This window comes from Copadichromis virginalis, linkage group LG19, assembly GCF_057382275.1.
Source record: "Copadichromis virginalis isolate Kocher_CV1m ecotype Utaka linkage group LG19, C_Virginalis_male_GT1.1, whole genome shotgun sequence".
Classification (NCBI taxonomy): domain Eukaryota; kingdom Metazoa; phylum Chordata; class Actinopteri; order Cichliformes; family Cichlidae; genus Copadichromis; species Copadichromis virginalis.
The window spans coordinates 20,859,503-20,981,398 of NC_140636.1; the positions used below are offsets into that span (position 1 = coordinate 20,859,503).

The window sequence follows — 121,896 nt, forward strand, 5'->3', positions numbered from 1 at the left end:
CTTGGTGACAGTGAAGACAAAAACAATGAAGTATAAAGAGTATAGAGTGACAGGCAAGTAAAGAGAGGAGAGAGTATAGAGATGCCACAAATAAAGAATGAAATCATAAACTCTTGGCATGTTGGTGGGGCCAGCAGCCACCGACAGGAACATGAAGGTGGTTTCAGAGCCAGAGATACCTGAAATAAAGGGGCAGAGAGACAAGGACAGAGAGGACATATCACAAACTACAAGGGAGGGCATAAAAAATTAATGACATGATATTTAAATGCATGCAGAGTAGAAGAGAGGAAAGTAGAGGAGAAGTGCTTGGTGCGTCATGGGAGGTCCCCCAGCAGCCTCGGCCTACAGCAGCATAAGTAAGGGATGTTTAAGGGACATCAAATTAACACATTATCAAGTCACACTGGTGGGTCTTATTCTACTTAAATTAAATAAAATTGCTTCACTGCAGGCGCCCTGTAGTTAATCCACTAATCTGTGTAATGCCACCATATTTCAATCCAATAATTGAAATGGACACGTTCATTCTAATAATGTTGCAATTGTTTATTGTTTTAAGTTGATATTTTATGTGTCTATTTTAAAGTCATGACTACAATGTGATATAAAAATCAAAACCCAATTGAATATTTGACTTCGGTTTGTTTCCTTGGATGCTCTGGAACAGGACCTGGATTGGATCTAATACATTCAGACAGATCAGTGATTCTCAAACTGTGGGGCAGGTCCTCCTGGCGGGTCCAAGGGCCACTAGAAGTGTGGTGTGAATGAGGGAAGAAATCATCAACTTTAAAGATTGATTTCAGCAAGCAAAGCAAAGCACAAACAGTTTGCTGATTCTACTTTTGTCATGTTTTATTGTGCATGAATGCAAAAACGTTTTGCTTCTGAAGCGTAAGAGACACTGCATTAGAGCAAGCAACTAGAGAATAAGTTTTAACAATATGGAGCCGGACAGGACGCTGACACTCAGACTTGCAGCCATCTTTTCTGGGCTACAACCCTTTTCCCCATGGATTGCAGTGATAAAAGAGACTGTTTACAGACAACCTCCAACTGTCACAAGGCTTAGTTTTACTCTTTTGACTTTTTAATGAAACCACGAAGACTTCACATTTGCTAAACCCCCAGAGCTCGAAAAAAGGCCTTTATTTTCACATCGTCATCCAAATGTGAAACCTGTGGGTCCAGCAGGAACCTACGGGCAAGACCAGCAGGGGAAACACGGATGCACAGTAAAATGTGAAGTGTAACTTATTAAAAACCCATGAAATGACACTTTACTTTCAGAGTCTGTGTGGTACCAAATCATTTTCAAAGTCTAGAAGAGCCATATGGCTAGGAAAAGCACGGGTATAATAATGAGCATTAATAACCAAACTCAACACCTGGAACTGAGCCATTATTAAACTAATGTGTGTGGCTTCTGGGCTGGAACTGCACTCATTAGTAAAGCAAATACAAAATAACCTTGTTTTGTTGCTAATTTCAAAATATATAGTTTAAGTCTACTTAATATTAATATTAATGACAGCGGTCAAGTCTTAGCAGACAAGTGTCATTAATATCTATAAGGCTTAGGAGTAATGTCCAGTGTCTCATTCCAGCTGTGGAAATATCAATAAGCAATAATGGCTCTCTTTTAGTCCTGTCAGGTCTGCAGTCAACAAAATAAATTGGACCTAATTGCAGACAAAACAGAGATGGACAGACTGTGCAATGAACACATGGACTTTATATACACTAAGGGAGGAATAACAAAGCACAGTTGTCCATGACAAAATTCAGTCATTGTTGCTCATCGACCCCAAAAGATTTTTTATTTTGCAATAATCGCAGTATATAGAAAGAAGGTTGCAAATACAATGAAAACTACAGATCCCTGAAGTTCATAGAGGTGGGATTTCTTTTTCATTTGCTTCATGCTTTTAAATGTGACACCAAGAACCATAAGTGTTGAGCTAGGAATGAGAAAACAATTTCACTAATCACACAAATCTGCGTAAAAATAAAAACGGCAAACCCCTAGCGTATAGGAAAAAAGACATTTGCGTCCTTTTGGTCACCCACACAGAGGTTGAGCTTTCAACATCCTTAACCTCTGGGTCACTGTTTTCAATCACTTGGCAATTTCGCTGGTCATGTACTGGTCTGACACAAACTGACTGCACTCCGTCACAAACTGGGAAAGGTTTGCAAATAACTTGCATCTCATTTATAAACAGACAAATTGAGCAATCAATCTGAGTCAGTCTTCACTGATAAGCACAATTCATCTACGGCACATCCATTTGCAGCGGGGGAATCGATTCAGCAGGTTGCCAACTGGTTGTATTCTGGTTATATTCTTGTGTATCCCATCCCATACTAAGTACTTCACCATATTTGGAGGAATACCTGAATATCTGTTTCTAATCTAAATTTATAAGGTTCTGACTGGACTTTGAGTATAAGTAATTCACTAGCTGGGACCACATCCTCAGTTACGATGAGCGATGATAGATGAAGGACCGTGTTGTGGTGCTATGGTTTGGGGAAGGCCTCAAAGGGGACTGGCAGCGGCTCCCGGGCAGATCCCCATGTACTAACGAGAAGTGAATAGAAGGGGGTGTTGTGTTGTGGATTTTTTTACCACCCTTGCCCAAAGAAGGGAAAGGCAAAGACAAATTGAAAATCAACTCAAGTTAACTCAGTCAGCAAAAATGCTCAAAATCTAATTGTAACATCCTGAGTTGAATCCACTGTGGCTCTACTTTGTTGAAATGTTTTCTCTACAGTGATGTGGCTAATGCAACGTTAATGCACCAGCTTTAAAGGGGCACGTCCTCCTAATGATATTAATATGTAATCCAATATAAAAAAAAATTATAAACTGTCATGCAATACAAGATTAAGCAGTGCTGACAGAGGTATGCTGAGAAAGCTAATTTGTTTAGCCAGATCATTTCCATTTTCTTTCTGTTATAAGAGATAAGAAAGCTCTCAATCAGAACTGCTTATGAAATATAGCATTTGATATGTACAAGTCGCAAGCTGTAAAGCGTCTGCATAATGGAAAAGCTGTTGGATGAATGTCTTTCAGTCTGATAATGAGCCTCTTCAGGCTTACAGCTTCCATGCAATGTTGAATTGTCTCCTGTAGGTTTATTCTTATATAAAACTCCTGCTGCACTTTGACAGGATTCCCTTACAAAGAAACTTCTTCCAGCAAAATGAATTCAGTCATTTATCACCTATAGATAAATGTACATCTGCCGCAAAAACTGGTGTTCATCTGAATTGCTCTGCATAAAGAAACTAGAACATGCGCATTGCAACCTTTCCTGAGTATTTTGTATTGTGTTTGTCTTATACCTCAAAATCTATCGAAATAAATTAAATAAAAAAAAATTTTAAAAAGAGTTTTTCTGTAACATCATAAATAAGTAAATAACTTGTGACTGATTCCTTATATATATTTGTGTTAACAAGAAGCTGAACAGATGTACCTAACAAAAAAAGCTAGTGAGTGTATTACAAGTTTGACCATTTGTTATATTTTTCAATCCTTGGTTTCTGTGTTTACTTGGTTCCTGTTCTTGTGAAGAGTTAAGCTTTATTATTCTAGCCTCTCTGGTATTCCTTTTGTATGACTTTCTTGTCTCACCTCTCTCATTACTTCCTGTTTTGCTTTGGTAGTTGTCTCCTGGGTTTTGCTGAGTTTTACTTGTTGTTAGGATGCCTGGGTCGTTGACCCAGGGGTTTTGAGTTTATTATATTATTTATACTTTCTAGTCTTTGGTTTCTTTGAGTTCTGTTTTATAGTTTATGTCTCTGTCTTCTCTAGCTGCTCTGTCTCCCCTGTCAGCTGTATCCCCTTGTCTAGTTCGCGTCTCTGTGTGTCCTTAGTGGCTATATCCCCGTGTCCAGTCAGTGTTTGTGTCTGCCCTGGTCCCACGTCTCTGTTCCCTCTGTTGCAGTGCGTGCGAGTCTGTGTCTTTGTTCAGTCTGTGTTATGCGTTTCCTGTTTTACTTTGAAAGTCCATGTCTGATGTTAATGTGTCTGGTTTTGCTTCCCCTTGTCTCGTTAGGCCTGATTTGCCCCAGCTGTGTTTCCCTCCTGTTACCCATTCCCTGATTGCTCCCTCTGTGTATTTAAGCCCTGTGTTTCTCTGTGTCCATGTCGCGATCTACCGTTTTCCTAGCTGTGTGTTCTGTCATTTCTCTAGTTAAGTTTGTTTTGAGTTTTTTCAGTTATGTTATATTTTTGAGTACCTAATTAAAGCCTTTTTGAGTTCACGTCCGTCTCCGGAGTCTGCACCTTGGGTCCTATTCCTGCCTGCACACAGCCACACCTAACACTTGTTGCCCATTGATTGCGTTGATTATCTGCACCTGTGTCTTTCCTCAGCTGTTTCTGCCTCTCTGATCATGTGAATAAATAGTCTTGTCCCTCCACTTTTGTTTTTCTGATGTATTTTATGCCATTGTGGCTATGCTTTTTGGACTTTTTTGACATTATTCAAAGGTTTTGTTGTGGCTCCTAAATTAAATTGAAACAATATGAACAGAACCAAACGTGTAAATTTCAGGATGAACTGACCAAAGTTGAGGCATTTCACATGCACTCACTATTGTAATTTTTAGTTATTTTATTTTCCGTGTCATATCAGTCACACTTAATCAGACTCAATTAAATGTCATCACAGATATTATAAGACAGATATCCGACAAGAATCCGGTCTTAGATAACCAAACAAAGAACCTGAAGACTTTTTATGATTTTGTTTTGCTTTGTAAAAACACAATAGTTTCAGGTCATTTCTACAACCAAGGCTTTGCACTATAATAGCATATTTGCCTCTTTGTTGCATTTTTAAGGCAGTTATGAAGCAAATAATATGACCTTCTGTGTGGTTACTTGTCACTGACCATTTAATAAATCTGTGTTCCAGTTTTAGTGAGTGGAATTCTGCTTGTGTAGCCCTAATTAGCAGGTCTGTGTGACAGAGTTTATAAGCATATCATGGTAGCTGGCATTTTCTAAAAAGTTATTACTCCAACCACTTGTTCAAATAAATGCACCTCTTCTAAAAAAACAAAACAAAAACAAAATCGTCCCAGTTATAATGCTAAAATCATCTGTCTTGCTTTTTATTTATGTGTATATTAAAGTGACGCAGGATTAAAGTTTATTAAAAACTGTCTTCTATAATTTCACATTTTAAAAAACTGAATTAGGCTTAAGTTGACTGATTATGCTGCCTTTTGGAGCAGCTTTGTGGTCTCAGGTTAGTCACCTCCATCTAAAATGTTGACAGGTCAGTTATTTTTCCCTTTAAATTACGGTACTAAGCTGTGAATATTCCCCTCTAGACACTTTCCAGAATTACTCAGCTTTCTCCAGCATCATTCACGCTTGTTTAGGTGGATCAGTTACAGCCTGTGCCATGTTAGAGTCAGAAAATACACTCATCAGTGTCTTAACTAAAGAAGAAGAAACTAAAGAACTAAAAAACAAAACAAAAAGAAAAAAGAAAACAGCCATTCAGGAGAATCTGCAAAATTTAGTTGCTTCTTTATAATAACAGCGTGTTATTTTTCCCACTTCTCCACAGATGCTGATTCGTTGCACCCCTGTTTTATATTCGGTGCTCAGGAACATGACTATACATTTTCTAATGACTATTAATATGAATATGTTGCACAATGTATGCGTATGCACGGTTTGGCTCGCTTTTTTTGAGATGTTATTTTCAAATGAGCTGGCACATCACAGACACAAATATGTGCAAACATGCTGAACTAAAGCATGAAGTTATTTTTATTTTGATATGAGAAAAATATCATCTGTAGAGGCTCTGTGCAAAACAGGGATTCTCACAAACTGCTTATGCAGATGTTATGCTTTGGGTTAGAGAAATGGTCAAAAACGAATAAATAACGACTTCTGTTTGGACTGTCAGATACCCCAGATGGAAGACATAATCAATACAGTGGATTAGTGCCAACAACATCTGATTCAGCAGCACACACATACACAGGTGCACATGAGATCAAAGGGGAAACTACAGTGGGGCAAAAAAGTATTTAGTCAGCCACCGATTGTGCAAGTTCCCCCACTTAAAATGATGACAGAGGTCAGTAATTTGCACCAGAGGTACACTTCAACTGTGAGAGACAGAATATGAAAAAAAAATCCATGAATCCACATGGTAGGATTTGTAAAGAATTTATTCGTAAATCAGGGTGGAAAATAAGTATTTGGTCAATAACAAAAATACAACTCAATACTTTGTAACATAACCTTTGTTGGCAATAACAGAGGTCAAACGTTTACTATAGGTCTTTACCAGGTTTGCACACACAGTAGCTGGTATTTTGGCCCATTCCTCCATGCAGATCTTCTCGAGAGCAGTGATGTTTTGGGGCTGTCGCCGAGCAACACGGACTTTCAACTCCCGCCACAGATTTTCTATGGGGTTGAGGTCTGGAGACTGGCTAGGCCACTCCAGGACTTTCAAATGCTTCTTACGGAGCCACTCCTTTGTTGCCCGGGTGGTGTGTTTTGGATCATTGTCATGTTGGAAGACCCAGCCTCGTTTCATCTTCAAAGTTCTCACTGATGGAAGGAGGTTTTGGCTCAAAATCTCACGATACATGGCCCCATTCATTCTGTCCTTAACACGGATCAGTCGTCCTGTCCCCTTGGCAGAAAAACAGCCCCATAGCATGATGTTTCCACCCCCATGCTTCACAGTAGGTATGGTGTTCTTGGGATGCAACTCAGTATTCTTCTTCCTCCAAACACGACGAGTTGAGTTTATACCAAAAAGTTCTACTTTGGTTTCATCTGACCACATGACATTCTCCCAATCCTCTGCTGTATCATCCATGTGCTCTCTGGCAAACTTCAGACGGGCCTGGACATGCACTGGCTTCAGCAGCGGAACACGTCTGGCACTGCGGGATTTGATTCCCTGCCGTTGTAGTGTGTTACTGATGGTGACCTTTGTTACTTTGGTCCCAGCTCTCTGCAGGTCATTCACCAGGTCCCCCCGTGTGGTTCTGGGATCTTTGCTCACCGTTCTCATGATCATTTTGACCCCATGGGATGAGATCTTGCGTGGAGCCCCAGATCGAGGGAGATTATCAGTGGTCTTGTATGTCTTCCATTTTCTGATGATTGCTCCCACAGTTGATTTTTTTCACACCAAGCTGCTTGCCTATTGTAGATTCACTCTTCCCAGTCTGATGCAGGTCTACAATACTTTTCCTGGTGTCCTTCGAAAGCTCTTTGGTCTTGGCCATGGCGGAGTTTGGAGTCTGACTGTTTGAGGCTGTGGACAGGTGTCTTTTATACAGATGATGAGTTCAAACAGGTGCCATTCATACAGGTAACGAGTGGGGGACAGAAAAGCTTCTTACAGAAGACATTACAGGTCTGTGAGAGCCAGAGATTTTCCTTGTTTGAGGTGACCAAATACTTATTTTCCACCCTAATTTATGAATAAATTCTTTACAAATCCTACCATGTGAATTCATGGATTTTTTTTTCACATTCTGTCTCTCACAGTTGAAGTGTACCTCTGGTGAAAATTACTGACCTCTGTCATCATTTTAAGTGGGGGAACTTGCACAATCAGTGGCTGACTAAATACTTTTTTGCCCCACTGTATTTTTCTTGCACACTAAAAGACACACCGGTGTCTTGGATCTTTAATTTTCAACAGATCATTTTGTTCGCTCTGTGATTGTGAATGATCAAAGTCAAAAAATGTTTTTAGTTAAAAAAAAAAAAAAAAATTAAATGAAAAATTAAAACTCTAATTTAGAAAATTATTTGTTGTAGAACTGCAAATTATAGCTACGAGTTGTGCGTTTGCTTTAATTATCCTGGATGATACAGAAAGATTCGAGTCTCTTCCTGAGACTTCTGAAAAAATGCAGAGCTGCCGCCTGAAATGCCCACAATCCACAGAACACTCACCAGCAATTTTGTACCCCACACCTGTGCAACTGCTTGCTAATGTAAATATCTAATCAGCCAATCATGTTGCAGCAACTCGATGCATTTAGACATGTAAACATCCCTGTAACATCCTGCCGAAGTATCGGAATGGGGAAGACAGAATTGAACATGGGATGATGTTGGGGGTAAATGAGCTGGTCCGATTATCTCCCATACAAACAATTCTAGGGTTTACAGAGAAGGCAGGGTTTGCAGAAGAATGGCAGCAGTAACTAAAATAACCACTCATATTAAGTTATGCAGAAGAGTATTTCTGAACATATAACACAGAACAGAAGACCATACCAGATGCCACTCCAGTCGGCCAAAAACATGCTTTAAACACCAACTAATGACAATCGGTGGACTCACTGAATCAGTTGATAAATGCATGTTTTTACAAAAATTTGATCCAGCCTTTGATCTTATTCTGCATTTAAAATAAAATCAACAAAATAACATTTTGGGAATATAAGATATGCTGTAAAAAGAAACAAGCAAGCAATAATGTATCCCAGTGAAAATTACAGAACTATAACCAATAGTTAAAAAACTACAGTGTCATGATGTGCTGTGTGGCAGGTAGGAATAAGGACCCAAACGCAGGCCTCAAAACAAAGGAGTGAACAAGAGGAGGCAGCTTTATTTCTGCTGTATGTAACCCACATAAAAAATAAAAGAACTGTGTCTATAACTAAATTGGAATCTTACATTCCAACCGGAGCGTGTCCGTGAAGGCATCGCGACGCGTCATGGCGCGTGTCTGCACATGCCTGTTGTGACCAATCACATTCGCGAGGCACCGATATATGCCTTCCGGGTTGTCGTCTCGAAAAGACGCGGGGGAGAGGCGTTAGCGGATGGAAGCAACAGGTACGTGGGGCGAGCGCTTTTCGCTGTTTACTATCTTGACTTGTTTTGAATTAATTGTGGATTGCATTCAACAGTATTTTGATACCGCCGTGGGTAGATGCGTGGGGCTCGTATGTGACATCGCACGTAGTGAATGGTGAGTCTGAATGTTTGTTTGTATTTGTAACCTGTATCAGTATGCCAGTGCTATTAGCTGATGGGATGGCTGAGGCTTACTGTATTACTACTGCTCTCACTTTATGTGGCTGTAGTTTTGTTATTTGAGATTGTCATTTGTTTTAATTCATTACAATGATTGGATATGTATTTGTTGTATTTTCTCATGGATTTTATGTGTACACTGGAACTAAAGCTAGCTTGGGAAGTTTAGATGAATTTTGCTAATAGTGGTTTTGTGATTATAGTGCAGGCTAGTGGTGCCCTGGAGAGACCACAGCGACACCACTACTTTGGATGGCGAGCTAGGCCCAACGAGCCAGAACCCCAGCTACAACTTCCTGCGGTCTGGTAGGAGGCTGCTGCGGCCTACACTCTCCCCTCTTGGTTTAGTCCCCTAAATCTCACTTCTGAGATTTCAGCTTTGGAATCTTAGTGCTGATCATCCTACTTCAAATTTCAACCTGTCTAGACTGTCATACGCGTTGGACTCATATCACTCATGAAATAAACTTTATGGACATTGTTGCCAGAGGTTGGACGAGGTTCCTGCACTGCCGTGCAGCGGATATTTTACAAGCTTGAATTGTTTTATTTTTTCCTTGTCTGCAGATTTTGTAAATATTGGTGTTTGGTAATTGCACTTTATTTTCACTATAAATAACAATTGTAATCACAATATCTGTGGTTGTACGTTTATTGTACTTCACTCACCTCCTAGAGCCGAATCTGATATCTTCTGAATTAGCCCAACTATTCATAACCAACTTAAATTATTTTAGCTTATGTACTTGCTACATAAGACAAATTAGTGGCGAGCCAGCCAGGAGGTTGTGTCAAGTATAATATTGTTGTGTACATTCAGTCTCACTATCTCACCATATTACTATGAACATGGACTTGTTGGAGTCATTAGGTGTTAAAATACCAAACGCGGTGTTGGTCAGTGGCGTTCCCGCATATGTGGTTGAGGAGGTTGAAGATTTTCTTCTCCAGTATGGTGCTATTGAACGCTCCGTGCCAATAAACTCACCCGGCTCTGAGTTTAATAATATGCTCGTTGTTGAGTTTAAAACGGGGTCTGCTTTTGATTTATTGGGTCCGATTCTGCCGTATACATTTAAGCCCTTAAATAATGAATATCATATAAAAAGCTTGTCTAAAATCTATGCGGCTACTGTCGGGTGCACAAAGACTAAGACTTATTTAGCTGACTTAAAACAAGTAGCAAAACTGTCTGGTCAGGATTTTGCTGAAGTTCTCCAAGAACTAATGACCCAAATAAATGGAGCTGTTTCAGAACTGTGCCCAGGAAAACCAGAAGGGCTCAAGCAGGAATGAACTGCCGCATCTGAACACAAAATGGCTGCCACTCCGGATCGACAAACCCACAACATGGCTAGCCCTGTCACTTCTTCAGCTACCCTACATCCTACAACAACAGAAGGACATTCTATCAGTATGTCTGCGGCTGAGTTGAATCCACCTGAAGTACAGAGGTATGTTGTGGAGCATATAGTAAAGAGCGAAGATGTAAACATACGCTCATCCCATAAGCTGCGCATGTTTTCTGGGAGACTACCACACCCACAGCATGAGGTGGACTATGATACATGGCGCTCTGGAGTGGATCTCATCTTAAAGGATCCAGCCATTTCAGAACTGCGAAGATCCAGACACATCCTTGATAGTCTTTTACCACCTGCAGCGGACATAATCAAGCACCTTAACCCCGACCTACCAGCAGAGACTTATATTCAACATCTTGATTCTGCTTATGGAATTGTACAGGACGGGGAAGAACTTTATGCGAAGTTCATGGACACGCTGCAGAACTCGGGTGAGAAACCATCCGGCTACTTACAGCGACTTCAGGTGGCCCTGAGTTTAGCTGTCAAGCGGGGAGGAGTCAAGCAGAGTGAAGTGAACAGGCACCTGCTCAGCCAATTCTGTAGGGGATGTTGGGATAGTAACCTTATCTCTGAGCTCCAGCTGAAGCAGAGAAAATCCAACCCACCCTCTTTTGCAGAACTGTTACTCCTATTAAGAACTGAAGAAGACAGAGAAGCTAGCAAAACTCTGAGGATGAAGCAACATTTGGGAACACCAAGACACAGAGTTGCAGCTCAAGCTCAGTTCGCAGTAGAAGAAGAAAAGGGGGTCTGTGCTGCGTTGTCCACTCTCACCCAGCAGATGGCGGAGATACAAAAGCAACTTGCCGCCTTAACTGCCTCCCAGTCTCACCAGTCCTGTACTCCTGTTCCAAAGCAGCACCCGAAGCAAAGAACGGATACACAGGGGAATATATCATCTAACCCCAAGCCTGGGTTCTGTTTCAGGTGTGGGGAAGATGGACACATTAGACCACAGTGTGAGAACAGACCCAATCCCGCATTGGTCAATGCAAAACGCAAACAGTTCAGTGAAAAGAAACCAAAATGGCAGAAGCGGAATTCATCAACTGGACATTTAAACTAGATACAGTTTCTGTAATGGGACGTACAGGAACTGTGCAGGACCCACATTGTCCCGCAAAGGAGGAAAGGAACAAGGAGGAAATTGTTCACTGTGTAGACCTACACACTTGTCCGAAGGCAACTACAATGTTACCTCATGGGTTAGTTGGGTCAAGATGCACAACAGAGGTGACCCTAGCAGGCCATCCATTGAAATGCCTGCTTGATACAGGATCACAGGTTACTACAATACCTGTATCCTTTTACAACAATCATCTTCATGACCAACAAATTCAACCACTCCATGATCTTCTCCAGGTGGAAGGTGCTGCGGGTCAAACCATTCCATATCTTGGATACATTGAGGTTTCCGTCAAGTTCCCCAGAGATTTTGTTGGTGAAGAATATGAAGTAACAACATTGGCTCTAGTTGTTCCGGACGTACACCCTGACGTCCCCGCTACTGTGCTAATTGGGATGAACACCCTGGAACCCCTGTATGAACAGCATCTTAACCAGCATCCGAGCTATCAGCCTAGCACTCATGGGTACAGAGCGGTGTTGAAAACACTACAGCTGTCACACAAGCAGAAGGAGAATGGCAGCATTGGGAATGTGAGGCTACTAAGCAAAGCTCCAGTGCGTGTTCCGGCCGGCCGCACTATTGTCATCCAGGGCTCTGCCAAAGTTTCCACCCCGTTGTTTAGCCAGAGTGTTCTCCTACAGCATCCTGCTTCCACCTTACCTGGGGGGTTGTGTGTCAGCAGTTGTCTCATCAACTTCCCAGCTCTTTCTCCATACAAGGTTCCTGTGGTTATTACAAATGAGTCGGAGCAAGATACCTTCATTCCACCTCACAGTGTCATTGCGGATTTGGAAACCTACCACTGCATCTTGTCTGAACATCGCGTGACTCATCTTCCAGTCAGGAACACTACCACCAGCCTGAACTTTGATTTTGGTGATTCTCCACTGTCACCTGAATGGAGGACGCGAGTCATAGGCAAGCTGAATGACATCTCGGAGGTCTTTTCGCATCATGACTTGGATTTTGGATGTACATCAGCTGTCAAACATCATATTCCACTCCATGACAATACACCATTCAAGCAACGTGCCCGGCCAATCCATCCACAAGATTTCGAAGCTGTCCGCCGTCACCTGCGTGAGCTTCTGGAAGCCGGCATTATAAGGGAATCATCGTCTCCTTTTGCTTCGCCTATCGTGGTGGTCAGGAAGAAGAACGGTGAGGTCCGGCTGTGCATAGACTACCGGAAACTAAACCTTCAAACCATCAAGGATGCATACCCCTTACCTAATTTGGAGGAATCCTTTTCAGCACTCACTGGTTCTAAGTGGTTTTCAGTGCTCGACCTGAAGTCCGGTTACTACCAGATCCAGATGGAGGAGGAAGACAAGGCAAAGACTGCTTTTGTGACTCCTCTTGGGTTCTGGGAGTTTAACCAAATGCCTCAAGGTGTTACCAACGCCCCAAGCACCTTTCAGCGCTTGATGGAGCGATGCATGGGGGACCTTCACCTAAAGGAAGTGCTCGTTTTCCTGGATGATTTAATCATCTATTCGGACACTCTTGAGGAACACGAACGAAGGCTGCTGAGAGTCCTGAACCGGTTGAAGGAATATGGGCTGAAACTGGCACCGGAGAAATGTCGATTCTTCCAAAAGTCTGTAAAGTACTTGGGTCATATTGTCTCTGAGGAAGGAGTTCAAACAGATCCTGAGAAGATAGAGACCATCAAGACATGGCCGGTTCCCCAGACTCTGAAACAATTAAGATCTTTTCTGGGTTTCGCTGGTTATTACCGCCGGTTTATAAAAGACTATTCCGTCATTGCCAAACCTCTCAATGACCTGACTCGTGGATATTCTCCAGTTCAAAGATCAAAGACCCTGAAAGCTCACAAGATACCCACCTACAGGCCAAACCAACCCTTCGGGGAGAGGTGGGATACCAAATGTCAAGTTGCATTTGAAACCTTGATTGAGAAGCTTACAACTGCTCCGGTTCTTGGGTTTGCAGACCCGTCTCGTTCATACATTCTGCACACCGATGCGAGTGTGACCGGACTTGGAGCAGTGTTGTATCAAGAGCAAGAGGAGAAACTCCGGGTCATAGCTTATGCTAGCCGCGGATTGTCGCAGAGTGAGAGCCGTTATGCAGCCCACAAGCTGGAATTCCTCGCCCTTAAGTGGAGTGTGACCGAGAAATTCCAAGATTACCTGTACGGGGCAGATTTTACAGTGGTGACGGACAGTAATCCACTGACCTACGTTTTGACAACAGCTAAACTGGACGCTACTGGACACCGTTGGTTGGCTGCATTGTCAACGTACTCCTTTAAACTTCTGTACAGAGCTGGCAAACAGAATTGTGACGCTGATGCGCTTTCGCGGCGACCTTACTCCTGCTCCAGTGATGAAGTTTCTAATGACCATGAACTCATTCGTCAGTTCATTTCTCAACACACAGCTGATTCTGATGTCCTTCCAGAAGAGACTGTGAGAGCAATCTGCCAAAGTCATTTGGTCAGAGCCACACGGCCGGGTGACTGCGGTGAGGTTGGCTTCACACTTGTCGAGTCTTTGTCAGTTCAAATGGATACCATCCCTGACAGTTACTGTTCCGAGGACTGTCATCAGCTGCCTGTCGTTCCTACTCTTAACATCAAAGAGAAACAACACTCAGATCCCTGCATTCGAGAGCTTATTCACCAGCTTGAGACGGGGGAGAGGGTTCCACCAACAGCTAGAGCTGAGCTCCCTGAACTTCCGTTCCTGCTCAGAGAATGGTCCAGGTTGGAGCTGGTGGATGGAGTCCTGTACAGGAGGAGACGGGACAATGGAGACCTTTTATATCAGCTTGTCCTTCCAGAGGAGTTGCGGCCATCAGTCCTGAAAAGCCTCCATGAGGATATGGGCCATATGGGGATTGAACGTACACTTGACCTTGTCCGTACGAGATTCTACTGGCCTAAAATGGCAAAGGATGTTGAGCAGAAGATTAAGACTTGTGGCCGCTGTGTGCGCCGAAAAGCCCTGCCGGAAAAAGCTGCTCCACTTGTCAGCATAAAAACATCTCGACCCCTTGAGCTTTTGTGTATGGATTTTCTTGCTCTTGAGCCTGACACGAGTGGCACTCGTGATATCTTAGTCCTGACTGACCATTTCACTAAATTCGCTGTTGCCATTCCAACACCCAATCAAAAGGCAAGAACTGTGGCGAAGTGTTTATGGGAGAATTATATCATTTATTATGGCATTCCTGAGCGAATTCATACCGACCAAGGGCAAGATTTTGAGTCAAGACTAGTAAAAGAATTGTGTGAGTTTGCAGGCATTCAGAAGAGCCGTACAACCCCTTACCATCCGAGGGGAAATCCAGTGGAGCGATTTAACAGGACGTTGCTGGCAATGTTGGGGACCTTGGAGACAAAACAAAAAACAAGGTGGAAAGAGCATGTGAAACCGTTGGTTCACGCCTATAATTGTACCAGGAACGAGGTTACAGGGTTTACTCCTTACGAACTCATGTTCGGTAGAACACCTCGTCTACCTGTGGACCTGGCGTTCAATCTGCCACTGCGGGAATCCCAGCAAAAGAGTCACTCACAGTACATTAAGTCACTCAAATCGAGATTGGAGGAAAGTTTCAGTATTGCCTCCAGTAACGCTACAAAGGCTGCCGACCGAAATAAGAAACGCTTTGACAATCGTGTGATACCATCAGCATTGGAACCAGGTGATCGTGTGCTTGTGAGGAATGTCCGCCTTCGAGGGAAGCATAAACTTTCAGATAAATGGGAGGAAGAAGTTTATGTGGTTGTCCATCGGGCTGGGGACCTCCCGGTCTACAAGGTAAAACCTGAGAACAGCGATGGACCTATGCGGACCCTTCACCGCGACCTCCTCCTTCCATGCGGCCTCCTCACGAGCAGTGAGGTTAACTTGGAATCACCAGAGCAATCGCTTCTGCACAGGCCAAGAACTCGGCAGCAGAACCCGGATTTAAATTCCTTCACAGAACCTCTGGTTGAGGATGAGGATACAGGAAGCTTGGTTTCATTATATGTTAATCCTCCAACGTTGCACTTCACTGTGGAAAAACAGAATCATTTTCCAGATTCATCTGACGGTGGGAGCCTAGGACCACTGATTTTGGATCCTTCAGTTGAAGTGGAAGTGCAAGGGGAACCAGCCTCTGTGTCCAGTGTTCTTCCTCCAGCAGGGGAGTCTGGTGGTGAGCAATCTGACTCTGATGTGGAAGACATCCTACTTGAACTTGGTGAAAGTCACCCTGACAACAGAAATGGCTTACCTGAAAATTTACTTGGAAATGGAGACATACTTGTCGACATTCCTGTCGTTGCTGTTGAAGATTCTCCTGCAGAGTCTAGTGTTATTGAGCAGGACACTGACATAGGTGACGGGCTAAGACGTTCACAACGACAAAGAGCACCACCTGATCGACTTCACTATTTCACTCGTGGTAATCCTCTGGTTTCCGTTGTCCAAACGATGTTGCATAGTCTTTCCGATGCATTGGGCCATAATGCTAGCCGTCCTTCGTCTGTTCACGTTGTCTAGCGTTTAACATGCGACGGGACGTGCATGGGTTAAGGCGGGGAGGATGTAACCCACATAAAAAATAAAAGAACTGTGTCTATAACTAAATTGGAATCTTACATTCCAACCGGAGCGTGTCCGTGAAGGCATCGCGACGCGTCATGGCGCGTGTCTGCACATGCCTGTTGTGACCAATCACATTCGCGAGGCACCGATATATGCCTTCCGGGTTGTCGTCTCGAAAAGACGCGGGGGAGAGGCGTTAGCGGATGGAAGCAACAGGTACGTGGGGCGAGCGCTTTTCGCTGTTTACTATCTTGACTTGTTTTGAATTAATTGTGGATTGCATTCAACAGTATTTTGATACCGCCGTGGGTAGATGCGTGGGGCTCGTATGTGACATCGCACGTAGTGAATGGTGAGTCTGAATGTTTGTTTGTATTTGTAACCTGTATCAGTATGCCAGTGCTATTAGCTGATGGGATGGCTGAGGCTTACTGTATTACTACTGCTCTCACTTTATGTGGCTGTAGTTTTGTTATTTGAGATTGTCATTTGTTTTAATTCATTACAATGATTGGATATGTATTTGTTGTATTTTCTCATGGATTTTATGTGTACACTGGAACTAAAGCTAGCTTGGGAAGTTTAGATGAATTTTGCTAATAGTGGTTTTGTGATTATAGTGCAGGCTAGTGGTGCCCTGGAGAGACCACAGCGACACCACTACTTTGGATGGCGAGCTAGGCCCAACGAGCCAGAACCCCAGCTACAACTTCCTGCGGTCTGGTAGGAGGCTGCTGCGGCCTACACTCTCCCCTCTTGGTTTAGTCCCCTAAATCTCACTTCTGAGATTTCAGCTTTGGAATCTTAGTGCTGATCATCCTACTTCAAATTTCAACCTGTCTAGACTGTCATACGCGTTGGACTCATATCACTCATGAAATAAACTTTATGGACATTGTTGCCAGAGGTTGGACGAGGTTCCTGCACTGCCGTGCAGCGGATATTTTACAAGCTTGAATTGTTTTATTTTTTCCTTGTCTGCAGATTTTGTAAATATTGGTGTTTGGTAATTGCACTTTATTTTCACTATAAATAACAATTGTAATCACAATATCTGTGGTTGTACGTTTATTGTACTTCACTCACCTCCTAGAGCCGAATCTGATATCTTCTGAATTAGCCCAACTATTCATAACCAACTTAAATTATTTTAGCTTATGTACTTGCATGTTTTTACAAAAATTTGATCCAGCCTTTGATCTTATTCTGCATTTAAAATAAAATCAACAAAATAACATTTTGGGAATATAAGATATGCTGTAAAAAGAAACAAGCAAGCAATAATGTATCCCAGTGAAAATTACAGAACTATAACCAATAGTTAAAAAACTACAGTGTCATGATGTGCTGTGTGGCAGGTAGGAATAAGGACCCAAACGCAGGCCTCAAAACAAAGGAGTGAACAAGAGGAGGCAGCTTTATTTCTGCTGTAGATAACTCTTCATAGAGAAAACAAAATAGAAAGCCAGGAACTAAAATATAAACACTAACACTCTGGGAAGGTAAGGAACTAAACTACTAAGCATACGGAAGGGGGGGGGGAGGAAAAAAAACAAAAAAAACCCAGCATTGTGAGGGTACGACACAATGCACGATCTGATATCCTCGTGTTGGTGTTGTTCCCAGATCATCATACTAAATGTTGTTCCAGGATCAACATTGCAAGTGACCAATCAGAATGTTGTGACGTCATACTTTTGCGACTTCGGGAAAAACCGGCGTAAAACAAAAAACTGCACTTATGCTGCGAGAAACCGCCTCTGTCCGCCGATCAACGGACCCTAACCCTAACTGTAACCCTTTAATAAACAGTAAGCAGAATTGATATTGTCCTTGCAACATTGGAATTTCATAAATGCACGAATGGCTTGGCGCGCAAAAGAATAACGTCACAACAATGTGATTGGTCACTTGCAATGTTGAACCTAGAACAACATTTTCATGATGGTCTGGGAACAACACCAACACGAGGATATCAGATCATCCACAACACAATGCAGAGCAAGGAAAACACAGGGCTTAAATACACTGATGGAAAACGAGGGAATGAGACACAGGAGGAGAGCACAGCTGGGAAAAATCAAACATGACAAGACCAAGGGGAAGCAAAACTAGAAACACTGACATGAGACAAGGGACCGTCAAAGTAAAACAGGAAGTATAACGCAGAGATGCGGACTTGACACTGAGACATAGAGACCTGACAGACCGGGAAGACAAAGGGAACAAGGAGACAAGTGGAACATGGGGAAGGCAAAGAAACAAGAATCTAAAGCCTAAGAACTAAGAATAAACACAAGCAGAAAATAACCCAGGAATATAAATTGCTTAATAAACACAAAACAGTGGGTCAGACCCTGGACCATGACATACAGTTAAATCTTCCCAGTGATAACTAGAACAAAAGTGGGAAATGTTGTCAATGTTAATTATTAACATGTGATGAAAGAAATCACTGATAAATATCTCTCTGTTCCGCCAATTGGTAGAATCAATGTTTTTAAGATCAATGTGTTACCACAGTAACTTTGTCTTTTTCAAAACATTCCTCTGCCACCTCCAACAGATTTGTTCTTTAAAATCAAATCCTATTAGTGGGATTGGCGTCCTTTCTCTATTATACCTGCCTTTTGATAGTGGGTGGTTAAAATGTCCAAATGTATTGCTGTATTATCAGGCTGCACAGCTGAAGTCTATTATGTTTCATTTTTCAACAAATGGTATGTCTCATTATACACTAAATACAACAAAGCTTGTCAACCTTCCAATAGAAAGAACATAATGGTATAAAGAAAGGCAGTATATGTTTGAAAGGCTTTGGGGGCTCTATTATTTAGCTTCGTAAAGGATCCAACAGAAAGTTTATCAGAACAACTTTATGTGGCAAACATACCATGTTGAGTTTATGTTTTGAACTGGCATAAATCATTTATTTCTTTGAAAACACATTTGCTTTTTGAAGGGTAAATAGGAGAAATAGTTCATTATTTGTTTTCTCTTTAATTGCGTTGTTTTACATTTGTTTGAATGTGTTTATAAACTAATTAATAAATTGTACTTTACCTATCAGAGGCCCCTCTTTGATTGATCTGTTGTAATGAGGAATAAACAAAGAAACACCATATGGATGATGGAAGTTCTGTTAGAACTTCAGAGGTCCTTTGCAGAGTTTAGAATACTTACTGGAAGGAGAAACATCTCAGCAGTGCTTCATCAGTTTTACAGTACAGACGGATGTAAGCCACTGAGTAAAAACACATGCCAGCTGGATGGGAATGTGCCAGGCAGAATTTAAGACTTTGAGAGCATATGGGATGTTCTGATGAGGAAAATTTAACTCTTTGAGTTGAACATCATGTACCATGTGAAGTAGTATAGTAGCAGCAGGAAGCGCATGTCCTTGTCATAGCATTACAGTGAAACATAGTGGTGGCAGCATCATGCCACTGAGTTCTTTTTTGGCATTTACAATGACAGTAAGACTGGCTGGAACCGAGATAAAGATAAATCCAGCCAAATACAAGAGAGGCCACGTGACCTGAGTTGAAGCAAACAGGTTGTTTTTTCAACATGACAAAGCTCGATTAGTCTGGGAAAAGTCTCTAATTTAGTGGACCAGCAAAAGCAAATATCTGAACCCCACACAACCCCCTGTAGAGAAACACAAGTTTCACTTTCTTTCCATATGTGAAAGTTCGAAGCTGCCGTATTTTATGTTTTATGTGTAAAACACGTAATTGTCAAGGCTCGGCTGTGTGGCAGGCAGGAGGAGGACCCAAAATGCAGGACTCACAGGCACGAGGGAATGAACTCAAAAAGGCAGCTTTATTGCTGAAGAGGCAGGACATAGGAAATACAAAACTAAACTGGGAAAAGTAAACTAACACTCGGAGAGAGAGACACAGGGAAATCCACGCAGCATGAGGGACGACGTCACGCTGAACAGAGGGAGACGCAGACAGAAATACACAGAGGGTTAACAAGGGAAGTGGGAACACACGGGGGACACAGGTGACACTGATAATCATAACGAGACAGGGCGGGGTGAACTGAACACTGACGGGAGAGGTGAAACAGGAAGTACAGGGGTTCAGACAGGAGGAGAGAGAGCACGAGTAGAACACCAACGTAACAGGCAGGGGAGACATGGGATAAACACGAAAGGGGACGAGGGCTCATAAATACATAGAGGGGCACACAGGGGGTAGGAGCCATGAAGGGAGAACACTTAGGGAACAACACAACAGGGCAACTCAGAAAACATGGCCTAAGCAAGGAACAAAATACAAACATACAAGGAAACTAAGAACACTGGGCCAACATGGCCCAGGACCATGACAGTACCCCCCCCTCAAGGGCTGGCTCCAGACAGCCCAAACACCGAAAAACAAAACCAAACAGAAAACAACCCAGGGCGGGCGGCGGGGGCCCAGGACGGAGGGCCCGGAACAGAAAACAAAAGAAGAGCACAGCAAACACCGGAGCCCAAGAAAATAACCCAAACACAGAGCAGTTCAGGGGGCCGACCATGCGGAAGGCAACGGCGGAGACGTGGAAACAGTTCAGGAGGCCGACCGTGCGCGAGGCAACGGCGGCGACGTGGAAACAGTTCAGGAGGCCGGCCGTGCGCGAGGCAACGGCGGCGACGTGGAAACAGTTCAGGAGGCCGGCCGTGCGCGAGGCAACGGCGGCGGTGAAGGAGACGACGGAGCAGTTCAGGAGGCCGACCGCGCGGGAGGCGGCGGCGACGATGACAGCGCTGGTCCGGGGGCCGACCGTGCGGAAGGCGACGGCGGCCACCCAGGCGAAGAGGGTCCGGGAGCCGGCCGTGCGGAAGGCGACGGCGGCCACCCAGGCGAAGAGGGTCCGGGGGCCGGCCGTGCGGAAGGCGACGGCGGCCACCCAGGCGAAGAGGGTCCGGGGGCCGGCCGTGCGGAAGGCGACGGCGGCCACCCAGGCGAAGGCGGTCCGGGGGCCGGCCGTGCGGAAGGCGACGGCGGCCACTCAGGCGATGACGGTGCAGTTCAGGGGGCCGGCCGCGCGGAAGGCAGCGGCGGCGGCTCTCCAGTGTCAGGCGTACTGGCCGAGACCCGGTGGGCACGGGACCAGTCGAGACGGGACCAGGCGAAGCACAGGCTGAGGCTGCAGCAGACGAAGGCTCTGAGGAGGCTGCAGCAGACGAAGGCTCTGAGGCCGGGCCAGACGAGGACGAAGGCTCTGAGGCCGGGCCAGACGAGGACGAAGGCTCTGAGGCCGGGCCAGGCGATGACGAAGGCTCTGAGGCTGGCCCAGGCGATGACGAAGCGGTCGCAGATGGCAGCTGGACAGGCTCCTCGGGCCCTCCAGCTGATGCGGCGTGAGGCTGGACAGGCCCCTCGGACCCTCCAGCGGAGACAGGAGGCTGGACAGGCCCCTCGGACCCTCCAGCGGAGACAGGAGGCTGGACAGGCCCCTCGGACCCTCCAGCGGAGACAGGAGGCTGGACGGGCCCCTCGGACCCTCCAGCGGAGACAGGAGGCTGGACGGGCCCCTCGGACCCTCCAGCGGAGACGGGAGGCTGAACGGGCCCCTCGGACCCTCCAGCGGAGACGGGAGGCTGAACGGGCCCCTCGGACCCTCCAGCGGAGACGAGGAGGTGCTGGCCGGGCTCACTGGAACCCCCAGCGGACGAGGTAGATGGCGGCGTGGGAGCCCCGGAGTCCTGGATGAGCTCATCCGAGCTTCCAGCAGGAGCTGATGTAGAGCCAGAGAGGTTTGGGACCCCTGGCTGAATGTTAAGCCGAACAGAAGACCGTATTGCTATCGGGGACTGGGCCAATGGTTCAGGTGCGAGCTGAGCTACTGGAGAGGCGGATGAGAGTGGGAGCTGAGCTACTGATGGTGGTGAAGTAGATAACTGCACGGGGGACTGAACTGATGTCTGTTGTAACGGAGGTGGTGAGAGTGGAGTAGGCAGTGGAGTAGATGACTTCACAGGAGAATGAACCAGAGGTGAGTGCACAGGAGACTGAGCTAGAGGTGGTAGTGGTAGTTGAGGGGAAAGTGGAGCTGGTGATTGAGTGGATGACTGTGCTAAGGGATGCTGCACTGGGGACACTGGAGACTGCACTAGAGACTGCAGTGACGGTTGTAGTGGAGGTGTAACGGGTGGAGGAGTAGCTGAAGTGGCTGCGGGTCGGGCAGCTAGTGGCTCAGCTACAGGGTATGGTAACGGCAGGGCTATGGGTTGAATGACTGACTGAGTAGCAGCCTGAGTGGCTGGGTGTAGTGACGGTTGTGGTGGAAGAGAAACAGGTGGTAGTGTGGATGATGGAGCTAAGGGCGACTGAGTGGCAGACCGAACTGATGACTGAAGCGATGGTAGAGGTGAAAATGGAGCTTGTGGTGGAGTTAATGGCTGAGCTAGCGGGGACACAGGAGACTGAACTGAGGGTGGCTGCGAGGGAGCTAACTGAACTGAGGGTGGCGGCGAGGGAGCTAACTGAACTGAGGGTGGCGGCGAGGGAGCTAACTGAACTGAGGGTGGCGGCGAGGGAGCTAACTGAACTGAGGGTGGCGGCGAGGGAGCTAACTGAACTGAGGGTGGCGGCGAGGGAGCTAACGGAGCTGTGAAGGGCTGCGAGGGAGCTAACGGAGCTGTGAAGGGCTGCGAGGGAGCTAACGGAGCTGTGAAGGGCTGCGAGGGAGCTAACGGAGCTGTGAAGGGCTGCGCAGGCGATAAGCAGCTCGCATTGACTTCCGCCACACAAAACACAGCCCCTGAATGAACAGTCATAATGTCTGGAAAAGACACAGAGTTCTCACTCACCACAGCAGGTGAATTAGAAGGCCGAATGTCCGGCTGTGGGGTGGCGCGTCGGCGGCGTGAATGCCGTTTTCTTCGGGAAGCCGGAGGTGCGGTGATGGAGGAAACCGGCAACGACGGAGAGATCGCGGCCGGCTCCTCATCCTCCGACCACATTGCTGCGAGAAAAGCAGCGGGTGAGTGACAGTCAGAGTGGAGGGTGGATGGAGAGGAGTCCAGTGGCAGCAGCGTGGAAACGTTTCCCGATTGTGGCGGTCGCTGTTGCGGTATGACGAGCTCGCGAATTTGTACTGTCTCCTTGGCTTTCTGCAGATTGGACAGTAGGCCCGAAAATCCTGAGAGCTCGTGGAGATGGGGATTCCCTTTGAGAATAGCCTCGATGGCGTTTATCCCAATGGACACGGCTTTAATGTCCGAGGCGTGGGAAACTCGCTCCCACAGGCCGAAGATGCGGGCCAAATCGCTTTCCCGGGAGGAGCCTGCTGGGTCCATGTCTGGTGACGTCGTACTGTCAAGGCTCGGCTGTGTGGCAGGCAGGAGGAGGACCCAAAATGCAGGACTCACAGGCACGAGGGAATGAACTCAAAAAGGCAGCTTTATTGCTGAAGAGGCAGGACATAGGAAATACAAAACTAAACTGGGAAAAGTAAACTAACACTCGGAGAGCGAGACACAGGGAAATCCACGCAGCATGAGGGACGACGTCACGCTGAACAGAGGGAGACGCAGACAGAAATACACAGAGGGTTAACGAGGGAAGTGGGAACACACGGGGGACACAGGTGACACTGATAATCATAACGAGACAGGGCGGGGTGAACTGAACACTGACGGGAGAGGTGAAACAGGAAGTACAGGGGTTCAGACAGGAGGAGAGAGAGCACGAGTAGAACACCAACGTAACAGGCAGGGGAGACATGGGATAAACACGAAAGGGGACGAGGGCTCATAAATACATAGAGGGGCACACAGGGGGTAGGAGCCATGAAGGGAGAACACTTAGGGAACAACACAACAGGGCAACTCAGAAAACATGGCCTAAGCAAGGAACAAAATGCAAACATACAAGGAAACTAAGAACACTGGGCCAACATGGCCCAGGACCATGACAGTAATGTTCAAATGTGACATTTGTCCAAGGAGGCTCTGTCTTAAGCACAGACAAAAACATCACCAATTGATCCTTGAATGAACACTCAAAACCTTAACAATTTAGCATTGTGAGGCATTTAAAGTCACAAAATATGAAGTCAATCCACATAATTCTTTATGAGGTGCTCATTGAAGTGAAACGGCTGAAAAAACTGAGGTAAATTTGGGCACTGAAATCTAAATAGTTGATATCCTGATGTGGTTAGGATATGGTTCCTTAAGATAGGAAATTCAGCCACATGTAAAGTACATGCTTACATGCGTTTTGCTGTTGAATTATTATTAATATTTAGTAATATATATATATATATATATATATATATATATATATATATATATATATATATATATAATATAACACACACACACACACACACACACCTTGTGTAAGCCCTTTGAACTCTTCCTAATTACAGTGCCGGTGGTTTCTCTCCTAAATGAAACAACATTATGAGGAAACAATATTCCTTTCAACAGCCTGCAGAAAAAATAGGAAAGTCAAGCATCAACATCAGGCCTTTAGGTGATTTAAACTCCCCGAGAGAGTCATTGAGGCCATCCAATTATAGCGGTAATGAAATCAATTTAGCGATTAAGATAGAAGGAGCAGGTGGCCACCACCACACCCAACTGAAAACCTGAAATCCTCTTCCTTGAAGTTAATGAGCCAGAAAAGGAGGAATGGTCTCCGTGTGTAAGTATGAGGGAGGTTTGTATGCTTATCAGCCTGTCATATAATGACTGTGACTGGCTGCGTGACTTAATATTATGCAGTCTCGTCATCATCCTGCAAGAACTGGAAATGGAAGCCAGAAATGTCAGCTCTGTAATCTATGGGCAACAGCTTTTAGACAATCCTCAAACATATTATTAGGTGCAATAAAGTAGAGAAAACATCACATTCGCCTTCAAATGTCCCTGAACAGTTGTCAAAACACATTCAAATGTGCACTTGCAGCATGTGTGACAGGCTCACACACAGTATGCTCATCTTCTATTTAAAGCCAAAGTGAGGTACCCTTCACCTCGTCTGCACCTCCACTGCAGCAGGCTTATCAACACCGCAGAGCTCCGAATCACTCATGTGCGACCAGCTGCAACCGTGACGGACCGCCGGGCCAGGGGAGAGATGTGAGGCTCTACGACCCCCGGATGGATAATCATCGGTGTGTAAATGCCGGTAGAGGCGCACCAGCTGTGACCGTGGTCCCAGAAGAGAGCTCTTTCGGGGATCTGACCATAGCATGGTCAATTAGTATGTTTCATTATGAAGTGAAAAGACTGCTTTTCACTTAAAGATACAGTACACACCTTACGGACAGGTATGCTGTGCTGTATTTTTAAGCACAGTCACTGACTACTATATTTTCTCTAGTTTGGTAAACAACTGTATTAGAAGTATTAGAACTTCTAAAGCAATTTTACATGCACTATAGAGCTGAGTGCGTTTTCAAGAGTGCATGTCAGAATGCAAATGTTCTGCAGCTGGACTGAAAATGATCTGTTGTAAGTTTGTGTTGGGATGGATTACAACAAAGTGCATGACAAAGCTTACTGCCAACATGTGTTTGTCTGGTTTTAACAAGCCTTTCAGAATATTTGTTCAAAATGGCATCTTAAAATTCTCAAGCTTGATTTTTTTTCAAATGCTTACTGTTTATCATGCATACAACTATCATGCAAACTTGTGAAATTCTTTCTCTGAACAGACTCTAAATTAGGCACTACTGTTTGCATCTGCTGCTTGGTTTTGCCTTGTTTTGATTGTCACCAGTTTCTCAGGAAACTATCTGCCGTTACAGATGCTTAAAGTTACGAGTGTGCTCCCCAGCATATTGCTAAGTTTGTGTCTCTCTATTTAGACCTCAGCAGCTAAGGTACAGTGAATGCAATGGTAGCAGAAACTGTCAGCTGTATCAGAAAATAACCCATGAGAGTGGAGGGAGTGAACCAAAACAGTTGAGCTGCAGGCGAGAAAAACAAAATAATGATGTTAAAAATGCTTCTTGGAGGAGAGCTGAGTAATAATTCTTTGCCAATTTGTCATTACAAGCAAAATATTTGGCATAAAACTTTAATGATTGGTAAGTGCAGCTTTAAATTGAAAAAGTGAAATGAATGAGTGCATAAATGAGAAAACTAAATACAGATGCTTTTATATAAACTAGGTAAGTGGCATTCTCCAGACCGTGCAACAGCTTCGGAAGTTGCAGTTCCTCTACTGGCCACTTTTTTGAGGCCGGCTCCAAAAAGCGACTCAATCCCCATAGACTCCAATTTTAAACTGTTAGACTTTACAACAGAAATAAACGGTATTAACTTGGAGGCATGTCCACTTTGAATGGCAGGCGTGTGTAAACACAGGCAGCTGTAGCTGCTAGCAGTCTGACAGGCTTCACTTCAACTAAACAAAGCTGACTGAGTGGGACTTCTGAACTGTGTTTGTGCTGTTTGTGCCTTTTACTGTGTTCCTAATGTGATAAATGATATGACTTCCTTTTTGGTTAATTATACTAAGAGATATCCCAAGACTTCTAGTATTTTATTAGTCTGCAATTTAGCCTTAAAAAGCAGGTGTCTGTGCATTTGCATATATTTATACAGTTTATAAAAGCAGCTTGCTATCGTTAGTTGATCATTTATATTTGGCCCAGAGGGAGATAGTTAGTTAGACTTAGAGTTAAGAGTTACATTTTACATTAATTCACCAGGAAGCTGACAAAAATGTGTCTATTATATGCAGTCTATGCTTCTGCATGATATTGCTTTTCAGGTTGACACAAATAACATTAAACCATCAGTATGATATCCTGAAGATCATTCTTAAATTACATAACATTGCTAAAGCTATTCACTCACTCATCCAAATCATTGGAAACAGGTGTTCCAAACATTCCATAACCACAGATCTATAAAATCAAGCACCTGGGTATCCAGTAAGCTCCTGGGACAATCCATTCATTCACAAATGTTTATAGGAGCAGAGTGAATTCCAGCTAGCTACTGTGATAAAGTTCCACCAGTGCACCAAGTCCTGCCATGAAATGACCATTCTACTCAGGATTCCACAGTCAACTGTTAGTAGTATAATAACAAAGTGGAATCAAATGGGATCAACACTAACTAAGCTACTAAGTGGTAGACCACGTAAAATCACAGAGCGGGGTCAGCGGGTGCTGAGATTCATGGTGCACAGATATTGGCAACTTTCTGCAGAGTCAGTTTCTACAGACCTCCAGACTTTATGTGGCCTTCTAATTAGTTCAATGGAGTCAATGGAGAGGTTCATGGAATGGGTTTCCAGGCCCAAGCAGCTGCTTTCAAGCCAGTTTGGTGTGGAAGACCTTCCAGAGTCCTGACCTTAACCTGTTTGAATACCTCTGGGAATTACAGTGTCTCTGACACAAATGCACCTCTGGAAGAATGGTCAAAAATTCCTATAAACACATCCTTACCCTTCCCAGAGGAGTCAAACTTGTTATAGCTGTAAAGTTGGCCAACATCATATTAAACCTTACGGATTAAGAATGGGGTGTCACTCAAGTTCATATGTGCGCGAAGGCAGACAAGCAATTACTTTTGGCAATCTAGTGCAGCTCTGACCCACTAGGTTATGGACACTTGTCCTCTAGAGGTATACAGTGGGGTCCTGTTGCATCCTGTGATCACACAGTAGATTGTTCTGATTCTTTGAGTTCCAGGGTAAAGCCTCAGCCTCTGTGGCCAGCTTTTTCCTGCCACATCATGTAAAATTGGCTTTTTTGTGTTCCTTGATCCGTCCCTAAGAGGTTTGTTGGGACACATTGTCCTGCTTTGGGATACAGTAGCCTTTGGTAGAAAAAGTAAAGAGGGTTACTTGTATTCTCAGAACACCTTTAGACTTTTCTTTTTACAGGACTTTTGCACCAGTGCAGTCTTGTGTTTAAAAATGCTGATCTAAGCTAAACATGAGGATGCAGAGACAAAAATATTCACGATCCATTACAGAGACACGGGTGGTATTGAAACTCTGGAAGATGCTGTTCAAGTAAGATGGTATACGGAAGAAAAAGATTCCTCACCACATTTTCATCAAGAGATGAGTGTATGTGTGCATGTGTTCCCCAGGAGGATGGCACAGGCCTGAACTTGACCCTCACAGTGAGGGCGTTTGATGGCTGTGCTGTGCCATCAGGGAGAGAAAAGGTTTCTACAAGACAAAAAATAGTAATCTCAATCACATGTGGGGAGCCTTTTGGGAGCACCGAGACATTTCCTGATGGCTTGAGGGCCATTTTGGACTGCGACAGGAGAGCACGCAGAAATGAGCTCACAGCCATTTCAGAAACCATGCATCAGGACCAACTGTCACTCTCAAAGCAGGATATATGCACACTCCAGAAAGATGCAAATAAACAGCACAACTCGGTCACGTTTTGTATTCATTTTCTATTTTAATTTAATTTTGAGCCTTTGTTTTCGAGCTCACGATGACAGTCTGATTTGTCACCTGTCGATATCACTCATGTTTGTTGTCCATATTAATCTCAGGCCTTAACATTTAGAAGTTAATTTGAAAGGAAAAAAATTAATGGCCAGGCTTCAACAGTAGGTGTTTGCCAAACCTCTCTGCTTTTTTTTTCGGGGGGGTGTAATATTTAATTCTGGCCTGCAGCTTTAAATTGGTGATTCATAACAGCAGGCTATCAGCTGGAAAAAACTCACCTCTGGATTAGTGAAAGGTTTATTTGCATCCAAAGGAGCTAATCTCCTCCAGTTACTTACTCTATGCTGATCTGAGAGAAGATCCTTATATGCATATATTCACATAGTTATGTGCAGGTGTAATTCTGCGTATACCCTATAGCTGTAAGATTAGTGAAAGATTAATTTTCTTATTTTAGATCATTCTGATCACATGATTAACTTTATTTGCACATGCGGGGATGAGGTCTAATGTAGTCAGAAAACAATACAGTAGACTCAATCCTTCCACTATTCTTTCTCAGAAGGCCTTTTTAGATTCAGATGCCTTTAGCAAGTATTTTCTGTGTCAACGGGGTAAAATAAAAGTCATGAAAAGTTAATTCTGCCTCCAAGACAGAAACAAAAGCACAAAACTTTACCCTAGAACCCAATTTCACTGAATTTCTGCAGATGAATACAGGGAGGTAGAGGCTGTGGGATGCTGTTTTTTGTTCAAATGATTGCTTGAAATACCAAAGATGGATTCAGAGCTGGCGCGTGTTGTTCCTTTGTTACTTGTAGATGCCAGAGAAAGGAACTGAATCTTCAGCTCTTCTTCGCTGTAAGACACATCCCTGACTGACTTTCATGCCAAGTTTGGCTGCTCCTGCATCGCCTCGAATCACAGCTCCATCACTGAAGTCACAGCAGAAAGGAACAGGATTGAAACAGGAAATCCTGGGAGAGACTCTTGAGAACAGTGTGGACTAAGTGAAAATGCTGTAGCACTTGGACTGATGCTTTAAAATGCATGTCACACGCCTGATGTGAAGTTGAAGGGGGAGGGCAGGTCAGTGCATTTAGCTGCAGAGCATGAAGAAAAGCAAGCTTACGACTCGCTAAATGATGCACCAACACAGCTTTGGGGAGGAGAAACAACTCTGCTTAATGCATTTTAATTGTGCAGCTAACATTCAGCATCTTTCCTTCATTTGTAAAACAGAATGCAGCTCTTAATGATGGCTTGGGGATGGACCTCCTCGCTCTGAAGTACTCCTTCATTGCAGCAAGACTGTCAGGAATCTGCTTAATGCTATTTGAACATTGATAATGCAATTTAATGACAAAGAAATGTTAAAGCTCTGTGCTGTATGCGTGTATTTTCAGGGGGCTTTTAAAGTGACAAAACGGAGCTGAGGTCAACTGTGAAAACAGATGTAAAATGAAGGCTGCTTTCATTCAGGCATAAATATGGATATCTGTGACACTGGAGAATGTATTTCACGCATTTATCTATTCAGTCCATGCACTGAGTGCAGTGGGGCTATTACCAGTCTTTATTTCCTAGTTGCGGCTACATCGTTAGCATTTATATCAACTAAATGTTGTTAGTGATATTAAAGCTGCAGCAATCAGTATGTTTATATTTTCAAAGATTCGGTTTACTTTCTAAGATGCAAATGTGGTCACACCGTGGGTTCGGTGATGTGTTAATCATCTGTGATTGCCATATAATTGCAGAGGTGTGTGCCTGTGTGTCTGTGAGTGTGCAGTGCACCAAGCCTCTGCCAACTTAATATTAATTGTAAATAGAAATGAGCTATTTGGCAAGGACGCAAGGCGCCAAATTATCAAAGTAAATCAAACAACAAATCACACAAAAAACCCAAAGAAATGTCCAATCGCTTGTTCACCAAATGCACATTACTTGGTCGTATTTGACCATAAGCTGTATGGTGTGCATACACTGTAAATCCCCTCTTGTTACAGAGGCAGAAAGACCTTGGACTTCTGTGAATAAGAACAGAGAATGCACAATACAGAAAAGAAGGCTTTAAAGGTTTTTTTATTGTTTTTTTTTTTAAATAACATCTCAAGTCTTTGTGTTTCCTCTGTGAGCATCAGTATTGAGCTATAGATGCTTACCAACTACTTTATTCCTTCATCCAACCCCCCCTGTGTGCCAACGCTTGAATGATCTAAATATTTCCAGGAGCACCTGTCTTTGCATTTCCCTGGTGATCACTAAGAGATATTAATTTTTAGAGGCAACTCTATTATTTGGAACTGTTATAAAACAAAAACAAATAAATAAAAATAAATAGAAATAAGTTAATATTGTAAAATATGAACAACTTTATAATATTTTTATTGTTCTATAAGCATTAATGAGCCTAAAACAGAACAACTATTTGTACTTCCTGACCTTGCCTGTAGACTATTTCTGCATTGCATTTTTATATTTTTTCTCTACTTACTCTCAAACTATTAAACTCCACTGAGGCTGCAGCTGAGACAATAAAAACTAAAACCGTCTTTAAACATTAATTTGATAAAATACTCAAGCACTCAATGATCCATCAGATTCTAGGTCTAGTCTTAATGATAGATATGTGATATTAAGTCTGTTAACTTCCACAGTTTGATGGCTTTCTTTCCAGGCTTCAAATTGTATAGTCTTATTAACCAAAGTGCTTGAAGTACACATACATTCACTGAGCACTGTTGATGCTAAACTACTGTACAGTGATCGTCCTCTCACAACCCCGATTTATCTGGAGCAGCTGTGATTCTTTCTTTCTTTTTATATGTGTAAGTTCCTTTTTTTAATTATACTTTTTAGTTAGTTATGTGGCCCATGGCACCCCTTTCATGTAAACACACATCTGAGTTCAATTTAGCTACGGTTTATACAGTATATCCAGCTTTTATACTCCCTGAATAACACCAAACAGCTGACATGTAAACTTGGAGGCTAGCTGGTGAATATAAAGATTCACCAATCATCTCGAGAGCCTTAAGAACAGAAAGGAGATTCGTTATCTGTCTGTCGACCTGATAAATATAATGCAAACAGGATGCTAAACTGACAATTGTTTGCTATGTTTATCAGAATTTGAAATACGTCAGTATTGTGTCTTATTTCACTACCATAAAATCAGTCACTAAATAGCACAGCTTAACATAAACACCTCCCCATCCATTCAAGCCTCTCTTACCTTCAACTTGTCACATGATGCTTGATGTAGGTTCCTAAGGCATCACATCTTATTGCACTGTTAAAGGGTCATTTATCAGCCTGCAGGGAATTTAAGTAACTCAAACGTCTTTACCATGATACCAAAGGCTGATACCATTATTCATGCAGGACACATAGACTGCAGTAACCAAGGGAAATGTAGTGAAGCTTGTTTCAGGTAAGAACAAACGTCTCTGATTTTTTTCCAAAACCAGAACCAGCTCATTTTTGTGCCTGAAGTAAAAAGCAACAAAGAAAACATGATTTGAAGTGATGTGACTGTGCCAGCTAATCATCATCTTTACGTATAAAGTTTTGGTTGGCATTCATGCTCAACTAGGAAACGAAATCTGTACTGGGGCAGCAAGTTCAAATCACTTGAATCGTACTTTATTGTAATTTCTTTATGAACATTACTAATAAGACAAAAACACTCTGCTACTCTTTCAAAGACTGTTTAAAATGTCGTTTTTTCCTGCGGTTGCTCTGAGCGTCACCTCCAGAAGCCTCAGCAGTAAATTGTGGCGTTGATGTTGTTTTGGCATACCCCTGTTTAGTTGCTTAGATTTTCAATGTCAGGCTGACTGAGCCAAAAAAAGGATAGCAAAGCATTTGCTTAGTGATTCTCCCACGGTAGATCCAAGAGGGGAGTTAAGATTCACATTTCCAAATGCAAAGATATGATTATTTTTATTGCAAATGTCAGGGGGAAAAGTAGGCTGCAATTTTGTGCAGTTTGATACATTAGGCTTTCAAAATAGTTTTCTCACCTTAAAGGTGATAAATATTTCATGGCAGCATAAATATGAATGTGTATGCTTAGCAGTGATGTTTTAATCATAGTATGTGCACGGTATAGACTGCTTTGGAACAGAGAATGACTGGATTTTAATTCAGGCCAATAATGCAGCATTTATTTTAGGACTATTGAGATGTAGCAGAGGAAATCTGCCAATCTTTAATTAGTTGTAATTTTCTGCATTAACATTCTGCATGTGACATCTTCCACAGCCTGATTAGATTAAAAAAAAAAAAAAAAGATAATTAAGAACTTCTGAAATAACTGGCATGTTTACTTTGTTCTTTTCACCCTTCACTGCAGTATCATAAAAACTTGATTTTCCCAGTGTTGTGTCTTTTTTCTACACAATCACTACATTCATTCAGTGTTTTAATACCCAGCGTGGCCCGAATGTAAATAAGGCAAACTATTATTCTTCTGTTTGAGGTGAGAATTCTGACTTCCTGCTACACGTCAGTATCGACCTGATAGAAAATAATAACCTGAAACAGGCTGAAGGGGAAGTGTGGAGATTTATATTTGCTGTGTTTAAAAAAGAAAAGAAAAAGAAAGATAAGAAACTCGTGTAGGAAAAGGGAGCACCTCAGCAGTTTTACTGCTAAATGTCAGTTTACTTTGCATGTTTACCGTGTGTCAGAGCAAACTTGCATATAATATGTTCAGCACGGATGTTAAAGTCGCTATCGTCTACCTCCTTACACCAACAGCAACACCACCACCAGCATTTAGACTCCAGGGGATCCAAAGTGGCCACAAAGTGGCACACATTTCAGCAGCTTAAAAAAATGCTACCTGGTTAACGAAATATGGGAATAGGGGTTTCAAATAAGTCTTATATGAACACACACAACAAGTTGTGACTTGTTTTTGTTTTTTAATTTTGCACGAGGCATGGGGTTGTTTTTTGACATTTCTTTAACTTGAAAATTAGTAGCCAGTAACATCCACAGTATAGGTTATATAGTTATGAGACATGATTGCATTCCATCATAATAGATGCGACTCAAATGCATTCAGGCATGTAGACATGGTCAAGATAACCTGCTGGAGTTCAAACCTAGCATAAAAATGGGAAACAAAGGTCATTTTGTAGCATAGCGTGCTAGTGACAGATAGCTGGCGTGAACAATATAGAGCACGTTTGGGATGTGGTGGACCATCGTGGCTGTACTGCCGACAAATCTGCTGCACCTGTGTGATATCATCATGTGAATATGGATCAAAATCTCTAAAGGATGTTTCCAGCACTTTGTTGAGTCTATGCCACAAAGAATTAAGGCAGTTCTGAAGGCAAATGGGGATCCAGCCCAGACTGCCTGTCTCCTGATTCTGTTGAGTTTCTTGTGTTCCCTTTGTCTACATTTCCCATTGTTACTTTATCTGCTTTTGGATTTAATAATAAAGATTTATTTATTAGATTTATTAAAAAGCTATACTCAATGTTTACACTTCAGCCCACCTTAACACTAAACCTGAAGCTAATGTGTTATAGGGACTTTCTTAAGACTTCCTGAAAGACATTTTTTCAGTCTTCCCTGATGGTGCCGTCATCTTCATCTGGTACGCGCTGTTCCAGCTGCATTGTCCATTTATGCTCTTACTCTGGATATCACCAGCTAATTCCTCTTTGATGACATCATGCACATTGTGAACATGTAAAGCATAAAAGATTGATGCCGCTATTGGCAACCTGTTGGAGCCATTAGCGTCTCTTTCCAATGTTCTCAATTTAGGTTCTTTTAAAAAATTAGCTGGAGACATTAGTGAAGTACCAATTCTTGAAGGTAGCAAAATTAAGAAACTACTTTTGATTAAATCATTTCAGCTGCTTTCATACTAGTACTGATACAGCAATTAAACCACAGTATAACACAAGGGAAAGTCCTTCAGTTGTATTAACCTGATTAATTCATTATTAATCAAATCCATGACACCCCCACCAAGTGGGAACACTAACAAATAACACATACATAAAATAAGAATAAGGAAAATGAACATACAAAAAATGGCACTACCAAGTATATTAATAACAAACTGTTGCTCAAAAGGTATTACAAGCCAGCCTTTGTCAAATCAAAGTGTGATATGTAACATTTTGGAGGACTTTCCAATAAAATGCCCCCTGTTAGCATTTATACCCTGCATGTGTATAAGAACTGAAGGTTTGATGGCTTCACAGTTGAGAGTTATAATAGTTTTTCAGGGACTTTAGTAAAAATGGCTCTTATCACCTCGAGCTTGCATCACTTGTTTTCCCAGCAGCTTTCACACATTTTCAGTGTGTCTGTCTCTTGTTTAAAGCAGATATTATGTAAGCAGCAGTTTGCTCAGGTAACTGTCCCCTGTGTATTTTAATGCAATACAGTCCGTTCTTCTCTTCCACGTCGTGTGTGCGTTTGCCTGTCTCCTCTATTCACTATCCAGCAAATGACTTGAGAGCCAGGATCAACATTTATTTTATCTCCCAGCTCTCTTCCTCCCCACTTGTGCATCCCGAGCACATCCCTTCCTCGTAAAGCGAGCAGGCAGAGGAGAAAGTAAAGGAGAGCGATGGTGCCCTGTAGGAAGGAGGAGGGTTGACTGATGATCCAGCCCCGCTACACAGTTGGTTGTCAGTGTAAAAATGGCCCCAGCTTCACATCCATTCAGTCTAAACTACAGAGAGCAGGCGGGAGCTCACTTCAGCTCTTACTGCTGTGCAGTTGCACATGCCTGGTTTTGACGAATCCACGTGAGAGATGTCAACAGAGAGCACGGGGCGTGTTTCCCACTGCTTTCTCTGGATGATATGTAACCTATATCATATTCCCTTTTCTCCTCTTTGATGTAAATATCACTGTGTTTATCTAGCATTTCTCATGCAGCTGGTATCCACCTACAGCTTTTTTTTTTAAATGGCCTCTTTAAATAGTCTTTGTTTTAAAAGTTATAACTACTTTTTAATTATTTCTTTTAACTTTCAAGCAGCAACACTTGGATTTCATGGCTATCAATAAATCAAGGCTTGGCTAACTAATTTCCTTGGAGGAAAATACGGAAATAACAATAGAACTACACAGACAACAATTTTATATGAAGGATGTCGCTGTTTGTATCCCAGTGCAGCAAGAGGACAGACATTCGATTATACTGGCAGTCTCTGCCATTGACGTCACCACTGTGCACGCCTCATTTATTGATGTCGAATCCTCCCTGATATTCTCAGTATTTGTCTGCTGAAAATCAGGTTTGAAAGAGACAGGGCCGTGAAAAGAGAGGCACCGTGAGGGAGGATGGAGGTGTAATGATGCCGGCCGGTCGCAGGCCGATGGAAAATGTCATCTGTTTGTTCATGTGCATGGCCATCAAGTGTCTTTTTTTTTCATCGTGCAGCAGAACTTTTAAATGTTAAGTCAATCTCAGGATGTGGAGATTTCAAGCATGTAAAAAGTGGCTATATGACAATCTGATTTAATACAGACCAAGAAGTTATTTACTCATGTCTGGAAAATTAAGCAAAGGCAGAAATGCCATAAACCTGCATTCTTTCTAATTGCCAGCGGAGGCGAACCTCTAGTTGCAAAAATAGATCTCGAAGTCTAAGCGGAAGCACAGTAAAGACTTTGCTTTTAGGTTTAATGATTTGAATGGTCAGTTTCAAGTCTCACTAATTACAACATAATGTTCATTTGAGTTAATTAGAACCCCTGATCAGAGTTAAAAAAGGTTTCAGCATATTGTCTTGTGTACATGTAATCAGAAAGAGATGTGCATTTATTAATTAGACAGCAAATATTTTCAAACCTTCAACAACCTCTCTGAGAGTGACTTAAGTCAGGTCAAGTTAGACTGCAGCTCTTTGCAGAAAAGTTGTCTCTTATCAGGCAACCTGTGCAACTGTCTCTCTTTGTTAGCCTTGTGACAGGCTGGTGACATGTCCAGGGTGTACCCCACCTCTTGCCCTATGGTAATTGGGATAGGCTCCAGCCCTGCTGTGACCCTGAATTAGATAAGTAGAAGAGAATAGATGAGCGCATGTTACTATGCTACATGCAGTAGCCTTAAGGGTGGATGAAATTAAGCCAGTATAGAATTAACAAAAGCCACAGGTCCTCTGATTGTCAGGGTCTGCGGAGGCAGACCGTGCGGAAACGTGTGTGGTGGACCCAGGTGCGAACACAGGCGAGGATGCAGGAGTGGATTTAAACAAAAGCGAGCCGTTTATTATGGCTGATGAAAAGGAACAAAACAGAGTGAAGGCAGCATAAGAGTAACCATTCAAACGAAAACCTAAACTGGAAATAAACTAAGGAAAAGCTATGGCTTGGAATACGGAACACAGAGGTGGTAACACAGACGACACGACACAGACTGTACGAAACACAGAGACTAAATACACATGAGGGATGATCAGGGGAAGTGGATGCACACGGGGAACACAGGTGACACTGATAATCATAACAAGACACGGCAGGAGTGAACGTAACACTGATGGGAGATGGGCAAAGTAAAACAGGAAGTACACAGAGGTTCAAACAGGAGGGGAGAGAGCACGGGGAGAACGCAGACATAACGGGCTGGGGAAAACATAGAATAAAACACAAAGAGAGACGAGGGCTCATAAATACACAGAGGGGCACACAGGGGGTAAGAGTCACGAAGGGAAAACACATAAGGAACAACGTAACATATCAACCCAGGAAGCATGGCCTACATAAAGAACAAAATACAAAAATACATGAAAACTAAGAATACTGGGCCCACATGGCCCAGGACCATGACACTGATGGCTAAGTCAGAGTCTAAGTCCAAAAGCAAAGACCAGCAAGTGAATTTATATTTTAAGGCTTCAAATGACCAGGTGTGCTAACACTGCTGTAGCTGGTCACCGTCCTCACAATATCCCATTCACCAGTTTCACTTAATGAACTGAATTTCTCAACTGTAATAGGGGTGTTGCTACCTGTTTGTGCATGTCAAATGCAATGACTGAATAGGTAACACTGATTTCTGTATACAATACACCATCCAAATGTATGAAATTGGAGCTCTTTGTTAATCTCTTAATTAGCGGTACTTTCCAATATGGCAGAGGCCTAAACACCAAAAGTGAGGCTTTAGATTTTCCAGAAAAGTTATAAGATAACAGCAAGTAAAGCTCTTTGGCTTCATCTGGTGGCTAGGGGAAAAAAACTCCACTACTTCAGCATTATTTTCAAAGTGGTTTGCACCAAAGTGGATGCATTTGACAGCTCAGGTCATAGCAAATCAAATGAGCATAGCAGCAGTTTATAACCCACAGTACTTCACCATGTATATCAGTGATTATGTCCACGCATCGCTGTGCATTGAGACATGTGCAGGTGTGCTGATGTCTGTTCTCCTCTGCTCATAATTTGCTTATATATTCATGCAGAAACCACTGCTGAGGTTTTGCTCCAGTTTTTTCCCTCACTATTAAAAGCTTTCTGTGATGGCTGTCTCAGTACTCAAAGGAACTATATGCAGTACTGATGCCATCAGGTCATGACACCCACCTCAGATTATCCACAGTGACTAGTGTCCTGCCTGTCTGTCACTTCCTAAATCTTGCCAGATCAGACTCCCCCGCATCGTCGGCATCTACAATGAGGGATCTTGATTCTGGGGAGAAATGGTGTAGGGGGGTTGCCATAGCAACAGCTCATCCCCTGTCTGTCTGTGCAATTTGATCTTGTTTATCGAGTTCTTCTCCTTGTCGGAGCAGCTGCATGGAAACAACTCCGCATGCCTCGCGGCCAAAGGAACAGATCTGAATAGAAATTGATCACAAAAAAGAGAAAAAAAGTCCCAGAGAAGCTCCAGCTATAGTGTTAATTATTCTGTGTGGCCTAAAGTAAGTATAGTAGGTGCTATACAGACTCTATAAGTTGCTGTTGCAGACAGAGTAATTATTTTTGCAATGCACCATTAAGCCACCAGGCACTAGCCAACTCCTCTCTCTTTACTCCAGACTACTCAGCCTTCTGTGCACCACTATAAGATCTATTCTAATAATATAATAATAAGGACAGTTACAACAGCATGTCATTATGGGTTCCTTTATATAATATATAATATTGGATTGGCAAAAATATGAAGACAGAGCATCACACCTTCAAAGGATTACTAAAAATGCAATTCCAAAGCCGTGGGCACTAAAGGATAAGTAAGGTCCATTTCCTGTTAAGATGGCTCTATAGACTCTAGCATCCATTTACATTTTAGAGATTTGAGCAAATGAGGAATCATTTTGAGGAATTGTGTTTAAGTCTTGCTAAAAGTAAACACTAAAATTTGCCATCTGGAGTACCCATTTTGCTAACTGCATAAGTGAGTTAACTGCATAAATGCCTGTTGAGCTAATCACCATGCATCTCCAACATGTGTTTACTTTGCGAGCAAAAGACTGTAAATAAAAGATGAACAGGGCAATAACATTGCCTGCTGTTTGCCTCCACTATAGATTCATGGTTAGAACAATCTTGGGTTTTTGAAGCCAGAAGGGCTTTTTTTCACAAGAAGGTCAATTAGTTCTTAGCTAATAACAGCAAGCATGATTGGCAGTATCTAGAAACTTTTAAACAGTTTCCAGATTTAAAATAAGAAGCAAAGCTAATCACCCCCTGCTTTAAACCTACATTATTTTTAATGGTCAGCAGGGGGTGATTCCTCTTGCTCCAGAAGGATTTACATAGAAATCTATATGATGCTAACATGATGCTCATTTCATAAATTACTGTAGTCAGAGTAAAAAAGAATGATCAAACAAAGTTTGCTTTTAGGGGGGCTAACTCTGGATTGTGTTAAGTAACATTTAATTCACTCGGATTACTGCTTAGTAAAATTAACTTTTCTGAAAGCCATAATATTTTTGAGAGAAACGTATTTAAAATGATTGAAACCAACAGCCAACCAACAGCTAAAACAGTCAACTGATCTGGTTCAGTAACTTTACACTGTAAAAAGATTTAATTGAAGGCTGCAGAGAATAGAAGGAAGGATATTTACAAAAAAAACAAAAGAACATCTCCAATTTCCAATGTCTTCAGATCTAATGACAGAGAAAAGTAGCTACAGAGAGCCAACCTTTTTCATCTAGATAAAAACAGAATTTTTGCTGCAAAGACAGATTTTAGCAAATTGCATGTTGGGTAAAGCTAACCACAGATTAGAGGTCCGAATCTCCTTCAGAAGAGTTTTCATTGCAGCATTTGGATTTACATTCTCCTCCCAACTGTTGATATTAAGATGGCTGCTTGAACTCTGGGAAGCACTGATGTTGGCTTTAATCTGAAGTGTGGTAATTGGTGATTTTGGAGGTTGGTAACTCTAATGAAGTCATCCTCAGCAGCAAGGGGAACTCTTGATCTTCTTTTTTCTGGGAATGACCTCATCAGACCGAGTTTCATCAGAGTGAATTTCATCATAGCGTTTGATTGGGGGGGGGAATCGCTGAAGTTGTAGAAACTTATGATCTTTATTGAAATTTTTTTTTACTCACATGCCAAAGTAATGATGGCCTGCTGTGTGTCTTAATTAAGTAGTTTGTAGTTTATTGCTTAAGTATGAGACCTGCAAGAGGTAAACCTTTAGACCCACAGACAAACCGTTTGTTGTTCAAATGCACCAGAACACTTGTAAGACTTCACCAGGTCAACATCTGCAGACTGTCCCTGATCACCAGTTCTGATTAGTTCCTGCCCTGTAGATCTCCTTCCAGTAGTTAATTCGAAATGTTCTGTCAATAAATCTTTTGTACCTTTTATCAGTAGTCTGTCTGCTCTTTGAGTCCATGTTTTGCAAAATCATGACACAGAAAGGGCTCAGCTGGCCGGTGCATTCATACCCACTGCACTACCATGTGGTGCATGTAGTGAATGATTTTAGATGTGCCAAAAGCATAGACTAGTAACGATATTGTAAACAAGCTATTGGTTATTTTTATCATTTAAAGAAAGTTTTCAAATTAATGATAATTGCCATCTCATTGGTGTAAAAACCTATTTTACTCAACCAATATTTTAATAGGATTTTCATTACATTTGTGGCCACACCATCAGGCGGTCTTTCATTTTAGAGTTCACCTGAACACAAACAAAAATTAGTTTGGGCAAATGCAGAGACACTTCTCTTGTAGAAGAACTGAATTCATTGTAAAAAAAGATAGGGTTTTAATAGAAAATCATAATACAAGTGTCGAGGGCAGAGGGAGTTAGCAGAGGTTAATTTCATTCTCTCCTCCCTCTCTGGCAGCATAACGCTATCTTTGCTTGCACATTTAAAAGGAGGAGTAATTGAATCATTTGTGTTGCAAAGACATTTGAAGGCCATACTTTTAAAACCAAAGAGCATACAGCAGGAACTTCTCAGAAAAGGTGTTTCAGAAAGCTCCTTTTTATAGGTTTGACAGGAGGCAAGTCACTGTAATTGTTTTTCTTTACATTTTCTACAAAGGAAATGCAGGTTTACTTGCAACACGGGAGAAAAGTGGAATTTGAGCCATCACTTTAAGGGCAGCTCCAGGTCAGAATGGTATCATCCTGCCTGTTAAACTCTGGTAGTTCAGACCAGGATGCTGCACTGGCACAAAGAATATCGTGGTGCTCACAGCTTACCTTAGATCATCTCACAGAATAAAACAGAGTCATTATAGACTCGTTTGCAGTCAGGACCAAAGTGTACCCAAACAGTACTGCAGTAAATTTGAAACATGGTCATTCTGGTTCCAGTGCTCCAGAGAACTGAAGTGAAGATGATAAATGTCAACTTCATTCCCCTGTCTTTTTCAGTCTGTCATTCCAAGCGTCATGCTATATCGATCATGGTGTGTCTCTTTGGAAATCACGCTTAAGTTGACCAAGTTTAAACAAAAGATTAAAGCTTCAATGTGCGACAAATTCAAGTGATACTTTTATGAAAATATTACAGAATAAATGGCCTCAATAATCTGTAATGTATTAGATGAGTTAAAGCAATTTGCATAGTTCTTTTCAAGTTTTTTGGATTACTGCAGCATTGTAAATGAATGTGACTTACACACAATACGACTGCCTAAAGACTGCAGTAGTCACCTTGATGATGATTTTTAGTCTGGGAAAAAACTCTTTTTTTCCTTGACCTTTTATTTTCTGCCAACTTAAAGCAAACAACGGTAAACAATGTGTGAATTCACAGTCGCATCGAATACCTCGTTTTCACTTTGTTGCCTCAACTAATCCTCTTAACTTATATCTCCTGGTTTCCCCACAGAATAAAAAAGATACATGGAAAAGATACAAATACAATCATGGAAATCTGCGAGACAGCACAGAGCAGAAAAGACTGCACGCATAAAGTTTGTAGTCAGTATATTTGTGCTGGTATTTATATCATTGGGTTGAAATAAGTGGGCAAAAATCTAATGAATATTAGGCCTGTCGTAAATGTGTTTGTTTCTTCGTGACAACTGCTTAGCAACAACAACCACTGTGAGCTGATCTCCAGTTAGCAATCTGCTAATTTGAGGGTTTTTTCAACCACTTTTATTAGATAAATCAAATCAGCTGTATTTGGATTGCCTAAAATTAACTGAAAACATTTATATGTAGCATTCTACTCTTGACTGTGAGTGCAGAATGACTACAGTATCCCAGTTCGTGTAGAGTACTTCATGTGGCTGCACTTTGTAGTGTGAAGGCACTTATGCACTAAAAATATTACATGGTTTGAGACACAGCAACAGTTTCAGCTGTGAAATCATTGGGAGTCAAGTAGCTGTGCTCAGGGGGAGTCCAGCACTACCAGAGCTGCTGTGACACATTTATTGTCAGTGAAATAATGTTTCCAATGAAAAAAAATCGGTTACTTTTACGACAGGGAGTTTTCAGTTTAAATGCAATAATATTTGCTGAAATATCTGTAGAAGTACCTTCTACTGCAAATCTTTTACCACACTATAAAAAGATTTAATGTTGATCTGTTCTGTTATACACCCACCCCCTTTTCACTTCAGAACTTAATTCTTCATGACATCAATTCAACAAGATGCTGGAAACATTCCAGATTTTTGTTCCATATCAACATGATAGCATCACACAGTGGCTTCACTTCCGAGAATCTCCCACTGTACCGGTTCTCTATCAGACTTGGATCTGATGACTGTGGAGGCCATTTGAGTACAGTGAACATGGGCACACACGTGGCCATAACAGGATCAATAACAATTCTTAAGTAAGGCTTGGTGAAACAATACCCAGTTGGTACTAAGGAGCCCAAAGTGTGCAAAGAAAATGTCCTCCACACAATTAGACCACCACCATCAGCCTGAACATGTCATGGTTTCAGCTGTGTGCAGACAGGAAAGGACCCAAACACAGACGGAAACTCAAAGAAACACAGCATCATTTGCTGAATGGCAAAACTATACAAAACTAGACTGGGAAATTATAGCTAGCACACAATGAGGCACATAGGGAAACCGCACAGCCATGGATGAGGGAGATCACGACGCTGGACAGAAGACAACAAAGGGCTTAAATACACAGGGAATGACGAGGGAACAGGAAACACATGGGGAACACAGCTGGGGCAAATTACACACAACAAGACAGAGGACACAAAGCTAAACATAACACGTGAGACGAGGTACCTTCAAAGTAAGAGAAGCAAAACAAAACATGGCGCACACAGACAGGAGACTACCAAAGTAAAACAGGAAGTAACTGGAACACACGCACAGAGCCACAGACAGACACAGGCTGTATCCCAATTCAGGGTCTGCAGCCTTAAAGGCCGCATTTTAAGGCCGATTACGTCACAGCAACGCGACGAAGGCTGTCCCAATTCAAAGGCTGCTCGAAATGCGGCCCTCAAATTCGTCCTTCATTTCCCTGAATTTTAAGGATGACTTCATGGCCCAACATATCCCAGACTTCATAGCGCGGCGGTGGGTGTGGATAATTTTGCCGGAAAAAAATGGTGGAAGCGGAGCGGCCGAAGAGTAAACTTTCAAAAGTAAGCACTGAATATTATGTCACTTATTTATGTGCAAATGTTTAATAATGAAGAACATTAAAACATTACTGTTGGCTACATGTCGGCAAAGTTATGTGACATTAGCGATGTTTGTACTTTCAGTGTTTACTTTGTTTTAAAGCCTTTACTTTATACGCCGTTAGATAGTCGACCTTAATCTTACAGAGATGTGATGATTTTGTGGATAATTAAAGTCAGTCATATATCCACAAACACAATAAGCTGAAAGTCAGTGATGCTGCTCGGTTTGCAGTCCTGAATATCACGGCACAAGCAGGATCCACTGCACTGTTAATGGTAAATGGCCTGTATTTATATAGCGCTTTACTAGTCCCTAAGGACCCCAAAGCGCTTTACACATCCAGTCATCCACCCATTCACGCACACATTCACACACTGGTGATGGCAAGCTACATTGTAGCCACAGCCACCCTGGGGCGCACTGACAGAGGCGAGGCTGCCGGACACTGGCGCCACCGGGCCCTCTGACCACCACCAGTAGGCAACGGGTGAAGTGTCTTGCCCAAGGACACAACGACCGAGACTGTCCGAGCCGGGGCTCAAACCGGCAACCTTCCGATTACAAGGCGAACTCCCAACTCTTGAGCCACGATTAATGTTAGCTATGTTATATTGCTGCCTCTGTTCGGAGGTGTCGAGCTAAACGGACTTTAACGTGTGTTTGAACGAGCTGACGGTTCACTCGTTAAGCTGAAAGAAAGATGCTTTAATCACAGGAGTCACACATGTGTCCACTGTACCATCTGGGAACTCTTCTTGTTTAGCACTCGTAATAACACAAACACTAAATCCTCCTTCTCTTGTGCTGTTTTGTAGCAGTGTATACACCTGAGACTGTCACCTGTCTGTCTGTCCTGCACTCTCTCTCTGTTTCTTTCTCTCTGATTGTGGAATAAATGTATGAACATGTATTTATAAGTTACACTTGTGTTTGAATCCCGCAGCTTATCACACATTTGATTTCCATGTGTGACAACTGCAAGTGTCCAGAGTGAGGACAGACTGAGGGACCCACTGCTGCACATCATGTGTGAGGCTTTGCACCCCTGATGATCCACCAGGACAAACTCAGCAGTGTGTGAGGAAGAGCCAGCAGCAGCTGACAGATGGAGAGAATAGACAGACTGTTCCCTGTTTGTGAAGGACTGCTAGAAAAGTTTAAAATAACTGTCTGTCCTGAATCAGTCTTATTAGGTAATGTTCAAATAATTTCATCATTCCAGTGTTTTCAGTGTGGGAGAAAGTACTCAGATACTTATCAAATCACACAGAGCTCATGTAGAAACAAATGTACAAAATATGTTCTCCTTCATTTCTGTCAAACAAAGCTGTATGAAACGTTTCCAGCTGTTAGTATCATGGTTGCTAGGCCACCTGGGCAGCGCGACGGAGGCTAGACCGTCCCATTTCACAAGCCTACAAGCCTCGCACTTCCAGCCTCAGCGGTCTTTAAGTACGCGGCCCTTGAGGACTGTTAAGGTTGCGTACTTTAAGGCTGCAGAACCTGAATTGCGATACAGCCACAGAGACATGACTGGCTGGAGAAACATGGCAGGCAGGGGAAAACAGAATGAAACACGAGGTGGAAACAAGCCACAAGAACTCACACAACCTATATAAACACAGACACAGAGCGAGAGACACCGAGGGCGAAGGCACAAGGGGAAAATGCTAAATAATCAAGGAACTAAACTGGGAATATAAGGAACTCACAACAGAATAACTAAAGACTACTAGTGAACCAGAGTTCTAGTTTGTGTGCTTCAAGGTCGGACATACTGTGCAGCCATTGGTGTTCCTATGCATACAATTGGTTATTTGATTTTTTTAGATCAGCAGTTTCTGAAACATTCAGACCAGCCTGTCTGGAACCAGCAACCATACGACATTCATATTCACTTAAATCATATTTACTTCCTCATTCTGATGCTCAGTTTGAAGTTCAGCAGTTTGTGAAGTATTAAAGTTCAGGATGTAGCTGCCTTGACTGGTGTACCAAACACAGGCAGCCATTACTAAAAGTTATCACATTGGTCTTGATGCATTCTCAATCATCCAGGAAAGTAAATCTCCAAAAGTTGATTCTGTTCATCTGGACGTAGCATTTTGTGGAAGAAACGTTTAAGGAATGGACCTCCCAGCCCATTGTTCCTCAGTGGGCTGGTTTCAGTCATTATGTCATTATGCTGTTTATGAGATTGGAGAAACCTGCAGTCAGCTGAGACTGATGAAGTCACTTGGATGAGTGACGAAAAGTTTCTCCCACAAAATGCTACGTCCAGATGAACAGAATCAACTTTTGGAGATTATCACATGGGCTTTGCTACCATCAATTTGAGTCACTAAACTGGACCTCTCAACCATGTTTCTGGTTCTGCTCACAAGATTTTTAATGGAAATATATGAGTGAAATTCTACTATTTTATTTGTATGAAACTTAGCATTAATTAGCAGGAATCTGCTGTACCCAATCAGCCTGGAGTTTGCATGCTGCCCTCATTACGTTTGATTACAAAAAACATGTTGGTGGCTATAAAAGCTAAAACAGAGACTTAAAAAAACATAAGATGATATAACGGTGAGTCCACCTTTTGCAAATTCTTTGTTAGGATGATGCGTGTATGTAGGTTTCCATTCATTTGTCCCTTAGTCCCAAGCAGATTCAATGGACGTGGAAGCTATAGCACTGACAAGACAGTGCATGTTCTACTGAAGACATAAGGTGGATTTATGGTCTGTCTAAACCAAATGTCAGATGACTGGATAGGTCCCCTTAAATAGGATGTAACTGTGCTGTTCTCTATAACTTTCTCAAACTGACCTTCCAACATTTACACCTGCTTTGAGGCACTTCTTATGGGAACAAGCCTATCAGTGACTCCCTGAAGGCCTGACACCCAAAAATGAAAAGCTCCCACACCTCACAAACCGCATGCAAGCACTGTTATTAATTTGAAGAAGGAACAGTACCGATTACTGTTTTGTCTATCGCTGTTTATAACAGAAAGGCACTAGGGTGGTGTCATTCTTTTCTTGTGTCTGTTGGCAAAGCGAATAACTGCATCCCTGAAAATGTCAAACCATTTCTTTAGCTGCTGTATATCCTTTCAGCTGAGCCAGGCTCTGCCCTGCTGTTTCATTGCTTGACAACAGTGCAGCGAGCAGCCAAAGCAGACAGTATTTTTCCAGTAAGTTTTCATTTCAGGGACAATCCTTGCCAGTAGGAAATATGCTCTGTCACCTGAATTTTTCTGAATGCCATGGAGCTGCTGCAGTGCGCTTCCTGAAAGCGCTCATTGTCAACAACGTGCAAGGTTATCTCAATGGCAGCAGTGAATAAATTGAAAATTCTGAAGTGTGAGTCAGCAATGCAAGGAGACACAAATCAGCAAGGTTAAGCATTCAAACTATGGACACTTTGTTGCAGTTTATTGCTGTGCAGTCTAACAAAAATCAACAAGATCTGACAAAAGGCTCAACTTCTGACAGAATTCAACTTTAATACAACTTCAAAAAAAAATTTTTTTTTAAGAGGCCCTAAAAGTGCTACCATGTACTTTATTGCACCCGACAAAGTGGAGTGAAACAGCACCGGGCTTCTCAGCATGAGCTTGCCTGATTCCTCCATATCTTTTCTGTGACAGTAATTGCCAATGAAAGAAAACATTTCAGAAAGCATGAAAAGTAGTGAAGATGAAAATAAAACATGCTCCAAAAACCTGTGAAGTTGGAATTTATAGCTTTGAATGTGAAAAGTAGTTTGATGACTAAGTTTGAGTGGGAGCTGAATAATAAGTAGCAGGAATATGAGGAGGAAGAGTGTTACTTTGTGCTGTTAAGCTGGCACACTATTAGACACACTGCAAGGATTGTAGAAACTCTCTTCTCTGCATTATCTGGCTTCTTGGCCTTTTTGATTGGGATTGAACCAGACTGTTTACCTCGAATTGTGCTCTGATGGGATTTTACAGAAAGGTTAGGTTACCGTCTTATCCCCATTTCAGCATCACCTTAAGCGAGTAAATAAACCTCCTCTCTGCCAGGCGGCCCTCTGCACATCTAATTCCAGCAGTTTTGGGAGGGAACACCAACAAGCAATAAGCATCATGATTGAATGGTGTCACACATATCAAACGATGAGCGCCTTCATTCCGAGCCGCAGCATCTTCCTGTCAGGCGCCACCGCTTGCTTGCACTCGAGTTTAGCACAGCCTCCAAAGTGTTTTGACAGTTCCGGAGAACGTGCCGACGGATAGCAGACGGGGAAGGGATGGCGTCATATATTCGGTATCAACAAGCTGACACTCAGGACTCATCAAAGCGTCACAGCTTCACAACCGCCGTGTGACAAAATGACACAGGCTCATGTCAGCGTGTCAGATTTTAACACAGCCACTTTCCAAGAACAGGCCGCGAGGAGGAAAGTGGACCGACCCAGTGACCTGTTCTTTCCAGAACAGTTGTTGGACAATTGCAGTTTGAAGATACAGTGCATGGCCCGTAATAATCCCCCTCCCACTGCATCCCAGCCTGTCAGACTGACAACCTAACATTTTATAAGCACTGATGAATCCAGTTTTGTGTTGTGCTAACAGCTAATGTCATGCCTGCAGCAGAGGTTTGCAAACTGGGCCACAGAGGAAGGAGAAAAACGAGGTAGAGGCAGTGAGAGGGAAGTGATAGATGCATGCTGGTGTTGTGGTTCGGCCTGCTGATCAATGTGGCCACACAGCTCATGGAGGCATTTTAGGTATTTCAAAATCATTAACACATAAATGCATAATTTTGTGTCAAATAACCAATCAATAATTCATGCTTGACACACATATCAAGGATGATATAACATCAATCAACACAGGGGTTTTCTGAATCACTCTTTGTCTCTTCCCTCACCCTACCAGTAGGAAGCCCTGGAGAAGACCAAGGAGTTGCTACAGATTATTTATCTCGGCTGGCCTGGAAATGACTCTGTGTGCACCCCCTCTGTCTGCACCCCTCGATGAGCAGGAATAGGTTGCCTGGGTGAGGGAAGTCTGGACTTCTCTGCTCAGGCTCCTGCCCCTGTGACACGGACAGACAGACAGATGGAAGGAAGGAACAGTAACCCTGCAAACCAAACAATGACGCTTTCACGGTTACATTTGGACTTACATGTCATGCAAAGTGTACATTTACAAGCAGTGTTATAAGTGTTGTTACTCCAAAAAAAGTTATATAATACACATTGTCACTTTTTGAAAGAGTAACACATTACATGACTTATTTACCACTGCAGAAAGCCATTCATTGTGCTACTTGTTATATTACTACATTACTCTGTAACGTTGCCTTTATTGCACTGTTACTTAATTATCAGTTAACAATATAACCCTAAGGCTGCTGTCCCACGCTCTGGCACAAACTCCTAGCCTAATGAGGACACACACAAGGTCCTTCTTTGAATGTTTAAGTACAAACACAAACCTGAAAGCAACGCTGAAAATCATCCCAAAGAACATTTCACAAAACAATTTTGGAAGCGCAGTGACTCTGCGGTACAAATAGAGACAAAGTAGAAATGGAAGCTACAATGGCACAAACACGACGGGTCATCATTCCTCTTCTTACCTACTGAAAATTATGCTTTGGCTGCCCGGCTAGCATTGGCACACACTCGGCTTTAACATTGCTCTGCAGCTTCTTAGCTGCTAGTTTTATATATGGATGCTGTGCTTTAAGACACTTTGCATGTTACACAGATTACACTTTCCCATCACATTCTTGTCCTTTTGAGCATTAAAAATAAAAATAATGTTTATATCACCACTCCTCAAAAGTTGTAGGTCATTCTTCTATTTTTTTCACTCCCTGCACAAGAAAGGGCATAACTCTAAATTTGATTACTTTATTTCGTGCGATTTTAATGTGACTAATGAATATTGTTCAAGAGCATCCATGTAGGATGAGTTGGAAACGACAGGCCTATAACACTAATACCATAATCCAGTGTGTTGATGCACTACCTTATGTGTAAATGGGAAACTGCAGCAGCTTTTGGCAACATGCAGAATTTGACGCCCTGGAAATGAGAATGGTTGACCAAAGAACTGTACCATTTAAGAAACAGACCTGGGATGATATTTTTGTGAAAGCAGCTCAGTGAATTCAAAAGCTAAACCATATTAAATTCTTCTGCTGCTCCTGCTCTCCAGGAAAGGAATGTTTGTCTACAAGACACCTCATTCTCACTCTGACTCCACGTGATTTGCGGTGATAACCCACTAATTATGCGCATAATAATTTAGCGAAATTTGTTTTTTCCCTTGCGAATCCTGTTGTTGCAAGATGACATCACCAAAAACAGTCCAATCAGTGAGTCACCTGTCAGTTTTGGTATGTCTTTTTGTTATACTGACCAAACTACAGGTTTCATAACTTAGATCATTATTATCCCCTAAGCTGAAGTGAGATAAAAAATAATTGCCTGGGCTCCAAAAGTGTCAGACTCCTTATTTATGAAAAAAAAAACCATAAAGACCAAAAACATACTGCATATTGATGAATACAAAACTCAGCATACACAGCTCCCAGTCACAATTCAGCCCTGCGACTCATTTACAGGCAATTTCAGGTATGTTTAAATTTAGGTTGAACACTGAGAGCTCACACTGTACAGTGGATGTTACGGGGAGGGACTGAAGGCTTCTTTACCATATCAATACCACCATCTAAAGTGCTTCAGTCCCTGATGTGAATACATTACCCACAAGTATAGCAGCTGTGGTAGAATGAAATGAGAAAATGGTGGTGCTATTTCTGTGCGCTGTCAGCTGCATGCAGGCACAGTCCCCTAATTGCTCACCTTGGCCCTTGTGCAGCAAAGGCAGATGTGAGGAAAAACACATAACTCAACAACTGGCTCCGTGAATTAAATTAGTGACTGAAAAATTGATTTTTACTTTGCGTGTTCCAGTGAAACGAAATGCAAAATAGAAATCGCAACAGGCTTCACAGAGGGTATTATCTCAACAGTGACGGGCCTGAAGAATTATTTTATATCTTGATGAGGAGCAAATCCGACTGTGCATTGCGCTCATGTTTTGGTTTGTGCTTCTTAGATGCATCCAACCAAAACACCCCGAGACACACATGCATTAGCAGCAGCAATCTAATTATTGCCATGTGTGGAGGAAAAGGATTCACTTGGTAACGTCTCAGGAGTGACGCGATGCCATAAAACCCTGGCTCACTCAGAAGGAGTGGGAGTGCCAAGGTCTCTGTGGTTAGCTGTAACAATGCAAAGTCCTGTACTTGCAGGACTCCACCGTTTGGCTGCAGGATGTCTGTGGCACAAGACTGCCCTCCAGTGGAAGAGAGCGAAAAGAACCAGCTTTTCCACAGAAATGTGTCATTTCAAAAGGCCAGCACTGTTTCCAGTAAAATGGATTTGCTACAGAGTGGCTCGTTTTCAGAGTCGACTTTATTCCATAAAGATGAAAGCCACAGAATAAAAGCACATTACCCAGAGCGACATGGAAATGGACCACACAGGATATTGCCTCTGAGCTAGTACCAATCAAAGCCTTTGACATCTGGTTGTGCATATGTGTTAGAATCTGCCAGTCAGTCAGTGTGACAGTGGTCGGTTGAAGGCCTGCCTGCAAGACATGACTGAGGGCAGATAGAGTAGTCAAAAGGCCTTGATTTTTTTGGTTAGGATGTGCTGTTTAAATAAAATTATATGGTGGGGCTTTTGGTGAGATGTACCTCAGAGAGCAACTAAGCAAATAAGAGCAGATGTTCTTACATTTTTGGATTTGTAAATCCGTGAAACAAATGTCTGGGAGTAAGGGATATATCCTTGACTTGCTTATAATGAATTTAACTGAGTGGCACAGAAATATGTGCTCTTTGCATTGCAAATCCTCAAACTATCTTGTTAACCTAAGACCGCAGGCTGTGTGAAGCATTTTGGATGTGATACCGATGCAATATGTAAAAACACTCCAGTACAAGCAAAACTGATGCATTCTTATTATAAATGTTGCAAATGTGTTGCATTTATTTACAAAAATATAATTGATGGAAATCATGTCGATCATGCCACATTTGGGGTTTTTTATATTGAAAGCTAAACCATATTAAATTAAAAAAAAAAAAAAAAACAATTATCCCACACCTCGCTTGATGTGACCTCACTAAACACTTTCCTATTACATTTATAGTTTCAACCACTACTTTCAAGTCTTACTGATAATGGTATGATAATGATTTTAGAAATTATAGTCCCATTAGAGTCAAAAAGGAGGATGGAGTACACTGTTCTTTGGGTAACTGCCCTTTTTCGAGTTGCTAAGGCATTACTGTATTTTATCATGTTTCTTAGTTTTCAGTTAAATCATAAACCACTACCCCATTTCCAAAAAACGTTAGAACACATAATGGAAAAAAAAAGAAAAAATTCATGTACCCAATTTTTCATAACAAAACACAGAAAACACACAACTTAGATATTTGAGTATTTCATTTTGAATGTGATGGCAGCCTCGTAAGAATTGTAACAGGCCCATGTTTACCGCTGTGTATCACAGTCCATAATGGTGCCTTTCCACATATGCAAGCTGCCAATTCCATAGATAATAATGCACCCCAATACCACCACAGGTGCAGTCTTTTGAACTGAGCGCTAATAATGAGCCAAATAGTGATGTCCATGTTTTTTGCCAATCAGCATATCCTCAGTAGAATTTATAGGATGCATCTGCAGGTAATGCCAACTTGTGACCAGTGTTGAGTGTACTGAAATCACATTACATTTTCAGGAATGTAGTAATGTAACACGTTACTGTACTAAATTCAGTAATTACATTACAGCTACAATCATGTTGTTACTTTTATTGCAAAAGTTCTTCAGCTATCTGCATGCTGGGTTGATAAAGAGGAAAACAAAACATCAAACAAACATGCTTTTTTCTAGTTAGCATGCTGAAGCGGTCTAGAACTTTTCAGGATACTATTTTTATTTTTATTGCACAAAAGGACAAGAGCTCATGGTAAAGTATGCATTCGGGACAGAATTAACCAAATAATCTCTACTAAGTGTCACCGAATGGGACCTCTCTACCATGATTGGTACAAAAATATGGTTTGCTTATGTTGCTTAGCACTAATTAGCAGGTACTTAATGAGTGACGTCATGTTGGCTGCATCCATCATACACTTCATTCACATGGCTGTAACATTGGTTGAACTCAACTCTGAACTTTTTGATGCACAGTTTTCATTATTGTGTTTCTGGCCATTCGATCAATTCTTGCTTCATTTTACGTTCTTAGTCACATCACCCAAGAGAAAATTTTCATTGATCGAGTCAGGCTGCGACTCTTGACGCTGTGCAATCAATTTTCTCATCTCTGGGGCTACAACAGTGGCGCGAGCCACATGGGACACTTTGTACCTGTCACATCCCATATGTCTGCCAATTCATCTTTCTGTTGATACGATCATCTTGACTCATAAAATATTATTCGTTCCCACTGCACATGTAAAGTATCTCTTATGTGATTACAATAAATAGAAGTCTGAGAAATCGGATGATGGCACTACTTTATAAGGAGCGTCTTATTTCCACTTTTCTTGTGAGTCTTTGATAGACAAACATGTACCCTGGAGGATTCTCTGAGCTCACTGTGTAAAAATTAAACATATTCTTCATTCTGCTCACAAACTCCCAACTCAGCTGGAGAGATTAAATTTCATGCTAAAAGAATAAGGGTGCACACAGGAAGGTAATTAATCACTTGTTTGGGGGCTTTCTTTGGCTCTCAGTGCGTTCTGGCCCCACTCAGAGACCCCTTCTCCAAAACCATCATGACATTTTTGTAATTATACCTTTTTTCCCCAGTGTAAAGCAGCTCGGCAGCTGTTGACAAACTGGAAAGGGGGGGGGGGTCAAACAGAAAGAGCACACTTATAAAAAGACTGAGCTTTAATGCATTTAATCCCACCAGTCACAGCAATGGCCATTACACCACAATTTTATTAAGTTTGTAAAAAAAAATTTTTTTTATCAACTTGTCAACAACACATGACAGAAGTTATTTTGGCAATACACTTTAAAGTGAATCATAAAAGCAAAAGATTAGAACATAATGTTTCTGTATTGTTCAAATAGATATTTAGTATAGTCTAAGGGGGCACGCATCGCCTCAATCCTCAGCACACATTTTCTTTCCTAATTTTCTACAATGTTTGAATAGTGGGTGCTCATTTTAAAATGACCCAAGGTTCAAATAACAAAGGCAGTGAGGCCTGAAAGCTCACAATGAGAGCAGATGATGATCTTAAGCAAACAACCCTGGCTATAATCAGAGGCCCCGCCCACCTGCTGTTCATATCTCAGGTTTGCGAGTGGCAGCCAATAAGAAAAAAGTCAGCTTAAAACAAGAGTTGCCTTAAAGGGGTGGGTTGAAAAGATACAAATGTGGCAGGTGGGGTTCCTAAAACTACTCAATGAATTGTGTGTGTCCAGATATCTGGGAAAATTGCAGATTTATGTTGGTTATTTGCATTTTAGTTACCTAAGAGACGGTGCTGGCACCTCTTGCTGCAACAACTGGCACAGAATTCCCTTCATGTTCCATCTGTGAAGCTTACCAGCTGCATGTCAAAGCAGAAAATAATCCAGACGTGGCTTAGAACTATTATTGTTTTCCCACAAAAGTCTAGAATGCTAATTTCTTTTTCCACCCGAGGGACGTCTAAGGGGAAAAAAAAGTTCTGGAGCTAGAAATTAGCATAATGGGTCTGCCTTAAGTTGCTCATCTGTCACTGAAATAGTTTTGTCTTGGTATAATCTAAATATTACCTTCATGTCAATGCCACCGATGAATGTAAAGCCATGGCAAAAAAAAGAAAAAGTACACTATGACACTGTATCATTATTTATTTAACAAAAATTAAGCCAAAATGCAGGACTGTGTGAAAACCCTAGTATACCCCCTCACTGCTTCCATTGGAGTTAGAGTATATGTAGCAGCCAGGTGTTAATAATAAAATGCAGTTGACTAAATGGTCATCAGCAAGTATGAGCACCTCTCTAAAAGCAGAACTATTAATGGTTTGCTGGTCTGCAGCATTCAGATGTGTGTTAGCACAATGCCAAGGAGAAAAGACATCATGATTCTGGAGAATAAAATATTGCTATTCATCAATTTGGTAAGGATTATAAGTCCATCATTCTCCAGTGAGAAAATTATTCACAAATAGAAACATTCAAAACAGCCACCAATCTTTCCAGGAGTGGACGTACAGAGGGTCAGAATAAAAGCTCAGAGAAATTGCCCCCAAAAAACCCAAGATCTCCATCTCAAGCCTCATTTAGCATGTAAAATGTTGATGACATATAGTTAGACAAAGACTGAACAAATGTGGATTCTTGGGAAACATTTCCGGGAGAAAAGATTCTTCTGTCTAAAATGAATATGGTACCACAGCTTAGCTTAGTAAAGATGCAAACCACAATAAAACAAAGCACAAAGCATCTGGAACAATGTCCTCCTGACAGAGAAGATCAACATGGAGATGTTTGCTTTTGATTTTTGGCTTCAGCCAAATGTGGACTGTGCATTACGGCCAAAGTATAGAATCAAATGGGAGGCCATCTGTCTAAAAACTAAAGCTTGGCCAAAATTGACATGCAGCATGACAATGACCTAAACACAGCAGCAAATCTACAACAGAATGGCTGGAGGAGAAAGAAATTAAAGTGCTACAATGGCCCAGTCAAAGTCCAGACCTCAGGCTGACTAAAATACTGTCAGGATCCCAGAACGCTAATTAAGTTAATTTAAATGTAGCTTAATTTCCTTATCTGAATCATCGAGCATTTATCATGACTTTGGCAGGAATTTTAAAACCTGGTAACAACTAGATAATGTATGTCCTAATATGTAAAACCTTAGAATTTATAGAGGGTGTACTTGGTTTTGACCGTGACTGTAGCTTGCGGCTGTGACATGGAGAAATAGCATTGGAGTGTTATGTAACAGTTTGGACATATCACACTGATCAAACAAACTTGGATCCTGAAGAGGAGTTTTATCCTTGAAGGTCCCGGATAACAGAAAGAGCTAAAACAGCTATTCTCGGAATAAAGTGAGGGGCTGTTTCAAGGCACGGTGCTCGAGCAGTTTGATGTATGTGTCTAAGTACGAGGCCAATCCCAAAAGTAAGGCCTTCTATTTTTTTATAAATACAAAAAACCGTTTATTTTCCATAATATTTAAATCATTTTAAAGTTTGAAGACTTATTTGTCTACATGCCATTTCGGTCGATGCATTGTTGTAGAAATTTTTGTAGGCAGTTTTACAATGCCCATGTCATACCTGCTCGCCGACGCCGCAGAATCGCCTTCCGAACAAATGTTCTTTCACCTTTGGGAACAGGTGGGAATCACTTGGTGCGAAGTCCGAACTGTAGGGTGGGTGGGTGATGAAGTTCCAAAGTTTTGCAGGAGAGCGACAGTTTGACGGACGACGTGTGGACGCGCGGGGTTGTGGAGAATGCTTGCACGCACAGTGCGCAACTGTGTTTGAGGAACGAAATTCTAATAGCTCCCTCATAAGTTGGAAGACTGTTTTGTGCAGTCAGACACATTCAACTGCAGAAAACAAATCAATCATCAATCAATAGATGCAGCTAATTGAATATCAATAGTTATGACCCCCATCAGGACCTACCTGAGGCACAGACAATTACCTGGCTAATTGTAAAAACCAAAGAGGACCACACAAAAGCAAAGCACATGTATTCAAACAGGCCTGCTCATTGAACATGCAAAATTATGCCTGGCCTAATTAATTTGCCATTAAGACTGGATTGATGTCGCCCTTCGCGATGCACACAACCAACCCATAATTGCCTCTGGTGTTGCATTCACAGGTTGGCCTCATTACCGAAACAGATGCTAATTCTGCGGAGCGGCTTCAGGTTGACAGGTGTGTGAGGTGTGTGCAGATCGTTCCACTCTGTCGGGCCAGGCGTAAAGTGAACCGAAGCAGGCAAAGTTGAGAACACATCATAATCGCATGCAGAGACATGCTCACGAGAACAAGGATTTTCTCTTTTTAGAGCATCTTTTAATGATAATGAATTTTAAATGGTAACAATTGGTGTGTAGGGAGCAAGAGTCTTAATGGCTCGGGAAAACAAACCCTGCAGCTGAATTATTTAGTTGTTCAACTAAACAATTTGTATTAGAGCTTCATAGTTTTTCCTTTTCCTCTGTTCATTAAGCTAACTGTTGACTAACTCCTTATAGATTTGTTTATGAAAAACACTCCATGACCAGAATTAGTGCAGCTGGTTCCCCAGAAGATGTTTATTCTTTTGGTGATTAACTCCATTAATATGTTTAGTAAAAACAAAGAACTACAAAAGCCCCGCCTTCCACCATGAGTTCAGCGCTCTTGTCAGATTAACACTGGTGTGTTTCAGCACTTTGGCTCAGAGTCAATTTCTCTGCCAAAACAGCCTCACATCTTCTTTGTCCGTTTCTTGGGTCTCTGGTCAAAATCGTCAACCATCATGGAGTCGGGCGAATGGGAAGCATAGCTTCCATCAGATCCCACCCCTCCGGGTGAGGGCCCCATTACTCCTCCTGACTCACTCATGGTGGACATGGGCCCACCGTCCTCAAACACATCTCCGCCCAGGACCCCGTGGTGGTGGTGGTGATGATGATGGTGAGCCGAAGCTTGGCCTTCCTCGCCGTCCTGTGGCTCCACTTTTACCTGAGGCCACAGAGGGGAGTTGTTTGCCACACCTCCACCTTGGAAATGCATGAAACAAAGACGAATTAAGGAGCGAATTGGAATTTTTTTTTTAACCACTAAATGGGCAAATGGATTTAGTCACATTTATTTAAATAAACCTGCTGTAGCGAGAAACCTTGTCTTCAAGAGAAAGCTGAAGAAGCATGAGAGAAACCAGTTATGTATAACTTTTAAAATTACAGTCGATGCTTTGAAAACCTTAGTAAATGAAAATTACGACTAAACACAACAATCATTCGTTAAAGTATATGAATGTGGTTAATTCCATGCTGTCGCAGTTCTATAATATATATTAACTTCTCTTTGTGCTTGAAGTGACAATTAAGAATCCCCATTAATTAAGATTAATTTAAGAATTCCCATTACCAAACAAATAACATTGCTACAAACTACTATAAAGTTGCTAATGTTAAAAGGGAGTTCTTCCTCCCCACTATCTCAGAGTGCTTCTTATAGGGACTCATTAGGGTTCTCCCTCAAATATTGTCAAATCTTAGAACTGAGTTAAAGCTTACAGACAACACTGCAGTTGTAATTGAAAGAGGGTAATGCAACCACTGGGATCAGTAATGACCTGTTGTGGACACAAAGCATTTCAAACACTAAACTACTGAACTTGGAAATAACTACTAATCAGTCCGAGTGGTAGAAAACATTTGATTAGGATGATCTTACCTGAGGTATGAGGAGAATGATCTCCATCCAGCCCTGAAGCCAGCCTCTCAGCATTGGCACCAAGGACCCCCATTGGCAAAGCCTGGTCCCCGGAGGCCAAGTCAGCCTCAGGCTCCTCACTAACAGGGAAGGGAATGTCATTCATGGCCTCCACCTTGATCTTCGGGGACTTTGAGTCCTCAAGAGCTTTCTCTGGATTTACCAGTCGCTCGTATTCCTCTGATAGATCCTTACTGAGCTGTAGGAATAAGATATTTCTGTGGTAAAGTAGGAGTCTGGATGATGTAACTGTTAAGGGTTTTCTATGAAGTCATTCAGCTCTAATTCAATGTAGAAAAAACATACAGTTAAACAGCCAGAGATATGAAACAGATTAGTATAAGACTTTGGAGGATGACAAATTGATGTTGTCTCATGTATTTATTTTTAATTTCTATTTTCTTTCCAGCCTTACCTGCAGCATGTAGCTGTGATAGTCCTTGATCCTCACTTGCCAGAATCGCTGCAAGGTCAGGACGCTGCCAATTCCCACCTCATGGAACACCTGCTCCACCACATCTGGGAAGGGACTGGCTCCAAGTCGAGCCTCCCTGTCCACTGCCACCCGCAGCAGGCGGGTTAGACGCAGGTAATGCTCGTGGACCAGATCCGTGAGCGTCTCCAGGACGCTTTCCTGAGCAGATTCGAAGCCAGCATGGGCCAGGACAGTCGCTACAGACTGATACAGTAGCTGCCTACAGGAGGGCCAACTCAGTTCTGTGACCTGTTCGCCTTTACCTCTAAAAACAGAAGAAGGAAGGAGATAAAGAATCATTGTTGACTAAGATTTATATGAGAAATGTGGAATACACAGAAATTTGGGATTTAGAGTCCTTCAGTGTCTAAATCTATTACTTCCTTCTCCCATCAGCTGATCATGATGGGAGGTGGTCATTGATTTCCCATGAAATAAATTTTTATAGATATAGAGGTACTGATTTAGAAAAGAGGACTGCAATCTGAAACTTACTTGTAAAAGTCACTTTCAGGGTCGCTGTGGCGGAGCTGAAAGGGCTGTCGGGGGGCTTTGCTATCCACAGGTAGCAGGTCATCTGGCATAACAGGTGGGGTGGGAGGGCATAACGGCAGGTTGGTATCAGCCTCGTCCAGCTTGCTGCCACCCTCGGAGGATGTTGAGCTCTGACCCTGAGATTGGGCTTGGGCTGCTGCCAGAAGACCTCGGAGACGGCGAACGTGCTGGCACAGCTGCACTGTGTGGATGGTGAGGCTGCACGGCTCAGAGGGGATATCAAGCATTGTGGTGGGCCGTGGCCGCTGTGCAGAGGGCTGGTGCAAGGGAGGGTCCTGCATCTCCACGGATCGAAACTCACGCTGGAGCAAGTCAAAGGAACTGCGACTGGGAGGAGCCCCCGCAGGCCCCGGGATCTCACCCCAGTAACGCATCATGACCACACAAGGAGAATATAGACTGCAGTTGAGACTAAAACAGAAAGGGGTATAGAAAATGTGAATAAGTTTTGAAAACATCAAGGCAACTATTGTTCATATTAATTTGTTCAGTATGAAACTGATTTTGTTTTAAATTCAAGCAATTTTATTCTTTGTTTTCCTGTCTGGTTTGGCTTTAAACCATGCATTAAAATGTGATTATTTCACTGAACAAAGTGTGCAGCTGCCAAAGGAACACACAGAGCTTTGCTGAATCAAAGCTACCCTTTTGTCAGGTATTTAGTTAAGGCAATGAGCCTCTCTTAACATAATTAACAGTAAACCTATAAGTATTTTAGGCTCGCATAAATTAAAACCTACTGTACAAAACAAATGATTGTCATCTTTTTCTGTTAAAACTCTTGTGATTTAGTTTGCTGGGACTTCAAAGCCTCTTTAGAGAGGGACCAAAACTGTTTTATTTCTCACCCTAACAGAAGTCTGTGAAGCTTCCTGCTATTTCTTGCAATGTTACAAGCATATGTGTAATTTAAACCCCACTGTAAAATGTAAATAAATAAAAATAAAGTTAGTTATTTACAAGAAAACCACTTGAACAATTCAATTTACGTTATCCTGATCCACTCTGCACCACCAGTATTGCAATTAATTTAAATATTCTGCGAGGCCAATCACCCTCAATAATGTCCAGCTTTCGGGTTGTACTTAAATGCCTCTTGACAAAAAGGTCTCTAAATAAAACCGAGTCGTTAAATGTATACGACTCCGGTTAATTTTAGAGCAAATTACGCCAAATGTTGATCACAGGCGAACAAGTTGTGAAATACTGGTTTTGTGAAAAGCTGAAAACGCTAACACAACATTTAAAAGATCTGTTACAACTACATTGTTATCTCATGATCACTTTTCGTACATTTGACATACTTTAAGGGCAACATTTATGATAAACCAAGACAGCGTGGCTAGCAGCCTCTCCAAACTTAATAACTGATGAAAGAGCGGCAGGATACATGTCTATTCGCTATGCTTTTATATCCCGAAAAGAAGATCAAACTGCATTGGTTCCTTTAAAGTCTGAAGTCTATGATTAACAAAACCTGATGTTTTTCGAATGACAGAAAAACGCAAAATGTCTGTTGTCTGGCTGGAGTATAAAGCTGGGTTCCAGGACCTTTGCGGTTTGAGTTACTGATGCACTCGTTTATTTTAACTCAACGCCGAGCTACATATTTTAATGCATCACGGGCATGTTTATTAATGTAAATGAGGTTTAAAAAAAACACACATTGCTGTTACCCTGGGATGGAGGAAACGTCTGCTGTTGATTGAATGTTGAAGAAAGCTTAACGGGAAACTAAGGGTTTTCGTCCTTGGAGGAAAAGAACTCGGGTAAATAGCTATGTTGAATGTTTAGTTCCACAACAAAAAGTTCGTTTTGAATTGTACAAATTAAAAAATATATTCATGTAATGTGGGACTGTTTAAGAATTTATAATATCCGACGGCTTTCCTTCGATTTACATAATTTATCAGATGTAGTTGTAAATTTTTAAAGGTTAAAGTACCCGGCCAAGTTTGAGAGCTGCACCAAATAAACATGGCTGCCTCCCCGCCAGCAGCAGACGTGATGGACACAGGCGACGAAATGAACTCTGTAATGGACTCTAATGAGCGTTTGGCACCAGAAAATGGAGAGGAAGCCGGAGAGAAAGACTCGGGTAAAACTAAACAACCAGAAGCGGAGGAGCCTTTCAAGAAACCGGCTCTTTTTGCGGCGCCTAGCTTCACCGCAAAACGCACCAACGTCACTGCTCCGTCCAAACCCATCACAGAAAATAAAGCTGATGGCGAAAGCAAAACCTCTGAAAAAGGCCAAGAAAAGGACAAAAAGTCCGAAAAGGACAAAACCAAACCAGAAGCTAAACCTCGAGCGCTCACTACTAAAGCCCCCCAAGTTGGCAAATTACCCCCTCTCCCTTACACAGAGCCTCCCTGGGGTGGCACTGCTTCGGATACCCCGTACGCTCTTGAAATCCTAAAAAATGGCACCATAGTGGATCAGGTGCCATTAGTGGACAAGAGCTACTTTGTGGTTGGACGTTTACCTGTGTGCGATCTCTCCCTGGAGCACCCCTCGATCTCCAGGTACCACGCAGTGATTCAATACCGTGGAGAGGCCGGGGAGGACGCGGGCTGCATGGGAGAAGAGAAGGGCTTCTACATCTACGACTTGAGCAGCACGCACGGCACTGTGGTGAACAAGAACAAGATCCCACCGAAAACTTACATCAGAGTCCGCGTGGGGCACGTGTTGAAGTTTGGAGGAAGCACGAGGCTTTTTATCCTGCAGGTAATGTCTGTTGTGGTGATAAACGATGACAGGGAGGGTCTCTAAAAGGTCTTGATTTTAGCTGTTTGACACAGTGCTAATCTTGCCTGGTTGGGCTGATCAAGTTCTCTTATGGATTCCTTGCAGCTACACAAAAATGTTTCTCTGTAGAATAAACACGAATTCAGTTAATCATGCCTGTGCATTATTAAACAGCTTTGAATGATACTTTTTATGCTTTACTCTTGGACTCTTCTAGTGTATCTTTGCGTGGTTCACACTTCAAAATAATCCAAATTTTTCCCATACTGGGCCTTTGTGCTGCTCCCTGGTTCATCCTCTGTTTGCAGTATGCAGTTTTAGCTTCTCACTCATTAAGGAAATTGTATTGTGATTGGCTATGGCATTTAAGCAGAACATTTGAGCAGCAGATGGGTGCGGCTTCTGTGTGCCTAAGTATAACTATGGCATCATACAGATTAAAGTGTTGGGGAAAACTGTAAGAAATGCCATGTTTAGAGCTTTCAGCTTACACAAATTATCTACACACTAGCATTTCAGTCTTTGGCCACATTTAACATGATAAGCCACAACTGAAACAGGATATATATGACGGAAAATACAAAAAAGACAAGAGGTCTACTTTAATATAGAGGCAATATTCTTCATATGTACCAGCAGTATGATAGTTACTTTAAAAAAGGCAGAATATCGTGGCTGCTATTTGCCACAATATATAATAATACTTAGTAAGTGGTGTGAAAACACTACTTGTCATACCACCATATGTTACTCTACAGGTACCACACACATCAGTTACCGCAAGCATCTTTTACCGCATCATTCTTTACTTTTAGAAGGTTACATCAGCGTGTATCTGACATGATACAAGAAAGATATTAAGCTGTTAACCAATTAATCATTAAAAATATATTATCCATCATATAAAGCACTCCCAGATTGTGAGTGCAGTTTTTAGCCAGCCTTTTACATCAGGGATGTTTTGGGTGCATAAATTTGGAAAAGGCATTCAACTTCATACCTCAGGGCAGTCCTTTGGTCAATGTTTTCGGAGCATGACCCTTTATTATGAGTTATTCAGTCCCTGTACTACTGCATGTACACCTGGTTAGCATTGACTGCACTAAGTTAGACTCATGAGAGTCCCAGGGCTGCACTTTATCAATGATTCTTTCCATAACTCTTATGGACTTAATTTTTAAATACAGCCAGAAGGTGGAGGGTGGCTGGTGGCCTTAGAATCACAACTTTCCTTTTGTGAATGATGTCTGCTGGCTTTACCGAGCAGTGAAATCCAGATTGTGCTGGGTATGATAAGTTCAGTTATCTTGGGGTCTTTCTACACTGGCAAGAGATGGGATGAGAGAATAGACTGGTGCTGCTCAACATCAAAAAGAGCCAAAAGACGTGTAAAGCTGCTCCTGTATGTGTGCTTGCTGAGGTGTTTCTGGGCATGTCCATTTGGGAGGCGATTCAGGACAGACTAGAGAGAACATTTCTTTTAACTGGCTTGAAATGCCATGCTGTGTTTCTAGAAGAGCTGGGAGAGAGAAGCTTGTGTGTTATGCAAAGAAAAAGAATCATCCATCAATCAAAATTACAAACATTCAGTACTGTAACTGATTTCTTCTTCATGTACCAGAAAAATGTTTTATGCATGTAAGATTTTCAGGTGTGAAGGGATATATTTTAAAAAGAGTAACATTTGAGTGTTGAGCTTCATTTTCTTTTTGCAGGGTCCAGAGTTTGATGAGGAAGACGAGTCTGAACTGACAGTGACAGAGTTGAGGGAAAAAGCTCGCACACAGAAGGAAGAGCTGGAGAGGAGGATGATGGGAGATGGTTCTGATGAGGAAAAAGAAGAAAAGGAGGAGGATGAAAACAGGGACGATGGCAGAGTGTCAAATGAAGACTCTGGCTGTTCGTGGGGAATGGGTGAGTGTGTCACTGCTGTTGCTGGATGAAGCTGGAGTGTGTTACGTGTCATTTGGTTTGATACATGATTTCAGTGTTTTGGGTCTTTCTCTTACCTTTCACATTACCTCTGCACAAATCCTCCCTGCAGTCGAAGAAGCAGCTCCAGAGGAAGACGAGAACGAGGAAAACCCCTTTTCAACAGAATTCCACGAAGACCAGGAAGCAGCCTACCTGAAGGACCCCAAGAAGGCTTTGCAGGGCTTTTATGACAGAGAAGGTGAGAAGAAGTATTGCAGGGCATTAAAAGACTGAAATTAAAATCAAGGAAATTAAGGTCTGTACGTATTTGCTGGAAAAAAAATCAGTTACTCCAAAAGGTCGAGGGTTATTTTGGGCAAGTTGGCCTAAGATAGTTAAAAACCATACATCAAAATGAAGGGTCCAAATTCTTTGTTTTTTATGACCAACAGCTGAAAATCCAAAAGAAACTTTACTGTCTCATGAGATTAAAGAATGGTTAAATACTCTCAGTTGTAGAGGTTAAAGAATATACTAACTAGCAGTTAACTAGAACTCACAGACAGCAGATTCTGCTTTTTTTTTTTTTTCACTGAACTTCTTTGCTTGTCTTCTGTAGGGGAGGAGCTGGAGTTTGAGTATGAGGACAAGAACCACGGCACCTGGCTTTGTAGAATAAAGTAAGGGGAATAAATTCTTTTGTTTTTTTTTTCAGGCAGGCTGTGAAGTGTTTATCGAGCTGTATGTGCTGACTGTTAATTTTTTATTTATTTTTTTTAAAACAGGCTGCCGGTGGACGACGCTATGGGTCGTCAGCTGGTTGCAGAGGTGACCCACACAGGAAAGAAGAAAGAAGCTGCCATCCAGTGCTGTCTTGAGGCGTGTCGCATGCTGGAAGCCAGAGGGCTGCTGCGCCAGGAAGCAGGTTTGTGTGCTCAGTCCCATGTTGAGAGGACTGGAAGTTGTGTTGGAAAATTCATTAAGAGTTTCTGCATCTGATTTTCAGTGTCCCGTAAGCGCAAGAAGAAGAACTGGGAAGACGATGACTACTATGACAGCGATGATGACACCTTCCTGGATAGAACCGGCACAGTGGAGAGGAAAAGGCAGGAACGAATGAAGAAAGCGGGAAAGCTCGAGGAGCGGCCCGAGACCTATGACTCACTGGTAAACATCTGCATAGTTTTATAAATGACAGGAGCGTAAAAACAACAGACAACAGTGAGAGCATCAACTGGGTACTGTCTTTCAGGCTGTTTTCTGAAAGTTTTAAGGGCTCCACTGTCTGTAAGGGGACCTATTCTGTAAATTTCCAGCTCCATATTTATATGCTGGGCCATGGTGCCGCCCCTCAGTTCATCCTGTCTAACTTCAAAGAAGTTTACTCATGTAGTATGTCCAGGACTTGTCTGTCCGCAAACTGAGAAGGAGATTTTATACCTGACAGACAAATCAAGAGCATTTAAAGCATCATCAGCCATTAAAACACATCTAAAGAAAGAGGCGATTTTCTGCACGTGTCCATAACTGTTGATTATTTTTCTGTAGGTGGCCAAACTGGAAGAGGTGGAGAAGGAGTTGGCAGAGACTCAGAAAAAGCTCAGTGCTGGAAAAGGAGGTGAGCTGTGATCACCTGTTCACACTTCTACAGACTTTAAAAGGTCCAGTCTGTAACTTTTCACTCCTATCAGAGTCTTTGACGTCATCGACTGAGGACTCGCTGGAGGCCTTCATGACCGCAGTGAAAAGCGAGGTAGCGATGGACGCGGTGGAGCGCAGGAAGCTTCACGTGCACATGGCCGACTTGCGGAAAGATGCTCAGAGGCTCCGCAAACTGGTTGAACTCACGAGGCCGGCGCAGATGCCCTCCTTGCTGCCCGGGTCAGACAAAGCAGCAGTTTTTAACCTAAAAGTTATCCTATGAATGTGTCAGATTGAAGTTGATATTTTGATCTGTCTTGATTTGATAGCAGCTCAGAGCAGAAGTCGAAAAAGACCCTGCCGATGTTTGGAGCCATGAAGGGAGGGAGCAAATTCAAACTGAAAACTGGTACTATTGGGGTATGTGCTTTTTGACATGCTTGCATTTCCACTGAAGTTGGTGCTTTTAAGTTGTAACTTTATGCATGATATGATTTCTTCAAATACTCCCCTACCAACTGTGACTTTTAAATGTATTATATGTAAGACCTGCATTAACTGTGCATACTTCGTACTCAAGGTTCTGATCAGATAGAAATAAGTTAATATAAGTCAAGGGTTTCCTGCATAAATTGAGCCTTTTAGGGTGACTGCATATGAAGTCTGGGTTAATAAAAATGTCTAACATAATAACTGCACAATTACTAAAAAGCTTGATAGCTAGCCAGATGGCGTAGCAGACTTGGGAAAGGCCTTGCGCTGTAGTAAAAATAAATGAAGGATAAAGAAAAGAGAGCACTAAGCAAGGAGCTCATTGTTGTGCCTGTACTGGGCTTTTACTGTGGGCCAGGCTCGCGTTACTCTGCCCATGCAGCAACAGCAAATCATGGGAGGCAAAGGTAACTGCAATGGTGCAGGGTTCTTGTAAGGGATTTCACTTATTTGGTTCTTGTTATTGTTTTTTTTTTTTTGTCACTGCCCTTCTCCTTATTTCCCAAATTGTACATTCTCCCCACGAGAATGAGAGCCAAGCACAGGTGGTGAGGAAGAGACTGTCAGACTTTGTCCTTTACTATCTTAAATAACTGATACAACATGAATAAAAAGGACCAGTGGCTTTAAGAGTCCTCCTCTCACCTTGGCTTTTACAGTACAGCTGTTAGTTACACCTCTTTTATATCTGAAGATAAAAACACTGTTACAAAATTGAAAATGACAAACTTTAGTGCATCATTAGGAACTGATACATCCTTCAGCATGGCATTGTGAGAGCGACATCCAGGCCACAGGCAGTAGGATGGAGGATGAAGGAGAGGAGGCGGCACCTCTGCCTGCTTTCCTTGTTTCCATTTCCTGCTTTATTATGATAATTGCTTTTCCTTGTATTGTATGTCACCCTCCCTTAAGTTGTGGCCTTTATCTTCCTACTAACAGAGCTCAGTTGTTTGTTTGTGTGGTTTGTTTTATTTAAATTTTTTGTACTTAATAAAATACTGTGACGCTAATTTTAGGTCATAGCACCCAGCACTAACTGCATTGTCTTTTCTCTTGCAGAAGTTGCCTCCTAAGCGGCCTAACCTGCCTGCTGAGCTCTTCAACATGAAAGAACTTCCACCTGATGGGGAAGAAGAGGAGGAGGAAGAAGAAGAAGAAAAAGCACAAGAAGAAGGGGAGGCAGTGGCAGACAAAAGTGAGGATAATGATGAACTACCTGGTAAACGTATTGCTGAGTCCGGCGTATCGACGTCTAAAGAATCATCTCCCTCTGAGAATAAAAGAGATCAACTCAAAGTCTCAGAACACCTGAAAGGTAAAAGCACAAAAACATGCAGAATGCCTTTTTTTTTTTTTTTTTTTTTTTATATTATTATGTTCATGCATTTAATTTAAATTTTTCTTTAAGCCACTGGATGGCAGTAAATCTGCAATGCATGCTGCTGTCATACTGTAACGCCTCCTCGTACATATAAACAGATTAAATATGTCGCAGTGAAATGCTTAGATCTCCTTCTTTCATGTTCTAATTTTTGCACTTTAGGTACAAAGTCAAGTAATATCTGTGCCTGTGGCTCGTATTTAAAGTCTTAACAGGATGTGCTGAATCGTGCGTGTCCTCATTATTACACACTTTATTTCTGTTTTCATGCCTTCACGTCAGATCAAAGCCACAAACAGCAGAGGAGGAGCGGGGAGTCTGAAGCAGCGGAGCAGGTTCCCGAGCATAGCAGCAACAAGCCGGTGGCCCTTTTGAGTCCAGGTGTCGTGTTTTATTGCTGTAAAATATTTCTCTGTACTCTCTCTTAGATGTAGTGTTAAATCTTCTTTCCCCACTGGCATTCAGTAAAAAACAAAAAAAGATTACCACAACCTTTATAACACATAAATGTCCTTTTTCTGAATTTGAACTTTATTGCTAAGACTTTGAGTGACCTTTGCAAGAGTCGAGGTGGAGGAATGCAGTGAACAGTACATTTGCAGAATGACTGAAACTAGCCCACTTTCAGTCATTGATCTAATGTACTGTTTATAAGATTGGGGAAACCTGCAGTCAGCTGAGACTGAAGAAGTCACTTGGATGAGTGACGAAACGATTCTCCAACTGAGAACGCTACGTCCAGATGAACAGAATCAACCTTTTGGGATTTACTTACCTGGATGATGAGCATGCATCAAGTACTTGGTGCTCCACCACTAATTTACATTACCTGCATATCCCCAGAGTCCAAATCCAAAGGTGCCGGCGAGCCAGCGACAGACCCCAGCCCCAAGAAGAAAAAGAGAGTGATGGGCCCCGGCAGGGTAGGCCCATACTCACAGCAGTAAATGTATACCTGTACAGTTTATTGCCACATGAATGCATAAAGCGAATTTCCTCGTCATGTGTCTCCACAGCCTCCTGTGCAGCTGTCAGCACAGTATCCACAAGACGACCCCGATTATTCTGTGTGGGTGCCTCCTGCAGGTAAACCTCCCGAGCTGTGTGACTGACGTTCAGCTGATCACTTCCCTGCATCACACTCAATCTTGTTAAGCAGCAGGAACAGTAGCGGTTAGGTTAACCCTGCTGTTGTTTTAAGAGATAGAATTACAGCAGTTCTTTTGACTCGCTGACACCGGCGGGGTTGCATATTTCCTCTGCTTGAATGAAGAAAGGCCCAAATATTTTCCTGACCAAAGGAATCAAACAGGCTTTCATGGTACATTTGCACAGCTGAAATAGCTGCAACATTTTCATTGTTTGCTGAGGAATGCAGATCAAAGTCACAATTAAGGGATAAGATAAGCTTGAATTGCATAAACTTCCAGATTGAGCTTTTATTTTAGGTCAGATTTAACTGCACTGCTCCGATTAGGTTAATGATGAGGTATGCAAACGCATGTGATACTCCTGTTGCCCAGTTTGACAAGAATTTGCTTTTTAGTTTCTATGCGTGAGGCGGAGGATGCACCTTTTGTGTTTACTCGTGTCTTTTCTTCACTTGTAGGTCAGACTGGAGATGGACGCACACACCTAAATGACAAGTATGGCTACTGAGGGGGAAACGTAACAGAGCTCTTCTGTTTCTACGTGAGATAATACCTGCAGTACAAAGCCTCCAGTCTCCTTAGCCATGACCATTAACCCCCTCCAGCCCAGCCCAACCACTGTTTAACAACACAGAAGCCTGTAACAGAGCAGGACGGGCTGAGACAGTAATGCTGCACGTTTTTACTTCTCTCTCTAGGAGATTATTCGAAACAGCACACCATTTGGGTTCACATTAAACAAGCAGAGTGCCAGCACACTGGGCAGCCAGTGTGCTGGCACTCTTCCCCACTCATAATAATGGAGTTGGGTAGCACTTGAATTTTTTACTTTTTAAAGAAAAAAAATTAAAAGGAAAGGTGGGAAATTTCAATTGAATTCTATAACATCTGAGCAGAAAATATGAGGAGACAGAGCAAGAGCAGCAACTGATCCAAATTCAGCTTTCTAGTCTTTGGCTGCTCCTCTTGCAGTTAAATCCACCTGACATCCAATCTGTATCCCTCCCCTGTTTGGCTTCAGTCGCTTGCTGGCATAACTTTTTTTTCCTCCTCCAAAGGAGTGTGTGTAGCAGGGAGGGAGAAAGAGGGAGAGCATTGGAGCAGCTTTTCTGACCATCTGGACACTTGGATGGCTTACTGGATGAAACGCAAGCTGATAATGACTCAAGCTAAGTGGAGTGTGTGTGTGTCTGTATCCATTCAGACACACACACAGAGCCCAACCTTCTCAAAGTTCTTTTTTTTTTTTAAACAAGATTGCCTTTATGAGCGAGTTAGCGGTTGGTGTGTGTTTGCCCGGAGCAGGATTCCTCGCTTTGCAAAATCCCACTCATTGCTGTTCTCTTGGTTTCCTGCCAGACTTTCCACCCTCTTTCCTGTTGTCTTTGCTCCAAACACAAGTTAATAAACTGTATTTTGTTACATAAATGTATAATAAAATTGTCTGTACATAACCTCAGAGCTACTCTGTTTGTTTATTGCTTTAGGATTATCTGAAACTTTCCCTCTCTGGGGCTCCACTTCTCACCGAAGCCGGTTTTGACGTCAGACTTTCTTTTTCTCCCTTTCAAGCTCCCTCTCACACACACAAAGAGCGTTTCTCTGGCTGCGATTGAGTACAAAGAGGCTTCTGGTCTTGGCTGTAGGTCTTTGCAGTGACCTACTAATCAGCCGATGGATTCCTGAAACACAGGGAGACCCTTCTCAGGCACAGACAGCATGATGAAACATAAGCTTGAACACAGGCAAAAGAACAGGAAAAAGTAGCAGATTAATAAATTTTTGGATTTTCTTTTGTCCTGTCAAATTCTAGCAATCTAAAACCATCATTTGAGAAAAGCCCTAGAATCATCAACAAGGATTTCTGCTGAATACAGTGCCTTATGTTTTGTTCGGTGGTGGTTTTATATAAGCAACAACTTCCTGGATTTTGTTTTTGCTGCCAGAGAGCACCTGTCAGATCAGCCTTCAGAACCAGTTGGCACTTCCTTCCTTAGAGGTAAACTGAAGTTTGGGGTTGACAGCTGGCCAGGAGGCAGTGAACATAAAGTGGTAGAAGATAAATATTTAAATAAATTTTTAACTTTTGCAGAAATCAAACTGAAAAAAATTATAATAATAATAATAATAATAATGTGGCTGAGCAATTTGTCCTGGGTGTAATTTTAGGTAAGGTGGGGATTTGTCTCTACCTCTTTACATTTCACCTAAACCAAGAGTCTTCCATCAGCAGAAAATATTTTACTGGGGTTTTTTCCCTCCCATTTTCCAGGTGTTGCACAGAGGAGAGCTGGTATGCAATTCACTTGTGAGCTTTGTTGTTTTGTCATAGGTTCCATTTAGAACTTTTTATTGACAGAACTGGAAAGTGTAGCCAGTGAGCAGTGAGTGTCCGCCTGTTGGCTTCATTTAAGTATTAGGCACATTTTAATTTCATGCATTTGATCTGGAGCAGCTGAGAAATTGTAGCAGCAGCCTTGTAGTGATGACCTTCAAAACAAACTTCTGTTTGTGTATAAGAAGCAGCTGCTGTGGTGGTTGAATTTACTACCACTAAAGGAAGGCTTTGTTTTGTTAAACTACAGCTGACAAATGGCATCAACATTAGCTAACTAATTGTTTATTGGCTTCACTGTAAGAAAAATTAAAGGCTGTATGTGGGTTTAGTTAAATTGACGTAAATGTAAATATTTCTTTAAGCCGTTTATAGCTGTGTGCATGCCTATCCATTAAAAAAAAAAACTGCTTTGCAAGCGCCCCCTGTTGTGCCTCAGGCTAAACTGCAGCCAATTTCTGTACAACGTGATTAATGGGAGTCGCCGCCACTCTCTACAGATCTACCTTTGCAGAGTGCTGCAGGGATTTTTCTTTTTTGGGGGCTAAAACTTTGCGTCACAAATCAGAAATCCAGATCCATCTGCTGTGGCAGTGCCTCTGGAACAAGGAAACAGCCAAAAGAAGCTATTGGTTACAAAAAGTTTCATAATCAATTATTGCAGAAAATGACTTTAAGGGAAATAAAGAAAACAAGATATTTTAGTCATAAACCAAGGCCATTTTGAATCTAAAATTTAATCTCAATATATAAAACACAAATTTTAGGCTATAAAGCACCACAATCAGCATCAGTTGTCCACTTAAGGATTTACGACACCATAAACTCTCTCGATGGTCCCCAAATACAAATGATAACATGACATTGTTAAACTATGTAGGGGGCTGCTGCTTCAGAGTATTAACTGAGCACGCTCCTGGTCATACTTCTCACCTGATGTGCTGACTTCAGGCATGGAGACAGTGGACCTTCAAATGAAAAGTGCCCTGTAGCTGCCAGAGACCCAGACCTCATCACCAGCAAGGATCCTTCACACAAGGATAAACAGTCCAGAGAATCCCATGAAGGTGAGCTAGAATTTTCGATCCAACCTTAAATACTCATAATATCACATAAAAAAAAATCACCTCCTAAACAAGAGGCCACAGGGCATTTATTGACTAATTTTTGTGCAACAAGGGACGAAAACATGTCACAATGTTACATTCACTTCAGCAAAATCCTAGTTACAGTGGTGACATTTCGCATTTAATAAGTTCATCAGCTCAGTTCTCGGGGCCGAGATCGACCCCAAGTTTCATTCAACACAACAGGAATGTCATTTCAAGGCATTAAGAGATCTGCAGAAACACTGGGACATCTTAATTACACCAGTGGTCCTCTTCTACCTAGACAGTAATGAGGTACAATATTGGAGAAAAGAAATGGCACACTACAAGTAGGCTATGCAGAACACAGCACCGTGTACACTTGCCGAATGTGCAGCAAACTATTCTCATCCACATACCTCTTTCTGCAAAGCAGTGAAATTCATGCAAGGAAAGAGGATACAAGTACTGAACTTTGACCTGGACTACAAGTGACAAATTCATTAAGAAATGTACATCATCAAAAGGTCAAAGGTCGACTATGTTCAACTACAGCCATACATGTTTGTTATAGCTCAGCCTTACATGACCTGCATATTCAATAATACATCCAGAGAAGCTTTTTTTTATTAACTTAATTTCAAACAGACAAATGTGACCACTGATGTCAGAGGACTCACCTCGCTGTTTTTATGAAGCTATCACATCAAAGGAAGAAACCCTGGAAGCATTTGATTGTCTTACATGCATTATTTCCCTTGAATATTGTGCTGAAAACTTAAGTTCAGGTGGGCCGTGTCCGTTTCCGGAGCGTTCTTCCTCCAATCACAGGATTTCTAAAACCTGAAGCATCCTCAGATGGGTTGTGCTGGGCCCGCTGTTGATTTCAGGCAGAGAGCGACGCTCAAAGTGACAGGGTGGGATTACCTGAGTGTGCAAGAATTCGACCTTCAAACAAACGCTTTCATACCAGCTGCTCGTTGGTCTAAGAAGGGCAGACACCACAAAAAAAAGCAGCCGTCTGGGAATGAAGAGAGGAGTGGGGAGGATTATCTGGTGTGAGGATGTTTCCTTATGAGCAGGGAGGATCCTCGGACGGACTCAGAGGGCTGCAGGGGGGGACTGTGCTCAGGGAGCGGAAGGCGAAGATGGAGGGGTCGTAGGTGTACCTGGGCGGGGGACGACTGCCCGTCAGATTCTGAAAGACAGATAGAGAGAGCATGTGTTTGGGTGACTGCAGCCTTTGGTAACGATTACCTGCTGACCTTAAGAATTTTTAACATGTAGTTTTGTTAAACTTTAAATATACAAGGCCATCAGATAGAGTTAGACCCAAACTGAGCTGGTGTTTCTGACCAAAAAAGCCATCCAAGGGCAAACGCCAGCCCCTGCCACTTCACTGCCTCCACTGTGGGGTATGTGTTGTTCCAAATACAAGCAAGAAGAGGCCCAAGCAGCAGGGGATGTGAATACCTCAAGACAGCAGTCATTCTCATGTTACGCAAAAGGAGGTTGGGTAAGAGACCCTTGTTGATCCGTAGACAAAGGCAACCGTTAGTGAACCTTACACAGGTTCACCTACAGAAACATTTCACTACTTTTAATCTTGTTGGCTTTAAGCCCTCTTAGAGTCATATTGGTTTGAGATTAACTAAAGAGCAAATGCACCAGTGGCTCACGATCCATCACAGGTCATTGCACATAAAATGACAAATGTGATGCTGAGGTTGAGCACAGTTTGGGTGAAGACACAATAGGTTGCTAGTTTAGCTCATGGGTTTAGGAGGCGACCACACGCCGCAGTGACCCGAGTTTGATTTTGACCCAAGGCCCCCCACTGTGCATCTTCTCTTTTCATCTTCACTGTACTATCTGGCAAGGGCAAAAAAGCACCAAAAACTCACTGACCAATGCTGAAGGAGGAGTAGTGATCCCTGTGAATTATGGCTGTATCACAATGGGATGAGATAATGAGAAGTTCACAACACAAACAAATTCAAATAATAAATAAAAATCAGAATTTTCTTGATTTCATGTTTGTTGAAAACAAAATCTGTGAGCAAAACTAGGACTTGCATCAGTTAATCACACGACTTGAGTGTCAACAGTGGCCTTTTTGGCAACGGTCACAATGCATCTCCTCACTTTCAGCGAGCAATGAACTTCTTGTGTCTGCTCCTAGATTTCAAACAATAACCCAAACAATAATCCATAACCCAATCCTATCTGGACTGAGTTAAGGCACTGAGGTAATGCTTTCCACCCTCAGTGATGCATTTTGTGTTGCCCAAGTGCAAAAAAGCACAACATAACCCTCCCTTGAAGGTTGAATTCCCTTTTCTAGAATGATGGAGGAGAAAAGGGTGACTCTACCAGTAGTTCAAATACAAAGAATGATTCAGCCTGACAGCTCAACAGTTATGTAGTGTAAATTAGTAGTAGTATATACGTAGTTGCAGATGAGGTCACTCAGAGAGACATCGGGTGATCCTATTATAGTCATTACAAGTCCATGTAAATTCTGCACAAAGGATTTGTTTTCACATGTGCAGTCACTAGCATTATAAAAAGCACAGGCGCTACGAACCTACTCAAAATGACAACAAGGAAGAAGAGGAGCTGCTGTGTCTCTTGTGTTGTTTTAATGAAGAATTGCAAAGATGTGGGTAGTGAAAAATGTCTTCACACAAAACAGCTCTTTGAATTCAGTGCACACTGGTCCCCTTATAATGACTACACGGACTCACAAAAAACTGGCAGGCACAAAGACATCCACACTCTCATCACTCATCACTCTCCCTGTTTGATGACAAAAATCACTGACCATAGTGGGCCCGAGGCTTCAATTGTAAGCAGTTATGTATTGTAATCTATTACTTATTTACTTTGGTGTAGTATGACTGGTCATGGGGGAAGTCTGTATCTGTGCCATCTTGTGGGCCAGATTGGAGTCTTGGGCTGGGCTGATTCTGGACCCCAAGCTTTATGTTTGACAGCCCTGGTTTAGAGGCTGGATGTTTCTGGTTTGCATAAAGTAGTCTTGACGACTTGATACCTGGGCGCTCGATACGTGCGACAGAGTGCAGCACACATCAAGTTAAATTGACAGTCTGTGGAGAAGTGTGGAAATGCTGGATCCTCAGGACACATCAGAGCAAAGTGAAAACTCAACTGGCACTGTTGGAAAGTTACTGCACCTAATTAGAACATTTTCACGCTAATTATTTATTTATTTATTTATGCACACTGCAGGTTCAGTGACATAAATGATTTTCCACTTGCAGAGACCCCTCTCTGAGCTTCTCATGGCTCTAGAAGGCCTCCGTCTAAATTTAGCCCTCGTCATTCTCCTCCCTACAGGAAACAACAGGAAATGACTTTGTTGGATTTGGCAGTGAGGCGGCACTTTCTCCCTCAGAGCCAAATCCAAGGAGGGAGCACATTTCTTCAGAGACAGACTTGTTGCAGCGAGCTGATACCATGGAAAGACTGGAGCGTGTGCTTATACAGAGAGCTGTAAATTGGGAGACCGATGCATTAGAGTAACTAAGTGGATCCCCTGAGATGCAGGGAGAGCACCCGCCGCTGCTAGAAAAATCACCCAATAACATCAGTGCATGTGAAGCTACAGGTGTTGCTATGACTTCAACCGACATCTTCAGGGGTTCAGCTCTACAACAGTAACTCAGCAACAATTCCCATCACCACTTAGAGCCGCTCTGTGTACTCATGTTTGAATAAAGAGCCGAAAAAAAAGAGAGAGAGAGACATGGAAAATCTCACTCTGAGACTGAGCCACAGTAAACTTGATGGATGTGAACTCTGCTGAGATGTTCTCCATATGGTAGCTGTGAGCTACTCCAACAGCAGAGAAAAGTCATACATCAGGACAACTCCCTGTCCACATTAACAATCCTCCTCACAGAGTTTACATCTGCGGCATTCAGGGTCAGACCGAGTACAGATCTCTGCAGTAGGAACGATGGCATGAAAGATCAGTTAAACCAGCGGTCCCCAACCCCCTGGCCTCGGACCGGTACGTGAGTCGTTTGGTACCGGGCCGCAAGAGTTGAGGCTCAGGTGTGAAATGTATGGTTTTCAGGGTTTTTATCAGTTTTCAGCGTTATTTTGTTATCGTTTTTATCGTTAACTCTGTTTTCCTTGGTCTTTTCACGTGCTTTATGAATAAATCTTCTTTTTTCGGTGCCGGTACTAGTTTTATTTTGTTGTATTTTTCCGCGACACCTTAAAGGCCGGTCCGTGAAAATATTGTCGGGCATAAACCGGTCCATGGCGCAAAAAAGGTTGGGGACCGCTGAGTTAAACATCTAAAAGAATCTTAAACTCTAAAGATTTAACAGCCGCTATTGGCATCGAAAAGCCACTGACGGGATTTACTTAAGAGCTTACTGTGCCAATCATGTGACTTCAAAGCACGGAAAAAGTTTGTTGCATATTTATTTTAGGAGTCTCTCTTTCAGAGTTGCAACATTTGCTATATTTAAATAAATGATACAAACGATACTGAGGTCTGCAGTAAGCAACTGCGCCCTATTTAACACAATCGCGCCTAGCGGAATGTGATAGCTTCTCAGAGTGTTAATTTATTTGCAATGCCAGGGGGAGATGTTATCAGGACAAGAGCATAACTGGTGCTGGTCGATGGCTCAAAGCTGTGAGCATGGATTGTAGCTCTTCACTGAGCCCTCACCTCGAGTCCATTTCAGTCTTGCTGTAATACAAAAGTCGGATTTACCTCAACCAGAAACCAAAGGGTCATGCACCACTTTTTCCTTACATTTAGCTCCCTCAATTCTGCCTATATCTGCACCACTTCCCTCAGCTCAATCAATTTTTTCCCTCCTCCATTCTTTACAGTAGCTGAAACCAGACGCCATCACTCTTGCCTGCTACAGCCGGGGAAGCTCTCATCAATAAACTCTCCTATTCACCTCCAGGCCCTGAGGGGGAGGCCTCAGCAGCAGCTACAGGGTCCAAAGCTGTGTTTTCATTCTGCTTACACAAAACCCCCACCGCCACCACCATCAACCTCCTCAACCCCTGTAACAACTCCCATGCTTGAAAAATTGAGTCCAGTTTCAACCCCCTCCTGCACCCACCCAGCGAGATCCAGTGCCTTGGTGCTGGATCTTGGCCAGGAAACCGTGGGTCGACAGAAGGAGATGGAAGGGGGAAAAAGTGCACAAAGAGTGGACACAAGCTTCCAAATGGCTCATCAATCCACTGTGCACTCACTTTGAGACAAAAATCTCTGAACTGGAACAAACACAGTGCCCACAGACGTCACTGACGGGGACATCAGCAACACTACCAGCTTCACCAGTGAGAACACGGGATAATGAGCAATATCTCCACGTATCAGTGGAACTAAACAGATAGCAGCCGGCCAGGCTATAAATGGAAAATGACTCCATCCCTGGAAATACACCACAAGGGAACCGCACACACTCTACCTCCTCCTCCTCAGCTCCATCTCTCATCGCCACCTCGGTTTTTTACATTTTCACTCATCATCATGCAGGACTGAGGTATACTCGATGCTGTTACAGTCGCTGTGTGTACGTGTGCACGCACATGTGTGCGCTCATAAACAAGTGTGTGATAAGGTTCCACTGACACTATCCCACACGACGTGATAATAACGTCACTTTTCTCACCACACTGTGCCTCCTTCTGGAGCGCCCTCCTCCGTGCCAAGACGACAAAGCTTGTTCCAGCCTCCAGCTCTCCGTCCTTCTAAGCAAAAATCACCATGTACACAGTCGCATCGCTGATGATTAATTGTTGGCCGTTGCGTTTGGACTTCTTTGGGAAATTCCTGTTGTATTTACAGAAGTATTCAGGCTGGTAAATGTGCACTAATGGGACAAGCGGAAAGCACAGCTATTAAAGGCTGTTGAGTGAAATCAAGAGATCAAACAAACGTGAAAAGGAGGGCATTTTTTCATTCTTAGGCTAATGTATCACTGCAGTAAAGTTTGCAAAAGGAATCCAATGGCGCTATCAGATTTTCCACAGTCTCTATAGCTCAGTAGCTAGTGGGGCATGGGAACAAACGCTGCAGCCAGATGCTGTCCCAGTATGCAGTTGGATGGAGATCAAGGTGCTGGCAATAAGGCAGGCCGGTCTGTTCACAGGGGCTGAGCAACCTCGCAACCTTATCGCGACTGTAATGGATACCCTGATCTGGACTGCCCATCAGCCAGCATTAAAGGAAAGGCTCTGCATGCAAAGTCGTGTTTAAATTGATTTCAATTAATTTACGTGTAAGACACACTTGATAATGATAATCTGCTTTGACTGGTTTTCTTCACTTTATTTTTAGACTCTGTTACAGTAGCTTTGTGTGATTCACAGTTCAAAATAATTCTTATTTATCTTATACTGCAGCCTGTTGGTGCATCCTCTGTAAGAGCTGACTATATCAGGAATTAGACCGGTCATGATTTTAGATTTTCATATACCAGGCATTTCTAAAGACTGCCGAGACCCATCTGGAAATCTGAAAATCGTCTGCGGCTCGCCCAAAACTATAATTACAGCTGTGATAATGACATGAGCCTAAGTAGTATTTCCTTCTTGGTGTTTTCACTGCTTCTTTTTTTCCAGATAATTTGCAAGATGGAGTTGATTCATTAACAGCTTTACGTCTGCTACCTGATAGCCATCTGCTACTGATGAGATACAAGTTCACGATCAAAAATAGGTCCAAAAATAAACCATAATGTCTAGTTTATTATAAGAATTTATTCTCATGTCCCAATATCCACCCTCAGCAGTTGGGTATAGGACCACCAGGGCCTCCGCCCTTGACCACAGCCCAACACATTTCCTCAGTGGCGGAAATGATCTTTCCTCGAAGGGTGACTGATCTCTCCTTTTGAGTTGGGGTGAGAAGTTCAGTCATAGAGGAGGAAGTAGGAGTAGAGCTACTACTTCTCCCCTTCAAAAGGAGCCAGTTGAGGTAGTTTGAACATCTGTCTGACCATGATGCCTCCTGGGCACCTCCTCTGTGAGGCGTTGCAGGCATGTCCTACCAGATGAAGAACTGGAGGTAGACCAAGGACATGCTGAAGAGATTGGATCTCTCGCGTGGCCTTGTAACGCCTCAGGGTCCCCCTGGATGACGTAGAGGAGGTGGCTGGGTAGATGGAGGTCTGGACTCTGCTTAGACTACTGCTTCCGTGACCCAGCACGGATAAGCAGCAGATGATGGGAGGATGGATGGATGGATGGATCTTAATTTCAAACTAAATTTTCAAGTTAACTAGAACTTTAACCCGTTCATAGTTGGTTAACGTTCTAATCTACCGTGAGTTGGACGACCTTCAGCACCGTTTTGAGTGAAGACCCATTGTTGAGTGCAAGTTTCATTATAATCTGACGAATACTCAAGGAAAGAATAAGAAGAATGGTGTGAACTGTGAAGGAACGGACGTCTCATCATTGGATAAGCTCACTGGTTCTTCAGCTAAAGAAGCTAAATATATATAACTATTGTAAATGACGTCATGTAACCATTGAAAATTATCATTGAAAATCATGCTTAGATGTATTTATTTTGTTAACATGACTCTCTTAAGTCACTCTTATCTCAATAAGGCTAAACCAGTATGAGCACTGGTTCAAAGTGATACACGGGGAACTCGGTTTGTTCAAGTCTCGTAAAGTAAAAATAGTGCAACTCACTGCAGTGACTCAAGGCCAGCAACAAATTGAGCAGACACCTCTGAGTCAGTGTGTAGCTAGCGTTAGCTCAAATGAGAGAAGAAAGGAGAAGACAAAAAGGCAATTAAACTAAGAGTGAACTCAGCCTAGTGAGTCTCTCGGTGTGCAAGAGGAAAGTGAACTCTGTTAGCAGTTGTCACATTGCTCTAATTAGGCATTAAGTGTGTAGATGCTGTCTGCAGTGAGAGAGCTGTGATAAACTGCAAAGTGAATCTGTGGCTTTAACTGATAGCACTGGGGTTTTTTTTATATCACTTTTATCTTCAAGTTAGCAGCATCTGTATATCATGATGATGCCCCTGTTAAAGATATTACAACCCATAAATGGAACGCTTCAGCCTGAGCAGAAAAAAATTTTTTTTACCCAGCAATAAAAGTTCAAAACGAAGCTTTTATTTTGCCCTCATTTAAATATGGGATCCTGTTTATTATCTTACATGGATGGTTTTTAAACATGGCTACAGGCACTCACTGTTGGACCGCTCTACATACAGATTAACAACACCGCCAACCAAAAAAAATTTGGATTCATTACTCCATAAGACTTGTTGTCACTGATCTTCAGGCCAGTTCTTGAGTAATTTGGCGTACCTTAGTCCTTTCAACCTGGTTCCCTTTCTAAAGAATAGCTTCTTGACAGCCACCTTCCTCTGACACCATTTCTGATGACGGACATTACCTTCAAATACTTTTCATCTTCTGCAAATACTTATTTAAGCCCGCAACTTCTTCCTGTGTCCTCCACTTGTCCAGTTTCCTCACATTTATTAAGGACAAACTGCACAACCTGCCAAGTTTTCAGCTATTAGTTCTTAGGGAATCACCTTGTTGGCGTCAAAATACTTTTATATGCCCATCAAATTGTGTTATCTTTGGAGTTTTTCATAGATCCTATTAAAACATGGGGGACAGATTTTTGCTTTCTTCTCTTTTGTGTAGACACAACACTCACTGGGTTGTGTGTCTTGGCTCCTTGGAAGCAAAATATATGGAAATGAGGCTTGGCTCAAGACTTTTGCACAATACTGTCCACTTCAAGGGTTTACAGATGGACTGACTGATGTGGGAAAGCTAAAAAAATATATTATCATCTGTTATACCAAAAACCTCTATATGTTGCAGTCAAAACTACTAACTTTGCTAACAAATGCCATTAGAGGAACATTATGAGCGCTTTGTCCCTTCAGAGCTCATAACAGCCTGAAAACATCGCCAGCTGTTGTGTTGACAATTTGTTTTATTTCTTTTTTTTACTGCTATCAGCTGTAGGAATGTTGCGTACAGCTGATAGCAGTAAACTTCATAACCTTCACCGTGACAATATTCTCAAAACATCTCGAGTGTTGCAGTCAAAATGTTATGTCTTAGCTGAGCTTTGAAGCTTACAGGAATACTATTCCAATGTTCGCCAATGTTGTGGGAGCGTTTCCTGCCAGCAGGGTATTCGTGTGGCAATGAAAGTGAACTCACCCGAATCTTTATGGTCCGTGTTTTCCCTCCGCAGTTCTTTTTCAGCAGCATCTTCTGTGAAGACAAGAAGAAAGCACAGTGACTTTTCTATCGATATTAAAACTTCAGCAGCAGCTCCTCTGTGACAGGAAGAGTAAAAGCTCCACACCTTTTCTTGTAGACTGAACTTTTTATGAGAGAAAATGACTGGTTAAAGCTAGTGTCGGTGCATGTGAGTATTTTTCTATAATCAGCCATATCAAAAACAGCAAAACACCAACACATGAAAACAAAGTAGGCACCGGCTTAATGTTTAATTCGGGATGATCGAGGAAGTCAGCAAATCCAGCTGTCTCACTCAAGTATAAACAGTTGGTCAATGAAGCTTATGCAATATCCTGTCTCCCACTCCCCTCCATGACCACGCAGCTCCACTGTTTTCAGAAAAAAAGAAAAAAGAAAGAAAACACAGTGGGGGTGGAGGGACCACACAATCATCGAATTGTCTGGAGTCGCGGAGGTAGCTTCCAAAGGGGAAGGGAGCGCAGGAGAGAATGGAAGCACCACAAGACTCCTGCTGCTGTGATGTGGGAGACAGTCAACGTGCACTTGCCCTCATGCTCACCTCCTGCCAGCCCTCATCTTTCTTTTTTTCCCCCTCTTCCCATCGGTGACTCTACAGTCTACAGTATTTGAGTGCAAAATGCTTGAAGAAGAATTTAAAAACAAACCAAATCCAATGTTTATTTTAGATGCTACATGTTTGAGCTGGCCTCGTGCAAACTTTCAAAGAACCCATCTTAGAGAAAAATCAAAGTGATAATTTTATCCACCCCTGCACACCACCCTCACCTTAAACAGGTCACAGCTTGCCAACGAGCTGTAGAAACGTGGGTACAGAACTTGTCTTCTATGCAACATGCTACAAAAATAGCCTTGACTTATCTAGGCTAATCCTTGGTGAAAGCTATAACCACTGTTTACATCCATGGGCCGCCTAGTTAAGATGGATGTAGACTCCAGGTTCTGAAAAGTGAATCCAGGGCATAAGTACTACCTTAACACTGCACTCTTATAATGGATGGTAGTGTGAGGCCATCGTTTGCACCTCTCTCCGGGCTAAAAAATTTGGGGGTCTTGTTCATGACCTGAGGACGAGTGAAGTCGACACGAAGGATTTGGTACCAGCCTGTTGTGCTGAATAGATATCAGACCAGAAAGCAAGCCTGTTGATTTACTGCTCAATCTACATTCCTTCCTCACCTACACCCACCAGCTGTGAGCAGTGATGAAAACAATAAGTGGACAGAAGCAGCTGAAACTAGCTTCCTCCCAAGGGGAGTTACGGATGGAACAGGTAACTCTGAGCGCTCCCTCTGAACGGCAATTGGCTTGGTACTGGGGGCTTCCCAGGATGCAGTGGGTTATCTTCATTGACCTCTTTTCATGATATATGCCTATACACCCCTCTGCATTTAATCATTAGTTATTTTTAATCTCTCACTCTCTTTCACAGTGTGTCTTCCTCCCACCACCCCCAACTGGTCCCAGCAGAAGGCTGCCCCTCCCTAAGCCTGGGTCTGTCCTGTTAGAAGTTATTCCTTCCCACTGTCACCAAGTGCTTGCTCAATCCGAGCTGCTTTATTGTTGGGGTTTTCTCTATTCTATGCTCTTTACCTTACAATAGAAGTGCATTAAGGCAACTATTGTTGTGATTTAGTGCTATGTAAATAATATTGAATTGAAGTGAATTTAATTGAATCTTTGCTTTTTAGTTCTACTTAGCTTTCACAGTGGTGTTATTCATTTCAGTTTAACACTTAGTGTTTGGATGACAGTGCAGAGAGCTAACAGGTCAGACCAGAATCTCTCATAGATAACTGGCTGGGTTGAGACCTGGTGGGTGTGAATGTTATAGTATATGTAGCAATCAAAACCATTTTCACTTACATCGGCATATAGTCGATCACTTAGAACAACATCTGTGCAGTTTGTGGGAATGGACACGGACAAGCAAGCATAAGGAGTTATCAGAGACTAAATGAACGAACCCATAAATAAATAAAGGCATGACTCTAATTATTTACGGTCACACTGGGGAATCATAGACCTGCACGTTAGCCCCTGGTCTTAGAGAGGGAGCACCGGAGCCAAAACTAAGTGCACTGTCAATATCCTTCAGCATTTAAGGACCATTTCAATCTGAAGAATTAATATTTTTTTCCATGCACTCTTATGGTAGTCTGAGGCCATTGTTTTCACCTAGAAGAAAGTGGAGTGCCCACTCAGTGTTTGGGGAGTTGCTCAAACATTTTGGGGTTTGTTCATGAGCTGAGTGAAGACAGAGACCAACAGATCAGTTTGGTACCAGCCCGTTGTGCCGAATAGAGCGTGAAAGCAAGCCAGATGACTTACTGCTCAATCTACATTCCTTCCTCACCTACGCCCACCAGTTATGAGAAGTACTCAAAACAATAAGATTGTAGATGCAAGTGACCGAAATTAGCTTCCTCCTAAAGGAAGTAGGGCTGGAACAGGTAACTCAGAATGCTCCCTTAGCTATGCTGCAATAGTCTTGGGCTGCTGTGGGTGCAGTTATCTTCACTCATGTCTTTTCACTCTATGTGTTTATACACCACTCAGCATTTAATCATTATTATTATCATTAGGGAGGCTGTCCCTCCCTAAGCCTGGTTCTGCCCTGTTAAAAGAGAGTTCTTCCTTCCCGCTGTCACCAAGTGCTTGCTCATAACAGGTTTATTTTTTTGTTTGTTTTTTTAAATTGTTGGTTGGTTTTCTCACTATTCTCGGCTTTTTACCTTATGATATAAAGTGCTTTGAAGTGAATTTAATTCAATCTTTTGCTATTTTCACTCACATCAGGATACAGTCGATCACTTGGAACAACTTTGACCAAGTCACTGTACAGTTCAGGTGTTTCCTTTAAATTGTCATCCAGTTTTTTGTTTTGCTCAAATGACCAGCATCTGCCACACTAACTAAATTGAATTTATATTGGAGTATGCTACTGAACATAACCCGGGATTTAGTTCTATGCAGTATCTGCAAGCCTCATTTTGAACTAAAGGAACAGTCTTGTTGTTCTTCTTCTTCTTTTATTGTGTTCAGATTTGCTGTACAAATATCTTCCTGTAAGATGAAGCTGTGTAAGCCCACCCACTCTGCATGTACAGAGTTATGGCTCTTGTTTTTTTTTATAGCTGTCTCTTCGAAATGAAAAAAAAATAGACTATGAGTCAATCTAACTGAAAATAAGCCTGGGAGGCTATATTTTGGGCCAAATATACTTATTTCTTACTCTTCTCGTTTCTGGCCTTGAAAATGCTTTTCCTTTGCTTGCATGTCCATTTGTATGGTTTCAGGATGTAGTTAAGAATATGTTTCAGGTGTTCCCTGCATCTTTGGCACAGAATCCCCATATTTGACACCTTTAAATTACATTTTTAACAAGAACCGCATCTCTTTCCCTTTCTTGCTCCCCTGGGGGCCAGATTCATAAAACTCATGACTGAAGCTGCGTGTACGAGCACAGGCAGAAATGCATCCTTTTCATTAGATTTATAAAGCCGTGCATTGGCATGGTCGTCTTTTATAGAGCTCAGTCTTCTTGGCTTGTGCTCCTTAATTAGTCATTTGCATATAAAACACTGTTTGCACCAAATTGCTTCTGGAACTCCGAACAGAATAAAAACCAGAGGATAAAAAAGGTTGTCAACTTTATGTTCATAGAAAAAGAGAGAAGTGGTTGTACTACAAATGCGTGGGCGAGGTCCTCCACTAAATGTCTGACCGCGGCATTCTTATGGTGTACTCAGACCAAACATAATGTGAAGCTTTGCCATATATATCTTTCTAACACACATTTAAGATCGCTTTTGGGGGTAATAAGAAATTCAAGGGTTATAAGCTAACTTTTTCCTGTACAAACACCAGTGAACATGTGCTATTTTTTGTACATCAGACCCTGGATGAGGTGTAGAAGTCGAGGCTGATTTCATGACTGGGAGATGTCCAGCTAAAGGGTTAATGTGTCTGCTGGCTACCTCTGTAGGCCCCCTTTTGTATTCCCTGCAGCACCTCCCATTCCACTTCACTGAGCGTGCACACACACACACACAGTGACACAGACAGGAGGATGTACACATGCAGAAACAGACAGACAAGCAGGATGATGGATGCACACACATATACACATCGACACACTACTTCTCTTTTTACACTTCACCCCTCTCGAAGTTGCCCGCTGTCTCTTATCATCTGTTCGTTCCCTCTAAAAACCCCACGGACATATGGACCCCTGAAACCTGCAGTTTCTCTCTTTGCAAAGACACACACACACACACACACACACCCTTCCCCATCCACAGTGTGGGCCAACAAGTCTATTGGATTTTAATGATTAGCGGACCAGCTTCGCCGTGACTCATTAGTGGCTGTCGTTTTTCTGTTTATTTAATCCGCTCCTTCTGCCTCCACCCCTCCATCGTTTCCCCTCACTCGCCAGCCTTTGTGAAAAACGAGGGCGGACATCTGCCGTCCGTGGCTCCCTCTCCTTCATCCCTCTCCAGCCAGACCACCGTGGAGGCGAGCGTCCGGCTATGGAAAGGGAGGACTTTGTTTGCGTGTGTGCATGTGTATTTGAAGAGTATTCACGATTGAATTTTTGGACCAAATGTGCGACCCAAGATCGCTGTTTGATTTGCTCAGGGGGGTGGAGACGGGGGAGTTAAGGCTCATCTGCCATTTGGCACACATACTGCTATAGTGTCAGAATTAAATATGATATTACATAAATAGGTACAGAGAATCTATTTCAGCATACAGTGAAACGGGTTGTTGGACATGAAAAGACTGCATTCTGTGAATGCATCCAAATATTTGAGGGAAGAAAATCTGGCTCCTAATACAACATCCCCACATAAACTCACTGATTATCCAAAATTATGGCATTCCAAGCTCCAAGTTAAACATCCTACTGAGAGAGAAATGGTCTGTCAGTGATCTGTTTCAATTACAGCAATAACGACTGATAGCAATTAAAAATTGATTATTATTAATCAGTTATACAGTGCCCTGGGGACTAAACCGCAGAGCCATTAAGTAAATGTAGATTAGAGTGCTGTACTGAAGCATAATTTGGAAGTACTTAGTATTTTTACTGTGCTAAAAGCTAGAAGTGCATTCACATTTTAGGAAAATTTCAGTGTTATAAAATATATAATGCACTGTAATTCTTTAAACTAACCAAAAGTATTTAATCAGTTCCACCCGAACCATTTACAACAACAAAATATTGCTTACATGTTAATCCACAAGTAAAAATAGGGATTCATACTGTTATGCAATTTCATGTATGTGTTACTTTTAAGCAAGGTGACCGGATATCCTTCTTTATGTGGGATTGTGAAGCATTTTTTTATCCCGTGTTCCCTTGTCTAACATCTTGAGATATTGTCCCAAATATTAACTGGCTCTGCAGGACATACCCTTTTTCTATAGTGTGTGCATGTGCAGTGAAGGCTATAAATGTTAGCCTATCTAATACTAAACTCCCTATGGAAATTTACAAGTCACCCAAAAAAAAAATCAAAAAAAATCAAAAAAATCAAAAATAGAAATCACAAGCTTTGCAGAATTTTGGTGAATATGATGGAAACTACCATCAAAAAATGAAGAGGAAGTGAGTGCTGCATACACTGCCGTAATTGCTGGAGTTTCAGTTTTGCACAGAAGAAAACATGGCCTGATGTGATGCAGTATCTGTGTCATAAGTTAGCAAGAGAGTTTGAAACACTGCATTTGACCTTTACATGCTAAAGGACAATACCTCCTAACAACAGAATCTGGTCACTGATTTTTTAAGTCTTTACCTGTCCTTGTAGCCAACTCTGTGTGTGGGTGCTAGGCCGCCAGCACATATTACTTACCTGTAAGTGCCAACAGCCAAACTATGAGCTAGTCAGATGTGAACTCTAAGTTTTCTGTGATGCACTTTTACTAAATGTTTCCATAGACTGCTTGGATTTATGTCCTTATACACTGACGACTTGATACACTTAACGTAATGAGCCTCCACTGAAGTGTAGCCAATGTGGTACACGGTGCTGCAGGATATATGTGAAAGGCAAGTGCCCCGGGCCCTCACAAGTTGCCTCAAAAAGAGAGTTCCCTGTTATGGTCAAGGAAGTATAAAAACGCATGCCATTTTCTCCAATATGGACAACAAAACCATTTCCTTCAGGGCCCATTGATACTACGATCGTTAACAGGGTTTTTACGGACTCAAAATTGGCTGTTGGGGGCTGACTGAACATAACATAATAAGTCTACATGAAAACAACAAGTTTTACCTTAAATTGCAAAATTGTAGGCATTTTCTTGTCATTTAAGGCAACATAACAAACAAGATTGCTCAGAGGGCGCAAGTCCTCCCGAAGGCAAGAGCTATACTACAGTAAAACTTTGTTTTTATTACAATATGATGACTTCAACGTGTTATTGGTAACACAGACGTCGTAGGACATCAGATGGAAAAAATTAAAAGTGTGTTGAAGAGTTCTTTCCACAACCTTTCAGAGGATGTATTACTCAGTACGGTTTCTTGCGATTTTTTCCAAGGTCAAAATTGACCTTGGGCTCAATGAAGGTCAAAGTCAAATGCTTGGCCAACCTAGATACTCGTGTCTCCTGAGGCCTAGTATATTGTTGAGAAGTTTGAAGGCGATAAAAAAAAAACAAATTGTGGGTAATACAAAAGGTTTTTTTTTTTTACATTTAGTGTGACCTTGACCCAGATTTTACCCAAATTTAATCTGTTTGAGCTGTTTTTTTGCATCTACCATCACAAAAAATATGACATCTTGAAAACTGTAAATCTTAGACTGCTAAGAAACAGACAGACAAACAAAATGAACTAATTACATACTGCCTTCTTTCAGGGGAGAATAAAAAGGGTGCATTATACTAGCTGCAGGAAAAACCCTGCTTTAATAATTTAGCGCTAACATATACATGCTCCTCGTATTTAACTCACGGACCTGTTGCATTTTCTCCAAGTCCAGACTGGGTCTCCCTGGTTCCCCCCCGTAGCTGTGCCGATACTTTCTGTAAGGTGCTGATTGGTCAAAGTGGGTCAAGATGATGGGTCGTGCAACCGGCGGAACCACCTGCAGCTGAAATCGCATGGGGGGTGGCTTGAGGCTACGTGGTGGGCTGGAGCTGAAAAGTACAGGGCTGGGGGAGGCAGCCAGGCAAGCACCGGGCTCCCCCAGCGACCTGGCGGAGGCGGCAGGCGACCTGCAGCCACAGAGGTCCCGCACCTCCTCATCACTGGAGGCACTGCTGTGGTGATCGCCATGGCGCTGGGAGAGTGAAGATACCCACTTCCTGTTATCGCCGCAGCTGATTCGCTCGAGTTCTTCCTCTGAAGAGTGGCGATCCAGATTGGCATCTAAAAGGAGGCGCAGGCGTCGCAGCCGTGCAGGAGAGAGGGGACCCTGGTTGTGCTGCTGGCTGGTGGCCAGAGGGGTGAGGGCACAATTTCTCCGCCTCTCTAGGAGAATTAAAAACTCATAAGTCAAATTTTAAAAAATGTAGAAGATTATAATTTAATACCGAACAGACCAGTTACACTGAAACAAGGTACCCCTCTGCTCTCATCTGTTTCCTACTTTTAAGCTAACCACTAGTCAGATTTATCTCTCTCTCCCTCCTCTAAAGGACTAGGAACAAAAGTCACCAGGAATCCTAATAAAGGCTAAGTAATCATTCCAGATTACCCCAACTCTACGCTATCAAAATATATATTTATTTTCTATTGTTCTCCCAGTTCTTGGAAATCAGGGGACAAAGACAATCACTGTAGCTGACACGCATCAAAAACTACTTGGATTTGTTATATAAATCTGTTGCATTTGCTTTTTTTTTGTAAGGTAAAACATGTCCGGTAAAAGTGGGCATTCGGCAACTTATTTTTTTTTTATCATTTGCACCTCCTTCCAGTAGCAGAGCACTTTATTTTCATCTTGTTTAAGTGAGAGAAGATCCTGTAGCTTTGTGCAAACTATAAAGTCAAAATTGTGAAGTTTACCAATTTATTTTACTATGAAAATCTAATTTTACATTGAGGAAAAGTTTAAATTGTTTGTACGCTCTGTCAGTTATAATTCGGTATCGGCAGGTCACATTTAGAATTTAAAAGAAAGACAAAATCTGAATCAGTCAAGAAAAGTGCAATGAATACATCTACTTTTTAAGGTGTCTGAGAGATAATGAGATCCCAGACGACGTAGCTACTTTAAAAACTAGAAGCTTTATAAATGACCTCAGTGCAGCTGCTACACTCAACAAAAATATAAACGCAACACCTTTGTTACTGCTCCCATTCCCCATGGAATGGACGTAGAGACCTAAAATTCATTCCAGATACACAATATAACCATCCCTCCCAAACAGTGGTCACAAATCAGTCCAAATGTGTGGTAGTGGGCACATCTGCTATATTGAGATAATCCATCCCACCTCACAGGTGTGCCACATCAGGATGCTGATCTGACATCATGAGTAGTGCACAGGTGTACCTCAGACTGCCCACAACAAAAGGCCACCCTGGAATGTGCAGTTTTTTGCGCTATTGGGGGTCTGGGGACCCAGAACCGGTCAGTATCTGGTGTGACCACCATTTGCCTCATGCAGTGCAACACATCGTCGCATGGAGTCTATCAGATTGTCAATTGTGGCCTGTGGAATGTTGGTCCACTCCACTTCAATGGCTGTGCGAGGTTGTTGGATATTCGTGGGAACTGGTACACGCTGTCGTATACGCCGGTCAAGCACATCCCGAACATGCTCAATGGGTGACATGTCCGGTGAGTATGCTGGCCATGCAAGAACTGGGACATTCTCAGCTGCCATCTGCCCTGAACAATGTGAACCATGATTCATCCGTGAAGCGCACACCTCTCCAACGTGCCAGACGCCATCGAATGTGAGCATTTGCCCACACAAGTCTGTTACGGCGACGAGCTGGAGTCAGGTCAAGACCCCGATGAGGACGACGGGCATGCAGTTGAGCGTCCCTGAGACGGTTTCTGACAGTTTGTGCAGAAATTGTTTGGTTGTGCAAACCAATTGTTCCAGCAGCTGTCTGGGTGGCTGGTCTCAGACGATCTTGGAGGTGAACCTGCTGGATGTGGAGGTCCTGGGCTGGTGTGGTTACACGAGGTCTGCAGTTGTGAGGCCGGTTGGATGTGCTGCCATATTCTCTGAAACGCCTGTGGAGACGGCTTATGGTTGAGAAATGAACATTCAATGCACGGGCGACAGATCTGGTTGACATGCCTGCTGTCAGCATGCCAATTGCACGCTCCCTCATTGCTTGTGGCATCTGTGGCATTTTGCTGTGAGACAAAACTGCACATTCCAGGGTGGCCTTTTGTTGTGGGCAGTCTGAGGTACACCTGTGCACTACTCATGATGTCAGATCAGCATCCTGATGTGGCACACCTGTGAGGTGGGATGGATTATCTCAATATGGCAGATGTGCCCACTACCACACATTTGGACTGATTTGTGACCACTGTTTGGGAGGGATGGTTATATTGTGTATCTGGAATGAATTTTAGGTCTCTACGTCCATCCCATGGGGAATGGGAGCAAAAACAAAGGTGTTGCGTTTACATTTTTGTTGAGTGTATTTGGCCGTATTTCCTTTTTCTAATGAAACTTCTGCCAGCAGCTTTCTGAAGTAGCTGAAGTTGATTGAAGTGAAACGCTTTTCAAGTTTCCTGTAAGCAATCTGTTACGGCCAACAACAAGTATAAGTATCAATGGCTCTTTCAGCATCCTCTTTTCACCTTTACTGCATTTCTTAGGTGATTAAAACTTTTTTCGTTTCCCAGAAAACACTGTAATAATTTGAAGGACATTTCCAGAGTCAAAATTCTCCTCCAGTAATCAGTGTTCCCCTCTAATCTTTATTTTTGACCCAAAACAGAAAATCATCGTCTATTTTCAATTAAAGGTGATTTGCCTGGCAGTGGGAACATACCTCTGTCAATCTGTGCAAGCTCCTGGTTCTCCCCTTCTGAGTCATCGCTCTCCCCTCCCTCTCCGCTGCCATGGTAGGAAATCTGGAAAAAGCATCAGCTTGTACTGTAGGTCAAACATGCAATGCTAAATTAACCCCTCATATCCCCTGCTGATATGAATCTTAATATTACACACACATACACAAAAAAAACAAAGTTTATCATACAAGGATATATAAGGGTCCTTCTCTTTCAAGCCAAAGAAAAGGAAGATTTTGGTCTTAGATCGTGACACTTGGCGTGGGTGTAAAACTGATTTGTTTGCCGTTTTAACAGGGCTTAAAAGTGGGTTTTTTTAGCCCTGAATATTTCATGTGTATATCTCTTTTAGGTCACAGGCTTTGACAGCAATAATGCAAACTAAAAATCACAAAACTTTAACTCACTTTTATATAATTCCAGAGCCTTTACGTTAGAAAATATTCATACCTTGAGAGTAAATTTTTGCCTGGCTTCAGTAAACATACACAAGTTGCTGTACAGAAAAACATTCAACCTAAACCAGACTGTCTCTTTAAAAATCGTTTCCTCCTCTACAGCAGCAACAACAATACAGATACCCTGCAGACTGCAAAGCTAACAGTTAAGTAATGCGCCTCACACTCAGTAATTACCACTCCGAGGCTTCGCTGAGCAGCTGCCATCTGTGCTTGAGCTTGTGTGTACGATGACACACATACATCCACACAAACATACAGTGTCCTCCCTTCTAGTGTGTAACACACACCACCTCCTCCTCCTCCTCTTTCTGAAGGCCTTCAAAAAAATACAGTGAAAAAGGGGGAAATGAGCCAGGGTTTCAAAGACAAATACAGGGAGGACAGTATTCAATTCATATTAAGTGGAAGTTCCAGAGTATGCTGTTATGCAACAACATCAAGGCCGTTGAAATCACATTATTCACATCTTATATCAGCAGTAATGAATAACAGGAGTTTTGGCCGACTTTCTGTCAGCCAAAACTCCTATTAATCATAAATGTAGTTTCCTTAAATTGCTACAGGCTAAACTGACTGAAAACATGTCATACTTACAGTCCAATGTGTCATATCAGTGCAGACCAAAGAATAGGCCAAACCAAGTCTGATGATGTAACACTGCAAACACTCTTTCCACACTTTATGTTGCTAGCTCAATGATTTTTGTCTTTCACAAAGTAGGACAGTGTCTAAATGACCCTTGAAAACAATGTTAATTTATAGATGATATTTTAGACTAGACCAAAAAACTTTATGACCATCTAATAACAGGTTTTTTACCTCCTTGTGATTGGCCATTTACAAATGTTTAACTGGAGTTCCCCCTTCATTTAATGCTTCCTTTAAAAACTTCAGTTGCTTATACTCTCCAAGAGCAAGTCTGATAACATCAAAAAGTCACATCTGAGCAGGTTTTAGCAGGTAAACAATCCAAGCTGGGTGCAAAAGATGGACATTTTTTTCCCAAATGCCTATTATCAAAGGCTTAGCTTTCTATTATTTTTTTAATCAATTTGAATCCTTAAACAAAGATTTGCAGAACAAAAGAGAAATTTTGGTCCCAGAAGACAGCTGACTACATCAGTAGTGCATTCAAAATTTGCACCCGGAGGCTAAGTCAGCAGAGAAGCCCAGATAACGTTTCTGGTGGTAGGTTTGTGAAATGAACGTAACCTGTCCCAGTTTACTTCCACCAAGAGCTGAGGTGCTCCACAGACAAGTCCCTAATCTATTCCAGATTCTATATGGTCTAACACAGAGAAACAGATAATCATACATGTCATTTGCCAATTTAGAATCACCGGTTAAATAAACATGTGTGTATCCGGAGTATCTAGAGGGAATGCAAGCAGGTTTTAACAGAATATGCACAACTCCACACAGAAAGGCAAAGTAGATTTGAAGCAAGAACCTTCTTGGTGCGAGGTGACAGTGCTAGCAGTAGGTAGTAAGCACTACATGCCAAAGTGTCCAATTTGACCAAGTGCTATGTGCTAAATTAATATGACTTATTCCCCGAGTATATAGCATACTACCAGCAATGACATGGCTCATCAACTAAAGGCCATTCGGGGTCGCTATAGCTCAGGAGCTACAGGTCTTCTGTTAATCAGGAAGTTGATTGTTTAATCCCTTGCTACTCCAGTCTGGATGCCAATCTATCCTTGAGCAAGATACCAAACCCCAAGGTTGGTCCCAGATATCAGCTGACTACATGAGTAGTGCATTTAAAATTTGCACCCAGAGGCTAAGTCAGTAGAGAAGCCCAGCTAATGTTTCCCCAAGTTTTTCTCTGATGCATCCATTGTAGTATGAATGTTAGACACCAAGCACTCATGTAGGAAAAAGCATGGAAAAGTGTACAAAACAGTCCATTTCCTATGAATGCAATTACTACATTTATTGACAATCTAACAACAAGAGTTTAAGGAGTTTAGGGAACAACATGGCGATGCTTAAAAATGAAAGGCAACAATTAACAGAACTTTTTAACCCTACAGGAACATTAACTGAAGCAATAAATATCCTACAAATACTGAAACGAACTGAAAACGAGCTACAGCTGAAAATGCTAAATCAGAAGCTCCACTTGCTCAAAGTAATTTATTCATTTTAAAAAACATGCCACCTTCAGGAATCTCAAGGCAAGATGTTCTAACAATGTTACCACTAAAGATTTTTAAAAAGTTATCACCAACCATTTTCTAAAACATATACAGAGGATGCTATCCTATCTTAATGAAGACATCTAGAAGTCACCTAAAAGTGTAACAAAGGGTATATTCCATGCAATAAAAGAGTGTAGCCTTCATGCTTTTCACTGGTGCATGAGCTGTGGGAAGGATACTCAATGAACAGACCCAGAGCCAGTTCACAAGACAAAACCCCTTGGCTGAGGGAGTCTCGAGTTAAACAGCTTCACTTCATGAACTCCATATGAAAAAGACGTTGAGGAATAACTGTGAGGAGGAAATGTGTTTTGGCAAGTGGTTGGCTTGGGCTTCAACTCCACTGTATACTACAGAGAGTTATTGTTGGGCAGCATCCATAAAGCAGTCGAAATCCTGTTAACATTACTGTTGTAGGATACCAAGAGCGAACTGGTACTAGTTGCGGATTATAAACATTTTAATTGTACTCAGAAGAGACAGGAATTTAGTCTGAGTCGCTTAAATCTGTTTTCACTCGCAGTGAGATCACCACTGAGATCAAGTTAGCAGCTTTTGCTTCTCTGCTTCTTTGGAATTCTGAAAGCTTCTTCACAGACAAATCTCTGTCAGTCGGAAAAATGAATGATTCTGATAAATTCTGGCATGTTTACATTTGACATTTTCATGCCAATGTCCATGAACATGCTCTGACTGCATCTTGACCCCCCACGCCCCCTCCAAAAAATGTCAGCTTAAAAAAAAAAAAAAAAAAAAAAATCCAACACTTACAATTTTGTCCATCAAAAAAGGAGTCTGCTAATGCATGCTAATTGGTTGGCTAAGGATATATGGTAGGAAGTCCTCCCTCGATGACAACCGTTTCCAAATGATAACAAACATTAGTAAAGTGGTTGAACCACAACAGAAACCCCATGTGTGTGAGAAGCATGTGGTTGTGGTGGCTGAAGGTGACTCGTGTCTGGAAAAAGACAAATCAAAATGGCAGATGGTGGAGTGGCTCATGGTACTTTGACTGTGACAGAAAGATACTTTAATGCAATCAAAATCTGAAAATAGAGCAACAGCTATTCTCTTGACCCCGGCTGCGGTCAAACAGACCAAAAAAATGACTTCCTTTTCCTAATCACTTTACCCTTGATCTCAATGGAAAACATGTCAGGGAAATTTGTAAAGGAGAATTTCTAAGGACTTAGGAAAAGTGAACCACGGTGCTCAGGGAATTCAACTATACTTACATAAGACTACTTAACAATGTGAATGTTGTTGACATGGAACTAGCCGGAGATGACAATGACATCCACATCTTAAATACTTCATCTCATGGAGGTCACAGTGATTGTGATTAGTTGCTTATCAAGTCCACTCATATTTTCTCGTCCTACTGGAGAGACGATCTTATTCTGACTTTCTGGGACTGAAGTCAAGACAGTCCTAAAGACTGCAATACAATAATGGACATAACTAATGCAAACTAAATTATAGTGAACCTTAAAATGACTTTGATCACTTTGATAAAGCTCATAATCTTAATTGTTTAATCATAGAAAATCTATTCTCAGAGTTCATTTTTGGGTTTAACAACACTGTGTTAAAGAATCATACATATTAGCAGGTTAGGTCACAAAATGGAAAATGCACTGTTAATATTTACATGACTTCTATTACTTGTTATTTATGTTTATTTGTTTTCACAAACTGATGGTTGCTATGAATTGTGGGACTTTCCTTTCATAAAGGATGCTCCAAAGTACCCTTTGCTAAAGGATGCAATAAATGTAGCATTGAGCACTGATATAGTGGTATCGTTCATTCACTTGGAAATCTTCCTAAGCAAAAATGACTTTAACTGGAGACCTCTTCAGTTAAAAATGTGATAAAAATTGACAGAAGAATAACTTTTACCACATGAAAGTTTTTTGAGGGAGAGGATATGGCTCTTTAGGGCTAGACTATCTAAGCTATGAGACTTTAGAAGTTCTTTGCTTCTAGTTTCTCACCAGAAGGGGTTAAAAGACCAACAACAGCTCAAGCATGAACAGAACGAGACCCCTTCCCATGAACTCAAAAGCTACTACAGCATCTGATGAATTTCTCTTAATGCAAAACAAGTACATGTCAACAGATGATAAAAAATAAGCTATGCAAAATCTCCTCTGGGAGTGTGAAGCAAAGCCGTGGTGCATGTATGAGTATTTGAATAAGTTTCACTTTGTTTTTCTAGACAGCAAAAACTTGGCGTGTGACAGTTATCTGATATCAGGTATTACTATGAAAGAGAGAAAAACTTTGCATGTGTTCTCAGTGAACCACATCTGATACGGGTACTCCTTTGGCACAGCTAGCTACAACAAACTCTAGCTATTGCTTAACTGACATTCACCATCACACTGTGCTGTAGCACCAGCTGTTCAGCTCCAGGATATGGTGCTAATGGTTGCTCCCTTGCTACTGTAAAGTGAGCAGTATTTCACTTAGTAGTCTGCATAAGATAATGAGTTCAGTTCATGCATAATGCTCTAGTCAAGCCTGGAATGCATAACTCCAACTTAAAAAGGCTGCATCATATTACGATTTTTTTTCCTGGATAAAAATGAGCGATTGGAAGCATGTAATTAATTTAAAGATTCTGAGTTGGTTAACTTGACAGAAATGTATGTATTTTCTTAGCATTTTTATCCGTCTGATAAGAAAAAGCGTAGAGCTTATGGTTTACCTTATATCCAACCCAGTATTAGCAAAATGTGCCTAACAAAGTATCTGGTATGGACTTCCAATTTAAACTTTTGAGCATACTACAATATCACTCACTAAAAAATGAAGCCCAGACTCTCTTGGATGCTACGAAAACAAAAACAAAAACAAAAAACAAACAAACAATGATAGAGATAACTGCATTAAAATGCTCTCAGTCCAGAGCTCTGGTTCAGTAAATCCAATCAGCTGACAGCAAGCCTAGCAGACAGGTAGCAGCTACAGTTGCCCAAGTCTGACCTGTGACTCAAACAGGTTCTAATAACATGATTAAAATACAAAAGTTTGCTTTACTTAAAAAATGAAACTATATACAGTTAATATAAATATGGAAATGAGAAATATAGACTAAAGCAGTTTTTCCGTAGCAGGCAGTAAACATGTTCATTTCTGCTGTAAAGTTGGGCATTTTAACATGGTAGTCTATGGGAACTGCCTCATTTTTTATCCAGCCTCAAGTGGCTATTAGAGGAATTGCAACTCTTTAGAGAATATGTAATAACCACGTTTGACTTGTCACAGCATCACACCAGAGTAGGTATGGATTACAGAAAAGTGGGTGGTGCCTTGCAAACAGTATTTCTGCAAAAGTATTTGCATGTGCACTAGCAATAATATATACACAATACAATATCGCTACATTTTTGTCCATTTAAATATTGCAAACTTAGACACTTTCTAGTTCTTTCAGGCTGCCAGTTTTTATCCAGTTTCAAACAATCAGTTTCAAGACAATCCCAACTATTTACGGACTTTGTTTATCTTAATACATTTGCTAAAAATAGCATATAAAGCAGTAGTGCCCCACCTGTAAGCACATTCTTCAAAAATTCTTTCAGCTCTCATAAATTAATGTTTTAAGATTAGGTTTAACATTGCAATAAAAAGGATTTACAAGGTTCATCGAAATTAGAAGTGAGCAGAAGCTTACCTAGCTACTCTATATCTAAAGATTATATATTATGTTGTGACTGAAGTACACATTGAGAGCCAAGAATGAAACACAATTAGACAAAAAAAGACAAGAACCTAATCCAATGAAGGTTATGTTTGGATATGTCAATATTTAGAAAATAAGGCAACTTATTCTTGGGCCTCTTAATAAATGTTATCATATGTCTTATGATGAGTTTATGATCTCCTCCATTCACTTTGGAAGTAGGTGAAAGCTGTGCGAGAAACATCTGCTTGGCAAGTTTAACCTCTCACCCAGCCTTCAGTCCACCAAGAAAAGCTGGCCAAGAACTATATTTGTTCTTTAACTGATATAGAGAACTATATGCAAAGAAAAAAAAAAAAAACACAAACACAACCTAATCAGGAGTTCAGTCGGCACAACCTTCCACATTAGCATTGCACTAATATTTAAGGTCCCAATCGCGTTGAATCTGAAAACAGGTGTGAAAAAAATATTTGAAAAGCTTAATGACCCTCCACAGTCATTCTCACATTGTTAGGAGGTAGCTCTGCAGTGACAGCATTCAAATATCATTTTGATGTTAATCACTGGTGGTGATTTTCATCTTCCGGTCCAACTACTACCCAGGTCTGTGCTGCTACTTTGCATGACAAATATTCAAATTAAGTTTGAGGTGAGGGCTTGGACTGCTGTGAGCTGTGGGTCTGCACTACACCTGAGAATAACTCCACCAAACTAACTACAAAGCTCAGTAAGAGTAAAGTTATATAGTACTTAAAAAACATTTAGAGAGTTGAAGTATGACAGAAGAACTTTAAAATAGAAAAGGTGACCTTTATGAACCAATATATCAGCAAATAAGATAGCATTTACAGATGTCAGTGGCCAATATGTTGTTTGAGTTTAGAAAGCCTACAATGGAGAGCTAAAAGTTATCCATTTCCCTGGAATCAACATAGGAATAACTACCCACAAAATCAACATGATTTCATTTAACTCATTTAACTGTTGGAAGTGACTACAAGTTACATTATACAAAGTTATTATGACACACAATAAATCACAGCTACAGGATGAGCCTGGAATCAATGTAGGCACATGCTGCTTTGACTAGCCACTTATCCCACATAGTATTAAGGCCTTTGGAAGTTTACCCAAATTGCACTTTTCACTTTTTCCTTTCAGTGAATTGTGGAAAAGGAAATTAAACATTTGGGGTACCAATGCCTGCTTCTGCTACTCTGTATCACAGACAATAAACTGCTACTGTGTTGCTATTTAAATATGATACACATTTCACCATACTGATGTTCCTGAAACATGCTGCGGAGAAAAAAAAAAATCTCACATGAATTAAAATCTACCAAATTTCAGCCCAATCTGATGTACTTCGAGGGCCTGTAACTTGGAAAAATTCTCATATTTTGAAGGTAAAATTTTGCAGGGCTTCATTAAATGTGGTATACTTATTAAACCAAACAAATCAGCTGATTCTGAAGCGGTCAGGTAAGAATTGTGTTCAGATTTGGTTGACCCATACATTTCCTCACCTGGTAATTTGCTGATATTTTGAGAAAAGTTTGAGTCATACTTTTGTTTTATTCACAGTACAGTTTTACATTAGTCCTGAATAAAAAGACAGAAGACAAGAAAAAAGAAAGAAAGAAGAGAGTGCTTGAAGTTCATTTGGACAAATAAGCAAAAATGAAAATGAGCCTGCAGGAATAAAGCATAGAAACTGCTATTGTGTACGCATGCAAACACATACAAAGACTTGTGTGTTTGTGTGTCAAGAACAGTTGAATGAAATCCTTGTCAGTGCCTTGCATCACTGAGCAGCTTGCTAAGCTGGATCAATGGCAATGTCACAGCGTGCGCGCACACAAATACACACCACCCAGTTCACACACATATCAGCTTTGCTCTGCCCTTCCACACTGTCATGGACACTGTCACACTCCATTCCCCCTCTCATAAAGACACACAGCATAGGGACAGACATGCTTGCCTGTCTTCAGCTCACACTCAGCTGGTGGATCTTCCTCACAGTAGTGTAGCTCTAAGTGGTTTTAATCTGTCGAAGCTCCAGGACCTTGAGAGACCGTTTAGCCTCTTTTAAACTATCCCGAAGCCAATACATCGGCTTCTTTGAGTCTGTAAAGGGCCAACACAGCAAGGGGAGGAGTCAAAGTGTACAAGAAAAATCTGCTGCAAAAATTTAAATCTGGACCATAATTTCCAAAATTTTACTAGGTATAAAATATCAGCAGCGTCACACAGAGTTCAATAGTGAGGTTCATGTCCTTCGTATGGGTTTATGGATTATGCGTCATAGTGATGTTACTGACATCTAAAGTAGATGAGCTACAACACTGTGAAACAATGGTGCATGCTCTTGTAGAAACTAGAAATCTTTAAGATATCAACTTTAACAAAAACTGTGTTGTTTCCAATGTTGTGGAAAAGATCTACTCTATCCACAATCCGCAATTGAAACTGTGATGTCTGTGATTGCTGGTGGTCATTGTTACCATGGAAATATGAATGTTTAATATTCACAAATACTACTATAAAACATTACATGGATTAAACTCAAAAGGTTTGAAGGTTGCTGTGGATTTTGCATATGCTGTGCATGCACTGTGTGATAAGTAGTTCCTGTGGCTCCACAGTGTAGTGGTTTACACACTCCCTTAACAAATAAAATATTCCCTTTAGAGCTCGGGAAAAGGCACAAATCCTACTAAGGGTGTATCAGGAAGGGCATCTGACATAAAAATCTGCTAAAACATATAATTAGAGCCTACTGACCCCTTATACATTCAAATTAAATCTTTTTATGGTCATGATTAATTTCAAAGCTGGTTGGCTTGGTTTGAGGATTAAAACTCTTTGTACAAGGATTTTCTGGAACGTCAATGGACAGAATGAATAGGAATTTCAATTCCGGAACTGGGGCCCTTAAAAAGTGGGCAGTTATTGTTAAGCTCTATTTAGACAAGAGGCTAGATAGCAAAGTTATGAGCTAATGGTAGCTAGCTTGGTTAGGTCTCAATTACACAGGGCTAAGGACTTGTCACAAAACCCGGGAATCACCAGTCACTAGGGAAACGTGTTTTCCCCAGATGGTTAGGAGGTGGTTGCCAGACGGTACTTCAACAAATGAAATCAGCGCAAAGATGATGCTGCACCAAAATCATCCTTGTGATTATTTCAGTCGCTAGCAGATTTCAGATAGAAACTTACATGGAAGACACAGACTTGGATGTGGACACTCACCGTTTACCCTTCGAGCTGCAGTGCTACTTGAAAAAATGTGACACGAACTAGAAACATTCATCTATAGAAAAAATGTGGGGCTTTAACACTCCAACCAGCACATTAACAACTGTTGCCTCGAGGCGCTTTATATTGAAAACATGCAACAATAATACAAAGAAAACAGAAAACGGCAAAAATCAGATGACCCCCTTTGTCGCTTTGAACTTTTACTTCAAAGTAAAAGCTGTAAAAGGCACTTTTACTCTGAAGGTGGGAGTTCTTCATTTTCAGTTTGCGTTGTACTTTTCAATTTAATGGCCACTTGGCAATTAGTTTGCAAATTTGTGCAGACAGTTAATGTCTTCCATGCACACTATTAGTGACAGCGACAACATGCAAGCGACCAAAACAATTGCAAGGAAGTATTGCCACTGCATACTTCTTTGCAACCTCCACCAACCACTTTCAAAGTGGTGGGAGTATTCCCAAGAAGCTAGTGATTACAGAAGCTCAATGTCTGGTCTCTAGGGCTGCATCAGTAGGACATTAATAATTGTTTTCCACAGCAACTGCCAGCAACCGCTCACAATAAGATCAAAGAATAAACATTTTTCCCTCATGACTCAAGGTTGCCAGATGGTTGCCAACCAGTCTCTAGGCCTCAGCGAGCTTCATCCCTCCAACTGAGTGATAAAATACTAAATACTATCTTAGTGACAACAAAAAGCAGGACCAGAAGAAAAATAAATAAATAAATAAAATAAAATAAAAAAATCAGCCATGATGGAAAAAAAAAAAAAACAATCAAAAAACAATTTTTTTTCCTGTTTGTGGCTTTGTGTCGCAATAATCGACATGAGTACACTTTCTATCACTAACTAAGATTCTAAGATCGTACTAAACCTTGATTATCATTTAAAATTCCTTCAGTGAAAGGTGCTCCATTGGCTGCCTCTTCTTGAATCATTACACTGCATTAGTGCAGGTCCTGGAGCAGGGGTCATACCAGCAGAAATTTCTTATAAATCACCATTGTACTGGTTTAAGAGTGCTGTGTAGCGGCTTTCACAGGCCATCCTGTGTCAGTCCAGCATGAAGGCAACCAGCCTTGTCACAACTCACTTTTCCCATCACTACGACAGGCAGAACGTTTCCACCAGTGAGCAGATCAACAAACACAAACAATAGCAGACAATAGGGATGGCACACTTTCCCCCATATCCACCTCCAGGCCTTTGAATGGGCACACTTTGGCACAAAATGGCTGCCATGCGACTATACAGTTGGTTGACGCACAATAGTGTTGTAGATGGAGCAAGTCAGTGACCCGTGCAAGATACAATTCACCGTTCAACTCCCCAAAAAGAGGCATTATGCAAGCTGAACAGCCAGCAACAACTGAGGAGCACTTACATGGATTCTGTGGTGGATAATTGGAGGGTAAAGATGTAGATGTGGGGGCAGCTTGCAGTAATAAGGTTTTTACTGAAATGTTTGTTTGTGTACATCCTAAATGAGCTTCAATTTGTACCCCCACACTCACCCCAAACACACATATGCACACTCTGAACTACTTCCACCAGCCTTTCTCTTACACACAGAAGGCCAATGTTTCTCAGTGTTTCTCCTTTCTTATATGACAGCGAGGCAAACATGTTTAGCTCAAGAGGGATTTTTAAGACTTTAACTTGTAAACACCAGAGAAAGTCCTGTAGTAGCCATGAAGAGTAAATTGCTTGATAATGAATGAGGCTGAGAGTACCTCCAAAAACACGCACAGCAGTGATGAAGCTCTAGCCTGTCCCACAGAAAGAAAACGCTATTTAGGAATTGGTCAAACAGTAATAAACAAGAAGTCAAAGTAGCTCCTAGAAGGACTTTACCTCAAAATTATGAATAGTAGATAACAACTATTCGTTAAGATAAAGGATACATTGTTCAAACAGGTAGCTTGATGTAATAAATAACTTATAATTCAATTTGTAACTAAAAGTAATGGACTAATGGTTAAAATAGCGTCCAAGAGTCATGGGTAAACAGCTGAGACAATTTACTAACCAAAACTGATAAATGGTCAGCAGAATGTAATCACTAAGAGTAAACAGTAAGCTGAAAGTGGTCCAGATTCCGTTTAAATAAGTCCAAATGAACTCGTTTGACCACCAGAGGTGGTGCAGATGGAGGAGTCCATCTGATAGGGCTTGTGGCCACTCGGGGTGTATAAGGCTGGGAATGACTGCTGCTCTGTGCGTGTGAAAGAGAAATAGTGTTAATAAAGGTTCATAAGCGAGTCACGAGACAAAAGTAAAGCCACGCTGCGCTCACACACGCATACACACAGACACGAGTCACTTTCTTTCTCAGCTGTTTGTGCTGCGAGTTTCATGACAACCATTTCACGGTGTGTAATGAACTTACCTTCACTTGGAAAGGATGGATCTCATTGAGTGAATGTCTTCTCAGCTTCTTCGTCAGCGTCTTCAGCATTTTGTCTTATTTTCTCGTGAATGGCTTATCCCCGCTTTACTGCCTCCTATAGCGTGACGGTTACAACAACTTCACCAGCGACTTTGAAAGAAGGCACACAACAAAGCAGCTGCACTGACTCTCTCCGGTGTCGATAAAAACACCGACACACCGAGATTCCTCAAACTGCGTAGATGCGGCTTCTTTTCAAAGGCAGTGCGCAGCAAACTTATTTTCGAGTTCATCGGAGTCACTCTGCCTTTGCTGTATGTTTAACTACTTTTATCTCTCCCGGAGTTTAACTCAAATATGTTTATGATGAGGGAGGAGGGGGTAATAAAAATTTAAATGAATATCAACTTGTTCGCATTCACACACGCACACTCACACACATACACACAGCCGAATGCACACCAGCTTCACCAATACATAGGAGATCTCCTCTAGCTAGAGCGTATCGCTCTCGGATTGGCTGCCGGGCCCGGTGACGTCGTGTTACTCTCTCTAGGAGGAGGCGGGCTAAGAGTTAAAGCCGTACGTTCTCCTATGTTTATTTCCTCAACAGGGGCGTATCCAGGATTTTCATTATGCAGCTTGGGGCCCATCTGATGTGAGCCAGCTTAGAAAAGCCAGGACAGGAAACAAGATTATGTTTACATTTATAGATAAATATGATATGTACATTTACATTTACATTACACACACACACACACACACACACACACACACACACACACACATATATATAGACTGAGAAATGTTTTTTATCCTATACAACTGACCATATACATTTTTACATTTTACGTTTGCTGCTAATTTTAGTTGTTTTTTTTTATCTGTAAGTACTTACCTATTTTATATATTCTGTTTATTTGTTAATTGTATATATTTATTGTTATTTTAAGTTCTATCCTAAGAGAAAGGCAAACTGAATTATATTGTACTATTTATGATGACAATAAAGATCATTCCTTCAATCATAATAAGGTCCTTGTCATATTATATTTATTTTTATCTTTCAATTTCAGTGTAGTCAATATAAAAAAAATTGAATACTCCAATTCTCACTTCGTATCCCGAAGCTGTTAAATGAGAGATAACAAGCACATATGAGGCTGATTTAATTTTCCTTCATTTCTGGTTGTTGAATCAGGGATAGGTGTTACATAACCTTTAGCTTCAGCCTGCACCTTTCAGTTGGTCATTTACTTCTTTTTTTTCCTTTTAAATGAACCAAAGAAAGGAAATTATACTTACATATTTATTTAGTACACTATTTACATGACAGCTTTATAAATACTTATTTTATCTAAGCAAAATAAATACAATGAAGAAAACAAGTGTAGAAAATATTATGAAGAATAAGGTTTTGCACATAAGTTATTCATAAGGCTTTTCTCAGTTCGGTACTTTTCCGTGTCCTCCTGCCTGTGACCTGGAAACCAACATTAGTGTTGTATTCTCAGTGTTAAAGGATGTCTCACGGAAATGCATTTGGAAAACTTAGGTAAGAGGAGGCTGGTAAAAGGAACTACAGTAGAGATGTAGTGCATCCTTTTACCTTCAGTGTATAAAACAAGCATAAGACTATATGGTGACCAGACAGTATTTTCGTTCTATGTCTGTCTGTCCCACATCTTGAGATGATGCCCCACATTCTGACAGGTTCTACAGGAAATGCACTTTTCTAGTCTGGCTTTTACCCAATGTATACAGCGGTTTGTTTGTTTTTTTGTTTGTTTGTTTGTTTGTTTTAATTAGAGTAAGGATGCCATAGTCATCTGAGAAAGTTAGATGGCACTAAAGAGTAACAAGCTTTGAATTTTGTTGACATTGAATGAAACTACTACAAAGAAAAGGAAGTGGCAGTATGTTCTTCGAATTGTAAGAAACTATATTTGTAATTGTAGAAACTATGACAAGAAGAGTATTCTTTAGACACAGAAACACAGCTCATTAGCTGTTTCAGTTACTTAAGATGTGCAACTGCCCTTCACCGTTTGTGTCTGTGTGATCAAAATATGGTCTGAATTCTTAGGGTGGCTGTAGCTCAGGTGGTAGAGCAGGTTACCTACTCACCGGAAGGTTGGTGGTTTGATCCCAGTATCCTTGGGCAAGATATTAACCCCATGTTGCTCTCTGATGCATCCATCGGAGTATGTGTGGATGTTTGTTAGGAGGCACTTAGAAAAGGGTGCTGGGTGAATGTACAAGTTGTGTAAAGCGCTTTGAATGCTATATAAGAACCATTCCATTTACCATATGTCATTCAACCATGTGACTTTAATTAAATCACTGTGACATTGTGATTAAAAGTGTAAGATGAACATGAGCTCTGTGGCACGTCTCACGGTCGTCGGACCAGAGGATGGATGCTATACAAAAAGCAGACCTCTGTTGTGGCTGGTTAAAAATCCAAAACAAAGAGAAAATGGTACAAACAGTAATGCTAAAGGTGAAGGGAAAAAATGAAAAGGAGCACAAGAAGACAGGAAGTATACCCAAAGAACATAACATAAGAGATATTTTGACTAAGGCTAAGGTGAAGACTGAACTGTAGGGTTTAGAAAACAGGTAGTGAAGAAGACATAGATGAATGCAATCAGAAAACAGGAAGCACAGCTCAGAGCAAGACATAAAAGAATTCCAGCTATCAAAGTAAAACGAGAAACAACCGAAAACAGAGAAAGGGAGGCACTGGAGAAACCAGAAACTTAAAATAATCACAAAAACCCACTGACAGTATGCAGTCGAAAGTGAATGAAAACATTTTAAAACATGCATCGTTTTAAAACATAAATCAAAGTGTACCCCACAATAGATAATAGTAATAGCCAGTAGTGCATGTTTTCTAATTGGGGCTGCTTTTTGTTAAGGTTCAACAAAACGCAGAGGACTGTTTTAAAGCCTGGGCAGCATGATACAATCATACAATCCTTCTTTTCAGCGATAATTCAGGTTTGAGGATGAAGGTGAAACAGTTGCAGTTGCTGCAGATATAAAGCAAACAAATACAGTGTATCAGACCATTTCATGACATTTTCCCATAAAGACAGAGAGAGAATTCAGCAGAGTGGGAGAGCATGGCAGGTATAATTGGTGTAAGTGAGGCATCCAGTTTCAATGATGTCATTCTTTGCAAGTGTGTTGCACATGCACAGATAGTCCACACATGTCCTGCTCTGCAGCATACTGCAAGCATTGCTAAATCTTCTAATGCATTGCAATTCAGAAGATTATTGATTTGAATTTTTGGAGAGTTTCTGCAGGTCTAGCTCTCTTTTTTTGTCCATTCAGCCATGACACCAGTTACTTTTCATGCCACATCAGTCCACCTCCTTATGAGGTTATTCCTAAATGGACAATAGATTAGTGCACCATAACTTTTCTTCTGATTGTTCAACACCTTTCCACACACGCTGTATCTGCTGCACCTTTAAAGGCTTCAGGCTTTGCTTATTTGTGTGCATGTGTGTGTGTGAGAGGGAGAAAGAGAGAGATAGAGGCTTTCTTTTTATGGAGTAACACATCCGGTCAATGACCTGTTCAACTTTCTAAACAACCTGTGTGGCTTGGCTCTCGGTCAAGCTCAATGAAAATCCTATTTGCGGCTGAATATAGGTAAGCTGTTAACAACACAGTACTCAAGACCTGAGAAACGTCCGTGACACACTTACTGTGTTTTTAGTCAAGTATAAAAAAATTAGATAATTTTTACCAAAGAAAAAGAACATCACTGTTATTGTAATGCCTTAACAGAAAGTCTAATGCTACTTTTGGTGTTCTTGCTTGACATTTTCCCCCACATGAGGGCAGTATTTGTATGCAAGACAAGACTAAGAGAATCATGTCAAAGAAAATATCCAGAATGTAAAAGAAAAAGCATGTGTGTGAGTGCTGGGAGTGGTTTAAGTTTGAAGTGCTTAAAATGGTCTGTTACATTTTATAGGATGATAATTTGATTGCTGGTTTTAACTGATTTATTGTACCAATTTGAAAAGACACAATAAAAAATTTACAATGTAACAAGAGATCTTTATGTCACCTCTTTGAAACCTTTCAGGCGTGTTTGGGCTTCATCATTGTGCTGCAGGGTGAACTGTTCTCCACACAGATGCAGTTCAGAAGGTCAAGCATGTCTCTGAAACCCCCAGCAAGCCTTTAAGAAACCATGTTTCACTCTGAGTTTGATCCACGTCAGTCTTGTCTTATCATTCACGTGTTCTTACTGACACTAATCTCTTTACCTGTGAATTATGAACTGTGATTCAAAGTATATTTGACTTTTTATCATTCTTTTTTATCAACTATGAAATGCTAGTTTGTCTGAAATCAGTATTTACACCTGTTTCCCCTTCTGAGAATTGGTTCTGAGAATACTACTATACACACTCCCTTCGACAGGACTTTTCACTTTACTTTTACTTTTATTTAATTAACTGGGTTCTGTATCCCACAAATTTGTTGTCATTTATTTCAATCAACTCACCTTCACATTGATTGGTACTAATTTGGGATTGGTTTTGTTTTTGTGGATTGAGTTTCGCATTTGCTCAGAGCCAGCGCTTGTGCTTGGGAGTTAATTGAAGGCAGGTGTGTTCGAGTGTGCCTCCACACTCCACATCCCTATTTATAACACACACTCCAAACACTGTCTCTCACTTTCTGTCTGCAGGTATGCCATGGAGTTCAGATTTAGGTGGTTAACATTCTTGGGGGTTTTCATTGGGTATTTTAATTAAGATTCAGCTGAATACGTATGTTTTATCCTCTTGTTTCTGTCTGCAGGCCATGGTCTGCTAAGTTCTGCAGCCTAAATAAAAAGGTCAGTTTATTAAGGGTAACGTGGCTGATGGCCAACTTCATGCAAGGTGATAAGTGTGAAAGGATGAGTGTGTTTACAATTTTATGCAGTCTATTTTCTATCTATATTGGTTTTAATTAGATAATTGATTATACTTTGGGTTTATAAAACTGTATTTTTACATTGATCATTTAAGCTAGTTTTTTTCGAGCTAATTAGCCAGTGGCCTGTATTTCTATTTTTAGCAAATAATTGTGTTAATATATTTTTTTAATTGCTATATTTTTAGCTAATACTACTTATTTGTAATGGTAGGCAGTTTTGCTAATTAAATTTATGAATTAATACTAAATTTTCTAGCTATTAGCATGTATTTAGATTTTAATTTTTATTCAGAATTTTTCCAAATTATTTGAACTTTGCCAGTAGTTGAAATAATTCTTCCAAAAAAAACTTTGCCAGTAGCCTATGGTTCCCTATCATTTATTTAGTCTACTAGCATTTAAGGAAGTTTGTTTGCCATTTCTCAAATTTTCAGCTCTCTAAATATCTCAAAGTTATAAGACATAAATATAGATTATGAATTATGACTCTTATAACTTAAAATTTAAAAAATACTGGCTTGAAGTTTTAAATGGTAACCTAATTTTTTAGCTTACAGGTGGCACAAAAAGTAGTGAAAACTTCCATAATGATTTTTTTAAGCAATTTATTTTCATATTTTTATTTATAAAAACTGTTTACCCAATGTAAATTATTTAGATAATTTCATAAAGCAATTTTTTTTAATTTAGTTTTTTTTTTCTTTTTTAACCTTTTAGATGACTTAATTTATACTTTTTGGGGGCTGTCTATTTTCAGATTTTTTTTTCTGCAGTTTTTTTTGAGGTCCATTCAATTTAATAGAAATTTTCACTGTGTGGTCTCCAGTGCCTGCAGCTGCTAACAGCCACAGTTTCAGCAGCGCTCTCTGCTGGCAGCTCAGTCATACTTCATGCATGAGTTTAGGTTGGCCAGGTTCTTATTTGGAGTGTGGAAGACATTTGTTCATTCTTCTGTGACATCCAAACACAGCACAGGAATCATTTACTGTTAAAGTGAAGAGTTCAAAGTTTATCTCTTTCTCCTTTTACCGTATTATGTGTGTGTGTCAGTAATTCCACTGCAGGATGTTAAGATAAAGTTCACCACAGGATTTATCAGTGATTGCAAAAGATTTTGTGCAATTCCTAACTGACAGTGACACAGGGCACCCAAAGGTGATGGTGTGACTCCTTTTGTCAGCCACTTTGGCCTCGTTGTTACCAAATAAGGCATGATATTAAATCCAGGAAACTGGTTTTTCTGCCTTCATGATTACACAATCAGCGGAACGTGGGGGGGAAAGAAGTGATGTGAGCATTCACGGTGATGTCAACGTTTTTCCCTCTCTATTATCACTTGTTTAACATTGCTGAAATAGCTGATGACACATCAGCCAGCTGACCCGTGAGCGTCATTGTGTCTGTTTTTAGCAGCGTACACTGTAAAAACCTCGGCCCACTTGGCCTCAGAAGCCCTTGTCTTTCTCTTTCCTGCTGCCCGTGTCGCCCACACTCTCCCCTGGATAGCGGCATACGGCCACAGCCTCTTCTTTCGCCCCCACTCCCCTCCACTCTTCCCTCACCCACTGACCCACTGGCGGAAAGCGTGGGTGCCATCTGTGGTGGAGAGGCTACTTTTAGCCTCCCAGGCTGCTATTTTTCTCTTCACTGATTTTTTCTTCTTCTTAAATATAAACACAAAGCACGGGCTTACTTACGCAATACTTGTCTCCCTCACTGGTTCTCTCTCCTATTGCTTCACAAGTCCTGTTTACATAACATTGCACATGGATCATGGCAGCACACTCTTACAGGAAGAGTAAACTGTAAAATTTAAACATGATTAATTCTTTTATGCAACTGAATAAACTGCTTGTAATTGCAATCAGTCTGGAGGTATGCTGAGCTGAGCTCTAATCCCCTACATATCTCGAATAATGATATGGTGTCAGAGGTACATTAGAAACACTACCAAGTGTCATGTGTTACTTCACGCTGCAACACAATATGACAAAGGGAATTACAAAAGCACATGACGGTAATCATATGACAATGTGAAGTAATCTCACTTACTGGGATTTCTGACGACTATTGGGGGAAAAAAGAGGGCATGATCTCAGTTATAGGTCAAACCACTGATGCTGACACTGCAGCTAAAGATAACTGCTCTTAACCACAACTCAGCCTTGTGGCCTCCACCACTGAGTCCATACCTTTTTCATCAAAACACCCCAAAGCTCTGTTGATCACTCTATTCATTAGCATCATGTCATATTAGACTAAACTGTCATGCTGCTTTAAGTTTTCTGTTTAGTGACCAATTAGGCCTCCGTTGTTAACTTTTTATCCTTAGTTTGAGTCATTAGTTTTGATCTTTTTAATGGTTGCTAATGGCTGCTGACTATATCAAGACTCTATTTATTATGTTTCTTTAACAGTTTCAACATTTTGATTGTTGGGGCTTCTTTCTATTATTGTAGGGTGAAGGCAACTGAACATTTAGCTAACAGTTTAACATTTAAGTTTGGATTTGAACCATTATCCATATTTTAAGTAACAATTTCCAGTTTTATTTAAAGGTTTATGTAAGTGTAGTATATTTTAAGTTTTTTTTTAAATATCCAGACATAACTTATCCTTAGCAGATGTAAAAAAAAAAAAAAAAATTAAACATAGCCTTAGATGAACAATAATGCATGATATATTACATAGTTTTAATATTTATTTAACAAAAACTAAGGTGAGAAGGTGACTGGAAAACTAAGTACGCCCCATGACTCAATAGTTTGTATTGTAGAACCGCTTTTAGCAGCAGTAACTTGATGTAATCGTTTTCTGTATGACTTTATCAGTCTCTCACTTCATTGTGGGGGAGTTTTGGCCGATTTGTCTTTGCAATGTTGCTTCGTTTCATTAAAGTCTGAGGGCACTTGTTTACGCACTTAAGGTCATACCACAGCATTTCAGTCAGGTTGAGGTCTACATCTAGGTCGCACTTGACTCTAGAATACTTTGATACTGAGAGGAGTTCATAGCTGACTGGCTGCAAAATAAGGTCAAACCCTCACCCCTCCACCACCGTGTCGACAGTTGGTGTGAGATGGTTGTGCTGATATATTGTGTTTAGCTCCACTTTGCTGTCATCTTTCCAAATGTTATTAAACCATAAGTCTTGTAGTTTATTCAGATTCAACCAGGAAAACCGAAGCTGTGAGACCAAGTTAATTCAGAGCATGTATAAAGTATTTAAGAGTCAAAAGTTGTTCAGTCTTTTTCTAATTGTGTGTTTTGAATTTTAGCAAGTGCTAACAAAGACCTCTAATCATTTCCATCTTATCGTTGCTAATTTTATGTTTATCCTGCTTCTTTTATCAATAAAATCACCTACATTTTGACTTTAGTCCCAGTTTGAACAAGATATTTCAACAGTATGTTATATTCATATTCTCTATTTAAGTCATGCATGTGTCCACATACCCTTCAATATACCCCGGTTAGAAATCAGTGAGGAAGGAGACATTTCTCCTCTCTTTCTCTAATGTTAAAATGATAGTTCCCTAAATTGTTCAGTTCCAGTTTAATTTGAGCATTAAAACTGAATGTTGGCACAGTGAGATCTCCTTAGGAAGGTCTTTGGAGGGTTGGGGATTTATACACACATGTGCAACCTTTTCCACACTGTGTTGGCTAAGAAAAGGTCACCATGCTGACCTTTAAAAACCATTCCCCTGTGCAGCATGCTTCTATTTAAGTTTTATTCTAGTTATTATTGTCTTTTCTTTTTCTAGTGAGGCTGGAAAATACAGAATAGCTTTCTGGGAACACAGCCTTTATTTATGTTCCAGCAGTCAAATGAATGTGCACTTGTGTGTGTGTTCCACTCAACAGGTCATGGTGGCCTGAAAGGGCACATTTAATTTTCGCTTTGTCTCTGTTGCTGGATATTCTATTTATTGGAACAGATTATTTTACCTGTGGTGACAAATTCAACAACAAACCCATTCAGTCATTTATTTGCTGAATGTTCTGTGAAATGCTGCATTTTTCCACAGAATGTCAATGAAATCAGCCTTTTTATTATCTCATTAGCTGCAAGAGGCTGTTTGCTTTGTGACTGGCAGATTTGCAATGTAACTACAGCTCTGTGCAAAAGTTTCTTATTTTTATATATTTTGGTAGGAAAATAGGAACTAGAGACTGAAATATATTGAGACGTCTGCAAATGTACACAGAACAACAACACATAAGGCAAAAAATAGAGTTTGTACTGTTCAAACAAACATGAAAGTCAACATTTGGTGTGACCACCTGTATTAGTTAACACCGCCTGAACTCTCTTTGGCAGATTTCTTGTAATTTATTTAATTAGTCTTCAGAAATAGTTCTCCAGGCTTCTTCAATGGTATTCAAAGCTCTTCTTTGGATGTTGGCTGCCTTTTATTCTCTTGTCTGCTAAGATGATTCCACAATGCCTCAGCAATGTTGAGGTCTGCACTCTATGGAGGCCAACTGCATGTTCTTCTATCCAGGTACGCTTTTACTGCATCTTTTTGGCATCATTGCACTGAAAATGAAGCTTTTCCAGATAAAAATCTGACATTATTTCCTAATTCCTTTAATTTTGACAAGATCTCCAACACCACTGGCTGAAAATTAGCCCAAACCATGACAGAGCCTCCACCTTGTTTTATAGATGCCTGTACACACAGACTATTGTACCGCTCCCCTTGTTTCCTGCTTACACATTTCCAGTTCTTGTGTGATTTGGCATATCTCAGCATTTCCATAAGAAGACCATTTCTGGTAGAGGAGTGACTGACATTTCAGTGTTCCAGAAACATTTCACTGATGTTTCTGGATAATTTCAGGCCTCATACTTTCCTTCAATTTCTTCCCTTTCAGGACACAGTGCACACCATACCAAAACCAAGAAGTTTGTAGCTAGTGGGAATCATCTTGTTGGTGCAAAAAAAATACAGTTTTATCCCTGTCAGACAGTTTTTTTTGACATTTTTCATAGATTCAGCAAAAGAAATTGCAACAAACTGCATATGTGTGTGTGTGTGTGTGTGTGTGTGTGTGTGTGTGTGTGTGTGTGTGTGTGTGTGTGTGTGTGTGTGTGTGTGTGAGAGAGAGAGAGAGATGTTGCTAATAACAGTGTCCAAAGAGAGAATTTGAAATAGATTCTTTATTTCAAATTCTTTCTTATTTTAAGAAAGAAGATATAAGGTTCATCTCTTGAGTTAATTGGATTTTTTATATTCTTTAAGAATTCAAGTGATTTAATGACTAAAACAAAAGCATTCTTTAAATGGTCAGTTTTACTTTCTTTTTCTTTTTTTATTATTGTAACAACAGTGCTCGTCTGCTATTGTTGCCACCTAACCTTGGCTCAGGTCAGTCTGAAGAAGAACAGGCCTTGAGAGGTTTGCTTGCTTTCTTTTTTCTATATTAAGTGACCCATATGAGCAAACATAAGCATTTCCATTTTGAAAACAGTGACAAAGTCCATGTCAGGTGGTAGTGGGGGTGACAGTTGCACAAACAATCCTGACTAAGGAGGAGACTCTACGAGTTGCCTCATCATAGCTGTGCACCAGGAAACTTCTATTATGCATATGTACAGTTTTACTACATTACAGCTTAATTTACCATCTCAATCTGGAGCGCTGACATGTTCACCGTCTGTCGCTCATACTATGAGAGCACAGAACAAATGCCATGCTAATTCACTTCATGATTACAGTAGGCAAAGAAAAACAATACATACACTTACAGTATGTAAGTGTATGTATCTGGGAGTGTTTACTTATTCTGCTTGGATGTTTCTTAACATTTATTTTTGCTGAATGTAGTTTTATTCGTGAAGAACACTGAAAATATTTCAGTTCAGCATCAAGAGAGGGCAGCAGAGTGTTTTGGTGCAGTCGCTGAGCTCCTCTTTTATGCGTCCTTGTGGTGCAGGAAGCAGAGCTGATTTAATGAGAGCAGTAGGAAGCGCAGCGTGCTGCAGCGGACCTCGTCACTGGCCTGGTATGGAAGCACTGCTCTTAGATGACGGATGACGCCGGGCTGGCCGTGGCCAAGACGAACAAAGGTGGGGGGGCCTCGGGGTGCTACTTCCTCCATCGCTCTCTTGGCAGTGGCATAAATTGCTGAGGTTGCCTAGCGACCGGAAGCATGGAAACAGAAGGTGTCACTTGTTACCTCAGAGCTGGATTTAGCCAAATTGTAAAATAGCCATCCATAGATCATGAGGGGGATGGAGTTACTAAAGATAAGCAGGAGAAGGCAGCAGGATCAGAAAATAGACAGAGGTCACTGCGAGGTCCACTGATGCATCACTGCTGCACTGGAGACATTTAAAGCAGCATTTAATTGAAAAGAAGGCAGTGGACAAATCCATATGTACAAAATGAGACTAATATGCGAATGTATGTTTAAAATAAATTTACCTCCTGTATCTAAAGTAGAATCACTATGGCGATCAATTTTAAGTCTGTTGAAGGCTTTGTGTTCATACCTAAATACTAAGAGAATGATCATACGCGTGCCCTTACTAGGATTTGTGTTGGTGTGTGGGGCTGTAGCCTCATGTTTATAATGTTAAATGGTTATTATGAGACAGTAAGATAACGAGTAGTATAATGAATTAATGTACTACATTAATTTTAAGTAAAGTGTTTTGTGTAATATGTGAAATCATTTTTTTAGTAACAATTCCAACACTAGGACAAAGAGTGGAAATGCCTCCAACATGCACAAACAGCATTCAATTAATTTGCATGAATATAATGTCTTTGATATGGTGCTTAGCAATGATATTGACTCTCAAAGTGGAGCCAGTGAGAACCCAATGAGAACCGATAAGGAATTGAATTGATAAGTGACAAGTAAAGTAAGTAAATTCTTATCAGTTCCCATCCCTAGGTCTGGCACAGGCTGTTAGAGCAACTGTAGCTTTCAGGACTTCCACACTGGCTTTATTTTTTAGACTCTGATTTTTCCATTTGTCAGGGCCCCGTTGGTAAATGGACTGGTTTTTATACAGCGCTTGTCTATTCTGCCTGAGGGCTCAAAGCCTTTATACAACAGGCCTCATTCACCCATTCATTTGCTCAACGTAGTGGTCAGCGCAGTGCTACTTCCTATGGGAAAGGGCCCCACTGACAGGCATTTTAGTTGCATTTCGCTAGCTGATGACTGCTTTACCTATTCCAGGCTAATTCATGCAGAAATGTCAAACAACATGAACTAAATTCATCTAAATATATTTTTGCATGACTGTTTTAAGATGGACACATACAATCACATACAGTAGCTACACGGGTATTACACTTATCAACTAACATTAGTGTTACGTAATGTAATGCTACATAATATTATGTTAATTAATAATTTAATTTGAGTGAAATGAGATTAAGTAAAAGTACTTGTCCATTAGCATTTTTTAAGTGTTTTTGTTACAGTGTCAGTCCAAATATATACACGTGGATTGATCACTGGGCAGATAAGCCTTCTAATGCATGTTTGTCTATGGAGGCGTCCGTGAATTTCCAATGGATTTTCAGCCAGTTTCAGTTTGTTACAATTGCTAAAACTGGTTTCATAATATGGGATACTTAGTTACTTTCTATAATGTCATACTAAAAATACAGATTTTAAAATATGACAGTTCTGTAGGTGCTTTTTTGCAGTGTTCTGTGTAACAAACCCACAGCAGACCCGGTGACATTCCAATGCTCTTCAGCATGCTTTATTAATACGGTTGCTTGTATACACACAGCGGCCCCTGCTCTCCCACTGCCAACCGCACTCACATCAACAAGAACAACAATACTGCAGAACCCACTACCATATTTAAGTCGGCGGGGCATGATTGCGGATGCTGTGCAGGTGCACATTCTGCTTTAAAAGTTGACCATGAAATATAAAAACTGAAGGGGCTACTCAGTTATTTTAAAGAGCTGTCTAGTCCTGTGAAGGTCTGACTTGAAATGAGAGCTGCAGACAAGTCAATAAGTCTCTCTGGCTTCGTAAATCACAAGTCTTAACTTTATCTTCAGGCAATCTACACACAACAACGTAAATCTTTGTAAAACTGTGCAGCTCTGCATGTCTCTGTATCTACAACTTGGGTATATACAAAAAATAGCAGTTATTTAACCCTCAGTATTATAAATGTAATGTTTTGTGTTTTTCTTTCTTTTCTCTAAATACACCTGCATTAGTTAAATTAAGTGCCAGAACAGTCACAGTAATCCTTTTAAACTGACTTAATATTGAGACCTATCAAATTTAACATGTTTGTAAGAGTAAAATATTGTAAATACAACCTCCCACCAGGGGAGTGTTATTTGCTTTGCTTGTTTTGGCATTTCTTTCATTACAGCATCTGAAAACAACTCAAGTTTGGTATTTTATTCAGGATTGAGTCAAAGCCCACAGTCAGAACCCCTGAGCAAGATGTTAGCAGCAGAGATGCATCTACTGGATGCGCCTTATAGCAGCATAAAAAACAGAGTGGACATTAAGTTTAAGTTAAAGGCCCTTAAACTTGGATTATAATAGCCACCAGGGGAAAACCACCAGGCTTGACCTCTGTAAACACTTTCCTGATGAGTTTATGCGCTCAGTTGTGTTTAAGGTTTTTTTTTTTCTACGTTTTTGAAAAGGATTTTCCAGATTATTCATGGTATGCTCTGTGGTATGCTAGCTACTTACTTGGTTTCACAGTTAGAGTCAGTTAGAGAGGAGTGGCTCTAAAGTAAAGTGTCAAAAACTGCAGTTCTTCTAATGACCACTAGAGGCTGACTACAAAGGTGGGTTAAACCAACAGACTCTCATGTAAACAGACCAAACCTTACAGCAGAAATAAAAATGTTTACAGTATGGAACTGTTTGTTTGTTTTTTGTTTTTTTAATCATTCATCCATCTGGATGCTGGATTTAGGGAGGCAGATTGCAAGGTGTACCCACAATGTCTTCCAGGGCTCACATAATTGCTATGACAGAAAGGGTACTCTCTGTCATTCTTTGTGTCGTCGATGCCTTCTGGGGTATTTTTAATGGAATTAGTATAACTTGCTACGCACTTAATTGTGCTAAAAAAATTCCAAGAATTCTACAGCTGGAGGATGAGGGAGATCACCACAACGGACAAATACGGACAATAAATACACAAGTGGGAGCCAGAGCACAGAGGAAACACCTGGGGAACATGACTGACCATAGTCTGACTGACGAGAAGAGGGAAGCAGAACCAAACATAACACACACAGGAATAGAGACTATCACATTAAAACAGGAAACAGAGAAACACACACACACAGAAACTCAGTACACTGACTAAATACCAAGGATGGGAGCGAGGGACGAGAGAGAGAGACATGCAGACACTTTGGCTTGATACTGAGACCATGGCTAACTCTTGCGAGCTTGACACAGTGATAAAAAAAATAAACACACATGACTGACTCCTAATATTTTACTAATGTACTTATCACAAATCATCAGGTATCTTTGTTTTTTTTTGTATTGTACCTTTAACAGTTTATGAATCCACCTTGCTAACTGAGCTTGCCATCTTTATCACACAATTTGGGAATCCACCACCTTGTCTTAATATTGTAACTTTTGGCTCTTAAAAAACAACATGGCAGTATCCAAAATGCTAAATTGGAAGCTTCAAAATGCAGTGTCCAAAACTAATGGGTGACATCATTCTGTATTTTATATAAAGTCTATGGTATATGCATTTTTTAACCTTCTATTTGCAGACACTCTGAGCTCCACAGGTGTTTTGGCAATTACATTGCATTACAGTGTGAACTGAACAGACACCACAGCTAAAATTTTATGATTTAAACAGTCACTTTATTTAAAAATAACTTGTTCTCACAATGATTTCTCAGCAACGTGTCAGTTTAAGGCCTGTCCTCCTAAATCCTGATTTCTTCTTTCTGACCAGTCCTCTCTCATTGTCATTGCCTTCCGCTTGTTTCCGCTCATCTCTCCTTGTCGCCCTGTTATTAGGCTCACATCTCATCTCTGCATTTTCTCACTAATCCACGTGTCATTCCTCCCTCCAAAAACCACTCGTTCCCTCTCTGCCTTCCTGTTCCTCCCTGTTATTTACTTTTTCTCTATCGATCACCGTCACTTTCTCTCAAGCCTTCACTCACTTTTGTTCAAAAGCTTTCCCTTCTCTCCCCTCCCCTCTCCTCTACCATATACCTCCATCTCTGCCTCCATCTCTGGTGCGTGCACAGCGGATGGCGGCGGCCCACTCAGTCCTCTCAGGGAGCAGAAGGTTTGTCCACTCCCACTCAGGCTTTGCGTCATGGAACACAGAGAAATAGAGACAGAGGAGAGAGAACAGATGGGAGGAGGACACACTGGCTGCCTGTTTTATAACATTACTCCTGACAACACTGTGGTCATCAGTACGACTATGTAAAGTACCAGGCTATTGTAGACTCATCAAGCACGCCTATATATAGCAGAAAGCCGAATATAGAGGGGCAGGAAATGACATGTTTGGTGTGAAAAGGAAATGTTGTACAACACTTTTTCAATTCAATTAATACAGAATCTTATTTGAGTAAATCTAAACAAGCATCAGGATTTTCTTTTTTCTTTTTCAGGCCATTAACTCACCCTGTAAAGACCTGTTGCCTGTGTGGAAATCCAATCTGATGGCTCCATTATCAAGAGATTGGTGTAACCATAGCGACCTGATGCACATCAGTGCATGACATCATAACTGACACAATCGTTCCCATTTACGCAAGTGGAAAGACAATTCAGATCCTTCTGCTGTTTTTGTTTTTGCCTGTTCCTGTTCCTGCTTCTGACTTTAAACCAGCATTGCATAAGATGCCGTCTGCAAAATGACAATTAAAAAAAAGAGAGAGAGATTTTACAATTCTAAATGACACAGAGAATACTAATAATATAGAAAATGCAAATGTTGTTAGCTGGATTTACACAAGAACAAAACAAAAATGAGATTTGGGTAAACAAGAGATTAGATCTTCTCACTGCAAAGCTGAACACGAACAGTCAAATCTGGGTCACACTGAAAGCAACAATCCACCCTGGGATACATTTCCCACATTTTTTCCCATTGATTTTGGACAGCTGGATTTAGATATATAGACACAGACAAGTTGCTTCAAAAGCTCCAGAAAGAGCCGAGACCAGTGTGTGATGTGATCATGCAGCATTTTCTGGAACAGCCTCACTGGTAATGAATTAGAGGCTGAATGTGAGGACACGCTGACAGTACCCAGGGTGGTTTTGTGGGTAAGTGAGAATGTGAGAATGTCTTTTGGTTTAGAGCTGCAGTGCAAGTAAAAAAAAAAAAGATGTGGGTGTAAAAGCATAATGAAATATTCTAAAAGTCCACAAAATCAGCCACCTACAAATTGTCAGAGGTGTAGATCTGCTGTTTAGCTTGATTTCAGTATTGTGTGAGCTGCTCATTTAATTATGAGCTTCAGCATGAAATGTATAATTGTACTGAGCTGTGTCTAAATTACTTACAGTGAAAAAGGTTTTTAAAAAATAAATCCATCCTAATACCAGCTTGCACAGAAGGTGTTTGATATAGGAAGGAAGATATGGGGTCACTACTCTCACCCAAGAGGAATAAGTAAACCAAACCAGGATCACATAACGAATGGTTATCCCTATAAAGGGATACAGTTATGATAAGAGAGTACACATTCCTTTAATTCAAGGACATAACAAAAATAATATAATCCCTAGCAGGTCTTAAAATGATGGAAATGTGACTAAAGATAAAGAACAACACATGACATATCGCACTGTCATCATTTATCAAACAAAAACTAGGAATCAGTAGTTTGTTAAGCCACCTTCAGTAGTGGCTTGAATCAATCGTTTTCTGTATGACTTTCTCAGTCTCTCACATCATCGTCAAGGAAATTTGGCCCAGTCTTCTTTCCAAAAATGCTTCAGCTCTTTGAAGTTTGTGGGCATTAGTTTATGCACAGCTCTTTTAAGGTCCTCCCACAGTATTTCAGTCTTGTGCTGATATGCTGTGTTTGGTTTCTGCCAAACATGGTGCTGTGCATTGTGGCCAAACATCTCTGCTCTGGTCTTGTCTATCCAGAGGATATTGTTCCAAAAGCAACCTGAGCTGTGCTACCATTTTCCTTTTAGAGAGAACAGGATTTTTCCTGGCAGCCCTTGAAAACTGTTCATACTTGTTCAGTCTGTTTCTAATTATATTGTAATGAACTTTAACATTTAACTGAGGCCTGTAGAGTCTGATGTGAAGCTCTGGGTTTTTGGCAGTTTCTTTCATCATTGCACACTCTGACCCTGGGTTAGAATTGCTGCGACATCCACTCCTGGGAAGATTGGCAACTGTCTTTAATGTTTTCCACTTGCAAATAATCTTTGTCCTTGCAGAATGTTGGACTTCATGTTGTTTGGAAACGACCTAATAGCCTTTCCCAGATTGATAGGCAGCAGCTGTTGCTTCTCTATCATCGTTGCTGATGTCTTTCCTCCTTGGCACTGTGTTAACACATACCTGAATGCTCCACATGAGCAAACTGCCAAAATCTCTGCATTTATAGAGCGCTCACATTTGCTGATGATCAGTTAAACCTTTGATTATCACCACCTGGCTGCTACTTACCTTGGTATTTCCTATGGAAGGAAGAAGGGTGACTTAGTTTTGGCTTAGTGTTGGCTTAGTGTTTGTTAAATAAATAATAACACCATGTCATCGTGCTTTACTCATCTAAGGCTTCATTTACCTCATTTAAGACCTGCTAACAAACATATTAATTTTTTATCACGTCATGAGACATAAAACCTTAGAAATCAAAGAAGACATACTTTCTTTTTTTCCTTGACTGTATCTGTTCATTAATCTGTAAATTCTACAGAACAGAAACTTATTGACCCATCTTTTTAGATAGTACCATACTTTGTATTTTATAGCACATATGTCTGTCTGGATATGTCTATCCAGCCCTTTGTTATACTTCCATAAGCTGAAGCTGCTGAGGAACTTCCCATGATCCAATGAGCACTTCTTCTCAACTGCTCATAATATTACATTTTTATGCAATAAATGCTTTAACATTTGTCTTTTCTCATCTGCAGTTTGTGTTTTGTCCCGTCTGTTGTTAATGGTCTCTCTGTGCTTCTCTTTTCTCTTAAATGTGTTTGTACTGCTGTTGTGGACTTTCTAGTTTTGAATTCTTTATTTGCCATAGGTCCTGGGTCATTGGCTCAGTGTTGGTGTCGCATTGTATTCCTGCCTCCCTGTGCTCTCATGTCAATCCTTGCCTCTCTGTATCTTGTCCTGAGTGATGTCTATGTCAGGTTTGTGTGTTGTACGTTCCGGTTGTTTCCGGTTTTGTTGTGATAGTCTGTCCTGTGTGCATGACATTCGATTTGCCTCCCCTTGTGCCATCATGTGTATTCATTTCAACTGTTTCTCCCTTTGTTTATCTGTATTCCTTGTTGTGTGATCCCTCATATGCCTGCTGTGTAACCCTTAGTTTTATGTTTCCTAGTTCAGCTCTCACCTGACTCTGTTTTTTGTCTTCTTTATAAGTTACCAGTAATAAAAGTTAAAGCGCTTTCACGTCCTGTCTCCTGCACTTCCTTCCCTCGGCACAGAGGTACATGACAGTTGTTGCAGTTTGGAGTATTTTAAAATCAATTATCCGAATAAACGGGAAGCTAA

General features: G+C 41.4%; 5 protein-coding genes and 1 long non-coding RNA gene across 11 annotated transcripts; 4 read left to right on the top strand and 2 right to left on the bottom strand.

Annotated features, from left to right (window-relative positions):
- The first annotated feature begins 8,741 nt into the window (after positions 1–8,741).
- Positions 8,742–9,703, top strand: LOC146685981 (uncharacterized). Its single transcript, XR_014916798.1, has 3 exons — positions 8,742–8,866; positions 8,941–9,002; positions 9,271–9,703. It is a non-coding gene; the product is annotated as an uncharacterized LOC146685981 (long non-coding RNA).
- Positions 9,704–10,379: 676 nt separating this feature from the next.
- LOC146685982 (paraneoplastic antigen Ma1 homolog) lies at positions 10,380–11,667 on the top strand. The gene has a single exon (XM_085441990.1). The coding sequence runs from the start codon at positions 10,385–10,387 to the stop codon at positions 11,498–11,500; it is 1,116 nt and encodes a 371-aa protein (XP_085298116.1). The 5' UTR covers positions 10,380–10,384; the 3' UTR covers positions 11,501–11,667.
- A 3,298-nt stretch (positions 11,668–14,965) lies between these two features.
- On the top strand, positions 14,966–17,181 carry LOC146685983 (uncharacterized). 2 transcript variants are annotated; one of them, XM_085442014.1, is made up of 3 exons: positions 14,966–16,344; positions 16,419–16,480; positions 16,749–17,181. In XM_085442014.1, the coding sequence occupies exon 1, from the start codon at positions 15,028–15,030 to the stop codon at positions 16,081–16,083; it is 1,056 nt and encodes a 351-aa protein (XP_085298140.1). In that variant the 5' UTR covers positions 14,966–15,027; the 3' UTR covers positions 16,084–16,344; positions 16,419–16,480; positions 16,749–17,181. The 2 variants fall into 2 exon arrangements, with proteins under 2 accessions (XP_085298140.1, XP_085298141.1); XM_085442015.1 differs by lacking the exon at positions 16,419–16,480.
- Positions 17,182–56,938: 39,757 nt separating this feature from the next.
- On the bottom strand, positions 56,939–61,709 carry supt7l (SPT7 like, STAGA complex subunit gamma). 4 transcript variants are annotated; one of them, XM_085441317.1, is made up of 5 exons: positions 61,650–61,709; positions 59,105–59,575; positions 58,550–58,874; positions 58,096–58,333; positions 56,939–57,416 (listed from the first exon to the last, which is right to left on the bottom strand). In XM_085441317.1, exons 2-5 carry the CDS (start codon positions 59,539–59,541, stop codon positions 57,121–57,123), a joined length of 1,296 nt encoding a protein of 431 aa, XP_085297443.1. In that variant the 5' UTR covers positions 59,542–59,575; positions 61,650–61,709; the 3' UTR covers positions 56,939–57,120. The 4 variants fall into 4 exon arrangements, with proteins under 4 accessions (XP_085297443.1, XP_085297444.1, XP_085297442.1 ...); XM_085441318.1 differs by lacking the exon at positions 61,650–61,709 and adding an exon at positions 60,830–60,930; XM_085441316.1 differs by lacking the exon at positions 61,650–61,709 and adding an exon at positions 60,841–60,905.
- On the top strand, positions 61,101–69,956 carry slc4a1ap (solute carrier family 4 member 1 adaptor protein). 2 transcript variants are annotated; one of them, XM_085441313.1, is made up of 14 exons: positions 61,101–61,894; positions 63,631–63,829; positions 63,960–64,088; positions 64,449–64,509; positions 64,615–64,754; positions 64,836–64,996; positions 65,378–65,447; positions 65,521–65,710; positions 65,800–65,890; positions 67,025–67,280; positions 67,629–67,727; positions 68,190–68,269; positions 68,363–68,432; positions 68,956–69,956. In XM_085441313.1, the coding sequence occupies exons 1-14, from the start codon at positions 61,142–61,144 to the stop codon at positions 69,003–69,005; spliced, it is 2,349 nt and encodes a 782-aa protein (XP_085297439.1). In that variant the 5' UTR covers positions 61,101–61,141; the 3' UTR covers positions 69,006–69,956. The 2 variants fall into 2 exon arrangements, with proteins under 2 accessions (XP_085297439.1, XP_085297440.1); XM_085441314.1 differs by having other exon boundaries at positions 61,102–61,894; positions 65,803–65,890.
- Positions 69,957–71,960: 2,004 nt separating this feature from the next.
- LOC146685986 (uncharacterized) lies at positions 71,961–103,707 on the bottom strand. The gene is made up of 5 exons (XM_085440961.1): positions 103,227–103,707; positions 91,188–91,269; positions 88,177–88,691; positions 81,140–81,193; positions 71,961–73,118 (listed from the first exon to the last, which is right to left on the bottom strand). The coding sequence occupies exons 1-5, from the start codon at positions 103,293–103,295 to the stop codon at positions 72,993–72,995; spliced, it is 846 nt and encodes a 281-aa protein (XP_085297087.1). The 5' UTR covers positions 103,296–103,707; the 3' UTR covers positions 71,961–72,992.
- Positions 103,708–121,896: the final 18,189 nt, after the last annotated feature.

Coding starts and splice junctions, on each gene's coding strand:
- LOC146685986 (XM_085440961.1), bottom strand. CDS start 103,295: ATGCTGAAGACGCTGACGAAGAAGCTGAGAAGACATTCACTCAATGAG. Junction 91,270..103,226: donor TCCATCCTTTCCAAGTGAAG/GTAAGTTCATTA, acceptor TGCTTTTTCCAG/ATTTCCTACCATGGCAGCGG. Junction 73,119..81,139: donor CACGGACCATAAAGATTCGG/GTGAGTTCACTT, acceptor TCTGTCTTTCAG/AATCTGACGGGCAGTCGTCC.
- slc4a1ap (XM_085441313.1), top strand. CDS start 61,142: ATGGCTGCCTCCCCGCCAGCAGCAGACGTGATGGACACAGGCGACGAA. Junction 65,711..65,799: donor ATGCCCTCCTTGCTGCCCGG/GTCAGACAAAGC, acceptor TTGATTTGATAG/CAGCTCAGAGCAGAAGTCGA. Junction 67,728..68,189: donor GGTGGCCCTTTTGAGTCCAG/GTGTCGTGTTTT, acceptor GCATATCCCCAG/AGTCCAAATCCAAAGGTGCC.
- LOC146685982 (XM_085441990.1), top strand. CDS start 10,385: ATGGCTGCCACTCCGGATCGACAAACCCACAACATGGCTAGCCCTGTC.
- supt7l (XM_085441315.1), bottom strand. Junction 58,875..59,104: donor CCTGAAAGTGACTTTTACAA/GTAAGTTTCAGA, acceptor TTCTGTTTTTAG/AGGTAAAGGCGAACAGGTCA. Junction 58,334..58,549: donor ATCACAGCTACATGCTGCAG/GTAAGGCTGGAA, acceptor TTATTCCTACAG/CTCAGTAAGGATCTATCAGA.
- LOC146685983 (XM_085442014.1), top strand. CDS start 15,028: ATGTTCGGTAGAACACCTCGTCTACCTGTGGACCTGGCGTTCAATCTG.